The 119,124-nt window shown below is 38.2% G+C and overlaps 6 protein-coding genes across 8 annotated transcripts in view; 2 read left to right on the top strand and 4 right to left on the bottom strand.

Moving 5' to 3' along the window:
• Positions 1 to 5,738: 5,738 nt before the first annotated feature.
• On the bottom strand, positions 5,739 to 7,737 carry LOC140246087 (uncharacterized). The gene has a single exon (XM_072325534.1). The coding sequence runs from the start codon at positions 7,723 to 7,725 to the stop codon at positions 6,004 to 6,006; it is 1,722 nt and encodes a 573-aa protein (XP_072181635.1). The 5' UTR covers positions 7,726 to 7,737; the 3' UTR covers positions 5,739 to 6,003.
• A 4,023-nt stretch (positions 7,738 to 11,760) lies between these two features.
• Positions 11,761 to 30,150, top strand: LOC140246321 (actin-related protein 2/3 complex subunit 4). The gene is made up of 6 exons (XM_072325795.1): positions 11,761 to 11,816; positions 18,892 to 19,010; positions 21,327 to 21,438; positions 22,520 to 22,615; positions 24,568 to 24,738; positions 25,640 to 30,150. Exons 1-6 carry the CDS (start codon positions 11,814 to 11,816, stop codon positions 25,643 to 25,645), a joined length of 507 nt encoding a protein of 168 aa, XP_072181896.1. The 5' UTR covers positions 11,761 to 11,813; the 3' UTR covers positions 25,646 to 30,150.
• A 1,855-nt stretch (positions 30,151 to 32,005) lies between these two features.
• On the bottom strand, positions 32,006 to 39,761 carry LOC140245890 (cytochrome P450 2U1-like). Its single transcript, XM_072325371.1, has 7 exons — positions 39,601 to 39,761; positions 38,578 to 38,774; positions 37,919 to 38,067; positions 36,931 to 37,072; positions 34,627 to 34,826; positions 33,472 to 33,934; positions 32,006 to 32,190 (listed from the first exon to the last, which is right to left on the bottom strand). The coding sequence occupies exons 1-7, from the start codon at positions 39,759 to 39,761 to the stop codon at positions 32,006 to 32,008; spliced, it is 1,497 nt and encodes a 498-aa protein (XP_072181472.1).
• On the top strand, positions 37,990 to 68,308 carry LOC140246320 (ubiquitin-like modifier-activating enzyme ATG7). Its single transcript, XM_072325794.1, has 20 exons — positions 37,990 to 38,084; positions 38,598 to 38,767; positions 48,677 to 48,847; positions 49,400 to 49,454; positions 50,732 to 50,849; positions 51,505 to 51,582; positions 53,316 to 53,432; positions 54,067 to 54,207; positions 55,150 to 55,238; positions 56,002 to 56,123; positions 56,738 to 56,828; positions 57,242 to 57,386; positions 57,924 to 58,082; positions 58,811 to 58,868; positions 61,596 to 61,732; positions 62,353 to 62,544; positions 63,166 to 63,281; positions 63,805 to 63,889; positions 64,354 to 64,554; positions 65,038 to 68,308. Exons 3-20 carry the CDS (start codon positions 48,685 to 48,687, stop codon positions 65,080 to 65,082), a joined length of 2,112 nt encoding a protein of 703 aa, XP_072181895.1. The 5' UTR covers positions 37,990 to 38,084; positions 38,598 to 38,767; positions 48,677 to 48,684; the 3' UTR covers positions 65,083 to 68,308.
• A 10,024-nt stretch (positions 68,309 to 78,332) lies between these two features.
• LOC140246319 (transcription cofactor vestigial-like protein 4) lies at positions 78,333 to 110,802 on the bottom strand. Of its 3 annotated transcripts, XM_072325792.1 has the most exons (5): positions 110,743 to 110,802; positions 109,460 to 109,635; positions 82,248 to 82,428; positions 79,335 to 79,687; positions 78,333 to 78,971 (listed from the first exon to the last, which is right to left on the bottom strand). In XM_072325792.1, the coding sequence occupies exons 2-5, from the start codon at positions 109,521 to 109,523 to the stop codon at positions 78,628 to 78,630; spliced, it is 942 nt and encodes a 313-aa protein (XP_072181893.1). In that variant the 5' UTR covers positions 109,524 to 109,635; positions 110,743 to 110,802; the 3' UTR covers positions 78,333 to 78,627. The 3 variants fall into 3 exon arrangements, with proteins under 3 accessions (XP_072181893.1, XP_072181892.1, XP_072181894.1); XM_072325791.1 differs by lacking the exon at positions 110,743 to 110,802 and having other exon boundaries at positions 109,460 to 109,699; XM_072325793.1 differs by lacking the exons at positions 109,460 to 109,635; positions 110,743 to 110,802 and adding an exon at positions 83,618 to 83,775.
• An 8,277-nt stretch (positions 110,803 to 119,079) lies between these two features.
• Positions 119,080 to 119,124, bottom strand: part of LOC140246086 (uncharacterized) — a 5,755-nt gene continuing 5,710 nt past the window's right edge. Inside the window, exon 3 of the mRNA XM_072325533.1 lies at positions 119,080 to 119,124. This exon is cut by the window's right edge and continues 856 nt beyond it. The gene's annotated coding sequence lies outside the window, so the exon portion shown is untranslated.

The raw sequence follows: 119,124 nt of genomic DNA, 5'->3' as shown, positions 1-119,124 counted from the left end.
AGAAGAAATGAAAACAGGAGTGGTCTGGTACATTCCAAGGGACACATTGCGGGATTAGTTTGAAGGAGCGTTCTGTTACAGCCACTAATGTGGCAATGTTAAAGTTCACCTCTCCTTTTATATTTAAATGTTCTGTTCAAGTATTTCAGGGTACATAATGTATTTGTAGGCCTACATAATACGAAATACATGTACATTTGTTACCAACACTTGAACTTCCCGACTTTTTGCTTGATATTTGGCGAACCTGCCAGCAATATGGAAACACGACAGTCCCTACAGTCAGGGAGGTATGAAACTAACATTTCAATTGGGCATGAGAATGCAAAGAATACTAGTAGTAGGCCCTAACTTGAATTCCCAATCATTTATGCATTGCCATATTGATATTTACTTTAAAAGCGACAAACTTCTTGTATCCTTTCATAAGTTTCGCGGTAGTGAAGTTTGGTTTGGTCTTGTTTTGTTCTTAACCATTGGCAATGTATTCCAGGTCACTGTCGTCTCTAAGATTTTATTGAAAAGCATAAATGGAGTTAAACAGCAAAAATGACTGGACTCTTTAGTTGTGTTTTTCTATTTTTTTTCACAATTGATCTCGTAAGAAATTGTTAAAGTCAGTCTTCCTATTTTGATTGTTACATCCAACAACCCAAAGTATTTTAGTATTGCCATTGTAGAAGGTAATACCGGTTTTGTTTTGATTTGTTTTGTTTGTTTTGTTTTGTTTTGTCTTTCTGGTACTTGGTGCTAAAGATGGATGTGACGAGCTCGAGAAATTCGCACTTTAGACCGACATTGCCATCAGCTGAACGAAAAGACAAAGCTATGACAGTACAACGTACCACAGCAAACTAGAATGAAGCAGTCGATTAGAAGCAGTGTACAGAACTACATCAATGTACGTCTACAATTTGCACCTCCTTGACAATGTGTAATGAACTCGACTAGACCAGTTTCCAAAGCGTTGGCTGTGAAGTTTTTCCACTTCAAACATGCAGGCTTTCGACGACAAGCTGTATAGAACGGTTCCATAATGTTTACTATTATCAAGGAGGTTTTATACTTGGAGTTCCAACTGGCTGTAATTATTCAAACAGTTATTGTCAGATTTCTATTGATGTACAAAAGAATTCCACAGGTGCACTTGTGCCTTTGATGATCGATGTTCGACGCCGCCGTCTTGCTGAGCAATCTGAAGATTCATTTTGAACGTTATCATAATGTTGGCCATATTTTGCTTATTTATTTAATTGAAATGAAATTTCACTTAATGATAAAGCATGCAAAACAAAAGTCAATCCCGTACAGAAATTTGTGCATAAGTGTAAATCAGAGCTGTATCATGTGAAAATGTTTAAAAGTGTTCCATCCTGGAAAGCTGGTTTTATCGCTTTTCCGCTTAATTTCCACGAATAAAACTGATATGGAATAATCTTCAAATATAATTCTCTATTGATAGATATACATGTATCAGATTAGTGCCCGGGTATGCCCAGTCGAGTAATTTTCATCTTTATTTCAGCATTTTTTTTTTTTTTTTTGCTCAATTTTTATTCGCGCATTCTCGTGTCTGTACCACCTACCTTTTATAAGAAGGGATAGCGAAAAGTAATTACCATCACAAAGACATATCTTCCTTCGAAAGTGGCTGGTGATGCAGTGAGACACGAGTCAATTGTCTTCGTATCTGCGCGGCAGATCCTGTTTGGCACATGCTTCAAATATTTTTGAGCTGCGGCTTCGAACATCGAGCAAAGGAAATAAGACGGTTGTAACTCCATTCTCTAGAACCTCCTTGGGTTTACACAGAGAAGCGGATGCAATGAACAGTTTTATCACTGATGCCCACATTGACCAAAAGCGCCTATTTGTAATAATGAATACAACGTCGGCAACGCGTCGGTAAACTTTCTATTACATTCCTCCATTGGACCATGGATATTTGATTCACTGTGCTTCCAACAAAAAGATGTTAGTGTTTAGATAAAAATACAAGCAAAAACAAACACAGAGGTACACCGTATTTAAAAATGTAAAAATATAAAAGTGGCGGTGGTGTTTGTCACTACTGTTGTTGGTGTTGGTGATTGATGGCAATACACTGATTGTGTCACAGGAAAGTGATTTTTGTAATGTTTACCTGACAAGGTTAGTGACATAACATTATCTTTTCGATGTATTCATGTAATTTTGTAAGCATGAGTCATCAATCACACAATTTGGCAATTAGTCTAGAATTCCGATTTTGGCCTGACTTGGCAAAGTAAACAATATGACCTCCACAAACGTTAATTCATGAAAATACCTTCAGTGCGTGTGAGCTCTGCCTGAGCCTTGCCTGACATGGTAACGTTAATGTATGTGAAAACAAAATGTCACTCATAGATAAATGCGTAAATATAGGAAAGAAATATGAAACAAGAAACCTATCATTTGCAATCTGGGCTGGAAAGACACCTGAATTTGAAATACATTTGTACATGTACAAGTGTATTTCTCATGGTAACAAAATAGCGTTTATTCTTCGGTATTGATATCAATATCTACGTGTATCTAGAGCAGCTTAGTAGTCATGATAGTACACGTATGTCATTCTGACACCAATCAATTTAACAAGAAACGATGAAGAATTTCACATGAAAAAGTACAAAAATTATAGCTGGTAACATAATTATTATAAGATGATCATTATAATCATAAGCACGAATATTCCGGACTGATAGTCAATGACAGTCTTTGAGTCAAGAACAAAGCAAGCAGGAAAACTGGAGAACGCAGGATGAAATTCAACTGAAGAAAAATATGAATTTATTATGTCCTATACACCAGAACGCTGACGTAACTACATGTATGATGATAAATGACGCTGTCTTCACAAAGAAATATACCTTCGTTAGTTCTTTACAGTCCTACCAACTGCAGGCGGCAAAACGAAAGAGTAGAATAATACGTTTCCATACTCTGAAACCGACCAATGGTTCACACTTTTTATTCACAATAATAATGGTCGCAGGACCCGAGGCGTGATGTAATTTGTGTGGATAACTCCTTAATTTTGACATAAAGACGGCACTGGGACAAGAAAAGAAGAAAATGAAAGAGAAACGACACGTCTAAATCTCTTGAGATACATGACTGCATTTTTCCACTTGTCATCATCCTTACAGTGCTGCAGAGCGTGGCGGATATGACAACATGCAAGCTCTTTATATACCCTTGAAATCTGAAGAATGTCAAACATTCAGCATGTGGTTCAAAACACGCAACGTATTATTGTGAGTGTCATTATTCAGTGAGACCAACACACACCAAATACACGAACATTCAGGAATGCATGTGCATGTATTTATTTAAGACAGACCTATATAGCTCGGCGATGTTCAACTAAGACTTAATTAATAATTATTATGATACATTTTTGTTTGAGTGAAAAGGCAACCAACAGCGTGTATATGAGAATCGCTGTACAATGTATCAGTATTTTAGACAAGGAAATCACTGGGTCCAGCGAGGAGAGAGAGAATTCAACCGACATGAAGTACACTGTACAAGCATTCTCCCCATGCATGACGTCATTTCTCATCGATCTATTTGTATTTTCCTTTTGCTCTGGTTCTTCCTTTTTGTTAGTAATTTAGCCCAGATCTCGCAAAAATTCCATCAAATCGAAACCGAGTAGTTTAGCGGGTCCCACACAGACCGTGCAGAGATGGTCTTGTCTCTTATTATACGAATTTGCTTTAAAGTGTTGCCTTCTCCTACACGTACACTACACTTAAGATGTACAGTTTAGATGCTTACATTTAGAACGATTGTCACACACCAGGGTCCGAAGAACGGTTTTTTGTTTGTTTGTGTTTGTTTGTTTATCTGTTTGTTCGTTTGTGTGTTGTTGTTTTTTTTTCGGGGAGGGGGGAGGGGGGGGGGGGGGGGAGGGGGAGGGGGTGCCGGGGTTGGGTAAGTTAATGAACGGCGTTCCCTCCATCCCCAGCTCCCCCCCCCCCCCCCGCGCGTTTCGCAACCCCTTTTAGATAAGCAAACAAGTCACGACAACTCCATCTAGGCCACCTTTTCCTTCCCACAAGTATCATTTTTCCCGTCATAATTTCCATGTCATAGATCTGCATTTTTCACGTAATTCTGGTGCTGGTCATCAAACGATTAAACCCTCCCTCTACAATTAGGAAAGGGGTAAGTGGGTATAGATTCGAAGCATTGACTCGCTAATAACCGAGCTTCTATAGACCGTCACTACACAATACACACAAGATCCAACCAGTTGGATGTACAGGTATGCAAGCGTACTCTGACATCTCACCCCCAGCCCTGTGGTGGTGAGGTACATGAAAATAATGTCCGACAGATTGTTCTCTTTTTAATCCATGAGGGCGCACTGGCACTGGCGAGCTGGCGAGGACACCAAACTGTAGTACATGTACATTGTATACAACAGCAGTCAAGCTTTATAGATTCTCGTGCAATCATCTCCCCCACACAGTTCACTCTTTGTAACAGGAAAGTGTTATGCCAGTATTTCCCCAATTTACGTGTACGTTACTATTACGTAATAGTCCAAAAATCATCAGATTAGAACTCAATATTTGAAAAAACAACAACTAAGTTAACGCTCTATACGTTAGAACAATGTTATAGGCCCTACATGTAGGGCCTACTGAGAAAATAATAATCGGCTTCTGTTGATTTTTTAGAGGTCTTTGTGAGCTCATGTTTGAACATCTAAATACTAGTATAGCTGTTCTTTGTATTCAATATATTAACTCTACATCTGATTTCCATCAGTCTCCCAAATCAAATATACAGAAAAAATATATATACCGGTAATAAACCAGGCCTACTGGTGAACAGCACGCCTACAGTCCTTAAAGTATTGTAGTAGATCACATACGTATCGTCGTACTATTATTGTACCTATTCATAACCCGATCAGTCAAAATTCATAAGTAAACTGTATGGGTAAACACGAAGAACATTCAAGAAAATTAAGTTCACTCCTAATATTATGCATGGAAGATTCGCAATCCTATTTTCGCTCACCGTAATACAATGTCATGTACTGTACCTATTATGTATCAAGCATTTCGACTGGGTTCATGAAATTCTGGTGACGCTGATGATATTCTTCCTTGAGCGGTATCAAAACATATCCTATTTCCTTTCTCACCATTCGTTCAATTAGCATTTGTAAAAACTGTTTATCAATCAAGTGTAATGTGTTCTGGTTGAACGCACACAGACAACGAATTCAATTGAACATCGAAAAGCGTGAATGTACACATTGAATCAATCTGCTCTGACCTTCACGAATTTTGCTTGAAATTGTGCAGACCTCTAGAGGATGCATGGTAATTCCTCCAAGTTGCGAAAATATTCGCAGAAACACATACAAACACACACACACACACACACACACACACAGAAACAAACAAGGCAATGTACCAGGAAAATTATTTACATGATAGGGATATACGTATACGTGTAGTCCAAAGTCTGGGTTATCGACTACTTCATATTTTTCTTTGTTGATTTCTTGTGGGTTTTTCTTCTGCTCTCTGATTGGCATACAACACGGTTGTGCATGTTAATGACGAACTGTGAAGCTCACGAGCTCTTTTTTTTTTTTCAGGCATTACCATTGGACTGTAGAATGAACATCTTGTGTACTTCCTTCAGGTAGAATCAACAGTCAAGGAGAAAGGGTGCAACAGTTTACCAGCGTTTCTCACGAGGACTCCCATCTCTGTTGTATTCGGGAGGATTTCAATAAAATACAGTCCCATGATACTGCACTAAACTATCACTTCTGATGAACAAACATCATTTTTCAAGGGTATGAATTACACGTGTTCTCATCGGAAGGCTCACAACTGATTTTAGTGTGTAGGCCCTATGTGTGTTTCCTCCACTCCCTACTGGCAGTACTTCGTTTATTAGCCTGGTGTTCACACAGGACTCGGTATGCATGCAGAAAACATCGCTGGATCATTTGTCAAAAACTTTGCGCTTTAGCCTTGTACTCCTTCTTATTCCTTCCGTACTGCTCTGAGTTTGTGTCTTCGTTTCCATCTTTCCGACCTCTTTCGTCAAAGACACTTTCCCTCTTCCAATTGATTCTTTAACTGTCACATCTGGGAATTGACGGGCAAATCCTCCAGCTCCTTCAGCTAGCTTTCTTTTCCTGGAACACTTTCGTTTATTTGGAGTTAGGCCATCACTTGAGAGAACTGCGTTAGTCTCGACATCAACACCATTTTTAATGCTTTCTTGACTTTCAACTTTGACTGCAGGTGTCTCGAGAGCAAACCTGGACACAACATCTCCGTTTGGGTTTGTGCGCAACCTGACTCTCGCTTGCTTCCTCGTCGATTTGGAGGCAGACTCGGCCTCTACAAGTTCACCAACAGCTACAGCTGTTTTCGATTTTATCGATACATCTTGATGAGATTTTTGACGCTGTCCTCTTCTTGCTCTCTTTCCTTCTGTCATATCTCCTTCAATATTTTTCTTCCTTCGTTTGGAAGGAATTTCACAACATTGAGCACTTTTATTGACAGTTTCTTGCTCTCCTCTTTGTGAAGCTCTCTTCCGATTGCTTTGTACTGTGCTCGCATTCTCGAGTCCTTTCTTTTCAATGTCGTTTGCCAGCTGGGGTGTCCTTTCATGTGAAGTGCGACGCTTTGATATTCCTTTTTTCTTGTCTTTAACAGGTACACGTCTCCGTTTTTCTTTCCTTTCCCTAGTTTTGTCAGGAGATTGATCATTGTCTTCTTCTAGAGAATCGACCTTTATGCCCTTCTTTTTCTTACCCGGATCCATCATTTCCTCAGTGGCAATATCGCTCTCAATTCTCAGAGGTTGGCACTCTGGACACCAAACAGTCATCCTCTTCAGCTTATCACCAAACCATCCTCTCTTTGTCTTGTGTCCATCGGGGCACTGAAACTTCCAGTACATCTTCATCCACGTTCCAAATCGCTGGTATCCCGACGATTCCTCCTCCCACTTCTGCCAGTCCTTGGTGAAGCGCACCACCTCTTGGGCAACGGCAGCGGCTTGTGTCCGCGTCAAGTTACACCCTAGCTCAAGGGGATGCATGCGACACGCGTAGAGAACCTCATTCTTGACAATGTTGCCGGCTCCAGCGAAGTGCGCCTGATCCATGATGGTGTAGCACAGTGGAAATGGCCTCAGAATCGCGGCTGTCGCCTTCTCGATGTCGAATGTACTCGACAGAACATCAATACCCTCGTCGTCGCAGGGGCCATCCACAACGCGTACGCTCCCACCGTAGAAAACAAGAAAACTTTTGTCGGGGAAGTGAAATTCGATCATCGGCTTTGGCGCAACTTGTGTTTTGGATCGCTTGGATGGACCCTTGTACTCATTTGCTCGTAAGCTGCCCCACATCAGGAAGTGGTACCTGTACCAAATAGAAGCATCATGCGGCACAGACGAGGTTTTTGTGGTTTCACTTGTCGAATTCTCAGTCGTTCTGCCTCTCTTTCCTTTCTCCGTGCCATCATAACTCGTCTTGACGAGTTGGAAAAATAACTGCTTGCCGTAAACAGTGACGTCATTAATCCTAGCTCCCTTCCAGTTCTCATGGTCGACAACCTTGCTGGTTCCTGAGACGTTCACGATTTCTTTATGAAGAAACTGGCGAGCCGTATCGCCCCATCGTCGGACGCAGGGACCCTCCGGCATTCTCCTTTTATGACGTCACATGCAGAACTGCATAATGTTGATGAATACAAAAATATTCGATGTTAGTCACAGCTTCCCGGTAAGGGGCCTCATTGTACAAACATCGTCAGGATATCAACGAAATTATGAAACAAACATTACATTTACACCACAATATCCATATAGTTTCTGTTTTTTGAATGAATGTGAACATTATGTCTTCTTACGACTGAAATAAAGATTGATACACACGTGAATAAACAGTCGCGTGTGTGTGTGTGTGTGTGTGTTGTAAATAATGCATATTAAGGTGACGATTATAGCTAATCATTTCATAAATTGGGGACTCAGGTTATAGGCACCTACCTATCAGTAATGTAAAGCATAGGAAAAGACAGTTCGAATTTACATTCTGCGCATGACCAGATAAAGGTCATCTGATAAAAAACATACAGGGACACAAGCTTTTGGAGTCACCTCGATCTGCCCATAGTTTTAACCAGTAACTCTCGCTGTGTACGTGTGTACTTCTTTATCCTGACCAGAAGCCGTGCGCAACTTCTGTGAGCGTCAGGGCTGTGTATACATTGGGCCAAGGAGTTACATAACTCCTAGTGGTAGGCACTGGCGTAGCCGGGGGGGGGGGGGTGGAGGTGCGGTCGCCCCCCCCCCCCCCCACCCCCTCTAAGATTTGGACCGGGGACTTGGGAGGAGGAAAAACAAAACAATTTCCGATTTTTCCACAAAAAGTGTGCTCCAGATCGCTTCATCCTCATACACCCTCCCCTAAGCTCTACCTCACTTAGCCTTTTGTCAAGGCCCTCTCGCTGTAATGGGCGAGCGAAGCGAGCCCAGCCGAGCGCGCCAGCGCGCAACCCCACTCAGCCGGGCTCTCTTCACCATACAGCGAGAGGGCCTTGACAAAAGGCTATACCTCACTAGACTTTGTACGTATACACAGAGATGATGCACAATAAATAGCTAAATTCCATGATTTTAACTCTTCCCTGAAAAAGCCCTATCTATTTCAATTATCATTCGTCACTGGAAAAAAAATGTAAGTATTGCACCAAAAGTTTGCACCAAATCGCTGAATTTCAGGGCTGAAAATGCAAAATCACCTGCGTGTGGGAGGATAAATGCCCCTTATCTAAATCCTTGTGTGCATGCTTTTTCTGTTTGAACAGACAGCGTTCATGATATTCATCGTAAGAATTAATACAAGAAGTTTATTTAAATGATACCGTACATCAAAATATACTGCTACCTTAAACAAGTGGGACTGTTTCAAGTCGATAAAATACGCAAAAACATGCATCAAATGGCACCATTTGCAACAGCAAAATGCAAAAAAGTTCTCACCGTAGGAGGGGGACACCCCCTCCAACACCCTCCCCTCCCCCTCGCTCGCTCCGCTCGCTCGGGCTCAGTCGCGTTCATGACATTCAGTGTAAGAATTAATACAAGAAGTTTATTTAAATGATACCATTTTATAGGCAAATTGTTCGATAATAATGTACATCAAAATACTTGTACTAGTATACTGCTACCTTAAAACAAGTGGGACTGTTTCAAGTCGATAAAACACGCAAAAACATGCATCAAATTGCACCATTTGCAACATCAAAATGCAAAAAGTTCTCACCATGGGACTCGGGGGACACCCCCCCCCCCCCCCCCCCTCACCCTCCCCTCCCACTCTAGCTCTTTGTGTCTATTCTCCCTTTCACCTCCCTGGTGGTCCAGCACATTCGGGTTTGAATAGCAGCGAGGTGATGGAAACCTCCAAAACTCTTTGGCAGAATAGCGAGGAGTCATCTGTGTTAATTTATTAAACTCATTCATGGTATATGGTATAAGATATACAAATGTAAGTTGCATATTCTGGGCTTAATACCAACATCTAGGGGAGGAAATATCCTCAATCAATGAATATACCCCCCCCCCCCCGAAAAATCCCGGCATACGACCATGTGTAGCTGCATATGCATGGTCTTCCAAGACGTCGATCACTCTTACCTGATTTACCCAGATGTCAGTCTACAGCGAGGTGTTTTCCAGTCGGCTCTAATTCACCTGCTCCGATCGATAAGCATCCAAATCATGTGTGCATGATTGTGTCCTTTTGGCTGGTGAATAGTGGTCTTGGCACGGAAAGCAGCAGCTAGCCAACAGGGTTATAAACAGAGGGTTGCCAAACTGGTATAAACCTTTCGCTCTTGAAGAATCATTGTTACGCAATTTGTATCTCTGTGATATAGTTCTCTGTCAGAACGCCATGCGCCAATACACTGAAGTGTGGTAACGTGTTGTTTTGCATTTACGTAAGTTCAATTTATCCGCGCTCAGGTCTCTGCGTGTCACGGTGCGTAAAGCTGTGTTACATGGAGGACAATGGTACGTGCACTGGTGTGTACATCTAGCCTGAAATCCAGATGTTTATATGATATAATCGGGAAGTGAACATCAAAGGAAAATAATGAGTGAGACAACATTACTAATCGTCTGCGACCATGCAGGGAGCCCCTAACCAAAGAGGTTCTATAATCATGTAGAACCTCTTTGCCCCTAACTGACTAACCTCGCGCAATCGATTAGTTCGCCAAGAAATTATTTTTCATTGGTAGAGTCTGGAAATTAGACTGCAGTTGTCAGGGGACTCGATACAAAATTTGATACATCATCATCATCATCATCATCATCATCATAATAATAATAATAATAATAATAATAATAATAATAATAATAATAATAATAATAATAATAATAATAATAATAATAATAATAATAATACATGTAATAATAATTGCATTTATATGGCGCTTCATAGGGATACTGGCGTTTCTAAGCGCACTTGTGCTATTCATACAAAAAGACTAGAAGACTAGAAAACACAATAACATAAACAAAACCAGCATATTGACAGTAACAAAAGGAAAAAGAAGAAGAAGAAAAAAAAAGATACATATGATGTACATGTACATGTCCATGTACATGCACCTGTTCACTCCTTGTTTGAGCGTGATTTTCCCGTAGTCCCGTTTGTCATGTCTATTTGTGTTTATAAAGAATTAATGCGTAGGGGGCCTATTATCACTTTACTCTGATCCTCCGGCTGATTTTAAATAACTTTCCTAGCCTTGGCTATAGTTTGTAATGGCGATCTACACTCTAAAGATTGAAACGGTAAATTCAATATTTTCAGTGTTAAAGCTAACATTTACCAAAGGTTCGAAAAGTGACATTTATAATGTTGGATATACCATTTAAAGTATTTGTTAGAGTGTATGTAAACTAATGCACTATGCGTCGCACAGAGAGCATCATATCGTTATGTCTATGGTGAGAATTACAATGTAGTTCTGATCGTGCAAAACAGTAGGCCTACTTCAGATATGGTATATAATTATGAAATGACAACTTCGTGAGGTCTGAATGCCTTGTATGGTGGACCTATCTTTATTTTCGACAGCTGATATATAGCCTACTGAGAAAAGAGAGAAAAGTAAATAAATCATATACAGCCATATTGTATCTAATGACACGCAGAAATGAAGAGAGGAATTTTCCAACCACTCGTACAATGAACATCAACCTAAGGTTGATTTGGATAATCAGAATAGGATAATAAAACTGTGGAAGATTCTTTAAAATTTATGAGTTTTACCATGGTCTTTCTGAACAGTGGAAAGTCTTCTGCATTCATGAGATAGATAAAAGAGTGGCATTGCTTCAAAAGTTTTCCTTCAGCTTAATACAAAAAAGCGAGTTGTATATTTTTGTATATTTTGCAACTATAATCCACCTTTAAAACTCCTCTTTTTGGCAAATTCAGTACAATTCCAGTGATAAATATAAATCAAGGAACTTCACGTCAAAAAAAAAAAAAAAAAAAAATCACGCTAATATATCACTAGCAAAGATTTTGTGTCAGTGTCACTCTGACTGGGTATCATCACCCTATCACACACCCACTTGTGATCGCGTCACTATCTTTAGCGCCCTCACTTGTTCAATTACAGCCAATACGATTTTATGTGTTTCTCTATGCTACCGTGTTGGAGGCCGGGCGTTTCCTTCGGCGACATACATAGGAAGTATACTCCAAAATGGTAAGTTTTGTGTCTTATTTAGCATTAATTGCATATGTGTCAACTTGATGAAATCGCATGAAGTCATATGATTTGAAATTTATAGTAACTGGTTCTGCCTCTTTGAGTAACCCAAAAGCAAGGACCTTTTAGTAACGCGGAAAGAGCTGTCTGTCCTAGTCTCTTTACACCATAGAGCTCTATTATACGTAAATACAGCTCTATGCTTTACACACATGTACCCGCGCGAAGCAAGGCAAGCAAGAGAACAGTATCTTGGCCTAGTGCACGCCGCAGGTTAAAGCGGCAACAACGGCGGCGTAGCTTGTACTGTAGCCTGTAGGAACTTCCGGTATGATAATATTGACACACACAACTTGCTTTCTTGGTCCTTGTAGAGTACTGGAAATACTGCTGACACTCCTTTTAGCAGAAATGTTGTGTAGTCAAACTCACAAGCTATGACAGCAATTGAGATTTGCTTTCAAAGGGGCAAACAACATTCATAGTCATTTCATGCCATGCTTATGCGCCATGTCATGCTGAATAGTGTGGGTATCGACTCGAGTGTTTGTGACTGTGTTAACATGCTTCTATTACCTTGTGCAAATTGTGGCCATACTGATGGAGTATACATTTGTATTGTTACATAGATCTACTTTCTTACTTTTTAGATTATAGATATATGAACTTTTTCTGTACATTCAGAGGCTCACAAGGCTCTGATGTGTGCAGAGCCAGTGGCTCAGTAGCTAATGACAAAATATTTAAATTTTAATGACATGTCAATAATGTATGTATGTTAATGAGCTGATTGAGAATAGTAATAATACATAGACTCTAGATACGAGTAGGAGGTATTTGATTCTTTCACACCTCCTTGTCAATTGAACTGATCTTCAAACGTGAAATGCACGCACAAACTCGCTCTAAATATGAAACAACTATGAATATTTGCATGATTGTGTAAAATCGAAGTCCAGAAGAAATGAATTTTTTGCTGTTTTGACACTTTTGCACCTGTTGGAATATGCCGATCGCAGCTAGCCTTGTTCCCTCTGCGATAACTGCGTTGCATAGGAGCAGATGGCGCAGCATGGTGATATACAAAACATGTTCATGGCACAGCAGTGAGCACAACGATTGATCTGAATGTAGCGATCTCTGTCATAGCAATCACAGCAAGTTCTAGTAATACTTCTTTGTTATCTTTACAAAGATAAACATGTTTTTCCGCCTTTCCCTCAGTTTGTACTGAGTTTTGCAGTAGCGATTGATTGAGGTTTTGGGGTGTTGTTCACGTCGTATGTGTACAATATGTTATATGTGTGTGTGTATGTGTGCAGGTGGGTGTGTGTGGGAATGAAAGAAGATTGTGAAAATGTAGTTAGAAGACAAGGGTGACAGAATATAAAGAGAAAGGGTAGGAAAAGAGGGAAAGGAAATGAATGAAAAAATACAAAAAAGGTAAACTTGGAAACAATGAAACAAAAGGTTTGCAAAATAGAAAGTACATTGTACACTTAAAATAAAAACAAAAGATAATGGGAGGAAAGCAAGAAGAGAAATTTGCGTGATTAAGTAAAGCAAGGGAGAGATGGACATGTCTGAAAAAAAAAAAAGCAGAAAGCATAGAAGAATTAAAGATTGAAGGAAAAAAAAAAGCCCTACAGTGAGAATGGTAGAATAGGAGATGGATCAAAACCGGATGAAAGCAAAGAGGAAAGAAAGAAAGAATTACTGTATAAGCTGTTACATTTGTATTTCTGCAGGGTTTTATTTTCACGAATTCGCGAGCTTTGGGCTGATCGCCAAATTAAAGACACGCGAAAATATTACCCCGTCATACCTTCTGTACAAATTGATGACAAAATTGCGAATTTAACAACACGCGAAAATGCCACTGATACCGTGATTCGCGAAAATGCCACTGATACTGTGATTCCCGAAAATATCTGTATGCGAAAATATTGGCGTATACAGTGCATTTTCTACATGTATACAGGTTGAAAAGAAAAAGAAGAAACAGATTTATCAGAACAAAAGACAGGAACAAGATATTAGAGAGGAAAGAACCAGGTAGGTGGAAGGAAAGAAAGGATTATACAAGTTAAAAAGGAAATGAAGTAATGGATACATTAGAACAAAACATAGGAAAAAGATATTGGAGAGGAAAGAAAGGTAGATGGAAGGAAAGATAACTCATGAAGGAAACAAAAAAAACCAACAACAATGTAGATGGCCTAGTAGGCAGAAAGTAAGATTGAATAGGAAATTGAAATTGAGAAAGTTAGACAAGAGGAAACCCACAAAGAAATGATTGTACTGAAGGAAAGGGAAAGTTAGGAATACCTGAAAATGAAAGAAAAGATAGAAAAGAAAGTCATTTCATCGACGAAAGGCAAGTGTCGCATGGCCTATTTCATTACAAAATCAGTCATTTCATTGACAAAATGACTGATTTTGTAATAGGCCATGCGACACTTGGCGCTCTATACAAATTTTCCATGGTTTAAACCATAGACATAGTTTCAATTGTTCCACCTTCGTGAATTCGGGCGTATGTATCTGCCTGTCATAGCGCATGTGTAGTTGTTTTTCTGGTTATCAGTGGGTTTAAAAGTCCAGTTTACCTTTGGGAGCAGTGATTTCAAAATTTTCAAGATATCATATTTGATGCATATGTGTAGGTCTGTTGTATCATAAAACATCCCACCATATGAAATATTTGCAATAAAACCTAAAATATAAGGAGATATCAGGGTTTTTCTCAATAAACCGTAACTGTATACGGTTTAGTCTGGAAATTTTTTTATTATAACTATTGTTCACATTTTGTGTATTTAACAACACTTAACATCGATTATACGGATTCAAATTTTGACAGTGGTTGTTTCTATCCCTAACTCACATTTTAGAACTATTTTATAGTACTAATGCTTTCATCTGCAAATGGTAAATTATGCCTTTAATAACTATGATATGCATGGTTTAGTGCAATGCCGACATACTGGGCTTCATGTTGTGTGGAGCACTGCATGAATGGGAGAAAAACTTGTCTCCTAACCCCTCCCAATTACATGTAAGTGGTGACCAATGTACTGTGAAAGTGGTTTGATGTACTGTTATAAAATGTATGTAATGGAATCTGATGCTGCATTGTAACACATTCTCGGCTGGTTCTCCCACCCACTCAATTCACTGACAACAACAAAAAATTTTAAAACGTAATTGTTAGCATCATATTTGGGGGCTTCAAGCATACATTGTACATGTAGAAGTCTGCATTGCATCAATTCCTTGATATACCTTGCTATATCGAAGACTTGTTTGCTGTAGCTCTTCTTCAAAGGATCAGTTTGTGATTCAAAGCAAAATGTGATTCAAATATTAGACAATGAAATTCAACTGAGAGTTGAAATTTTTTACCTAATGATTGTACATACACAGTTTACATTGTTGTACATGTATGTACTGTATGTTCTGGCTATGTACTCCTACAATATTAAGGTGTACAAATGTGTGTCACATTCTCTTACTGTATTATACAATATGTATATTTCAAAAGAACTTGTAAGAAAAATTGGCAAATGGTTGAATTTCAGATTGGTGATGACATTGACAAGATGAAAGAGAAGTATCACTTTTTTAGAGAGTAGTGAGCAATTTCCCACCTTGAAGATGTACAATGCATACAGTACTGTATGCTTTTTACAGAAAGCAATATTTTCCTGAATAGTCATTGACTCTTGGGGTTTATGAAAACAAAAACACTGCTATAAAGATACCGCATTTACAATACATGCAGTATTCATGGTAGTCTGCCACTCACATACTGTATACCCCCTTCCAATAAGCCTTTATTGGGTACAAGGGAAGAAATATGCACATACATTGTACAGTACAAATTGTACTTGCAGTGAAACTGACTAGCATGTACTCACCAACACTGAATCCCAATTTTCATCCTAATTTGTTTAATAGACACTTTGTTAGATATCTTACAAGTTGTATTTAGTTTATACCTCTACCCCCTCCTTTTTTCTTTCTTTGATTTTTTTTTTTTTTTTTTTTTTTTAACATTTTGCAATATATTGTACATCCCATTATATAGCACTGCACATCAGGTAAATGTGTACAGTCCATGTACATACAGAAGCCACCTTAACTCAGGAGCTATTAGTTCATGCCATAGACTGCCATATGGCTTTGAAACAGAAAGGCTGGCTTACTCATTCCAGGCACTTCCCTCCAGCACATCTTGATGGGTCTCATTTTTTATGTGTTCACACTAACACAGTAATAGGGTGTTCAGATGCAAAAAATTTATACTAAAACAGTAAGCTATGCGAAGTATTTATATATGTCTGAACGCTGACTAACGAAACAATGTAGGCCTATAACGAAACGATGTTTAACAAAACAATAGTCAGAGCATTGTTTTGAACTAGAACTCGATAGCGAGTCAGCATTCCTTGTACGTCTGAACATATGGTGATCATAGAACGGTATGAATGGGTGGGGCTTTATGTGAGCGCATGAAAGGTGACCATACTCCTCTCACTAGAGGCAATGTCATGACCATAACGACACGTGCAGTTTCCCACAGGGCATCCATATGCAACGGTCAAGATTAGAGTCAGAACAATCTGTCGGCTATACGACGATTCTTTATACGTTGTTTCTTTATCGAGTTTTGGTATTTGGCTTGCATCTGAACAGGAGGCATATTATAAAGATTTGTACAGCAGCCCTCATTTGGTGACAATCCATACTTGCACCCTGTCTCCCATGCAATTCAAATGGTTAGCTTCCTGGACTTGCCTATTTATAGTGTCTTTTTTCTGCTGTGTTTTTTGTTTTTGTGTGCAGGATACCTCTTTTTATATGGATAATTGTGTTCGTGAGTGGATATGTTCATGTTTGTGAAAAAAAATAGATTATATTTATACTTTTTAGATATGCAGGAGAGAGAAAGAGAAAGAATAAATGATCAAAGGTGTAGAGAATGGAAAACAGAGTTCTATATTTTGAAGGAGTGACATCAGGAGATTAGCAAGAACAGAAAAGGAAACGTACTTTACTTGCTATAGATCAAAAAAAAAAAAAGGGAAAACAGAGATAATGGAGATAAACAGAGAGGGATTTCTAATCTCATGTAAAGAAAATGGGTTAGAGGAGACTTATTGTAAGGTGAAGAGGAAGTTTAGATACCAGCAGACAAGTGGGAATTGACAGTGCAGTGCACAAGTGAAGCTTACGCTGTAGATAGTTTCCTTAATGTAAGTGGTAAGAAGGAAATAGGGAGATAAATCTGGCCCACATGTGTTCGTCTCACTGTGTTCTGTTTCACATAGTGTTACTTACGCTGTGAGGCTGTATACGGTAGAAGGTGTTCCTCATATTCTATGGTGTTGTAAATGACTCCGTAGGAGGAAGTGAGTGTCATACTACAGATCAGCCATGTTATGCCTTCCCTCATTTCATGATCAGTCAACCTTACGGATCTTTAGTTGCTGTCAGGTGCATGTATAATACTTGAAGTATGATACCAGGTAATCATTTAATTCATGATGACAATGATATAACTACATAAGGGCAACAACAAAAAAATGCACACAAATGTATTTAAGAGCAATGAATCACTGAAAAACGGGTACATGTAAGGTTATGGCCAGTTTTCTGAGCGGGTTTTGTGTGTGAATTATTATTATTTTTCATGGAGCATGCATGTACTTTGCAAGGGTTTCCTGGAATGAGATTTGCAGTAATATGGACACGGATATTGCCCAAACAAGCAGCCATTGGGCATACTTGCATAAACAGAAGAAGAGGAGATGAACCTCTCAGCGAAACTCTCTAAGCACATATTTTAACCTGTTGAGGACGGACTGATTTTGCTCTAATACGCATTTCCCATAGACACCTGCCCGAGTGTTGTAGGGTCTCGTCTCCAACAGGGTAAGACGGGGAAAAGGTACTCTGTGTGTAAAACTGTGGGATTTCTGCACCGGAAACTCAAATGCCATTGCAAAGGCAACACAAACATGCGTGACGTCAATAGCAAGTTAATAAACAAACAAACAAAATATTAGGGATATTTTCAGGGTTGGACAGATTACTTTATACGCCATAAATTAAATGAGTCTAATTTTATGCAAATCTGAACTTCTGGACAATTTTGCGAGTGGTTAAGTTCACCATTGTAGAGTACTGTACTAAACAGAGAAATATATGCATGCACGTCACATTCATGTCGGGATGAGAGTTAGTATTTTATGGGCTTTTAAATTCATGAATAGTATCTGAAGTGCAAAATTCCTGAAAATAAAAACCTTGCAAATTACTATATTCACCGTATGCAATATGCCAATACAACATTTTTATTTCTTTATTTTTTATTTTGGATGGGGGGGGGGGCTTATTTTAAAGTATGTTATATTATTAATATTTTTGCAGTTGTTTCTTTAACACCTACCTTGCTGTACCATGCATTTAACTTTGTATGTATTTCAGTTCAAGTAGAAAGTTTGATTAAATGGCAGTCATGACATCCAGGGTGATGCCACTTTTATCTACCAACTGTTCTTCATGGTATTTAATGGCATTTACAATGTTCAGGGATTCAAGTTTGTTGTCAAAGGCATTAGAGCTGCCAATTACTCAACAGTATATTTCTGATATTTGATATAGCATGCTAAGTATGATTTAGCAGTTTTCTCATATTCTAACCTAAATGTGATTTTGCCTTTAACATATAACTATTGTTTTTTGTTTGTTTATTTATTTGTTTTACATTGCATCTGCGAAGTTAGCAGGCCTTGGCATATGAAAGACCAAAACTTTGAAATTTAAAGCTGTGATCTACCTGGGCCCCGTTTTATCAAAAGATAAAATCGATTTTAAATTTCCTTACCACACAGGCTGCCATAGACTTACAGTTGAAATCAACTATATAATCAATTTTAACTCTTCATAAAACAGGGCCCTGGGGTCTCATCAATGTTTATTTGTTTCTGTTTGATAAATGTTTCATTAGTGTGGTGCTCTTCACTCCTTGTTGTTTACTGAATATTATGTCTGTTATGATCACCAGGCTGCAACTCTGAGACCATACCTGAATGCTGTGAGGTCAACCTTGACCGCTGCTATGTGCCTGGAGAATTTCTCCTCACAGGTTGTAGAAAGACACAACAAGCCAGAAGTTGAAGTAAGGTAAGTTGAAGAGCAGAGATTTGGAGCTAGCCAGAGTCGGGAGGAAAGACTTTTCCAGAATTCAGTGTGCAGAGAGAGTGAAAGTAGGAGTATAAATCATGGCTCACCATCCATGGGAAGAAGCTAGCTTCAGCATTCACTCATTGGGCCAAAAGAGTGCAAAGTTCATTCCTTATAATTTATTATCTTGCAGATATGAATGAATGAATTGAATGAATGAATGAATTGCTTTATTGTCCATAAAGGAAATTCTCTTTTCACTGGTTTTTTTTTTAACATGTAGTCCACATAATGAACAAGACAAACAAATTTTCAATTACATATTACAAATTGACAAATTCATCATAGTTCAAAGGTACATATTGCATAACATATAATTCTGCTTGCCCAATGTAAACATAAGGATAGCATATGAAATAGACCAAGTATGGATAATATACAACTGTCTTGTAAATCAATTTTGGCCAAAAAGTTCTGTATCATATAAGTCATAAAAAAAAAAACTTTCAATAATTGCTCATATAATGTTTTCGTTTAAAGAAAAAAAAAATATAATGATCTTTAATTACAACATATGAGTTTAAGTTACGAATATATATATATATATATATATATATATATATATATATATATATGGTGAGATGTATGTGTGTGCAATAGCATTTGAGAGTAATATGAGATATAGTGTAAGGGTGGTATGTATTTTGTATGTGTGTATGGGTGCGCGTGTGTGTGTCTGTGTCTGTGTGAGTAGATTCTTCTTACACACAAGTATTTTCAGAATTACGTCATCAATGTAATGTTACATCAATGTTACATCTGATACACCAAAAGAAAAATGAGATTATCCATAATTATTACAATCAATTGATATCTGGGTAAGGTATTCATGACGGGTGTGACACAGACCTTCGGACCTGCGCATTATAGAGATGTATGGCGTTAGGGATGAACGATTGCCTGAAACGGGTTTTCTGAGTACGTGGAACACACAAGCGAATACCTGAACGGTTGAAGGTAAAGTTTTCGTTGAGTGGGTGGGTGGGGTCCTGCATAATCTTCCGCAGTATGGAAGCAACTCTCTCTTGATAGACATCATCGAGGGATGGGAAGTCTAGCCCTAATAAGCGTTGGACTATTTTTCTGGGACGATTTAGCTTCTTCAAATCACATTTTGTTGCTTGGGCAAAATAACACACAATATTATAAGTTAGAACACTCTCAATGATGGAGTTGTAGAATAGAGCAACAAGTCTGTCTTCCACATGGAGCTTTTTCAGGGTCCTAACGAAGTAGAGCCTCTGATTTGCTTTTTTCTGCAATGATTCAATATTTTTTGACCAGTTTAGTGAGTTGCTTATGGTCGTACCCAAGTACTTGTATTCCTGGACTTGTTCCACTACTACCCCGTGAATTGTAACTGCCCTATGCTCAGTGGCATTACGTCTGTGATCTATGATCAACTCCTTTGTTTTCGACACATTTAACAGTAGGAAATGATCATCACACCATTTTACAAAACTTTCAACTGTGCTGGTGTATGCTTCAATATCATCAGATGAAAGATAACCTGTGATGACAGTATCATCTGCGTATTTTATGATGCTACACTGGTTTGAGGAACATCGACAGTCACTGGTGTACAATGAAAAAAGTACTGGGGACAGGACGCATCCTTGCGGTGCTCCTGTGTTCAAAATTTTCATACTAGATTGAACATTACCCATTATAACCTTCTGAGGTCGGTTACTGTGCGGCGCCCAAATACATGATACATGTGTTATATCAAAGCAATGAGATCACCAACTAACTTTAGGGAAGCAAATTGACCTAATATTCTTGGTAGTGTGTTAGTTAATAGTTGATAGTGTTGTCATAAAAATTATGACATGATCAAGGGCCAACATGCATTTTGTTTGCTGCAGAGAACTGTGTTATAGTTAAACTTTGTGACCATCCAAACATGTCTAAGTGGGGTTTTGAATTTCCAGGCACATGAAATAAGCAATGTCTCAAGTGCTGTTCAAATAGCTTTATGAGATGGAATCTCTCAATTCCAAAGCACAGTAGAAACATGACTCTCACAATATGAGGAGATATACTTGTGAATATTTAGAATATACTGTAGTTTTGTTTGTATTTTAAATCTTTCAATTTGTCATTCTAAGATTAGAAAACTCACAGTAAGGAGAACAATACTGTCTTCCAGAAGATAGTAACTCCAGTTCCATTCTGCAATTCCAACTCCAGTCTCAAATTGTCGTACCTGATCAAATTCACTCAGTTTTGTTCTACTTGTTCTATTTTATGTTACAGGAGTAGTAAAGAGTTATTATTGGCACCACAGATAATCAGCAGAAATGAGAGGGAGAAAGTTCTGATAGAGGGCTCCATCAACTCACTCAGAATTAGCATCGCTATCAAACAGGTGAGTAGCTACCTTAGAGGTATCCCTAGAGGACAAACCAGTGGGTCTGGGATAAAGACTACAGTATGCTCTGACCTGCACACTAGGCAAGTTTTACAGAAAACTAAAGATTGTACCAGTTTTATACATGTATGAGCTTCCCATGTACATGTAGATCAACTTGTGCATAGCCAGATGCAGTTTTCTGTGTCACTATATTTGCCTATACATGTATAAAAATTCCTTGTAAACGCGAAACTATTTCTTATGATATGAATGGACAGGAACAACAAATGTCATTAAATATATGTTTTTTTCTGTAGATCCACATTTTCTTCAGAATGAGAATCAAGACACAATATCAGTTGCACTATTTGTGTAAGTTTTGCTGCATTAGAGCGGGCTTCTGTCTCTCTGTGATGAATTACAGGTCTGGTTTTCTTCTTGTGAAAATGTAGAAATTGGATACATAATCTGACTTTACAACCTCTGAAGATTCCTCATTTAGAGACTGGTAAATAGGTATAGATTTTGTTCATGATAGACATCCACCACCCAGATGAAAAAAAAAATATCAGTGATTTTATTCATATTCTTCCATCACATCAACAGTTAGTTATTTGATTCATAACACATACTTCTGCCTCCTATGTCAACAGGTAGTAATTTTTATTCAGAATTTACTTCCACCACCCAGTTCAATATGTAATGACTTTATTCATAATAAACTTCCACCACCAACAGTTATGCCTGTGGAGTATATTCTGATTTCTCTTGGACCTTGAGGTGAATTTCATCTTAGTTACATATTATAGTGAAACAAGCAGTGGCTGTTTCAGATGTCAGTAAAGTTGGAAGCAATGAGATGAAAAAAGAAAAAAAAAAAAAAGATCTGACCAAATGAATGTTTCATGCCCTTCAAACTTTCCAAGTGAAGTTTGTTTGTTTGTTTGTTTGTTTGTTTTTTTTGGTCTTTTGTGAATAATGGAAAGATTTCTCCACAGTGATATCTCTGTGAGTCTTCTCAGTAAAAGAGCTGAATGTTTTATCCTTGCATCATACTTTCTCTCTGTCAAATTGTCTTACTCTTTGTCTTTAACAGGCCGATGAAATTGAAAAGATTCTCTGTCACAAATTCACCCGCTTCATGATGCTCAGGGCAGAAAACTTCTTCATCCTCAGAAGAAAACCAGTAGAGGTCAGTATTTCAGTATCGATGATTCCAGAGCTGCCATCTGATATGTTGGTACAATATTTGCCGAGCCCAGCCCTGCTTCAGTGTAAACGCGCAAAAGGCCAAATGCGAGGCCAAAATTGGCCTCGCATTTGGCCTCGCTCTGGAGGTGGTCTCGGCCGCGGCTCGGCCGCGGCCGAGCCCGGCCTCTTCTTGGTGTAAACGCAAACTGGGCCAAATGCGCGGCCAATTGCGCGGCCAATTTTAGTCTGGCTTCCAAACCCTCTGCCTGTATCTTTCGCTATTCAGGATACAGTAACCCCCTCAACGTTGAAAACTAGTATAGTTTAAGGTGGTTTTGTCCTGCAAAGGATTTTTTCCTTCGGCAAAGGCCTTTGCCCGAACGGCGACTTCGTCGCCACGGAATTCATTTGGCAAAGGGTCTGAAAACCAGACAATACCAAATTGCGTTTGTTTACAAGCAGAGCGCCACTACGACAAAATATTGAAAGGTTTGAATCAAAAGCGCGGCCGAGCCCAGCAGTGTAAACGGACAAAATTGCGAGGCTCGGCCGCGCAATTGAGGCCGGACTCGGCCGCGGCCGAGCCGCGGCCGAGCCCGGCCCCGCACTGTAAACGGGGTCCAAGTGCTAAACTTGGAAGAATCAGACTCATGACATTCTTTACAACAATCCACATTTCACTGTGACTGCTTAACCAAATTGTATGGGGTTTTCTGCAAAATAGAGCTAAGATGCTAAATGTAGCATTTGGACAGTTTAATCATATTGGGTGTTATCAATGCGAAAAATCCAATTGTAATTTTGTTGGGGGACATACTGTATGTGCAATTTTCTAATTGTTATTACATGTATGTTATTTATGTAAATGATTTTCAGGGCTCAAAATAAGATTTTTAAAGGTCAAGACCATTTTTAAAAGGGCACTTTCAGCTTGGGGCAAAGTGGCCTGCGATATGCCCAAATTTCAAGCTGCATCAAGGCTATTCGAAGGACATTATGGCCACTTTTAAAGGGCAGTTAATTCTGGTCAAAAGGGCACCAAGACCATTTTTTTTCTGAAATGACAAGTAGCACAATGTAAGGCACTTTGGTACCAGAATTGTAATATAACACACACACACACACACACACACACACACACACACACACATAGCAATACTGCTTTCATGTAAAAAAAAAAAAAAAAAACTCTTGAGTAAATTCATTGGTCGTTCAGTATGTGTGATATGACAGAGAAACGACGGCCAAGGGGCATGACGGGCAAGAGAAAAGGAGCATGTAAATTTATGGCCTTGAGAATATTTTTATTTTTTTTTTTTTTTGGGGGGGGGGGAGTGGGGGTGGCATCACGGCCAAGCAAAGAGACAGCGATGGCCATCAATTAGTTCAAGCCCTGGATTTTTGTCTTCAAGATATGTTTTTCACTGTGTGTCAGTATGCTTTTAGAGGGACATGGTGTTTGGCAGTCTTATGATATTAGATGTAGTGATGATGACAGTGATAAGAATGACTCGGCTCTTAGACTATGTAGACTTGTATGTAGCAAAGCACTTCATATATGTGCAGTTTGTTAGACATTGCCTGCTCGGCAAAATGGCCATAGCATGAAATTTCACCCCAAAATCTCATTATTATTCATAACATAATTGAAAGAGTTTTGGAAGCTTTTCATATGATACAATTGTCATTTATTTTTATTTTTTTATTTTTTTATTTATTTTTTTTTTTTTTTAAACCAGCAAGCCCTAGGGCCCATCTGCTTGGCAAGGCAACAAAGTGGTGTACATGTACACATGTAATTAATGCATGCAACAAGGAGTTTTATGTTAGAAGTTTATCTCTTTTTTTTGGGGGGGGGGGGTGCAGCTCACTAATGATCTTCTATTTTGTATATCTGTAAGTGATATACAGTGTATTATGTATAATTGTTGCTCAAACTGTTCTTTCTTCCAGGGTTATGACATCAGCTTCCTGATCACCAACTTCCACACAGAGGCCATGTTGAAGCACAAGCTGGTGGACTTCATCATCCAGTTCATGGAGGAGATCGACAAGGAGATCAGTGAGATGAAGTTGTGCATCAATGCCCGAGCCAGGATTTGTGCCGAGGAATTCCTTAAGAAGGTAGGCATTCACATCATCTGATCATCTCTTTGCAGAGTCACTGTAAATGTGCTTTTTCTTATAAGATAATAACTTTTAGTGTTAATATTTTATGCAAATTACATTCAAACCTGCTTATCTAAGTCATTCATGAGAAAGAAAAAAGAATGTGACTCACAAGGTAAACAGTCTGTTGAAAAAGTCATATTACATACAAATTGGTCAGAAAAGAATGAAAATCAATATTCGTTGTATGCTCAGGTGGTGAAGAGAGAAATAGTGGGCAAGAATTTCCCTGTCTTACCCAGTTTTTTCCCCTTTTCCTGAGTTTACTACTGATAGTTTCATGTAGCATGTAAAATCCATTTGCATTTCATTGATATGTCTCATACTGTAAAGTACTTTAACATGCAAATAGGTATTGTCACTATGAGGGTTCTTTATGAACTAAATTTGACTGCAGAACATTGTCATGGTGTTAATTTTGTTATGTACTGTATACGCTGTTATTTTCGCGTACAGATATTTTCGCGAATGACGAGGCCATAGACATTTTCGCGAGATGTTGTTTTCGCGAATTGACGCCGACGCTTATGTTAATGCACTATTAACAGGGCACATGGAGACATTTTCACGTGTTAAATTCGCGATCCAACTGTAATTCGCGAAATTCGTGAAAATTAAACCCTCGCGAAAATAACAGCTTATACAGTACTTCAATGTAAATTAGTTTCTGAAATGTTGGCTATTTTGAACTACGTGTTAGTAAATGATGGCCTATTGTAGCTTGATTTTGGGATCATACATAAAACTAAATTTGTGCAGCTCATTAATGTCTTTTAAGAACAGGAGTACAATTGACAGAAAATACTGACAATGAATGTTACCCTTTCTTTTTCACTCTTTCTCTCTCTTTCTGCAGTTTTGAGGAACATCACATCTTAGTATTTTGTCTTTTTTTACACCATCCTCATCCTAGTTGAGTATCTTTGATCCTAGCTGGCGGTATAAGATAGGCCTGATGGTCATATATGGAATTGGAACACCTTGTCATCAATACAGCTGACTCTTCCAAACTAGGCTAAAAGGCACCTCTGCCCTTTAACCTCTCCTGCAAGTCAAATTTCAATGTAAGAATAAGTTGTGTCTACATTCAGTCATAGTAGCTGTCATTTGTGTTTGTTAATAAAGACAGAACTGGGCTGGATATAATTGTGGTAACATGGTTTTCAATTAGCTGCAAAAAAATTCTTGGGACAAAGCTAAGAATCCAGTGGGCACTCAAAATGTAAGCCATGATCAGACTGTGCCTAAGTCTATGCATGTGGCAGCAATAAAACAGTCACTCATACATCACACTCATAAAAGAGCAGCCTAATGACCAGTTTAGACTACACCAGGTGTACTTGCATATATGTTTCTTGGTTGTTCCTGTCCTTTAAACTCAATAACCCCTTTAGCACCATGATGTGTGATACCAACAGAGTTGAGGTAGTGCTCCTTCTGTCTGTGCTGGTTATGGTCATAGCATGGCATGCATTTCACTTCAATTTTTTTTTTTTTTTTTTCTGCCAGAAGTGTAAAAAGAGTATGATTTAATGAAGTACTCGGTTATGTGATTTCATTTAAAAACCATGGAATGTCATTTGTATTTGTGCAAGTGCTCTGCAAGACTAGAATAAAATCAGTGATAAAGATGGATATTTTTCATTATGTGAGAAGTCATGTAAGCCTTGGTTATGTATTGCATTTTTCACATAAAAGATTTTGTGTCTTTTGAGGACATTCAGTGCATTGTTGCCATAGAGACAAATAGGTTTTATTACACATTATTTGAATTATCATCCTTGAATGAGAATAATGCAAGACTATTTAAGCCGATAAGTGCTTTCCTAAATGTGTCAATTAAATTTCATAGTGTCAGTGTTTAATCTAATAGAGGAATAATATGCACTAGAGATTGTGTCAATAGTACATTTATCAATTCCCGGCATTGAAGATCACTTCAACAATTGATACATGAAGGACAGCAATCTTGAAACAAACATCTTCATATTTATAAGTGTAATTGATATTTGTCGATTTATCCCAAGTAGACAAGTATTATGTGAATTGTCTGATGTTGCCACTTGTTAAAGGCAAAAATCGAAAGCAAAAACAAGGGAGGATGTTTCAATGTTTGCTCACGGATATATGACTTTCTTGCATGTCCCAAAACATTGCAACTCAAATATGGTCCCCTTTGATGTGATTGGCTTGTTTTGGTGTGAATTGTCCAGTTACTTGCTTGCCTGTGAGACAAAAACTTCAGGGTTGTTCATTCTGAAAGATGATACTCATTTTAAATGCTCAGTTGGTAAGAGAGAGTAATGTAATAGAAGCGCCATCAGCTCTATGAGTTAAGTAACCAACTATAGACAGAATTTCATTCATTTTTCTTGTACTACATGCTCATCTGTTCATTTCTATTATTCCCTTTGCCTATACAATGTCCACATAGACTATGTAAAGTAACTTACACCCAATTGCACATGAAGTAGGTATCCCCGCCATGAAAGTGAAGTCAATTATAGGATTGGTTAAAGTGATTGTACTATGAAAGGAGAAGATTAAAACTCTTTTGTGCCATCTTTATCATGTGCATTCATGATTATGCATGTATGACATGACCTTATTTTTCTTCTCTTTTTTTTAATGAAAAATTATGTTATGACTATGAGTCACTTTTGTAGGATTTGTTGTAGAATACTCAGGCATGATTGAAATGAGTTGTGACATTAATGGATTGATATGTGCAGGAATATCTGATCATTGAGGTAGAGGAGTGGCAAAAAAAAAAAAAAAAGACTCGACATTGTTCTGTGTGTTTGGTCATTCAAGTTCATTCATCATCGGACTTTAGTCAGCCTAGAGTGTGTAGTGCATTGGGTTCTTAGCTTTCTAAACATGCTGTAGTCATTCTGATGCTTCAAATACCAAATCTTTTGGAAATGAATGAAGACTTATGAAAAAGACAAGATGTATATTTTATTTTACCTGCTTTTCTGTACATAGCTAGCATACGTTGAATTGTTTCTGTACTTAAAATCAGTTGGAGCCAAAAGTAAGTTATCAGAGGCATTTCAATCCCTGTACCTGGTGGGTGGAAGGCAGTAAGATTTGCTTGTTTGGAACTTAGCAGCTTGTGTGCAGTCTTTATCTGAGCTAGGGAAGACATCCACATTTGAGCTAGGCAAGACATCCACCGCCAGTTAACCTATGAAATTAGATGCAAATCTGTGCAGACCAATACAATGACTGAACACTGGCGGTCTAGGACAAGTTCACCTGTCATTAACAAACCATGCCATAGTGTAAGATTTGTTGCTTACCTCAGTAGTAATCTAAATTAATTGATACTTCAGAATCGTAGCCAGTGTACTAGGTACTGCTTGAATGTCATACATGCATCCTACGGGAGATTTGCACTAAACCACCGGCTGTTACATAATGATGCATTTATACCACCCAATTCAATGCCTGAGGACAAAGGGGAAGGGGGCAAGAGATGATGTGTTGATGTAGAATTTAACAAAGTTCTAATTTTTCTACTAGTCTAAATTGTATTTGAAATTGCATATTTTTTTTTCTTTATTATGACTGTAAAACAAGATGGGTAAAGGGGATGGCAGTAGGATTGATGGAATCATAGGATATCACTTTTCTAGACCCTGTATGCAAGTCTTGTCTTCTGGGCAGTAAAATATCTACTAATGTAGGCACGGTTGTGCCTACCAGAGAATTTGTTAGTTATGCAAGATGCAAAACTGGACATGATTTCTCGTCTTTTCTATGGATCTCATCATGTCACAACACTGGCTGCCTGAATTAAAGGTAGAGCATGCAAGTTAAATCTAAAAGGCAAGAGTGCAGTATATCAATATTTCCATAGCTTATTTTGATTTGGCTGTGGTGTTATTCTTTCTGATGACTAGATGAATCTTTACATTTCCTACAGAAAAAAAAAAGAGCAGACCGATAACATTCCAAGAGTGTGATTTGTTTGATCCTTTGTTACCCATTAAGAGTCATGACATTGTTTTGTGGTTTAAACAATGTCAGGTAACATATTATGTGATCTGAATGGATAAATGCAGAAGTTTCCTATCGTGGAAATGAAAAATGATTTAGAAATGCCAGCAAAATGACCCATTTTGTCACTCAAAATGAAATAAGACTCCCATATGTAAAGTCATGAAGCCTATATTTGTGTGTGCAGCATAATTATGTACATACATGTACGTCACAAACCCCTTAGTATGTACACTATAATGTGTGGACATATCATGTATAGTAAAGTGTAAGATTTTATTTTCAAGTGTCTTTCACAGAATGGAATTAAGACTGCGGCATGCGTAAGCAAAGATTGATGGCTGGCCAGTGTGGAAAATTGATAACTGAGAAATTGTTCGATCAAGAATGTTTCATATTTGACTCAGTGTGATTCATTTCCAGTTTCTCATGTTCACATCAGTTGTATGTTTTCTGAACTAATCTTAACTATTCTGAACAGGGATGATGACAAGAAAGTAAAAGGAGAGTCACATGATCAAAGCTTTAATCACGTTCCATGTAAAAACATGTTCACGACAAGAAAATCCTAGAAATACACTTCTTTATTTTACTTCTTCACATGGATCTCTTGCAAAAATGTTGGAATAGGCCTACTAAAAGGGAATCAGTGTTTTGATGCACATGCCATTAAATGCCACCATTTAATTTCCTACACCATCAACAAACCTCCTTAGACCATCCACCCCTTTGATGTAGTCAGGCTGAGATAAGTAACCTGTGGTGGTATGGCCAGTTTGGGTGTGGCAGCATTCTGGTTGTAAAGATGGCATCCATTTTCCAGCTAATTTCTATTCTGATTTTTTAAAGTTACTTCTGTGAAAGTGGAGTCTGCCACATGACCGTGTCATATTTGCTCGGACATGTTAATGCAGACACATTTGTAAACACAGACACTTCAAGCTAAATATTTTATTCAAACTTTCACACGTAGCATGCTTGCACCTGGCAATCCATGGAAAACCTGTTTTATTTTGTCAACAATGCCACATCTTTGTAATCTGTTCTTTTATAAACATTTGTAATCTTCACAGTAAAATGACGCAATGTAGAGCTCTATCATGTAAGTTTATTGATGAATCAAAACAAGGCAGACTTGACAAAATTTTTGCATTGTGAATCATGGTATTATTATATACAGAGTTATGAAAATAAAGTCTTTGCACAAGAAAGAGACTTGTCATATTTCATGGTTATTGCTATATCTTGATTTGTTGTGAGATGGTGGGAGAAGCATTTGGTGATAACGAGATCTACAACATACGTAGGATAATTTTCTGATTATGAAAATAACAAAAATCCATATAATTAGCATAATGCACACCCATCAGCTAAAATAAATGTTAAAAAAATGAATATAAGCAATGACAACAGTAACATGATTTAAAGCACATGATCACAAATGATTGAAGATGATAACAGTGGTTTCATTCTGGTGATTAGGGGTCTGTATTAATGTGGTAAATGCAATTTTCATCAAGGTCAAGTAAAATAGAGCACTGTGCACACCATCATAATACAGCCTCCTCGATATAAATGAGACATATTCAGTTCCAATAGTGATTACAGTACAGCAATAAAGAATGCCGGCACTTTCTCCCGCAGGCAGGGGCCTACACCCAAGAGATGATCATGTTTATGGTCATAATGACAATTATGATAATACATTTAATAGCAAGTTTTTATATGCAAATTTCAGACTCGCACAGAATTTAAATGCATTTTACAAAAACAAATGATGAAATAGTACAAAGTATATCAACAAACATTACAATGCAAATTACATGTAAGCTAAGTTTTTGATATACTGTATGTATGTTTGACATATATGTATATGAATTGAAATGCAGTGAACGCATGCAAGTGAGTTTTCAGTTTCTGTTTGAAATTGTCAATAGGGATCACACTTCTTAGTGTGTCTGGTAGAGAGTGCCAGAGTGTTGGTGTAGCATGAGCAAAAGCCCTTCACACGAAAGAATTTAAAAGCACTTTACATAAACAAATTATGAAATAGTACATGTACATATAGTACTGTATATCAATGAAAATTACATTGCAAATTGCATGCAAGTATAATAATACATAAGAGCTTAAAGTTATTAGTATGTTCAATATATTTATGTGTATGAATTGAAATGCAGTGAACGAATAATGCAAATATAGTATGTACAAGTAAGTTTTAAGTTTTTGTTTGGAATTGTCAATAGGCATCAGACTTCTTAGTGGGTCTGGTAGAGAGTTGGTTCCAAAGTGGTGGTGCAGCATTATCACAAGCCCTTTCCCCATAAAACTTAACGGATGGAGCTAGGGTATACCACGAGTAAATTTCCGAACAAGGGGCCGGAGACATATCTAGAAGGATTATACGGAATAAAAAATGTCTGCTGAATGCTGGGCTGTTCCATGTACTGCTTTGAAAGGTGACGAGAAGAACCCAGTAACCCTACACTGACTGCGATACTTAACAGGAAGCCAGTGCATTTCTTGAAGGATTGGGGTTATGTTTACGCTTGTTAACAATAAAGAATAACGAGGCGGGAAGTAGAATTTTTAATTCTTTGAAGCATACAGAGACCTGCTCGTCCGGGAGGGCAATTAGAAAACTGTGACAACAGTCCAAAAGAGATGTGACAGGGTCATGGACCGCTTTTTCAGTTGTGGATTTGTTGAGGAAAAACGAATTTTCCCCATTTTCATTACGGCAAAGGATCCGCGGCGGAAAATTTTTTTTGTGCGACTATTCATGTTGAGGTGACTGTTCAAAAGTACAGTGAGGTCCACAACTGATGACAGGAAAAAAAAAAATCTTTAAGTATGGCAAAACGTGACAATATTGGCACAAGAAAGGTTGCTTTTTATCTGAAGGCCTTCATGAATTGAATGAATTGATTGAATGAATGATTATGTGTGTGTATTTGTGAGTACTCATCACAATTTGACCAAAAAGAGACATTCAGTATAGTGAACGGAAGAAATCTGTGATGACGAAATACCACGAAATACCAGCTGGCAAAATTTGTTTCCTAGGAAACAAATTTAAAGACGTCCACGTATAGGCCTACAGTCCCAAGGCAGACATTTTAATCAAGGTGAAAGGTTTTAGGAATATATGCAGTCTATGTGAGTGGTAGTGCATGTCTACGATGAAGAGAAGAAACGCTGGTAATCGATGATATCGCTACATGCGGTCGCACACCCAAACTTGGAAGACGGGGGTGTCATAGACAAATCCTAGATGACCCTCGAGTGATATCGGGGAGGATTCTTCCTTCACCCTCCTGAATGTGAATCGATGTAGGAGATTGGTAAAGAAAACGAACAGCTGCCTCCGAGCTATAGACTTGCCGATACAGATTCGTTTACCTGATCAACAAACAAACAAACAAAGAGGAAGGTGAATATTGACGGATCATGTTTATCAGAATCACATATAAGGATGCCTAAGCACTAGGCTCATTAGCAGGAAATTCACGATTCAATATTAAATCTGTCATTGAAACACTGAAAATGTTTCTCTCTCTCTCCTTCTTTTCATGTCGTGATCAAACAACATGCACCTTTCCCGAAACTTTTCCCATGCACTCTGTTCCTGACATTTAAACATACCGCATACGATTTCATAATATTGTGGGGAACTGATACGTGTATCCGGTAGCAGAGATGTGTTTTAGATGGAGTGGCAACTTTTTGTAATCCACGCAAACACAATCCGTGTTTGGGTTCTAAAGCATTACAAAGAGATTGCGAAATAAGTTCATAAGGATGGTTGATAAAAATAAACATTTACGATGGCGCTATCACTCAGATGTCACACCTGGGTGATTGCTGATTGGCGCCAAATCATCAGTTGCCAATTGGCCATCGTTTGAGAAAGGTAACAGCCCGTCGTCGAAAGTGTCACAGGTAAATACAACTTTTGGATGTGTTCAGAGAACTCTTTACCTATTACAAAGAGATGTCTAAAATTCCTCTACGCTTTGAATAAGAAATTCGCAGACGAAGAAAGAGTTTTAGATTTTATCAAATTACAAGCTGTACTTCAACGTAAATTTTGAATGAAATACTAGAATTTGTTTGGAACAGTTTAGGAAAGAATTCAAAGTTATACACATATATTTTTTGTTCTCCACGTATAATGCGCAAATCGGAATGAAATGAAAATCAGGTCGTGTAGGTCCTCTGAACTTAATACAGGCCGCTCCATGACGCACACATTTTCTTTCGTTTAAAGCACTGCGCTATAAAGCGCGTTTCAATCTCGCGTTTTTCTATTATTTGCTCTTAAAACCTGACTATTTACACTGCATTTTGATTTACTGCTTCAATTCAAAGCATACAGATGTTGCCAGCACATTGAAAGAGAAAGCGAACTACAGCAGGAGGATCTTTTCTGCTATGAAAGCACCCCATGACTGATGCGTATCTTCGTCAAAGCATCTGGACACCCATACTCAACGATGTCTAGTATGACTATCTAAAGAAAGCAATAGTTCCTTCTCCATCTGTAACACCTCCCTGCTGGTAATTTCTGACGTGGTGATTTTTCAACTGCGTTTTGATGATACGTTTCTGCTGGGGCACGTATAGGAATGCTGAAGATAGATGCAGTACAAGAGCGGTATAGCCAAAGAGAAAGGCACGCACCTGTACAGAATGGGATGAATTCTTCCGGTTTGATGCAGTCACCGCTGTTAATGATGAATCGCTCAGGCCTGAACTGGTCGGGGGAGTCCCAGACTCTGCCATCTCTCGCGACTCTCCACAGGTTGGACACGACGAGCGTTCCTGCACGAATGCCATAGCCACCCACCTTCGTATCTGTCCGACACGTGTGTGCTACACCAAAGGGCACTGCGGGTGCCATACGCTGGATCTCCTGTAAGGTTGCTTCTGTGAATGGAAGACTAGGGCGATCGGAGAGCGTTGGGAGTCTGTCTCGACCAACGACTCGATCGAGCTCGTCTTGTACTCGTGTCTGGACGTCTGGATGGGCCACCATGTAGAGGATGCTCCACTTGAGGGAGGCGGTCGTTGTCTCGGTGCCTGCACCAAACATATCGCCAATACAAACTTTGAGGTTGACCTCATCGAATGACGACGTACTGTCCTATTTGGGGAAGAATGGTTTAATAAAAATATCCTCTTACTTAATATTCAAAAAGGTGCGGATTTGCTTTGAAAAAGCCTCTTATGTAGAAAAATTCACATGCGTCAGTTGGCTAAAGGGCCACGCGACTCGTGCAACTCTATACAAACAGCCAAAAAAAAAAAAAAAAAAAAATGGCCTGCGCTCTCACCAAGAGGGCGACTCGACATCCAGGGTGACCTCCGAGACATCTCCAACCAAACAAGAAGAGGTCACCAATGGGTCTCTGCAATTTAGGTCTACACGACTTGGTCGCGACTAAAAGAAGATATTACCGCGGACACATCACGGCGACCATGCAGCTGGAGACTGGAAAAAGTAACGCAGCTCTCTGGAGACCAGGATAGTCTTCACGAGACGTCTCCGACACCAGCTGGAGACATGGAAAAGTCTCGCGGCTCTCCGGAGACCAGGCTAGCGTCAAGAGACGTCGCGGAAACATGGCGGAGATGTTTCCGCGACCAGCGAGACTCTAGTCTCCACTGAGTCGCCACCGAGTTCTCCAAGCGGAGACATCAACTTAAGGCAGCAACTGCCGTCAAAATAACTATTCCATACCAAACTAGAAATACGCAACGATAAATTTTTCTCATTGAATTTGAAATTTGATTCAGTAACTCTCTCTCTCACACACGAGAAAGAGCATATCATACCTGACTCGTTTTCTGAATCTCTGATAGGTAGAGATCAATGAAGTCTCGGGGATCCTTGGGTTCGGTCTGGTTCCGATGTTCATCGACGATCTTCTCAATGACGCCCGTGAAATTCTCCACGCCTTTCTTGATCTTGTTGGCTGGACTGAAAGGAACTTTCGCCAGGATCGGTATGAAGATGAAAATCCCACCCGACGCAGCTGTGGACAATGGCAGAGACCAGAAAATTGATTAAATGCTTTTAACCACAAATTGAGTTGTTCATTACACTGTGTCGTCCATATGCTTTTGTTTGTTTTTCGTTTAAATGAATAAATAGATACAATAATATTCAATCACCGGTTTGTTTGTTTCGTTGTTTGTTTTGCAAGGTTTAATAACAATAAATCGTAATAGCAACGACAAGAGGAAGCTAATGGTATCTTCTGTGCACATGGCAGTATCTTCAATATCAACGCTGATATTTAGGATAAGTCTGTCATCATGTTCACCCCGGCTTCAGCACCCATTCCTATACCGGGATAAAGTGGGTAGACACCTTGTCATAATCTGATACGTGCACGTGGCAAGAATCCAACAAAGGGCGAGCAAAACTTAAGATGTAACCACAGTGCTTCCAAAGTGGATTTCAAGAGTTCCGATCATCATTGACCTACCAAAGAAGCGGTACGAGATCGCTGTTTTCCTGAAAACCATAGGCACTTAACATTGCATGGATTCCTTAATTTCAGCTAAAATCTGGAATCTTTTCATAACATTCTGAAGTAAAAATACTTGAGTCCAACACTAGGCAAGCAAGGCCCACGGGCTATACGGTCCCCAAGCTCCACACTAGGTAAATATATATATAAGGTCCATGAGTCCGACACTATAGGCAAACAAAGACCACGTGTCCGACACTGGGCAAACAAGAAAAAAATTGTAATAAATAAATTTAAATAGCCAGAAATTACATCACGGGCTTTATGTACACAGTATCAGTCTCATGGGCCTTTCTGCCTATAGTGTCGGACTCATGGACCTTGTTTGCCTAGTGTTGGACTCATGGGCTTTTTTTGCCTATATAGTGTCGGACCCATGGGCCTTTTTTTTTTTTTTTTTTTCCTGTAGTGTCGAGCTCATGGGCTGTATGACCAATGGATCGTTTTTATCGTCTAGCTAGTGGCCGTAAAGACTCGTGGCATCGGACTCGTGGGACGACCCCGTGAAATGTTCCGTCCCACGTGCACGAAAAAGGTGAGACAAATCAACATATACCTGTTGAATAATTAAAGATCATTGTCATTACGTCCGAAAAAAAAAGAAAACCACCACCACTAGTTCGGACAATGCATGTCAGACGACATCCACATTACGTAACTAATGTTATTTCAATCTTCTTCATGCACTGTGTGTACCTATCAGTCAAACACAGTTGATATCGAAACTTGAAATCACGATGAGGCGAAAAGTTTCACTTTCCGTTTCCACTTACTCCGTTTCCTCTTCCTTTATTACAGCTTATCACTATCGCTTGAGATATACGCACTTCATATCTATTTCTTTCTAAATTCGGCTGGTATGCTGACCTTGTCCCCGGTTTTTGTTTTTGACTTTTTTTTTCTGCTATAGTCCTTCACGGGGCATATTATTGTATATGTATTGAAACCCAAGATGAAGATTCTCTATATTTTCATATGATATGCTTTGTGCTGGCATACTGGTTTCGAGAGATTACTAGTATTTCGTCTCACGAATATTGTCACAAAGTCCAAATATTATTTCGAAAGATAAATATAGTAATGTCAAACAAATGGACTAATTCATTGGAAATCACACCAATTTCTGAGCAGGTTGTGCTTGTAGGCGTCTTGATAATGGAATCGTTACTTCGTATAGCTATATATATAAGTGGCTGTGACAGGTTCAAGTCAATAGGCGTGAACAAAATGTACGCCAAAACCATATTAAAGACATTTTAATATGTTATAATATAATGGCCACCTAATCTAAATTTTGCTTGAATTAGACAGCTGCATCCTGAGTCAACAAGTCAATAGGCGTGAACAAAATGTACGCCAAAACCATATTAAAGACATTTTAATATGTTATAATATAATGGCCACCTAATCTAAATTTTACTTGAATTAGACAGCTGCATCCCGAGTCAAATTAAATTGAATTCGTGACAGCGCATTCAACTTGAATGTTCGAAATCTTACCTGCGCTTTATCTTTGGTTAATATATTCAATTTGACTCATTTTCAAAGAACGACAGAGTCTTTATAATATCCTATGAAGATAAATGACTTCTTCAGACTGTACCTAGCTTGAGGTTCTCATTGATGATGTCCTGGAGTTGATTGAAGGCAGGCTCTGTGTACTTGAAACTTCTCCCAAACAGCAGCACAGAAATCACGTTGGAAACGGCACAGTTAAAAAGCTTTTGTGGATTGAGAGGCTGATCCTTCAATACAATAGAAATTGAATTTGAATTATTGAAAGTCAGATCTTGATTTGGATTTCTTTTACAGAAAGCGCATGACTCATCATTTTCCAAGGTTTTTCATGAAATGATAGGTCAGTTTGTTTTTAAGTACCTAAGAATTAGTCAACAATAAGTGAACACGAACACATTTTTCACAATAATTATGAAAATGTAACATTTCTTAAACACAATTCAGTTCAGTCTCTTCTCTGTATGAATACCAGAAATCTACAGTATTTCAAAACCTTCTCGTAGGCACTTTAAGACAATTTAGCATCTTTTATGCTGATCCTACACTGGCACAGCGACTGAAATGATGCCGGCCCTTGAACTTTTGCAGAAGAGCACGAGAAATTCACCATTTTACCGCCCACTTTCTCCGTAAAAGCGACACACTGGTGAGAAACGATCGTTCTGCTACGACTTCTTTCAATTTACGTGTTCATAAATGTCAATGCTGTGAGTGGCGTGACGCGTTGCACATCCGGAAATTACCATGTTGTATCTCGGGCGGTGGTATAATAAGCTACGTGATTTCATAACAAATACGGCAAAGCGAAATAAATGATAAAGAATTGATAAAGATATCAAAGTAATAATGATAATGATGACAACACAATAGTAATGAAAATGATGATGATGATGATGATGATAATAATAATGATAATGATTATAATAATAATAATAATAATAACAATAATAATAATAATAATAATAATAATAATAATAATAATAATAGCAATATTAACAATAAAGATTTATTCCCTATTTTTTCTTTCCTTTCTTTCTGTATTCATATATCTGTTTATATTTGAGTATATTCACCAGAATTTTGGCGATCTCCTCAATAAGCGTGTGAGCCTCGGCGTGAATCATGGCGTCAATCGTTCGGGGACCAGTGTTTAGCTTCCTCAAGGCTCCATGGACAAACTGGCGATGATCCTTCCAAACTTTGCCCGAAGAACCAGCTACGCCTGTCAGGAGGGAAGATGTAAGGAAGATATGTGTATGTATATATACAGCTGTGAATAGTCGTGATCAGTAACCAGAACAGAACAAAACAATGACAAATGTACTGAGTTAATGTCATAATAATGGAAGTGATTTACAGTAACACAGAAGAAATGAATTTGAAGAAGTGTAGTATTTAGAGTTTCCATGGGATGATGCTGAAAATACAAATAATCCTTCCTTGGACTGTATCATACGTTTTCATTATTTCGTACCCCTTCTAATCTTAAGTCTCAGTATGAATAAAGTTGATAATGGCTTTTCTAGAAATGGGATTCTATATCTATATGAGTCGTTTGCTGTTTTGATATTGCCGGTTACTGCGTAAACAGTTGAAAGTGTGAAGAAGAGTATGGTACTGGAATGTACAAGGGTAGATGAATGAAGAAAAGTGGAGATATCGAGGACACTATCAGTTTAAAGGGGTTCCAAACTATATATTCGAGAAAACAATGATAACCTTTTTATCTCACCAATATTCCTCCTCTCGAAGAAATCCTCAATGGGGACGACGCGAGGTCGATCCAGAATGTTTGGATTCTGGAAGGCATCCTTTATCAACTCGTAGCTGTTGAGGATGATGACATCTGTGGTGAATATGCGCAGCCTGTAGATGTCGCCGTACTTGTCAGCGAACGCAGTCAGCAGGTTTAGGGGTGACAGGTTAGAGCTGCATCATCAAATACAAAAAACAACAACAACAACAACAACAACAACAACAACAACACAAAACCCACACAATTATACAAACAATATATAGATCTACACGATGACTCCAAAAGCCAGTGCCACTGTCAGAGTAGCCAGCTTTTTCACATTTGATTGCATAAAAAAAAAATCACCTTGTTTACACGATTGAGGAATACCAAATACCAAATTTAGGGTCGCAATGTCTTCTGATAGAATGTGTTTTTCCACTCTCTTGCACTCAGGATTGGTAGCGTTTTTTGTTTTTTGTTTGTTCACACTGTAGATCTGACCTTCGATTCACTTTCACATTATACATTAATCGTACATTACAAAATTGTTTGAAGGAGCATTGTTTTGAAATGTGAACATCCTAAAAATAAGCCATATCAAGCGAGTATGACTGTTATCTTGATAAGACAAGTATGCAACTATACGTTGTTGGTTTTTGTTCATGCCCTTTGCCATGTTTGCCTAATACTCATGCTTCTATGTTTAATCTATTTCTAATCTGAACTGTATGAGCAAGTGAGTATTATGGAATGTGAGTTTTGCATGCATAAACTTCAGCATGAGCTAAAACCAGGGAGGTGACCTCCCTGCTAAAACATATTTAACAGAGCATACAATGTATACTCTGCAAAGAAGAGCTGATGTATACTGATGTATACTTTCGATAAACTAGGTCAGTTATAATATTATCAGACACAAACACACAATCACAGATAATGCACTTAGGGCGTATACACGCTATATACAGTGAATATACCATGACTGTATGCTTTAATACAAATTTAGATTATAAATACCTAATCAAAGTCGGTATGTTGCCGAGCAGTGGCCAACTGGAGGGCCCAGGTGGTAAATTGGCTCGAGTCCATTTCCGGCTGGCCAGAATCCATATCGCCGAGAGAATGACCACTATGATGGTCAGCAAGAACCACGGACCCGACGAGAGTGTTGACTCCATGTGTATGTAGCCTCTTATGTCATGCAATTTACCTGGCATTCATACCGTAAATAGAAACACAAAGTTGTGAATTAGAGAACTGTTTAAGTTATAACAGCAGGAAAGCATAATCCATAGTTATTATGCACAAGGGAAAAAACACACAAAAAAGAACCATCTCAACAAAGAAAACTGGAAAGTGTGACGCGTGACATGGTCATTAATGACTTTGTAAAATGCTGTGTACGTAATTACCATGCACCGAACACTAAAGAGTCTTCAAAAATAACCTGTGGCGAGATCGTTTGACGGGCTCTGCGATGTGTGTCACTGTAGATTATATCACAGTCAACTGGTGAAGCTTGTCTCATGTGGCTTCGATTTGTAGAGGAGTGGGTTTTAGGGGTAGGTGTTTTTCATAAGAACGATGGAATTTTACATTGGTTCTTGGTTAATAATCTGAATAAACGCATGAACACACGGCTAGTGGAGGCCAAGCAGTCAATAGGAAGGTAATCAGTTGGAATGAATACTCCTTGGCCCCATGAATACACCTGTCACAAACTGATGTTATGACAATGCGACCATAGACAGTTCCAAGGTCACCAAATCAATGAACATTTTCAAACATCTTCACGCTCCGCCGACTTCAAGCAGCATAACACATGTGTATTCATTTCCCGTGAATTTGGGATGCAGAAAAATAAGCTGTAAGTCCATGGGTGGAACACGAGAGGCCCTATGCTTTATAGGATGGAAATATGAGGTAAAAGTGCTAGTTGAACTTCGTCATTGTCGTCAATAATGTTGTATAGTGGGCTGAAGCTTAGAATAAGATATCTGACAAAGTAATGGAGAAACAGAGAAAAGGGTATGGTGGAGTCTGCATTAAATAATGCAGACTCCACGTGATATTAAACAACATGCATCACAGTCATGACAATCTTACACGGATAACCTTTTTATGAACAGAGCGGGGGATGGAATACAGCCATGCGAACTGTTGGCATTACTATAGTTGGGCACATGCCTAATGAAAATAACAATGGCATATGGCATCAGGCGATTACAGAATAATCGGGTGTCTAGACACAACAACTTCTTAGTCTTACCTTCCAAGCCCACATGAATCCGAACGATTCACACACCTCGGCGCGCGGTTTTCGGAATTGGTGAAGTCTGAATAGTGTTCTCTGTGACATCGGCTACGTCACAAAGATGATCCCCCTTATTCTGCAAGGGACACCCAATACGATCTGCGGCATTAACGCTAAATCGGGATGTTCTTAAATAAGAAAGAAGAAGTGGTATCAATGACATCGCTATACTCTTTTGTAACACATCCAGAGTTTTTATGCAACGTGTCTTGATCTATGTCATTGAGCTGCATTTATCTGATAGCTATACACAAAGGATATAGGTTGCGGAAAACATACTATTTTTCAATACGAATGCCCCTTCCAGATTGGTTAAATTCAAAATGAATACAAAATAATTTGTTGTTGTTGCATGATAGTTGTGACACACTATTATACACACATATGCACATAAGGGGGGGGGGGGACCATCAATACTATCGAACATTGACATCCCCCACCCCACTTCGCCAGTCGCGCCCCCTGATGTATACAGAACTATATGCTTCAGTTCAATGGATTCAAGCCTCTATAAGCAGTCAACGAAGCAGTAATACCAGATAATACAAATTCACGGTATATATAAAAAAAAATTATGTCATAAGTTAGCATGATATTATATCATGGTCGTCATTTGTACATAATATTATCCTTGTATAGGCTCATTACGAGCTCATAATGAGTTCGCTATTGTATAACCGCGGGATCAAAAGGTTTTCGTCAGGCTAGAGTGTGCGGATATGTATAAGCAAGGAACTTGCGAGTTGATTTAAAGGTATTATTTACCATTTGCAGATTAAAAAAAAAAGACCCAGCTATAGTGCTTCAAAATAGTTCTAAAATGTGAGCTGGGGATAGAAACAATCAATATAAAAATGTTGATAAGTTGTATATACCTATCAATAAAACATAAAACAATCACCTGCCCGTCGGTCATTACTCATGTCCCTACCTCACACCTCCATTGTGACGTCACGTGCTCATCGATACCTTGGTATTCATGGCTTATTATACCTTGGACAAAGTGATTTCCTTCTGTAGGAAGAATAGATGAATAGCTGCAATATCAATGACACTATTAGTGATAGAAAGTAGAACGTGAAAACTTGAAAAGAGCGGTGTTAATAACAATGTCAATGCTGATGATGATGAAGATGATACTCTACCATGTATGAATAATCACCATTATTTTTTAATCGCCATTGTTATTACACCAATGAAATTGCTTCAATATTTGGATTATAAGTGCAATGATAAGCGATGTATATAGTGCTATAGTATAGTATATAATGTATATAGTACTAAGAGATCATTAAGAATATTAAAGGCTTAGAAGATAAGATGTTGCACTCTTTCTAAGCCTCTTTGTTTTTTCAATATGTATCGTTTGAATCTGAATAACTATGTTTCATGTGGCAGTACCGACAACTTTCTCTCCCGGGGCATTTTTTTCGGGAGTACCAATTGGTGGAGTGTCGCAATCAGCGGTTGGGCGCATTGGGTGGGTGCCGAGTGTGTGGGGACTGCGGATGATAAAAATCGTCCAGTATCTGGACTACTATAGTCATTGCAACATGGTTGTGTGTGCCCGAGCTATAGGCTGATAAAGCAACTAAACACTATGATAGACACCACACATCGAGATGCATTTAGTGAAACCAGGTGAATTAAATCACTCTTTCTTGAACCATCATAGTCATATGATTTTACAATCCATCAATGTCAATATACAGAAGTCACTGTCCCGGCCCTTTGAAGTTGGATAACCATCGGTACATATAGTTACTAGTCTTGAATAGGTCTGTATGAATACTGTACATTTTGGGGAAACTGCAGGTTTTCTGTCGTTCAGACTGTCTGTCAAACAATGTGTCGAATCATCGCAAAGTCACATTATTTTTGTTTATGGGGGTAGGGGATCAGAGTTGAAAGTCTGTTAATTCTCTGTACAACTTCGTTCAATCAGTAAGTGTTATAATAATCATGTGGCACGCCACTAAGTGTGAATTTTTTGTCCTTATATCGCAGTTTATGCAAGCATGATACCAGACCGGAATCATTACGTAACTATAAAAATCATTATCGTCAGAAAAGTGAGGAAACAGGGTGAGTTAGTCATGCGACAGTTTAGCCAGTAAATCTCAACCTATGAGCGTGAGTGTACGCGTATTCATCACTGTTATGTGACATGTTCGCAACATTCTATTTACAGTCGGACGTTTCAGAGGTAGAATATTATGACCAACTATAACCAGCCATTTTTCACCCCATTCTTCCATCGCGCAATTGTATCGCAAATATAATCTGAATACAGAACCAAATTCATTATATTATCGTTGATCAAAACATAACAAAAATCGTAAAGTTTGGAAAGTATAGTTTCCTTGGATCATTAAGTCTTTCGTCATATTAAATAACTGACAAGACATTGCCTACTAGTATACTAAAGTTCTAATCAGCTTAATTCATTATTGCATCCATCAACATAAAAGTATTCTTCAGTGATTTGATAGCATCATGTCCTGCTTTGCTCATTTGAATGACCCGTATGAGATAGATCTTCTTCCCTAAAACTTTCCCCCATGCTCGATATCAACGTTAACTATATATATCTTGTGTTTTTTTTTTCTTTAAATCACTGCTCCCAAAGGTAAACAGGACCTTTAAACTGGGGGACGTATACGTCCCCCAGTTTAAAGGTCCGATTTACTTCTTTTTAATGAAAGTGAAATATTACAGGTCAAATAAGAAATTTGCATTGTCAAAAATGATTTATGTTATATTCACTTCAGCCATTTGTATTTTGGTGCCCTTCGGGTCTGTGAAGTTTATCACGCTTTTCTCTTTTAGATTTTTTTTTTTTCTGTGTGCAAAAACCAACAACAACAACAATAAAACATGGGTATAGTGATCGTGCTTTTTCCGTTATGGGACCAAAATCGTGGAATCAGTTACCTCTTCAGTTAAGGGAACTGTCATCTACAGAGTCATTCAAATCCAAACTTAAAACTTATCTCTTCCTTTCATACTGAGGACTGTAATTGCTGTATGTCATTAATATTGGATCAATATTGTATTTTTAATTGATATATGTTGTATTCTTTATTTGGTATATATTTGCTTTTGTTTACCATTTTCTTCTTTGTTGAAATGTTTGAGTATGTATATGCATGTAAATATATGATTTTTTTTTTTCATTTTTGAAGCGCCATGAGCACTGAAAAGTGGACCTGTGCGCTATACAAGTAGCCACTATTATCATTATTATTATTATTATTATTATAAAACTATATAGACGAACAAAGTGGTTTGAACAAAGAAAGAAAAAGAAATCAATTTTCATAGAAATGAGTACGCCTCAGCCTGCAAAGACATTTCTCTAAGCTTTCAAATGATTGTGCAAGTATACATTACGGAACTGTTAAATATCAATGAAATGAGTGAACGCGTTGCCATAGTAACATCTAGATGCTGCACTATATACTGGCGGCTCTAAGAGTTAGAACTTCTGGATAGGAGTATGTAGTGAGAAAAATCTCTTTGTATATAGATGCTGCACTGACTCGAAGTGCGAATGACGAGTCTTCCTAAAGCGGCCATTATATCTTACTGTATATATACTCATGATATGCGTCATAATCAAATGCGGCGTTGGACAGGAACTTTGCGAAATATCTTTATGGCCGCACCTTGTCTCGGTCGGCAGCAGCTGCTGCAGTTGTGCCAAAATTGTAAATGGATCGATCGAAAGAGAAACAGGGAAGAGGTGGAGTAGGATGGGGTAGATGGAGAGGAATATAAAACATAGGACAAAAATCATAGGCCTATGTTTGGATATAGACAAATATAATGTACGGATATTAAGTGGCTATGAAAGGTGGATAGCTGTAGATAAGAATAGTTATGATTATTTTGAATAATTGCTATAGATACCTGGTATATGAAGAGTTTATTAACTAGTTTGGTTAGCATAATACATACAACCATGGCACAAAGTAAACGACGTAGCTATATGAAATTTTGGAATGGATTTTGATGAGTAGATGTAGTATAATCCGAATGAACGTCAATAACAAAAAGCTGAGCTCAGCACTGGGCTGGAATGGGACAATTCTGCAGTGTTAATGAAAATGAAATGAAACCGATCACTGAGGCTCTGAGAATTTCCTGTACAAGTACGCCCTATTGACTTCCGCGAGGCGTACCAACAATGTGGTTTCACTTATTATTACCCGGTTTTACTTGTAATATTATAACAGACTGTTGTAAAGGGGACTACTCCAAAATAATAATTGAGTACTTTGCGCACGATGCTCTATCGAGTGCTGTATGCTGGCGAATCGCGTGACTTCGTTCGGCCGCCGAGAATCCTGCGGATCAGGATCTCCCACACACACGTCACACAACAGCAGAAGCTCTCTTCCTCAGATGACGCCGTTCTGTATTTAGACTGTCAACTGAAGTAAGTAATCAGTACTCTTATATCGACAAACTTACAGGCTAAGTCAGGTGTTTGAAGCTGATCATTTCAAGCGTGAACTGGAAATCATTTAGCTCTTGTAGCCTGGATTCGAAGGCGTCTATTTTAGACGGGTTTGCGACTAGTTCTATTTGCGTAGTCCCGTATCTTCAAATTTGTGCTGTGCCGTGTCTCGGTCTTCAGTCAGAATGGAATGTGTGTCAATGTCGTGGACCCTGGCTGCTGGGCAGCGCAGCGTAGCGGGACCTGGTGTATTAAAAGTTGTCGATTATTACTGTCGGCAATGTTTGTCATGATTTACAGAGGATCTCACATGGATATCACTGTACAGCATCGTCGTCGAGAGATGGTCCTACTCATGAGCGATGCGATGTAGCTACTTCTGTCAGTTCTGACCAGCCAGCCAGGGAGGTGCTCTCTTTCCACCTCCCTGTTCTGACGTTATCTGCGACCAGCCCGAACGCTCTGCGTTCGGCATATTACTATAACTGTGTACAAGGAGCGCCCCGGGGTTTCTTCTGACGTAAATTTTAGTTATTCATAGATTAGGGCTAGGCCTGATTTGGAATTTAGGAGACTCTAAGCCAGTTTTGGTTGGGTGGATTGTTCATTCATTCACAAGCAAATGTATGAACACACAACTTACAGTTACAAGATGCCTATTATCCTAACTGCGACAGCCGCCGCAGGAACGGTCTCCGAGGCTTCCATTATCCATGAACACACCCCTGTTGTACTAGACTCTAATCTACTGTATGAGCTGAAATTTTCGCGTACGTACAGATATTTTTGCGAATCGCTACTTGGATAAATAAAGGACATTTTCGCGTGTTGTTAATTTCGCGGTTGCGAGGGTCTAACTGAACTTAGTTATTCGCGTCTTGTTATTTTCGCATGTTGTTATTTTCGCGGTTCAAAGGCGATTTGCGAAATTCGCGAAAATAAAACCACCGCAAAATTTCAGCTCGTACAGTATCAATTCTCTATTGAACAGAATCACATTATTGATTAGTTTTAGAATTTACTTTTCAAGTATTTACTCTAGTCTAAGCGTAAATGCTGCTTGAAAACTTTGGTGAAACCATTTTGAGTTAGATCTACTGACTCCTGTCTTATTACATTTGACATCAATGTGTAAATTGTTAAGTCTAGAATTCCACATTTGTGGGCCTTGAAAAATGAAAAGACTTTTTGTAGGGGGTGTATGAACCAGAGAAAAATAAAAATTGATACAATTTTAGTACCATATCAAATTATGACTTTTTTTAGAATTTGAAATAAGTATGGGATTCAGGTAAGAACTCGGTCATGATAGCATAAAAACAAATATAGTGCATGCTGTTTAATCGTAAACAAATCACAGGTAAGATTGTTCCAGTTGTCTAGTTTTGTGCAGATAGGGTTAGGTTTTATTGTTGAATTGTGCATTGTAATGTAATCTTTTGTCATCTCATCTTGCACGACTGGTTTCTTTGACATGAGGAGGAATGTACTGTACATTACACCTTGTTGGTAAGTTGCTTTATAGAAATGGGCGAGACAACTGTTTAAGTGTTGTCTTCTTTTGCAGAACGATTTCCATTGAAGGCCATTTTGTAACAAGTTGGTCACACTTGCTGTAGAGGAGTAATCATAAAACGAGTTGCTCTCCTTGTGCCTTGGACCAATTTCTATCTTGTTGATTAGTTACTGTATATTTAAGCTGTTATTTTCGCGAGGGTTATAATTTTCGCAAATTTCGCGAATCACAGTTGGACTGCGAATTTAACAACAAGCGAAAATGTCACCATACACGGTAGTAATGCACTTATGAAGGCCTCTGTGTCAATTTGCGAAAACAACATCTCTCGAAAATGTCTGCGACCTTCTCACTAGTGAAAATATCTGTACGCGAAAATAACAGCGTATACATGTACAGTAGTAATGCCTGGTGAGGAACCCAAACTGCTGCATACTCTAATTTTGGATGGACTAGGGCAAGATATGCAGCCTTCTTTACAGCTATATCACACTATTCGGACAGATTTCTCCTTATAGTACTGACGTTTTATCGGCGTGATTTACAGTCCAGTTTACATGTTTGCTCTACAACATTATATCGGAGAGGTGGACTCCAAGGTAGCAACATTAGTCAACAACCTTAAAGTTAACTGCCAGTAGATGATGTATACGTTTTGGTTTCCTACTCCATACCATGTCATGTGCATGACTTCACATTTCTCTGTATTGAAGTTCATTTGGCAGGTATCTGTCTATTATTTTGGGGGACCCATTACAGTAGTTGAACTAGAATTATATAGACTAGTGAAGTAGTAGAACACACTTGTGCCTGCTCTTCCCACAGATGGCATGATATGCCTGGCTTATAAGATTCACTAGCTTTTAGTTTCCGAGGTTGAACCAGATTTTTAACTATACAAACAAAATGATTTTGAATGAATGAACAGACCACTAGTAATTTGTTTTTTTCAGCATAAATAAAGTCTCATCTTCACCTATCTGATGGTATGCTTACCTAAACACATCATTCAGTCTATATCCCATCTCAGTATGAAAGATGCTTTAATCTCTTTAGCCTACATAAAACATAGTACCAGTATGTCACAGCATAGATTTTATTCACCTGTTAGTTACACTGTAGAACAGCTTCGTGCACAGTAGTAGTAACTTGTACATTGTTTTTACTTACAACTAAATGTAAACATTCTCAGAAGGAAAGTACATAAGCAACAATGGTTATATCAAAATGATTCTTGATACAGTGTATATACATCTGAAGCTATTCTGTGTTAAAAGACAGAAATGTCACGTTCACACTGTTCCTCTTTGGTGTAAATTTGAATAATCCTTTTCTTCGAAGACCCACTTTGTTGTTTAATGATCATATGCCTGATAATCCAAAAATTTGTTGGACAGTTTCACTTACCTAACAGTCTTATCATATAATTGAAGGTAAAACATAGGACCCATACAACTGCAGAAATTGTTGATTTTTAACTCTATGATAGATACATATGCATAAGAAATGTACGAAATAATGCTTTGATAACACATCTTCTCTTTGGTAACAACAGAAATAGGAAATGATACCCAATGAGGTACACTGTAGGTATTGCATTCTCAGAGAATACCTGATCGTGGTTGCTGTGATATCTTATGATTGATTACATACATTGGGCCATAACTATCAATTGCATGTCAGAGTGAATCGATTTCAGCATATTAGTTGTTTGCAATTCAATACTATTTATTGTGAGGGCATGGTCACTGTGTTCAAGTAACTTCCTACCTTTTTTTATGTCTGTGTCTATTTGATGTAGATATCACCATGGCAACAAAAAAGGATGAAGAGATGAACCAAACACAGCTACAGTTTGCTCCATTCAGCAGTGCCCTGGATGTTGGTTTTTGGCATAAATTAACCCAGAAGAAGTTGAATGAGTACAAGCTGGATGACAAACCAAAGGACATACATGGTTACTACTACAATGGTGAGTTCATTGTTTAAAAATATGTGGGGGTCTGTCTTAAGTAACCCTAGCTACAGGCTGGGTGATACTGCAACTGATCCACTTTTAGTTACTTTGAAATCACTCCATGGAACAGCAATGTCAACATCTGAAGTAGGTTTAGTCTTCATGTTTGGCAAGACACTATTTGGTTTGTAGTGTATTTTATACATCAGATCTGTGTCTTATATTGAGAGCAGCAATTTAATATATCAGCCAGTGATTGATGTTGAAAACTGGATGAAATGTAACATAATGCCATAGTATTTCCTTTAACTTTGCATCTTTGACTGCTGATGCATCATGGCCCAATAAAAACCAACCACATAAAATGAATGAAAGAATCCTGGATAAAATGATTTGACACATTCTGACATGAATAATAAAACAACAAATCACTTCATTATAATTCTGCCCGGGCAAGAGTGATGTATTCTTGTCTCCCTTATGTAATATTGAACACTTTTTCTTGTGTGACTAAGAGACATGTGTAACCGGTATGAAGTTATCCCTTTCTCTTTCGATTTTTGATAGGGGATCCCGATGGACTTCCCTGTAGACTGTGCCTGGACTTCAATGCATTTGACTCGTAAGTTTTGCTTTTGTAGCAGGAGCTGTGCGTTTTCCTTTCTTGGGGCAGACGTCAATCCAAAAACCCACAGTTATACTAAATTGTTAGAATAGATAAAGATAGTACAGATTAAAGAAATAATATATTCAAGTGAAGTTGAAGTGCGACAATTACGAACATTTTGCATGGCACTGAAATGTGTTTTGTAATATAGTCTGAAACTACACATAGATAGTGACAGTTGAATTGCTGCCTGATGCTATCACACTGTGCAAGAGAAGTTCTACTTTCATATCCTCTATTGTTTCAGTGTATGAGATCGACTTTGTCATTCAAAACTAAAGTCATTTTACTCTACTTGTAAAGAGAAGTCTAGATGTTTTATCACAAGCAGTTAATAGTAAGTTTGCTTCATATGTGAGAGTGGCCATGTGGCTATAAGAAGTAGGTCTTTTGGGTTGAGTCATAAAGTGACTCATTGTGTTTAAGAACAATCTTGATCATCACATGGCTTTCTATGTAAAGTACCAGAAACTGTGTATATGATTTTGAATTTGACAGCTTGTAAGGATATACTGTAAAAGTGGAAATTTTCCTGCTGTTGAAATTTTCGCGCATTTTGCGCAACCACAAACTAGCGCGAAAATAAAAGCACGCGAATCTTTTTGCTTGCCGTTTGTTCCTGTACATGATGTCTTGATTCCGCGGAATTAAAAACACGCAAAACTCTTCTCACCCTGCCATGCGCAAAAAATTAGTCTTGCAAAAATATCCACTTTTACAGTATTTTAGAGCAAGCAAAGCCACACCCAAAAACACATCGCAGATTCATTATATATTCTTTGTCACTTCCATCATGCATGTATGTCAAAGATATTTTTATGGTACTCCTCCGATCTTTACCAAACTGTTGAAGTTGAAATATTCATCAACTTTGCCCTCAAAATTCAAAGAGGTAAAGATCTCATAATCTTTAATTGAATAGATTGGGTGATATACATTCTGCTAATCTGATTTGTCTTATGTACTGAATTTTCCCTACATGTTATTACTGTAAAAGTGGATATTTTCGCGTGACTAATTTTTCGCGCTTGGCCGGGTCGGAAGAGTTTCGCGTGTTTTTAATTCCGCGGAATCAAGACATCACGCACAGGCACATATGGCAAGCAAAAATATTCGCGTGCTTTTATTTTCGCGCTAGTTTCTGGTTGCGCGAAATGCGCGAAAATTTGAACACCGCGAAAATTTCCACTTTTACAGTATATGATAAAATTTATTTTGATTCTGCTCTCTAGCTCTGCAAGTACTCCACCACATTGTCATCTATCAAGGGGCACACTAGTGAACTTCAACACCCTGGATGCTTTCAAGACTTGTGACAAGAAAGCTCTTCTGGATAAAACTTCAGAAAAGGTCACTTACCACTATATTATTTACAAAAAAAAAAAAAATATTGAGTGCTGCATACTCCATATATTTAGCAAGTCTAATATTTCGCGAATTGGAACTTATGGACATTTTCGCAAGTTGTTAAATTTGCAATCTTTGAGTACAGTAATATAGCAAAAGTGTATGTGTGCACGTTGTATTCGTGTCGGGATCAGAGTTAAATATTTTTGTGTGTTGTTAACTTCGTGAAAAGCACCCGACTTCGCAAAAATTTAAACCTCACAAAATATAAGGCATAGATGGCACACTGTAAATTTTGGTTTGCTCACCTAACAATAAATGTGTGTTGACTGATAAACAATCAACTTGGGCAGTATGTAATGTCTTTGATGTAATAGAATCCATTTATGTGAAATGTTCATGATTATATAGATTTGTTCTTCATTTGCCATTTGAAGTATTGTATTGTGTTTTAACACTAGTGTGCAGGCTACCTGATTAAGTTTTTAATGTCGATCTTCCTGTCTTTGAATTATCACAAATAAGTGATATGTTCTTAGAGGTGACTGGAAAGTTATGATTTCATCTATGATCAGTGACCTGACGAGGATTTTATTACATAATATCAGATTTAAATTCTTCATGATTAACATCTTTGTTTGTGTTTTTCTTTCTACAGCTATGGGATGACATCAGACAAGGTGCTGCCATCCAAGACCCATCTCTCTTGTCTCCTTTCCTTCTCCTCACTTTCGCTGTAAGATCAAACCTTCACATCTATTTACACCCCCAAGTGTTTTTTTTCGTCCCCGCCGAACGAGTTCGAGCAGGGGACTATGAAACGGGCTCCGTACGTGTGTGTGTCCGTGTGTCTGTCTGTCCGTGCGTCCGTGTGTGATCAAAATGTTCAAAATGCTACTCTTTCGCCATTTCTAACCCGATTTTGATTCTGTTTGCTTTATATGATAGCACTACATGGGAGCTTTGAAACTTCTATACAGAATTTCAGTTGTGACCTTTGACCTTGACCTTTGACCTACATTGTACATTTTGCTTCAAAATGCTACTCCTTCGCCATTTCTAACCCGATTTTGATTCCGTTTGCTTTATATGATGGCACTAGGTGAGGGCTTCAAAACTTCTACACAGAATTTTGACCTTTGACTTCTTTGACCTTGATTTTTGACCTATATTGCACATTGCCTACAAAATGCTACTCCTTCGCCATTTCTAACCCGATTTTGATTCCGTTTGCTTTATGTGATGACACTAGGTGAGGGCTTCAAAACTTCTACACAGAATTTTGACCTTTGACTTCTTTGACCTTTGACCTTGATTTTTGACCTATATTGTACATTTTGCTACAAAATGCTACTCCTTCACCATTTGTAACCCAATTTCAATTCCGTTTGCTTTATGTGATGGCACTAGGTGAGGGCTTCAAAACTTCTACACAGAATTTTGACCTTTGACTTCTTTGACCTTTGACCTTGATTTTTGACCTGTATTGTACATTTTGCTACCAAATGCTACTCCTTCGCCATTTCTAACCCGATTTCGATTCCGTTTCCTTTATGTGATGGCACTAGGTGAGGGCTTCAAAACTGCTACACAGAATTTTGACCTTTGACTTCTTTGACCTTTGACCTTGATTTTTTTACCTATATTGTACATTGGCTACAAAATGCTACTCCTTCGCTATTTCTAACCCGATTTCGATTCCGTTTGCTTTATGTAATGGCACTAGGTGAGGGCTTCAAATCTTCTACATAGAATTTTGACCTTTGACTTCTTTGACCTTTGACCTTGATCTTTTTACCTATATTGTACATTTTGCTACTAAATGCTACTTCCGGCGGGGACATATATTACGCACCGCGTGATTTCTACTTTTCCTTGTTTTTTTTTTTTTATACCGACAGAGAAAGAAAAGTTGTGAAAGGTCTTTACTGCATGTGATTACTAATAAAGATATGAGGACTTTTCTCAAAATAATTACTGTCTGATATTATGTTTTCTGAAGAGACAATTGATAGTGTCAGACACTCTATCACAGTTGATATTATTTATTTCATTTTAATGTTATCATCTGTGATCATGCAGCTTTAAACAAACAATAGGTGAGAATTTCTGAATGATTTTTTTTTTTTTTTTGTGCTAAAGTTTTGTAGATCAGTGATAAAGCACATCATTGCTGCTTTTTCAGACACTGAAGTTCTCAACTTTTCCCAAAATTGTATACTGTAAGTTTGTCATATTGACTACTTTACCAGATTATATTTCTATCTGTTTTCTGCATTTTGATGACACCATCATAATTACCAATGACATGTTCTATGCTGGATGATAAAGGAATTAGCTGCAAAAAAAAAAAAATACTATGCTGGTGTCAAATTATACATACGATGGAATGTAAAGGAAGGTCTAGTTTCTGAGATAGTGTTGAACTCTTTGTATTGCTAACCAGTGTTAATGCTGATTTTGTATCAGGACCTGAAGAAGTATCACTACAGCTACTGGTTTGCCTTCCCTGCCCTCATCACCCCAGAAGGAGTCAGACACACCAGATCTCCAGAGAGACTAGAGAAGGTCATGTCAGGGTCAAAGGTCAGTTTCCTCTATGGAAGGCATGCTCAATTTATAACTCATATTCTCTGACAAGTTTGCACATGTAGGTGATCACCACTGGACCCCAATTTGCACTAGAGATAATACTTTGATTTTGACTCGCTGTTTTGAAGCTTTCCAGATTAGTCATATCAAACCACATCTATGTGATTTTATTTTTCACTAAAATGAAACTGGATTTCCGAGGAAAGATAGAATATCAGGTGATGGGATTTGTGATGTTTCATTTTGCATTTTGTAAGTGGTTAACTTCCTCTACAGTTTCCTGAGTGAACAACAACAATGTTACGTGTATAATCAGTGGACTATTTGTCCCTTGTTCCCATACAGTCATTATAATATTTCTGTACATTGTATTAGGAAAGGAAAAGCTTCTAAATATGAGAGACCTTTGACAATGAACAAATATATTATTTAGCCAGAAAACAGTGTGTTTTCACATCTGTATTAATTATTTGGAAATTAGTTTTGATGATGTCATTATTCCCTTTTGCTTTTATAATTAATGTTTTTATCTTTACAAGAATGCAGAATTGTATGCAAAATTCAGTAGTTATAATGCACTACAGGGTTGGGTCTTAATCATTACACTTTGTCGCTAATATCTTGTCAGATTTCCAGCCTCCAGACTGCATATGACGCTGCGTGTCAGGCTGAGGGTCGTGACCTGGCCTACTTCCTGATTTCCTCGGAGGGAGATGAATTCAAGGTGTTCCCACTTAGTGCCTGGGATGAGACTAATGACAAGTCACAGGTAATGAGGTAGACATGGCAGGACATGACTGATAGGAAACAAGACTCAACTCATCTGGCACAAGTTTTCTTCACTAGCAAATTTGCCCATTTGAAAAGAACGAAACAATAGTCTAGGAGAGTTATGTCATCAAAAAATGTAGTTTGTGTTTTCTTTGTGACTGAGTGTCACAAGCTATTAGATGCACTGCCATGTGTTATCAAACTGCAACAAAACATTTTACTTTCATATCTTGTATTGCTTCTGTGAGTGAAATGGCTTTGCCATTGAAAACCAATCATTTTACTTTACTCAAAGGAGAAACCTGAAGAATATATTACATGCAGCTGAGTTCTGTTTGTTAGAGTTATTTCCTTGTGTAACCCTGTGGTTATGAGAAATAGATGTTTTGATATGAGTCATAAAGTGGCTCATTGTGTAACAAAGTGTGTATGTGGTTAACATTGATACTTTGAGTTATAATAAAGATGTTCACCTTACCTAGCATGTACATGTAGACAGGCGCACATTATTGTATACAAATACACATTATACAGTCAGGTCCACCACATAATCATCAGTTTTCTGTGTCACTCAGTTTGTGAATAGCCACCTGTGAGGCAAAATTTTGAAGACCGTAATAGGTTTGATGCTGTGACTTTTGGATTTGATTTGCAACAGAGCAGTCTGAAGAATTAAAATCCTGATATCCTGATAAAATGTTACTGTGTATGAACCCAAAGTAGCAACAGTGTTAAGAAATGATGTAGCACAACATGAACTTTCCATCACATCAAACAAATTAAGGACTTTCCTGTTTCCAGTGACTTCCTATTATTGAAGTGCTGTGTGTATATCTGAATCATATGTGACTGAACTTTTCAGTGCTGTGTGATTGATAAAATGTGACATATATCTTACTTGTATACTACCTTTGTGGTTTTCTCTCCTTGGATGCTAAAGGTCATGTTTGGTTTTGCTGACCCCTGCACCCTTGACCACTACCCTGGATGGTCACTCAGGAATTTCCTCTGTCTCATCTCCTGTCATTGGTGAGAAATATCCCCTATCATGGAGATTGATTCCATGCAGGTAGAAATAGCTGGCAGATGACCCCCCTCAAGTCTTGTATCAGTGTTTGTTATGAGAATCATGTCTAACCATCATCAACAATACAAATGAGAAGTGACATGTAAATAATATACCTCAAAGTGCTGTGAAGATCTATGCTTACAATATGTTTTTAAAGATGAATATCATTCAAATATCGTATATCTTTACAGTCAGATGTAGTAGCTGTCAGCTAGTGAACAAGAATGGGGGATCTCCAGTAGGCAAGGATCAGGGCAGTGTTCAATGGCAACTTCTTCAATAACATTCAGTTTATTTTATGAATATCTGTTTGCAGGCCTAGGGAAATGCAATTTTGTTGAGTTCTTTTTGTTAGTCCTGTGAGCTTACTACAGCTGTGATTTCTTGAATTGTGTTTTACTTTTGTTTTCTCTTCCACCAAAGTATATATTTGTGATACAGCACCCCTTTACCCATTACAATGCCCTCATCAAATACAGACAAGATGTTAGCTGAAATTCTACCCAATCTTATTAGTTAAATGGTGGTTTTGGTTTTTTTTTTTTTTCAGTGGTGAAATTTAAAAAAAAAAGTTAAATAGACATGTGAAGATGCAATTTTTGTAAAACTTTAATGGAGATAGTGTCATGTCTCTGTGGTTCTCTCTTCACAAACATTTTTTGGTTTGTTTTATTGTTTGGTTTGATTATCTTTGTTTTGCTTTTGTTTTGTTTTTTATTGCAGGGTGTCTGAGGCAAAGGAGATAACAGTCATGTCCTTCAGGGACCGGACGAGAGAAGGAGTGCGAAGCAGTGCTCACAGCCTCATATTTCATCTTCACATTCCTCCAACTAGTCTTGAGATGAGTAAGGAGGCTTTCTAACTCTCTTCACACTATTATTTCTTCCTCAGATTCATTTAAGTGAGACTTCAGTTAAAACAGTCAACAAACAAACAAACAAATGCAGACTTAACTCAGTATTCCAGATTGTGCCCTGCTATTAATTTCAGGTTGCATATCTTCTCATAAGCATGTTTGAAAATATAAGTTCTGAGCTGTTTCAGTGGTCTTCATAATATTATGTTCATACAGTTACTTAGGACAAGTAGCATCATCTATTCCATTTACTCAAAAATGTTTTGAGTTCTCCTCGTCATATGTTCTATTGTATGCAAATTTAGGTTGTTGTTTTTTTTTTCGTTCTGCTTTGTAAAACATCAAAAACTTCTTCAATTTGGATGCATAAAATGTTGCCACAAAATCATGCTTGCGTAGTTGAAGTGTCGTGCAAAATTACGTATGATGAAATATCTGGTACATTTTTCACTTGTATGACTCTTTTGAGAAGATGTCACTCCTTGTTGCATAGTCTAGCTGTACAGCTTACAAGCAATTGATTTGACTTGCTGAGAGTTGCTGTATTTTCTTTCATCATGTAAAATTCCTGTTTCTGGATGGATTTGCTGCTTCCACCTGCAGCATGCCCAAAGTGTGTTGGCTGGGAGAAGAATCAAAGGAACAAACTTGGTCCTCGCAAGGTAGACCTCAGCTCCAGTATGGACCCCACAAGGTAAGACTTATTCAAATGAACGAATCTTTGCATTAAGGTGTTTTTATTGCAACTGATTGACAAATTGCCCTTCATTTACATAGTTGAGCACGGATTATTCAGTGTTTAAGTAGTAGCCATGGTTTGCGTTGATGAAGGGCAATTTGTCAATCTGATGCAATAAGGTGAGACGGACTTAGAGTTTATGGTGTCTTCTTAGCATGTTTTCTCTGAGACTCTTTGCTACATGTGTGTATTTTAAGGCTTTGAGAATGCAATACTGTGTTTTACAGTTTACAGATGTTGCTGTGCAACCAAAGAGTCCACATAGAGGTATCCACAGGTACTTCTCTGAACAGTATATGTCCTATTTGTTATTTTAGATACATGCCAATTGATTATTATTGAGTTTTCATTGCACACCTCTCCACCAGGCTGGCTGAAACATCCGTAGACTTGAATCTGAAGTTGATGAGATGGCGTCTGCTGCCCTCTCTCGATCTAGATAAAGTGGCAGAGACGAGATGTCTTCTCCTTGGCTCAGGGACACTGGGATGCAATGTGGCAAGGTGTCTCTTGGTTAGTGGACTGATGGAGATTGACCTACCTTCACACACTTTATGATAATTATAAACTCGCTTATGCTTGGTTTGTTTGCTAGAAGCATACGTGATTAGCTACTGCTCTCATTCTTTCCTTTAAAATGTCCAAAGGGGGTAAACAGCTCAACATGATTGAGGTGAAAAATATTTCATTGCCTTATAAACATACATTCTGCATTGAGTGACCCTAAGACGCGTATCATTGGTCGCTAGATATTATTCTTGTCTTCAGCTGTATATGTACTTCTTTCCGTCCCTGGTGATCACTTTTTGCTAGGTGTAATTTTAGTATTCTCGGTGATACAGTCACACTCAGGAGGGCTTGGAAGGAAGGGGGATGACCATTGGGGAGATTTGCAACATAGGTCAGTGTTATGGCTAAGAATGTGTAAAGCACTTAATAATGTTGTATTTCTGTAGGTTTTACAAAATCCATGCATTCCTCTGATTCTGTTGTCAGTATGTGCGCAAAACTTAAACTGCTATGATTTCATTTCTCCTTGTGTACTGACAGGGCTGGGGTATTCGTACCATCACATTCGTTGACAACTCCACAGTGTCATACTCCAACCCAGTAAGGCAGTCCTTGTTTGAGTTTGAGGACTCCCTTGGAGGAGGCAAGCCCAAGGCTCAGACTGCGGCAGACAAGATCAGGAAGATCTTTCCTGGAGTTGTAAGAATCATATCATGAAATCTCATCTCCTATAATGAACACATCATAACTAGTATACCAACTTGATAAAGAAAGCATCAGACTTTGGAGACATGTAAGAACAATTCATGCAATGATAAACATACACTGCTAGAAAAAAAAACCCTGTGAATTATATGAATGATCTAGAATATTAGAACAATGAATGACTTCTATGGTGAATGAGATAATGCCTTGAAGTTGTTTGTCTCAACCAATAATCATCTTCTCAGTCAATTCATGAATTGACCAAGGATTCCATGGTGGCTTGGCATGTAGATTCTGTTTATTTCAAAGAGGGATGTTCTTCTGTCTATATGCATGTATGTATGTATGTCTGTCTGTCTGTACAGAGTTCTAGAGAAAGAAATGTAGACTCAGAGAGAGAATATTTTCCATGAATCTGCAGGAAAATCAAGTGTATTTCTTCTGCTAATGATATACTGTATACGCTGTTATTTTCGCGTACAGATATTTTCGCGAATGACAGGGCCATATACATTTTCGCGAGATGTTGTTTTTGCGAATTGACGCTGACACTTAAGTTAATGCGCTATTAACAGGGCGCATGGAGACATTATTGTGATTCGCGAAATTCGCAAAAATTAAACCCTCGGGAAAATAAAAGCTTATACAGTATGTTCCCCTGCCATTCACATTCATAAACTATACCATATTAGTATCGTCCACTGATAAATTTTTCTCACCAGAAATCAGAAGGAGTCAGTCTCTCAATCCCCATGCCAGGACATGCTGTCGGTTCCTCAGGTGAGTTGATTCAATGACCTCGCTTTACTCGTGTAACAATTGAGTGCTACTCAAGTACCAATGACACAGAAACATTTGTGGTAGATATGATCTCTCAGAAGGGATGGAACAAAGCAAATGTCACATTCTCACTCATGAAGTATTTTTTTTTTTTTGTCCTTTTTGCGTCGATACTGCACAAACACACACAACATCAACACCATTATCACCATTGTCTGTGGAGTGTTACTAGTGTATGACAAGTCTGTTCACCTTGTGCTTTGTTCTCTTGGCGCAGCTGTATGAGTGGCACTGGATTAAACATTCCAATGTACAGAGATACACAAATACAATTTCTTCTTGTAATCCAGTGGTTTAGATTTACAAATCTTAGAATTTATTTTCATGAAAACTAATCTTGGTAATGATGTGGATGTAAATAAGTCATTTCTAAGTCTTCTCACCCACACTGGCTGATGTTTAACCCTTGTGTAGTGATACAAGCAGAGACTGTCATTCATTAGCAGCATACAGGAATGGTTAACTATACACAGCCCAGTCGCTGTAGGTAGCAACAGGGCTGTACAGTCGGGACCACCAAACACGAAGAGAGTTCAACGATCGCATTGTGATCGCTTTGAATTTTGATACTTTAGATTTTTTTTGTCACCTCAAACTCATCTGATACAATCTTCAATAATGAGAGTCTATATCTATGCTATCATTATTCAAATTCAGATTATGCAACTTACGGAAAATGATGATTATATGCAGCATGTGCGAACGGTACATCTGATACTAGTAATCGGCAGTTCACTCCCTCGATCTCTCGGTCCACCGTACGTGCTGCTACCAAAGAGCGCACGCACGGAATATATATCGCTGCACTTCCAGCCATGCACCCGGCCACGCACTTATTTGCTGAGTAGTCAACTAGCCATTTTGAATTCTGCAACGATGAACCCCGACGGTCGGGGACTCCTGCGCTGTTCTACTGCGCTAGAAAGTGTCATTTTTTGTTCACTGGACTTATCGTTCGGGCTCTCTATGGACTTATAAACCTTCTATAATACACGCATACACTTAACGTGAGTAACGTATACATTTTTTATAAGAAACATATAAGTTTTCATAAGTTTTGTAGTTGTGTTGTGGTTCCCCACTTTGAAGGTGTATGCCTCGACTGTTAGACGCTGTATTCACACAGCGTACTAACAGCGTCTGGTCGGGCTAAGGAATGGTATGATGTCATTATGGTCGCATCCAGGTCAATTATGGGATCATCTTTTTGTCCGGTGTAGCTATTGTTTTTTGTTTGGAGCAGATTAAAAATTCTTGACTATGTAACATTAAATAATGGTGCAGTCACTATAAAAGTTTTCACATTATGCAATATCAGATCACGTACTGAATGACATATGCTACTTTACAATGCATAGTGGATTGTTGGACAGGATTTTGTTTTTAGTGTGAACAGTACCCATACATGCTTGGTATCGAGGACTGGGGAAGCACTCTTATTTCTTTATCAGAAAATTTAGGTCAAGATCTAGATTTGGGGTTATAAGGTACGGGGCTTTCCCCATTGCGAGTTGGGAGATTGAAATTCCATAAGCTATCTTACTAGATAGCTGTCTATAAGTCAATATAAGAGAAGTGGGTCATGAATGATGGTGGCTGCTGGAGCTGCCACACCTGATATCACTCCAAGTCTGGTGTTTCCATATCCTGTGCTGTAAAGGGGGATGTGAAGCAAGCCACAGTGAAACTCTCTATGAATGAAATATTGCTGTTAGAGAGCGGTGTTGCAATATTTTTGGTGCTTATTTTCTTGAGGTTTTCAAATGTAACCTGGGTAAGAGGTGACTTCCAACTATGATGTACCGTGAAGTAGATGACATTTTAAGTTCATCACCTTTGTACAGATCATTGTGCTGCGATATGGTGTAGTTCTGACTGCTGTTAATCTGAAGCTGGAAAGGAGGATTAGCAATCCATTTAAAATGTGTGTAGTCACATGATATGTCGGGAGCAATAGATGCATAGTCACAACATTGATGGAGTTTGATGTTTTATTTCTCATGAACAGTGATTCATGGAGATTATGGCAATGATTGTTGTAGTTTATAATCAAAGGATGCTGAGTAAGATTGAACCAAATACTAGTAGAGTTCATTACACCCTTGACATGTTATCATAGCAAGCTTGGTATTCAGGTAAAGATGAGAGATCTGGGCTGTCTGGTGATATTCCATCAGTTTCCTGGATGCACATGTTGTCTGCCCCAAATTCTATACCAGCATGATGACCTTAGCAAGTTTGTTGGGTCATTCTTATCAGAAGAGAGATGCATGCCATGTAAAGTAAGAAAATATATAATGAGAGAAATGTACTCTTTGCCTCCTAGGTCCATGCCTGTTTAATATATTCAGACAGAGCTGCACAGACTTTTTGTAGATATTTCTGCAACAGCTGTTCTCATTTTTATACATTGTTGAATTTGTGATGGATGAATGATTCAATAAATTTAGCAACTTAATACCCTGTATATCTCCAGACAAACATCTTAAGTTGATGTGGTTATGAGATTATTTTACATACATGATGTAAGTGCGCTGTAGTCATATAATTGAGAAAATTTGTATAAGAAATCATACAGTTTGCTGTGTTTTCTTCCTTGATCTATTATCACTTGTTCTTCCCTCCCCTCTAGTACTTATCATTTTTTTTGTTTCATCTGTATTTCAGAGGAAGCCATACAACAAGCGAGGGAGTCTGTGAAGAAGTTGGAAGAGCTGATTGATAACCATGATGTGCTGTTCCTTTTGATGGACACACGAGAGAGCAGATGGCTACCAACAGTCATTGGCAGCAGTAAAAGGAAGGTGGGAAGACTTTGTCTTTGCAGTCATTGAGGAGTGATGCTGAGTGATGACACTCCCCAAAGCCTTCCATATTCCTTGTCTCTTTAGACTGGAATATTGTTTCCAGTTCATTAGAGAATGCTGTCAAGATGTACTACATTTCTTACGTAAATACAATGCAATACAGTACAGTACAATTTATGTTTAATACATGGAGTAATTTTCAGTGATGACACTCTCAAATGCCTTCCATACCCCTTGTCTCTTTAGATAGGAATATTGTTTCAGGTTAGTTGAGGATGTTATTAAGATATATTACTTTTTGTATGTTTAATTGTGACATCATCTCTTTCTCTAGTGAAGGTAAACATGGGCAGAGTCTAATAGGTGGAGTCACCTATTACTCTCTGCTAAATCTCCAAAACTAGTTTTCATTGTATTTGATGTTTGGGGAGGTCTGACATAGCAGTTATGCACATTTAGAAAGAAATGACAATTCATCAATTACATGTATATATGGATTGTTCTTCAGCTGATGTCTTCTTTGTGCCTTTTTATTTGTCATACTCCTGATTAATTTTGACATGGTCATCAAAAGTCACTTCATCTCGATGGTCATTGTCATTTTCCTCACTATCCAGATTGTCATGAATGCTGCCCTGGGCTTTGACACCTACCTGGTGTTAAGACACGGAATGAAACTCTCCAAGGACCAACCTCCCCCTCCAGAGCCTCAGGAGGCGTCCACATCCTCCTCCTACTCCAACCTATCCCATATCCCTGGCCACAAGCTGGGATGCTACTTCTGCAATGATGTGGTGGCACCTGGTGATGTGAGCAACATCCATTTTTGCCACAAAAACTCTTCAAATGGAGATTTCCAACCACCTTTTGTTGGATCATGACTACAAATCTAGCAGATGAATATTTATATCATAACCTAAGCATAGCCTGCCTGTATGACAAGTTAAGATGGCAAGCTTTGGACAGATGTCAAAAGAAGGATGAGACTACAATTATAATTAGCTTTCTATAAAGATTTGAGGTCTCTTCTCGCTTGCCAGAGCAAATTGATTGAATATAGTTTCTCTAATGTAACAAGTGCTGCAGTTCTGTCCATTGATAATATCGTAGAGGGGAAATACAGCTTTAGGTATGGAAAGATAACTGAATTCTGTTCCATGAATAAAGGGATGGGATCTTCAGAATCTAAATGTGATTGAATGCAATGAAGTCTATTTGTATTATTGTCTACAGCTATCAAAGAAGCATTGAGGGGTCTGTTTCATGAAACCATGATTGATCTGAAACTAGATCCTAATTATTCAAAGTGGCATGGATAACCTATGATGCTTTGCGTTGTTCCCCAAGACAGTTCTAGTTGAAATCCTAATCAAGCTAGTCCTCTGGTAATACAGAAATGCTAATCTTCAACTCTGCTCTAATCCATGCAGTCCACAAAGGACCGAACACTGGACCAGCAATGCACCGTGTCAAGACCAGGTCTATCCATGGTGGCTGCTGCCCTCGTGGTTGAACTCATGATCAGCATCCTTCAACATCCAGATGAGTGAGTATCTGAGGTCATGTGACTGGAGTCACATGACTGTAGATTACCAAGGTCATGTGACTTTTCATTATTAATCCCATCCGTTCAAAACCATATGTCAGTGTTTTCTGTGTCACAGCAGGATGTAATGGGAAATAGGTTAAAGCTTTGACAAAAATGTTACAAACAGTGACAGACTGTGATCCTGGCAATGCACGTAGATTGCAAAGGATTTTTGCTGTCAAATTTTATCAGAATACATGTTTCTTTTATGCTCTTATCTAATTCATACACTTCCTACACAAAGGACATGAGCTGTGATATTCTATCAAAGATTTACAGGCATTCCTGACACCTCTTGTATTACATGCTAGATTTCCTTTTTATCACAGTCTCTCATTCCAGTGTCCATATCACAAAAATGTTCAAAATTACACAGTGTCCAAAATGAGAGTTTAATGTCAGGAAAACTTATTATTTTCGTTCATTATTATGTAGAGTTATCAATGTTAAGCAAGTGATATTATGTATACCAACACTGCAGGGGCTATGCAGCAGCAGAGACAAGTGCCAAAGATTCTCACCTCACAGCTGATCTGGTCTCACCTCTTGGTCTGGTACCTCACCAGGTCAGTTCACCTCCATTTCTCTTTAGTCTCTTTCTCTTTACTCCCTGTGTCATCTTTAAAACTCTCTTCTTCATTCTCTGTTAATGTCTACATGAAATGCAGTGTTTTGTTGTTTGTTTGTCAATTCATACTCTTTTTTATATATTTTCTGTTGCAGTGTATAGTAATTTGCAGACCTATCCTGTAATAATAAAGAGAATGATAATAATTAGTTGACACATCCCACACAGAATAGAGCAGTATGTGCTCAATTGATTGAATGTTGGATATGAAGGATGATTATGAAAAGTTGATGTAGAAAACAAACAAGAGAGAGAGAGAGACACGTTGAAAGACTGTTGAAAGTCGCATCTCGGTCATATGTTGATATTGAGACACATTGCTTGGAAGTGAAATACCATGGGCGTCAATCCTGGAAATCAGTTTCTTATCAATTAATGCCACCTGTCCTAATGTCTGCATAGATCCGAGGGTTCCTTGCCCGCTACCACTGTGTTCTTCCAGCCAGTGTACGCTTTGATAAGTGTACTGCTTGCTGTGATGTGGTCACAGACAGCTATGAGAAGGAGGGATTTGACTTTCTGCTGAAAGTCTTTAACGAGCCGAGGTTTGTGGAGGATCTGACGGGATTGAGTCTTCTACACCAAGAAAGTGAATTAGCAGAGGTGAGTAGAGGACTCAGGATGAGGCATCGCTTGATTTCAAGTTTGGTGCTGCTCTTATCTCTCATGCATGTACCTTGAATCGAGCTTCAGCACCGACAGTCAGATTAACACAAGCAAAACTGATCAAAATTATCTTTCCCCAGCACAATTGTTATTTTCACACCACTGCAAAGTTTGGAGTTTGTGTAGGAATTGTACGACAAAAAAGTGATGGTGACTATTCTGTTAGCACGTTATAAACCATTGTATGATGGACCATATCATTAGTCAGCAACAAGAATAATAAAGAACAATTCTATATCAACAGTAGAGAAAGCTTGATAATTAATTCAGCTAAGTTTACTGTCATTGCCCAATAATGAAAAGAGAGCATAAGATTAGTTTAATAATTTACTTGTGTATAGAACTATGCCAGTTTCAAGACTAGAAACTTTTCCATTGATAGACTTTCTAATCTCTTTGCATTCCTAATTATCTTTTCAGATCCTGGATTTCAGTGATGATGACAGTAGCATTACATCACAGTGATGTCATAGTAATGGTATCATTCCTGCCTTTAGTAATCTCAGACTTGGAGTTTGGATCCTCAAGCACAGTAGAAAGTTTGTACTATCACAAGAGATAAACGGTTTTGATTGATTTCTCTCATGTTTCTGTCTGTGATATCATCTAAATTGTAGCCACATCAATTTCATTCAAGCTTTAGAAATGTTTATCGTTGCTGGGGTGACAGGACCTCGTATCTACGAAATGCCAAATGTTCCAGAGAGGGAAAAAAGATGGCAGCCAAAGCACAATATCAAATGGGATAGCCTTTCCTTTGACATGAGGTGGTGGCTCCATTTTTGGGGTAAGACATCTAGGATTTGGATAGGACATTACTTAACTGTATCTGACCATTGATCTCAAAAAGTCATTTTCACCACAATTTGAGATACAAGATCTACAAGGTCTTGTCACCCCAGCGATGTTATGTGAAGAGAAAAAGAGTATTGTGCTTTTCATCGCACAAATTTTCTGTTATCGTCAAGTAGATAACTGGTAGAAACATTGAATTAACATTTGTGGGCATTTTTCATGACAATGAACTTTCACAGATTGAGCAGGGTAGAAATCTACTTGATGGAAGATAACTGCTTATGTTTTTTGCCTCATTCTAAATCAAGAAATAGTGCTTGTAACCCTCAGTTACTGATTACAACTCACTTTAATACCACAGGATGACCAAGAGGTTTACACCGATTGGCTGATTGTTATCATTGTTGCAACTCAGGATTTTTTCTTTGACATGCATGATTTGCAGATTTTTACTAACTAATCATTTTGAGATAGGAAGAAGGTACACTTCAGTTCAAGAATATCACATGACTTCTCCTTCGTAGCAAGAATTTCCATTTGTTTCTCCAAGAAATCAAGGGGCATGTGGGGTGTATATGTACATATAGTTGAGTGTACCTGTAAGAAGATTTGAAATGATGTAATTTTTTGCAGTTTGTCTAGAGCTAGGAATAAAGGATTATGGTTATCTCACAATTCCCATTCATGCCATGCCACAGAGAAGCTATTGTGTACGGTATGTATTATTGCAAATCAGGAATGAAAAGACAATTCTAAGATTGGTTGAAGTAATGGTTAAGAATTGTATTGAGGACACCAAAATGAGTATCTTTGGTTGAAAAAACAAACAAACAAAAAGCAAACAAAAACATAAAAGCCATGTTCATGTTTGTTGTCTCTGTCTCTTATTGCCACAAAATGATGCTGCTGTATCAGTACAACACTGTCCAAAGAAAATGTTCATGCATTAAACTCTATGAATTATTTCGTATGATAAAGCCTCATGAATGAGCATTTTGGAAAGTGATGGGAAGATAAGATTGCAAACATGAGGACTGTGTTGTAATACATGGAAATAGGTGCTGTGTCAGAGGATTGTTCTGATGTATCTTTCCCAAGAGAAATTACAAGAATACTGAAATATTTCATTGTTGCCAGTATAATAGGATGAAATGTTTCATTTGTTACAATCTTCTCTGGATATTTGTAGAATTATCATAATATTATTTTTACTTGATAACTTAGATTTTTCTCTTTTTGTGCCTGGCAGACTGTCAGTGAGAAGACAGAAAAGAGAAAATTTCACAAATCCTTCCATTCTTTATCTATAAACCTATTGGTTCGCAAACTCCACATACAAGATTGTGTGACCAAATGCTATGTACAAGTTTGTTGAAAATTGGGAGGGTTGGCCAATGAACGTTACTTTTCTTTGTAAGTGACATAAGTGTCAAGAATATACAGTTGTACCAGTGGGTAATGTTTTTACTGTTATCTTGTAGCTCATCTACCGAGAAGTCGGTTACCCTCGATTAGCTTGGTTACATCTAAGTCGTTGAGGCAGAAGCCATTATACAAGTCAAAGCAGGTATATAGCAAGGTACATGTATGATAATATTGGAAGACCTACAGAGAATTACTCTTTTCTATAAGTACTCAAAAAAAATATTTTGTGATGGATGGATGGCACCACAATTGGTTGTCGTCATCAGGAGGTTTTAAACATTATTGCTTTATATCACCCTGTATCAATTATGGATGAATCAGTGGTCATTATTCTCTGCCATTTTTCAAGTTATAAATATAGATGTGTTTTACTGCTGCAGAAGATTATACAGCTTGACATAGTATATATGTACATCTGCTTTATTCTAAAATTGGAAGAATTTATGAAAACAAATGTTTACTTGTATATGTACAGTCTACATGTTTTGGCTAATGAAGCTATGAGTCTTCGCCTATGCTGTCAAGCCAGTGTAGTGATATATGTCTGCACTGCAGTGAAGTGTACATATAGATGTTATATAATCCCATAAGCAGAACTTTGATTTTGTATTTCATGTTGTCTACTATATATATGGATGTTGTGATCCCATTATGCAAAACTTTAATTTTGTACTTTATGCCTTCCACTATATTTCTTATACTCAGTTAAGTTTATATTTTTGCAACTTGAAGTGAACTAGAAGACTTGAAGTAACTAGATAATTGTCATAATTACAAATTGTGCAATGTTACATTATGTGTATGATAAATCCAGGTTTATATTACCTTTCATCTCATCTGAATTAACTTGTGAAATTAATTGATCAAAGCATATTTCATTCACAGTTATCTCTTGCACACATAAAAAAAAAAAAAAAAAAAAACACATTACTGGCAAAAACTTGGGGCCTGTCACAGGTGCTGTTGGGATTACAGTATTGATTTGTCTGTCTGTCTATCTGTCTATCTTGCCATCTTGTGTGTGTCTGTATTTCCATCTTACTGTCACTCTCTGTTACTCTGTATGTCTTTCTGTCTGTCTGTGTCTCAGGCTATCTATATGTCTGTCTGTCTATCTGTCTGTGTGACTGACTGAGTATATCTATTAATATGTCTATTTTATTATCTTACTATCTGTCTATCCATCTATCTGTTTGTCTGTGCCATTTTTTTCAGAAAGCTACCTTACGTCCCTTTTCCTCACCAGTTCCAAAATAATTATATGTGTAGTGGTTAAGAAGAGGTCAGGTCTATGGCACAAAACCTTATTTGCCACTTGCAAGTGACAGGAAATATCACTGAACAAAAGAGAATGTGGGCAAAAGATGTGATGATGCAAGTGCAAGCAGATCTTTTTATTTTGTCTGTTTCTCCTTGCGTGGACATTAACAATAAACCTGAATTGGTTTCAATGCTAATTGATGCCTGTGTATTTATGATGGATGGTTGAATGGCTCATGATGTTAAGAGTGATTTGTCTTGAGGAATGAGGAAGAATAAATTGATCATGATGATGAAAGGATAGTGGTGTCAGGTTTTATTACCTGTTGATTAGTTTTGGTAATGACGATGAAACTGTAGTCTGGAGAATTATATTTGTTATTTTTGAAATTGCTTGTCATGCTTTATGATTGTCTTGAGTTTCATAAGATTAATTGTATGATGAGTTTATCATAATTGACACAAGAGATAGTATGGTCATCACTTCTAGACACAAAATAAAACAGTCATAGACATATTCATTCTCAGCTAGCTACATACTTTCATCATCAAACAGGTTTAATATACATTGTAGTCTTCTTAAATATATTCCTCCATCATACGTTGTTATACAATAAAGATCATGCACGAAGAGTCAAAGTTGAGACTTGAATGTAAATATCTATCTTATTCCACAACCAATTAATATTATTTCTAAAACGTACAGATGGGAATCTAAGATCATACCCCATCCTGGATAAGTTCTTGGAGAAGAGGTTATAAAATACTTAAATGACTTAATAATATACTGATCAATATATACCTAATAATACACTTGGGTCGAGTGAACGCAGCAATATCAGTAGGGCACACCTCTGAAAGTTTGAGGAAAATATCTTTCTGAGACTTGTAATAAGATTCAAGTGTTCAAAGTATAATTCGTCTGCATTGCCGATCGTAACGCACATAGTTATGAGCACTTCAAACACAACCTGTCGCTGCATAGACCTCTCCAGCTCGTGACCTCTTTATCATCTACACATCTACCAAGTCTCACGCATTAGGAGTAAGACTAACTCCTCGGGGGTCTTTTTTTCACGCTCACACGCCTGACGCTTTTTCTCACTCCTCACAACCACACAAAAAGGAAATACATGGATTTCCAATGACCACGATCATCACCACCCCCCCCCCCCCACAACAACAACAACAAAGATACTAGAAGTAAGTCAAAAATATCTTATTTGGTAGGCCTATGTACCAAATCGCTAAAACTCCTTTCGCTCCCTCGAAGCAAAATCTCACGCCTTACAGCTCCTCTCAGATCGTGGCATCCCTGCACCTACATGTTTGTTTTTTCTCGGCCCTCTTGGATCACCGCTTTTCCTTGGAAAAGTAGAAACTTTTCAGAATAATTACTATTAAGCTACGAATAATAGCATGTCTTTTTAATCAAAATATACACTAATCGCTTGTTAATATTGTTAAAAACTGTCCTTGCATAAAAAAAAAAGAGCGGATGTACGATGAGTCGCTCGTAGAAGAAGGGAGTTCACTAAATCTGGCGCCATTAACACAGCGTCGTCGCCATGTACCCAGCCTTCTGTCCTTGATAAGGTGTGTCATAAATCCTGGCTGTATGGGTATTTCTATTTCTGGCAATGATCCTGTCATGATGCAAAACGGATTTCAGGCCCAGACATTTTTAGTCGAAATCTCATTCCTGTCGAGGTCCAATAACGGTTGGTATGTAGGCCTACCATCCCTCCTTCGTCAGGAGGGGTGTCATCGCTGGTTTCTATTTACAAAATGGACATGGATTTATTTTATCAATTCATCACATACCTCGCATTCATTTCATATGTCCTTGAGAGACGGACGAGAATGCGAGGGGAAGTTCTTCTACGCATGCGCTGATAAGGCTCTTGCCTTGATCTCAGGTGTGTTTTTTTTTTTTTTTTTTTTTTTTTGTATAATATCGTGGAGTATTGAGTCTGAACATGAAGGTATACAGGGTTTGTACCTCCATGGTTTGAAGACATGTTTTTTGACAAGTTTGCAGAGTAACAAAGAAATCTGAATAATGTAACCGAAGCAATATCATATTCTTTATGAAAGCCCAAAGGTGAGCAACTCAAGCAGTGTCTACGAAGTGTCAAATCTCTCGTTATGTTCCCTATCTCCACTATCGTTCTGTTTAGTCCCTCTTGTGGAAATAAAATACAAAAATAACTTCAGGGAGTTCTCAGCTGAGAGACATGGAAATCAATGAACTAACAAGAGCAGAAAACAATCGCGACTGTTAATACTCTTGTTCTCGACTCATTAGGACTAGTTTTGAACATGATTTGGTATAGAAATTGCTGAAATATCTACGGGAAATGCTTCATATTTAGAATACCTATGATATACGCGGGGGTATCTTAATAACGCTGCAAGTCTTGAATCTTGGTACGCCTCTACCTTTTAATCACACTTACAGAAGAACGTACCAAGATGGGATATATATCTAAGTAAAATGTTTCGTAAAATGGCCTCATAGCAACCTTGAAAAATTTCATATAGGACTACACAGCAGGATAAGTCTTGCATTTTGCCTCATCACGTCTTCCGTTTTTTGAATTGCGCTTTAAAAGAAGAACATATACCCAGAAGAAAAATCATGAATAACCATATATCGATGTAGATTTTGATTCATCCAGGTAGTACGTAATTAAATCTGTTCGATTGAACTTAGGTCTATTTTGCGTAAGTTGTAAAGATAACTGAGAGAACAGTTGCGTTACTTGTCTGAGTCACTTCTTCAGCTCTGTCTGGCTGGCTGGCGCCTTCACTCGTGGTGATGGGGGAATGGGCGATGTTACTACCTTTATTGTTTGTATGTCGAGGAATTTCCGGGTCAACATGAATAACAACATAATAAGCGAATAAGAATTATCTCTGACAAAATTGGAGTGAAACTGAAAAAAAGGAGAAATGATGTAAGGGCATTTTGACCACTTAAATCAATGGGTCAATTACCACAATGCCCCGTGGTTATCAAAATGGTTGCCGAGATCATGACTTTGAATTGATGTTGCATGTGCTACACAGTATACAGTATAATGTTCGTTTTTACTCTTTAACAGCACAGCAAAATCAAACAAAATCGGTTAGAACATGTAGCATTCATAAAATAGCGAAAGCTTAATGTCTCACTCGTTTTCATCTATCATATTTGCGACAACCATTATGCGAACTGGATGAGTGTAATAATGCCGTCATACCACAGCTTATGATGGTGTGTGTTGACAAGATATTGAGAAAAAGAAAACATATTCATCCATAATCTAACAACTAGAATACCTTCCTATTCCCAAAATAATAATTTTAGGTTATCAGTCCTACAACACAACGCTGCATTTGATACGAAGAATACGTTTTCTTTCTAAAAACTATTACTATAAACTTTTACTATTCTAATCGTTTAATTTCAATCTGTTCACAGAGACTGACTTGAACAAAGAGTGGCATTACGCCATACGAATTTTGGGAAAGTGAAATCTAACTTTGTATACCTTTTCGCCTATAAGACTTTTTTTTTCAGATAATTTCACACCAGGTCCTGTAATTTCCAGGTTGCTTTATATCTTTATCGCATCTCTCAAAATGGGGCGAGTCGATGCCTTCATGAGCAAGCAAGAAATATCTTTCTGTTTTTTCGGTGTCTGAATCAGAAGTGGAGTGAGAAACAACGGTCCTCTTCATCATTTCATCAAAGATCCCTCACTCCGTAGTGTGTAGGATCTTTGATCTCATCAATGGTTATTCTAATCGATCTATTACATTTAGATGAAATGACAGATAACATGACAGCTGGCACACAGAATATTATTAAGGTCATAACGCTCTTCTTTACGTATTTTCGCTCATTATAATTTTTTTTTTTGATACGCACGCAGTTGTTTTCATGTGACCACTGTCTTTGAAAACAATTTCTCATGCCGTAAAATTTTTCCTTCTAAATATGCCTATCGCTATCAAGCTTCGCCTTCTTTTATAGACAAAGCATATCACTCAAGACTGATATGTGTATAATTATATACATGGCAGAGAATTGTCAGAGTAGTTTGAAAGAATGCGTTACAGCTACAATTCAGGATGTCTTGAGTGAATGTGAACATAGCCAGAAATCCCGCGGACTCGCACGCTGAACAATACTTCCGTCATGTGGAAAGCGTGCTTGCGCGCTTTGAATACTTCAGACAAGCCGCGCTCGTCAAATAACTCCCATTCAGATCGTGCTTGTCATTCATGACATACACCAAGCAAATTACTTCCTATTCGCGTCACTTTCAGCGACATGAAAGAAATAGAAGAAAAAAAAAAACAACAACAACAACCGTCAGCACGCCGTATACCAATGAAATGAATTCTCCCTGGTATTTCTCTCTTTCCCAACACGTCCAGTGGACGTAATTCAATTTCTTTTTAACCATTAATGCTTTACCTCCCTATTGGTTTCGTGATCAGGGGTATTATTGCTCGCAAGATGTCTCATTTAACGAGGAATTTAATTAAGACTAGTTTAATTCGTAGAGCCACGGTTTCCTTGGAGCTATAGCATCAAGCTAGCAGGAAATTCCAGATTGAATTATGCCGTGCTGTTATTACTGACTTCATCAACATTCATTTGTTCTCTATTGTATGATGGGAAATCGCACAACATTATACCTGTACAGTAATACGTAACAAAAAAATAATGATAATGATAATAATAATACAATTAAAAAAAAATGGTGTTTATCATCTATCAAATTGTTGTTCCGGTACTTACATCCTAGAAACTTGGAATGCGCAAAATATTCAAGACTGAATAAGAACATACAATAGTTATTAATTTCTCAGTGACTTTGATAGTCTCCTCGTTCACCGCCCTTCACACCACCACCACCACCACCTATATTCGCTTTACCTCTTTATGTTTAGCCATCTTTTCTTCTTCCTCCTCCTCCTTAAACTTCACCTCCAACACCTCATGTTCCAACCCTTTGTCTCCCACTCCTACTGCTCTCTCCGTGTCCCCCCCCCCCCTCTCTCTCTGAATTATGATTTCATGAATATTTTTATTGAGATTTGATTTCACAACTGTGACACTCCATTGCTAAGAAGTATCACTATCTGAATAGACTTGCATCACCGCTGGTTTAGGGGAGGCGTCCCACGGGTCATTCCCCCACGCAGTCTTGGACGTCTATCTCATTGGTATCTCGTTACACATCACAGACACTCGGCGTCTCCAAGCTAAAGATAGAGGAATGCTTACGTCATTTGTCTTCTTTGTGACGTTCAGAAAAACAATGACCAAATAGAATAGACTCTGTAGCTCAAAGAAGGGAAGTGAGATGCGGCAGAAGAACACAAGTATTTGAATCACTAAAGGAAGATACGTCGAGAATGTGATATGGAACTTTCATGAATGCTAAACTACTAGTATGTGAGACGAAAGGGTCTTTAAAGGACAAGTTCAACTTCATTTACATAAGGATTAAGAGAATGCAGCAATATTAGTAGAACACATCAGTGAAAGTTTGAGGAAAATTGGACAATCCGTTCAAAAGTTATGAATTTTTAAAACTTTTGTGTTGGAACCGCTGGATGAGGAGACTACTAAGGCTTGTGATGTCATATGAGTACAACAGTATAAAGAAAATGTAAAGAAAATTCAACATATCTTCACTTTTTTTGCAGAATACAACAGCACTTGACTTGCCTCTTTCTATAGGCAATGGGAATAATATTACCCGTAACATATGTCAGTAACGAGTCAAGGGAATGTGTATTTTTTTCAAAAGATGAAATTTTGTGAAATTCTCTTTGTATTTTCCTTATATTGTTGTACGCATGTGACATCATGCACTGCAGTAGTCTTCTCATCCAGCGGTGACTGCACAAAAACTTAAAAAATTCATAACTTTTGAACGGATTGTCTGATTTTCCACAAACTTTCAATGATGTGTTCTAATAATATTGCTCCATTCTCTCAATCCTTAAGTTAATGAAGGTGAACTTGTCCTTTAAACATTATTGTACAAGCAAACTTCCCCGTGTGATATTTTCCTTTCTACATTTCATGCTAAAATAGCTAGAATTCGGGTCGCCATGTTATGTTACCTCCGGTGATAACTGGGGTTGCTAAAAGACTTTTCATCAGGCACGGAAAGTACGGGATTCCATCACAAGATAACAGAAGAAATCACAAATAGATTATGGGTACAGTATGTTGAATGTAAAACATTTCCTGAGAATAACAGAGGGTTTGCACTTGTGTGTGTGTGTGTGTATGTGTGTGTGTGTATTAATTCCATTGTTCTAGAAGTTCATTCCTTTGAATGACTGTTTATTTTTGTGAAACAATGGAAATGACTTTTCTGATTCATTTTTGTTGTGAACAAATTGAAAAAAAGGCTTCTTTTACTTTTGTATAATATTGTATTATGTAAACTGGATGAAATAAAACAATGTTGTTTTGTTAGGTATTCTATCCTCTTATACGTTCCATTGTAGACGAACCTCTAAGATAACCCAATATAACCTTTAAAGGACAAGTTCACCTTCATATACATGTGGATTGAGTGAATGCAGCAATATTAGTAGAACACATCAGTGAAAGTTTGGGAAAAATCAGGCAGTCCGTTCAAAAGTTGTGAATTTTTAAAGTATCTGCGCAGTCACTGCTGGATGAGAAGACTACTACAGTATATGATGTCACATGCGTACAACGATATATGGAAAATTAAAAAAAAAAATTTCACAAAACTTTACTTCTTGAATAAAGTGCACATTTTTTCGTTTTGTCACTGATGTTATGTTATGGGTAATATTATTCTCCCTGCCTTCAGAAAGAGAGAAGTCAAATGTTCTTTTGTTATGCGAGAAAAGTGAAAACATGTTGTATTTCCTTGATTCTTTCTTTATATCGTTGTACACATGTGACAGCACAAGCTATAGTAGTCTTCTCATCCAGCCGTGACTGAGCAGAAACTTTAAAAATTCATAACTTTTGAACAGATTGTCCTATTTTCCTCAAACTCTCACTGAGGTGTTCTACCAATGTAGCTGCATTCACTCAACCCACATGTCTATGAAGGTGAACTTGTCCTTTAAATGCCTCTTCTAATATTGCTCCAGCCCACCTTTAACAAACACACACACACACACACACCATATACCAACAAAATCTCATTCATCTCGCATAATACTGACTTATATAAATATTCCATTCACTGGCAATATATCATTGAGTAAAGCTGCTTCCATGTTCACCGATAACGCATTAGAAAAATAAAAACAAATCGGCATGGATACCTTTCTCTGATCACTAAGGGTTAGAGGTCTATCAACTTTGCAATGAAGTGGAATATTTTATCACACCAATCATTCAAAGACATCAAAATTGCATATTTCAGAGAGGTCACAAATTCTATAAAATGTCTGTATTTTTTATTTTCCAAATACAGAATGCATGACATGCTAGTCAAGATATTCCACCTTGCTATGACACAGGTACACAGATACTGGAACTCTTCAACCACTCAGATACACATACAGGATGATAAAATCACACAAAGTCTGGACAAGACAGTATTTCTGTATAACATACAATAAACAGGCACAAACAACACATATTCTGCCTTTAAACCACACAGACACAACAGTAATAACTGCTTGATTAAAGTTATATCGAAATTCTCATAGTTGGCTTGTTTTACAATATTTACAAATACTTCTCATCCCGGTCATCTAAAGAATTATTTACAATGTTTGTCTACTGTGAAACAAAGCACAGATTGTCCAATCCATTCTACATAGGAAGTCGGTCATGGCAAATAACAATGTACGTCACTTTATTGCTGTGGAGAATAACTGATATATTCAGTTCACTTTATGCTATTACAATGATGCACATTAGTGCCTGATAAGATATTAGCCGCTTTTGAGATGAGAATCGTGGAATTTAGACAATGACAGAAATTATTTTCCATGTGATACTAAACATGGACAGTCATTTGTGTGCATGTCCAAACACATGACTTGGAGAAGATGGGATGTAGTCTGATACATGGTGAATCTCAGGTAATAAATTCACTTCATTGCCTAAAATGCCTAAAACTTATCAAAATATAATGAAAATTTCTTCATGAATTACCACTTAATGCAAAGATATTCAATACTGATTTGACCGTAAATTTAATGTTTCATTAAAACAATTTGGCCGATACCTTTGAGAAAATATTCAAACATACATTAAGAAGAAAGAAAGCAAATTATTTTGTCAACAGACACTTAAGGTAATAAATCTAAAAAATACATTCTGCTTCCAATCTATCCTCATTCACCAAAAAGAAGCATCATCCACCAACACCTCAATGTATAATGAGAGACTGCTAACTGATGTTTAGGCCTGAATGCCATTGTCATCTCGCCATACGATCATTGTCAACACTTATTATCCCACCCAGTCACTTCCAACCTTTTCATTCTGTTGGTTTGTACGAGAGAACAAACGACAGAGCTCATTAACCAAAATCATTTACTCCAAGTATCGGCATATCCCTCATCAATAAAAATTTTGTTTCTCAATGAAAGCTTACAACAATGCCTCCATTGCCTCTAATAAATGTGTGATTTTCAAACTGCTTTGTATGGCTGGACTAAAATAGATCTAAATCTAGGAGACACAAGACATAACAGAACATTTCTTTAACAATTTCATTGCTAAAGTACATCATGTGCTATAAGGGGGAAAGGGGGGAACAGGACATATAGAAGATAGATAGAAATAGAAAAAAAAAAAGCAGGAAATGAATTGAACTAAAAAAAACAAACAAACAATAGAATGCAAGAGAGAATATACTAGAGGACTGAGTGCATCAGTGAGGAAAAGAGTAAAAGAGAAAGACATAGACATAGAATCAGACCATAACTGGGTTGGACGTCTAAAGAAGAAATCTTGGTTGCCTCTCCTAACCAAAGGTCTGCCAACCAGCTGACTGGCTTACTGCCAACATTGACAGACCACCTGGCTCTTACTACAAACCTTTTATTGTACCTCTCATTGTCTGTCAAGCAGCTGCCCAGACAAATACACACAAAAAATTATACCCGCATATTTGAGCCACATGCACCAGGCGCATTTTCCTGGAACGTCAACACAAGAATGATAACTTCATATTCATTGCAGTCGGTCCTTACGCAGACCATGAGTGAATAATGAGATTGGGTTCATCCTTTGTATTACGGACTAACTTCTTAGGGACTTTTCTGAACTGCTTTTCCATGTTGCGTGCTCATTGCAAGACACTGAGAAAATCTTCCAACACAATAATGACCTACAACATGGTGGACTCTCGACATCATATCATGTGCAATGCATTCAGATACAGTCTTTATTTTTATACAAAACTGTTTGATTAAAATCAATTACTTAAAATGCAACTAAAGCATGGGAAGAATAAAACCAATTCTGCCCTGAATGTAGCACAAGAGGTGAAAAAAAAGTGTTTTCACACAAAAAGCAACAGGCAAATGAACACAGATCTATACAAAAATATGTGTCATATTATGCTGCAGTATATTCACAATGAATAGATGTCTATTTGATATTGACATGTCTGCAAGAAAAAAAAGTGACATTCTTAGACTCTACAGTCAAAATCTGGACTCAAACTTTGGTCATTTTTATCTTCTCTTCACAGAATAAGGAGCACAAAAGAATTACTTTGCACTATATGCCAAGGTTGAATGCTGTCACATGTCACTTCTGCAAGGTAAATAAGGACTCAGCAAGACCTGCCCCATATCCAACACAAAACCAATATTCAAATAAAGATCCAGTACAGTGATAAAGGTCTCTCTCTCTCTCTCTCTCTATCTTTCTCCTCCCCCTCCATCTACCATACTCGGCAAGAGCAACGTCTCTTTAATGACCTTCACAGAAAGGTCACCTACTTTCCAGTCACTCAAACCATTTAAAGGTGATGATATTGATAGGAACTTTGTGATTCGTGTAATATGCTACTCATCACCATCAATCACTGACAATGTAACTCATAACCAGTTATGGCGCTGTTTGATAAACTCAAGATAAAGAAAGGTAGTAATAAGTTTGCAATGATAGTAGATGACCAGAGTCAGTTTCACTGTGATATTGCAAGGTGAGTTAATCTCAACGAGCCGTCAAGGAGTCATCTCCATGTTTGTTCATGACATCTGTCTCAATCTCTTTCTGCAGTCTAATGGCGCAAACACTCTCAGCATAAACATCAATGCTTGAGGAAAACATGCTGTTCCTTTAACCAGCAAGATACCTGAAAGAATGGACTGTACTTTGTGTTCAATATCTTGATCTCTTTGTTCAATCAAGGATCCAAAATGGCACAATATTTTTACACTATCTGCAGTAAGGAGGTTCATCTCTATCATCAGTCCTTGGACTGTCATCTCTATAATGCTCCTTGGCACTCAGTAAAGAGGAATCCAACAAGTCTTTCTGAGATATGTCCCTGGTGCTCATGATGCCACCGAGGCTTGCTGCTGCACGACAGGGGAGGACACGTTGATAGGAGGTGACGAGGAGGGTGATGACGACGGAGAGGACCGGTCCATGGAGGGCTCAATCACATCCTTGATCTGGGACCACTTGTCACCAAGGGCTTTGGCAAAATGGTCATCCACCGATCCCGTGATGTTGACCTCGTTTCCGTTTGGCAATGAGGAAGGAGGCGAGGAGGATGAAGATGATGTGGACTGGCCCAGAGTGGGGGAGGTGGCTGAGGGAGGGGGGCTTGAGTACGCCTCCTTGTAGTGTCTGCCTAAACTCCTTCTGAAGTGCTCCTCGATATCAGGATCAACATCTGTTGAAGCAATCATGGATGGGAATGCACGTGATGAAAAAGAACATCTCACTGACATGCCAGTGATGTTTCATAGTAGCAAAACAGAGAAAATTGTAATTGCATGTCATTACTATCATGGAGCAGCTTTTTTCCACAAAGAGTAGCATATCTGATTATACATGCTTTACGGCTGTGCAAGGTAGACAGTCATAAGACCATTCATAAAGTTTGATTATTTTTAGTAGAGCATCTTCCATCGATGTTTAAATCACATTATGCTTTACAAATCATAGGGCAATTTTACCCACTGGGTAATTTGAAAGGAAACCTGACAATACTTGTGCTACCACTGGTCATCTCATCTCAGACTGGTCATCTCACCTGAGCTACTGAGGGACCTCTGCTGCATCCTCCCTGATGACCACCTGTCCATCTCCTCTGTGCCCCGCCCATTCAGGAGGACCGGGCCATGCCCGACCCCGCCTCCTGCTCCTGGCCTGGCAGCCAGCTCTGCCCCATTAGACTCCCTCATGAGAGGTGCAGGGGCGCAGGTAATGACGGAGGGTCGGAGAAGCTGTTGGGGCATGTTCCGGTGCCTGTGGGGGTGTGCTGATGGCATGGCAGGGGTGCGGCTGACGGGTGTGGCATGGTCCTGAGAGATGAGACTGGAACTGCTTGGGGTAGGGAGGTCTGGATTGATCTCTGGGATACCAACCATTTCACTGGTTATTAACCTGTAGTCCAATCATCCAATGAAAGAATAAAGAAAACAAATTATCAAGTGTGTCATCCAAATGCATACTATATATATACTGAACTAAGTACTGTGTTGATCCCCAAATTAACTCGTTTACCTGAGTTTTCAAATGATAGTTCTTATACCACTGAAAAAAAAATATCATACATTGATAATTTTCCATGCATCAAAACTGGAATTTCTATCCAGGCATTGTTACAATTGTATGACCAAAACAACACATTTAAAGGCTCATAAAGAAAAATGCTTATAAATTATCCCATATTGCACAGTCAAAGTGCAAGATTTTCCCAATATGGTGCCAAACTTTTCACTGATTGGTGGCTTTGAGTTGACAATTGCATGACAACACAACAAAGAAAACACCAACCACAGGCAAATTCTTCTTTACATGCTCTCCCTGGCTGGAGGAGTCATAGTCCAGCTATGTGGAATATGGCATTTTTTAGTCAGAGCTTAGAGTGTCACAAACAGGAATTACACTGTGTGCACTTCACTACCCTCTTTGTTTGGTACACCTGGGATCACACAGGTCTACTCAACAAGAGTATTTGGCATTAAATAGCTCTCTGTAACATTTTTTTTTTTTATCATTTGTACATGCATTACTATTCTTCTTTTAAAGTGCCACTAATACTGGTCATGGTCAAAAGCAAAGTAATAATGCAATTGGGTTGACAAGAAAGGGAAATGAGAGCAAAAAAAAAAAAATAATAATAAAGAAGAGAAACGTGTCAACAGATGTGATGATTGTAATCCATGCCTCTAATACCAGGGAGGGTCAAGCCCACTAGGCACCCACAGCAGCAGCCAAGATTTGGCAAAGGGTCAGATGAGCCAAGAAGCATTACACTGAGACCAAAATATGCAGCTGCCAATAACACTCATCAATTCACACTGATAAACCATGGAACTATTTCGTTGTAGCTAGCTCCATGGTTAAACCTAATTCCAAACATTCCAGCTTTTGTCTGAATCCAAAAGAAATCTCCAATGTGGGAACAGTGGAGCTCAGCAAAGGCCTTTCAAGGTCCTGAATTCAAAATCACAATTTCTATCATCTATTGAGTGTGAAATGAAATGATATCTCTTTTCATCAATAGGTGGAATGCCACATGAACACAGAAGAATGCATATTTTATTGACAATGACGGCAGTAAAATTTACCAAAGTATCTCAGAAGTGGTTATTGCTCTTGTTGGGAGATATCTATGTAGTCAATGTCATATCTTCTGTTTACATCTAATAGGTGCAGAACATGAAGACCTCTTAAATCATACTATTTTGCTTCGTTCAGTGTCATATGTCAAGATTCAATATTTTTCATAAATGCAAACCAGCAGAGTATGCTATTTTGTGATATAGCACCAAAGGACAAGAGCCTGCTTGTCCAAGTGCTGGTACAGTATGGGAGCTACGAAATTATTTCTATTGCGACAAACTGTACCAGGTACCCTACAGTTTTCATCACGTTTATTGGTTGGGTGTGAAAGGGGGCTACCTCTATCAGGTGGAATATGTCAGGAATGTGGCTTATCCATAGAACTGTGTCAACAAGATTTGACGATTCCTTTTTCGCTCCTTTTTTTTTTGTGAGTAGAATGAGGGATCATTATCTCTGAACAGGGGTCAGAGTCTCAGTTTTGAAACCATACCAGACATGAGAACTCCTATTTCAAAATGTGCTTTGGAAATCATGTGAATGGCTGAAATGGCGTGGGTGGTGGTAGACTGGTATTGTACATGCTTTTAATTTGAAAATGCTGAAGCAATGGACTGGTCTGATTAATTTGATTTGAAAGGGAGATCAAACCTATTTCTAAACAGTATTCCAAAAACAGGAATGAAAGTATGGAGGCCATAGTGTATTTATGCATGCTAATTCAATATTGCAACATGTCACTTGCCAAGGTACTTTGAAATTTTGTCATCAAAATTAATGTCAACAAGCTTATGTCAGACTGATCTCAATGAATTATAGGGATGTTGTTAGAATATTTGCACGCATATGATATTTCAATGTTTTAGATACGAAAAACAAGAGGGACAAATCTTACTTCGTACAGTATGAGGGACAAATCTTACTTTGCACAGAATGTATGAATATCATCACACATTATGGTTTGCCCACTCTCTCAAAAGCTGGTATGCACTGAGTTATGGTATGGCTGGTAGTTTGTCAAAGGCTAGAGTGAGTTAGTAGGCATTAAGATATCTTTAAGAATCAAGGGTTAAGAACTTTTTGGTAAGAACCATTAAACACCATTATGGTACCATACATGGACCATTGCTTGGAAAGTTACTTAGTTAGTCCCATTGTTGGACATCATACATTTCATTGTCCTTTTGATATTGTTTAACCTTGATGCAATATTGTCCTATTAAGATATTGCTGCTGATTTGTAATATTCCTTTGCTCTCCCTTGGAATATGACTTTCTTTGCAATTCTTTAGTTCTTAGTCCTTTAAAGAAGAGGAGTAGAGAGACGGGGTGAGGATGAGTAATGAGAGGATGGTAGAGAGAAAACTTCACTCACGTCTGAGTGCTGGCACATCTCGTTGACGTGGTCGCTGTGCTCGTCGCCTTGTGGTTGTGGTCGTCATCACACTTCACCCCTAGGGGACCCTCCCGACGCTCCGAGCTCCGCCTTTGTCTGTTGATACGAGATGGTAGCTCCTTAGGTGACTCTGATCTAGTCCCCCTGGAATAGCCCATATCTAGAAACAAAGCAAAGACAAAGACTATGATTATGACTGGTGGGCTCGCCAAGCTCTGAAAATTATTGCGGTTGAGCCAGTTTGTTGTGCTATATTTGTTTAGAAAACTCTTCTTTGTGTTTTAGAGATTTTCAGGTGATCACTTAGATAGCGAGAACTTAAGCAACAGGAAGCCAGTGTACAAAAAACCAGTTACTAGCTAAGAGTTGCTTTATTTAGTAAATATCTTTCAAGATGAATACCTCAAAAAACTCAGCTATTCTGTGGGCTCGCCTATTTGACTAAAACGTGACCTCCGTTTATTCACAGGATATACAACTTGAAGGCATCATGCATACCTTACTGACCACTGGCCATAATCCCCGAACGCCATACCTTAGCTCTGACTCAGTGCTTTGTCACTGTGCATGCCAACCTGTAGACGATCCCCCATTACAAGGGGTCAGTTAACTATGACCAGGGACCTTTTTTGTGCGTTATGTATCTTTTTTGTTTTCTTCCATGGAAACCAGCCATGGCAAAAAAAAAAAAAAAAATGTCTGTGCGAAGAAAAAGGGTTACTGTCCTCTTCCACTGCAGTTGGTCTGATGCTTGGAATGTAAAGTGGTCTTTTATATGCAAAACTTTACTTTTGCAAGTTTGGAAGACTTTTAACCAGTTCTAACCATCCATTATCTGTCACAATGCAGTGATCGACAGAGCTGGGGGTCTGCACAACCACATGTTGATTGAGTTGCTGGTCTTTGCCACCACACATGAAGTTGAGAAGCTAGTTTGTGCAAACCACTTGTTGATTACATTTCTGGTCTTTGTTCTACACTGATCAACAGTTCATCAAAATATTCATCATTTACTGGATCACTGTGTTGTAATTATGAGACAATCACACATTTGTAAGCTTTGCACCCTGCCAAGCAACACATGCACAATTTTGATTTCTCATTTTTCTGGCATGCCAGCCATCACTCATAATTACGAGGATGGAAAAAGAAGAAACTGACTAGGTCCTCCGCCAAAACAACTCAGACAACATGTGACATTGAAATTGTGATGTTTGTGCATTCTTTGTGTTTTCGTCCATCTTAGGTCAGGGAGTGGACACCGGTAGGGATCAACCTGTCTCTTTCTGGACTCCTCCTCTCTCATCATCTCTTCCCCCGATCCGTCCTCTCCTACCACCAAACCTTACTGATGCAGACACTTTCCCACGCCATCCTACCGGCGGTGAGGCCGCTGCTATGCCGACTATGCCGAGAATGGCACACAGGGATTGATTTAATTTTCTTCTCCCCAGAAAACACGACAGATGTAGCACCACCACCAGTCAAGTCTTCTCTCTATCATTCCATTCTGATTTCACTTGAAGTCTTCACCCTTGAAGAGACCATTATAAAAATTTGCAAAAACATCTCAACAATAAACATCTCTTCGATTAAAGGACCCAAATAATTTTCTTTTCATCCTTGCAGTAGCAATCTGATAATTGATACACATTTGTACATCATGCTGACAACTCAGCAGATATGTCTTCATCAGCCCAAAGTTCAAACTAACAGGATATTTGCGGTTTTGGGAAATAGCCCGATAGTGCGAATGTGCGTCTTCATCAGCTCGTAACAACCCGCTTGGGGAAATTAGCCTGAAATTTGATGCATGTGTACTTGGCATCATTATGCTGGGATCGAGAAAATTTCGGCCTGATGTAGACACATCCTTAGATAGTGTGCTAGTTCACGAACTAGCCCGAGTTTTTTTGGAAACTTTCCTGATCAAATAGCACGCTAATTTGTGTCTTCACTGCACAAATAGCATGCTACATGCTGCTGTGTACATACTGTATTTTGACATCGGGCTAGTTTTGTAACCGTGAACTTCGGGCTGATGAATAAAGTCATAACATCAGAATTCAGACATAAATGGCAAAACTCAGCAAACAAGGGTGGCTTGGAACAAGAGCTACACTGAACAGTTGAGGTGACTTTAAAATGACTATAATTTGAATGTTGGCATATCATCTACATTGAACCTCCAGTTTTACATAGATTTTTAACAAATCTATTTCATTTCCTTAAAAGAAGTTTATACCTTTGGGGTAGACTCTCCATTCTCTCATGTTATCTTATTCTATTTCCATACCGCATCTCAGACTCACATTCAAGGAAAAACTGACCCTTGATATCCTTGTGCAGGCATATCCTTGTTTGAAGATGATAAATGGTTTATGCAAGGCCATAACAAACATTTGTTCCTTTTGATTACTAAATACTACCGTTAAGAGTTGCGTGACAACTCTTCAGAATTCCATCTAGCCATAGGCGGGATGTTTTCACAAGATTCAAGTTTACACCCACCTTGCTTCATCAGACTTAGATCACTGGTGATATAATACATTCCTCATAACAAAGCACAAATTGTCGGCAACTACATTTGAATCATTGAATCTCAAGCTGATGTAATTTTAGGCATGACTTGATTCTTTGCATTTTTTTTTTTTACATGTAGGTGGACAATTTTCAGCTGAAGTTGTACCAAATTGCATTCTTTGTCAATCGCTAGAACAGATTCAGAATAAGGAAAGATAATGTTTGCGACGTCTTGCAATATGTAAGCAGTTTGATATTTCTTTTACATATTCACCCCCCCCCCCTTTTTTTTTGGTGGGTGGGGGGGGGGGGGGTATGCACTGATATAACTCCATAGGATATCTAACCTTTTACTGGTTTATACAATTAATAGATGGATTTAGTAAAAACAGATCAAGTTCTCAGAATATGGTATTTTCCATCAATATGAAGAAAATTGTAGATAATAACTAGACACAGGTGGTTGGCACACAACCAGGTAATGAGAGACATTTGGCTGTGCATCGATGCAAATCATGTCAGCTATAAGCAGAAGAGAGGTCATCCGGTTACCTATTTGATTACAATGTAAATGAATTTTCTGGATATTGAACAGGAAAAAATACTGAACAGTTTTAACATAATCTATCAGTGCAGGCGTGGACTAATACTCAAAACTGATCAGATATACAAGAATATGCAATGTTTGATGAAAGAAGCTACATGTATCAACAGTAATGGAATGACTTGTCAGCTAATCAGAAATGCACAGTAACTCCTTGCAGAGGAACCTTGCTTTTGCACAGTGCTTTATATACGCTGGAACAAATTATTTCAAACAGGGACTCCAAACATAGGGTATTTTTTTTAAATGATCCTGATGGTTATTTCTCTCAACCCTTCTCCAAAGGGTTGCACCAATTCAGAGCATAACATTGCAGTTTATTTTGCCATTTCCTGATGTTTTGAAATGGCCTTTAACTCCCAATAGATCCCCCAGTGAGAGCCCACCATTCTTCAGAAGGGAGCAGTCACCTGAATGCCATCCCCTGACTGCCTGGGTCCTTATGTCAACACCCATGCGGCTCATTTCAGATTATTTGCCATATTTCTCTCAAAAGACTGGAATGGTTGGAATGTCACGACATGGTGGGTTATTGATTCACACCCACATGAACTTGAACCCAAGATCGATTGGAGGGAGAGATGGCGGGATGTTTAGACAAAGACAGACAGACAGACAGACAGAGAAAAAAGGACAGATAGATTTATCATTGAGACTGGGTATTGTGAGCAGTACCATTAGCCACGAACACCACCAGGCTGTCCATCAGGTTTCCAAATTCAGATCACCTCCAATCACAGATCCAAAAATCAGCTTCTTACAAAATCTTCCATATCAGTACAGCCACCAGCATACATATAGAATAAACCATTAATTCAGTGTACATAAAGCCAGAATATGGCTATGAGAAAGGACACAAATTCTGTTTGAGATTCATGAAGGGTACCGTACTAGGTTTGTACTCATTTTTAGTGGAATATCCACTGTGAAGGAAGTCTATACCTACACAGTGAACATCTACAAATGCAAACAAAGGGAACAATGAAAGAGAGAAATATTCAGGAAGTCTGACTGGAAATATCCATACAAGTGTCAGAGTTAAATGAGTGGTATTGTGAAAATTATAAAGTTATAATTTTGAATAAGACTGAGAGGTACCTATAAGCTGCTACATGAGAGTGATTACCTGGTGTTGTATGGTCCTGGTTCTTTTTTTTTTTTTTTTTTATTCATCCTGTTTGGCTCAAAGTCTCACATATCCACTTTTCTCAAATTCCACCCACCATAGAATACAAATGTTTGGGTAGAAATTTCTTTCACATCTGTCATATAACTTGAATCCTGTTCAGGGAATAACAAAAATTTAAACCAAACCAATAAAATCACACAGAAGTCTAAAATGTTGATTTTTAACAGGTGGAAAGACAGTTATCACGAACTTTATTTGATTTGATTTCAGGTCCACTTGTTGTGCAGTAAAACCCAATTTAATACATGCAGTTTTCTATCCCCCAGTTAGCAAATGTTTTAATTTTTGATAGCTAAATATGGAGAATGATGCTATTGATCCTTAATGTGACCAAATGGTTTATAAAGAATGGAGTTGTAGTTCCCTAGTGTCCAGTGTTTATTAGACTAAGATTGCCTCAATGCACGCAAGCTTCACTCCCACATCAACATCTACAATGTAGGCCTACAGCACAAACGACGAATCAAATGCAATAATCATTTCTCATAAAGCAGGAAGCCCCACTACTTTCTGTCTGTTGCTGTCTATCTAGGCCCGGCACGTGTTTGTCCAATCTGAGCTAACTAAGATGGAGGAAGCTCAGCAATAAATGTGGAAGAGTATACAGGAAGTTTGATATTGTGCCTGCTTCTGATCTCCCATCCATTTCATCTTTCATATCATCAATTGAGATGAGGCCATATTTGTGAGGCGGAAACACAAGTAATTCTGTTGCGTGAGACCAGTGAAAGCACGCTTATCTTGCTCGCTGATATTCCTGGCTGTCCAGGTTTCAAATAAGAGTGTTGTTCGACTGAAACACAACTGTACCAGATAGTGGATATCTCACAGCGATTTGTCAACTCACTAATGCCTGTCATATAATGACAAATGCCTCAAAAGGGCATCTGCTGTGATGTGCAAGGAACAGATCACATGTACAACATGGAAATATAACAGTTGTACATCTTTGTTAGTTTCCACAAAGCAAAACCCTTCAATACAGACTCAAGTGCTGTATGGACCTTCACCTTCTGTATTGACCTTTGGCTGCCAAAAAACATTAACTTCAAAGGTGTCAATCTTGTGAATCATTTTGAGAGACCAATTTGGACTCAGTTTGTACATCTATTTGGTTATCATTGACCTGTGCATAGAAATCATATTACTTGAGAGGCAAAAAGGCACAAACAATACCATGAGATGAGTGCCCTTCTTCTCTCAAACTGGTATCATTTCCTTTCAAAAACTAACATTATTCCCTTCTGTCAAATACTGTCGACTAGTACAATAAAAAAGCAAACAATCCTTCAAGCTATTGAAATAATTTCCAAGATGTACATATATTATTGTTTAAGAATGTTTACATACAGTATAATTTGTCAATGCCTAGTCTAAAACTAAGATCTGAACAGTCCCCTAACTCTATTGCACATCAAAACAAAGCCTGTACATCTTAACCAGTGGCATGGCAGGTGATAAAACTCTTGATTTTCTTGTTTTTTTATGTCTGTTTGTGAGTTTGAAATTCCCCCATGAAAAAGATTCAAGCCAAGAACAACATAAAGAACCGTTTCCTATATCAGTTTCGAGTCATCGATAAACTTGCTTATACATCTGAAATTTGCTTTACGTTTTTGAACATCACTTTCTGAAGTACAGAGTGACATGTATCTCTGAGGGGAAGCACTTCAGAATGTAGCAAAGAACTGGTAACATACCAGAGACGCAATTCAATTTAGACTAAATTGAAATCAGACATGGCATATTATGTGATTGGACTTCTTGTTTCTGTCTCAACACATTTCCTCTGAGAGCCAGTCTTCACTGGAGGAGGAAATCAGTCCAATAGTGGCCACTTGAGAACTGAGATGCTTGGATGACGTCCAATTAACAGCAGCTGGGATTCCGCAGATGGTGGCACCGACGTAAAACTTTATCCAACTTCATGACTTTGTCAACAGAACAGTCAAAATGAGTCTTGTCATGGAGCATGCTTGCATAATTTCACTCAAAATGCCAAGGGACTGTGTCGTCAATGATGCACTCATTACATCCTAAGTCTGTGTGAAGATAAAGCATAGATTTCTTATTACACAAGGCCACCATGCAAGTGCTTGGTTATACTCTGGACTGATCAACTACAGAAAAAAAAAGGGATGATACAATATTACTACTCCATGAAACATCAGTTTCTTCAATGTCTGTGAGGTAAACTTTATAAAAGAGAGAGAATTCCAAACCACATGTATCTCCATCCACAGCATCTAGCAAACATAGATACCTTTGAATGGACAGACAAGTTTGCTTTCACAATTTCTGATAGTCATCTATGCAAATGAGTTGCACCCACATGAAGACATCTCAGTGACACAGGGAATTCCCTGTCCTCTAAAAGGCTTCTTGGTTAAACGCCACTGCTGTCATCCCTTTAATCAAAATATCATAATCAATATCAAAGTGATCACCCACAGTAGAATTTAAATATTGCTTTTGCATGTCCAGCATTCAATAGTCACCTACATTTATCCATCAGCTTCCTTCATTCATACCATAGCTTGGCAGTGAGGTACACATGGGAGTGACTCCACTGGGAAATTCCAACATGTCCATGTTCATGAAATATTCATTTTTCAATACTCATACAACTAGTCTAATACTGTACAAGCTGAAATTTTCGCGTACAGATATTTTCGTGAATTGCTACTTGGAGGACATTTTCGCGTGTTGTTAATTTCGAGGTTGCGAGGGTCTAACTGAACTTAGTTATTCGTGCGTTGTTATTTTCGCGTGTTGTTATTTTCGCGTTTCAAAGGCGATTCGTGAAATTCGCGAAAATAAAACCACCACAAAAATTTCAGCTCATACAGTACACGGTAATACTAATAATACAACTTATTACTGTTGGTGGAAATCAATTGAATCATATCAATGCAACAATAAATCAGCATGGATGAGTGACCTTTCGGTTCTGAGTTACACTGCACATGTGTACACATGGATTTGACAGTGCATATAGGCCTACAAATACTAATATGCAGCACAATATCATCACTGGTACAGTCATCTACCCAGCATGCTTTACCGAGTCTGAATTCTAAGACTATCACACTCTGTGTCCACCTCCTGATGAAATACACTCATACAAAGTGTGCATACATAATATACATATCACACAGGTATGCCATGCTAAGATGACTCATTCACTGGCTATGACAGATACTTCAGACCACCACCTAAAGCCCCGTTACTGCACAAAACATGGGCACCTAACAGGTTTGAATAGCATGGTGGAAGCTAGAGAGATAATTTCCACGATGAACTTGTGAATTCATACCACACATATACATGTATAAATGGAAAAAAAAAATTAAAAGCATGTGTATATTGCAGGACTTTTTTTTAATGATTTCACAGGGAACATGGAATGTGAGATCAAATGAGAGCTACATGTACTGACACTTGACAGGAAAAAATAATTTTCACAATTTATACACATTTGTATGTTGAAAGCTGCTGGGTAACTTGGAATGAGCCATCCAAAACATTGACAGAAAATCACGAACAGGAGTATAGTTTGCTGTTACAATTTGCCATATGAACCCCAGCAACAACAACAACAACAACAAAAAACCCACGAAATTATTTTTCCACAACTTTCACTTGAAGTTCCGATTGCTCCCCACAACCAAAATGAATGCAAAATGTCCAGCGAGCTGGCTATGCTATCATGAAGTCAGTGGAAGAGGCAGCAAACTGCCAATTAGGCCTTATTAAATTTGGGCATTATCATATGGTGATATTTCATTAGTGCCAAACTGTATTATTGCAGGTTTCACGCCAGTGTGAATGGATTCAGTCAAATACTGCAATGTTCACTATCCTGGCATTTCCCAATGAACATGAGCCTGAGAAAAATAATTGGTGTTCTATCCTCACCTCCCCCCCCCCCCCCAAAAAAAAAAAAAGGGGGGGGGGGGCATCTGCATCTGTCTCCCTGACAATGTGGAGCCACCTTGGTACCACATTGCAGCATACATATTTGACACAGTACTTTTTATACACAGTAAAGAAAGTAGACTCTAACCAGTCTACATTTGGTAAAATGAGTATTATCGTGTTGTCACCAGGACTCTACCAAAAGGCACGAGGTAACCATTTTGAACAACTTGATATGAGAATGATTTCAGATTTAGTGGTCAATAGTCACTGAGGACATGAGTTCAGCTGTGGTCTGTGTGGCTGAAATCAAGACTAGTCTGAATACCTACACTGCATTCAAGCCAGTTACCAGCATTCCCACCAGTAATCAAACCCTCTAACCCCCAGGGCATCTCCTCTTATAACCTGTTAATAAAATGCCATTTTTGATGAAATTTGGTGACTAATTTGCAGTCAACACACTGAGAATTGGCTCTAACAGCAGGATGGAATACATTCCACTAGTATTCAGACAAAGAATTAGTATGCAAACCCAAGGTTTTGTATCATTCTGTCTCTATTCTTCTTCATAACCACCCCATCCCCTCCTCCCTCCCCCCCCCCCCCCCACCCCCATGAGGATGGGGAGGAGAAAGATGATACCCGCCTACATTCCTGGTCGAAGACCCTATGGCAGACGCTTGGATTTGAACACCTCATGACTCATCTTTTGGGGGGTAAGAAAAAAAAAACACTACAAATATCTATCTATGATGAACCAGCACTAATTTATGCACGCTGGTGAGGTACTACGCCTTGGATGGCATGCCCCATAATGTGTGTTTTCTACATACCGACACACAGCCCTAAAGTCTGCATCACTCTGTATTCCTCCTTATGCTGCTGTTTTCTCTCTTGCTGTGTTTTCTTTCTCTCTCTCTCTCTCCATCACGCCACATGGCTGCACCATCTGTACCATGCTACGAACAGGTTCATCTCACAAGATATACTGGTACACGTAGGCCTACCTAATCATCTTTCCTGGTATGGCATGATAGTAAAATTGATGTCAAATAACAAATACATTTCACATTATACTAAATGACAGTACCCGGTACCAACCCATTAAAGTATTCATACACAAAACAATTCATTCAATATTTTATATATCAGATCTGGCATTATTATTTACTTTGAATATGTAATTGTACTGCAAGGAGGTGTGAAACACACCTCCCTGCATAATGCATAGATATGAATTGCATTTTATATTTGGGATCTTTTGCTCCTTAACATGAATTTGGCAAATTATCGAGATATTTTCAATCGAGATATTTTCAATCAAGATTTAAGGTTTCCTTTCTTCTATTCATATCACTATATTTCAATAAATAATCCATACTGATTTGAGGAATGCTTTCTAATAAACAGTGCATACCAGTGGTACTGCTCCAGTGGTTAAACCTTTCCATCTTTGGCTAACAAGAAAAAAAAAAAAAAAAAGAAGCTGCAACAGCAGTACGACTGCAATGTTTTCAAACTTCTTTCAAACATAGGATACAGAGCTCTGTAGACTCTTTATTGAAAGTGCACTAGAAATGGCACTTACCAAGATCTTGTCACATGTTTTGAATATACAAATGTAGCTTTTATGACTATGCTCTAACTATCTTTTTTAATTCATATATTTCCTTTTTATTCAGAATCAACTCTCTTCTAGTTCAGACTTTTATGATTATGCAGTACAACTACATTCACAAAGGTTCTTTTTTTGCTTCATGTTTAATATTCATGTTTGAGTGTTCAATGTAAAAAGTGATCCAAGGTTAAATTTTACACTGTGACCACATAAAAAGAAGGCAAAATCAAATCCATCTCGAATATTTTGTGACCCTTCTTCTGCAGAAAACAAGAGCACAAAAAAAAAAAAATGACTCATTAGAACCTTGTCTGTTGTTGTGCCTAACAGCTGACGACTTACCATCACACTATCCTAGCTGTCAGAGGCATGCAAAGCCATCCTGTACACACTGCTGACCCCCTGGTGTAGACATGGCACAAACTCAGGAATGGAACTGTAGGCCCCTACGTGTTTGCCCTACACACCTTGTAACCGGCCGAAAACTCACAGCAAATTGTAAACTTTATAACATATTGGCCTACCACCACAATATTAGTACATCCAAATTTCTGCAGGATTTACATTGTACATTGCATTGCTGGTGTCGTGAGGCACATTTAACGTATAGGCCTAATGCTGATAGGCTTCTGAACGTTGAAAAGCTAAAAATTTGTCATTGCCATGAGAAAACAGTATTCATGATGCAATGCACAAAGATGTACATGGCAAATTCAGTAATCACTGCATTAGACTTAGAGGACTAAATCAAGTAGCTTCGAACTACTTGACTATTAAAATCATGATCAATACGGAAAGATGTAGATAAGGGAGTTGTAAAAGTGATCTTTGTACCATATAATACTTGATCATTATACATATTGTATAAATGCCGCTATTTTCAATCGAGAGTACACCTTTTTCATGCCTTCCCTACACTGACTGCCCACCTCATACCATCTATTTTTTCTCTATCAGTTAGGCTGAACATTGTTTATGGGTGATGATAAGCACTTCATTTGAAGATATAGGGCCTATTGATGACAATGATGATGGCAATAATGATGGTGATAATTTTAATGATAATGGTAATGATAACTAGACTCGGAATTTGTCAACACTGACAAATTAGGTGATCCGATCCATTGGGAAATCAATGATTTGAGTCCTGATCCCAATAGGCATGATCATACAGGTTTCATCTGTGTTGAGGGGACATTGGCCATGTGATGTTTGGAGTCTCATTTAGAAAAGGGAGTCAGATCTGCCATCTTTGGTACCGAACTCCGTATGCACTAACGAAGATACAGAATGAAGTATATTTGACCTTTGACCCCATTTTGCACACCAAAGATGGCATCTGAGCAAAAAGTAGTTATTTTGTGAAATGATTCTTGTAACATGATCTTTGCGTGTGCAAAATATGGGAAAGATAGGACAAGTATTCACCAAGATACATGATGAAACATTTATGACCTTTGACCCTAATTTACATACCCAAGATGGTGTCCGATCAAGTAGTTGTTATTTTATGAAATAATGTACGTGACATGAACTAAACATGTGCAAAATATGTGGATGATAGAGGCTGTTTTTCTTGAGTTATTGCAAAGAAAGCTGCAGAAAGAAAGAAATATCTCAATACATCGAAGATAAGCTTTAATTTCAACCAAGTTTTTTTAGCATGATCCAGACATCGTATGAAAAAACAAAAGGCACATTACTGATAGCACAAAGTCTCAGCTACAACATATTAAAATCTGGGAGAAATTCACCGAAGAGTAAGTGAGCTAGTGCTCGATAAAGACCGTCATGTCAATTTTTGTTTCCAGAAAAATTCCCTCCCATAGAGATAACACGTAAACTGGTTAAATTTGACAAGGTTACATTATATCCATTTTCACGAGGTGAAGACATCATCCGATTAAATCTTTGATGAACAAAACTTAAAGAGTATTAAATTGGCTACAACATACTAAAATCTGGAAGAAATTCACCCGAAGGGTAAGTGAACTAGTCGTCGATAAAGACAATCATGTCAATTTTCACATCTAGAAAAATTCCCTCCCATAGAGATAACACGTCATAACAAAGATACAGGAAGAAGTACATATGACCTTTGACCCCCTTTGCACAGACAAGATGGCATCTGAGCAAAAAGTTGTTATTTTGTGAAATGATCCTTGTAACATGGTCTTTACATGTGCAAAATATGGTAAACATAGGACATGTATTCAGTAAGATACAGGATAAAACATTTATGACCTTTGACCCTAATTTACATAGCCAAGATGGTGTCTGATCAAGTAGTTGTTATTTTGTGAAATAATGTACGTGACATGAACTAAATATGTGCAAAATATGGTGGTGATAGGGTATGTTTTTCTTGAGTTATTGCAAAGAAAGTTGCAGAAACAAAGACATATTTCAATACATTGAAGATAAGCTTTAATTTCAACCAAGTTTTTGGACGTGATGCCGACTCCGTATGAAATAACAAAGGGCACACCTACGATAGCCCACGGTCTCAGCTACAACATACTAAAATCTGGGAGAAATTCACCGAAGCATAAGTGAGCTAGTGCAAAATAAAGATAGTCATGTCAGTTTTCATTTCCAGAAAAACTGCACTCCCATAGAGATAACACGTAAACTGGTCAAATTTGACAATGTTACTTTTAATCCCTTTTTAAGAGGTGATGCCGTCATCCAATCAAAATGTTGTTATTATATGACTGAAAGACCATTTAATAAGCTACAACATATTGAAATTTGGATGAAAATCAACAAAAGAATAAGTGAGATATGCTTGAGTGAACTTAAAATTCGATGACGTCATTTTGAAAATTTACTTTTTTTAGTTTATTAAGAAATTTGATATCTTTTCATCATTTTTCCAGCATCGCCAACCCATGAAATGACATGTACAGCTCATCAGCTTTCAGATTATGTAAAAAAAATGGGGGGTCACCGTCCATCTTGACGAGTAAAATCGGATTCAAAATTGGCGGTTTTTTTGGCATTGTTGCACTGTATATCGCCATTAACGCGCGCGCGGAATTTCAACTTTGACGGGCCCGTGTGACGTCATATTGAATCGGATTGACTTGAAACTTGGTAGAAATATTCCTTGACATTTCAGGCATCCGATAAGTGTAAAAAAATGGGAAATTTCTATTGCATAAGAGCTGTGCGTACGTATATGTGCGCGCGCGTACGCGTCCGTCCAATTTTTTCAATTTTTCAAAAAATGCTCCAATTGGTCTGAAACGTGTGCAAAAAAAATTTGAGCTCGATTTGAGCATACAAATATTTCAACGCGCGCGTACGCGCACGTTTTAAGAGAAAATATGAATTTTGATTATATAAGTAGAATGCGCTTGACTTGAACTATATGTGACGTAAATTTCATTGAAAAATTCCATTCCATTAATGAGATAGGAGTGAAAATGTGTTTTCATATAATGACGTCGTAGTGACGTCACGGTCGACTGATCACTATGATTTTATAAAATTTTTCGTCTTTGGGACATGATACATATATAGTATGAGTTTGAAGTTGATACTCTGAGTACTTTCTGAGCACGTAGATACACAACTTTTGTCCAGAAATAAAGAAAGAAGAAGAAGAAGAAGAACAAAGAATCCGTACAGATACAGAAGGTGATCCGAGAGGATACTCGGATCACCTAATAATAATCATCATCAACATATCATCACCATCATCATCATCATCATCATCATCAAGAAAATAGCACAAATACCAAGTTGGATTGTAAAAGTATTATTCTTCAATCACTGCAATGAAAGACTTGAGTTTTACCTGATGGAGATAGGTAAGGTAGATGAAAGGCATTGAAGCATGCCAAGAAGGGAGAATAACTCATGGTCTCCATCTTGGATGACAGTTCCTCCTCTTTGTCACAATCAACTTTCCTCTGATGTATGGTTGCTGTAACACCAGCAGTGTTCGATTCCAACATTCAGTGGTTCACCACGTGTAGATCCAGGTCATGAAGGCTTCACGCTATTGGTCAATGAACAAGACTACATGGCCTGCACGAGACAAGTTGAGGGCACTACTCACCGTAAATTAGGTTTGACTTCGACACACATACCACCTGACCTGATCCAACATGAACAAGTAGTGGAAAGTTGAAAACAAATCTAACTGTACAAAGACAAAGTTGATGTCACATGGTTGGAGCGGCCATTTATGTGCCTTGTCCAGGTTGTCAGACTTCTCTGCTCCTAGCTTAGGAATCTGGATGCTTCTGACCATGGGCTCCAAGTTGGACTGATGAGATGTGCAAACCTGGGGTGATGAGATCCATCCAACACCACAAAAACTAGAAAACAGGCAGGCAGGTTCCTAGTTACATGTAGTTGGCCAGACAAAAGAAGAGCAACAGTTCTCCACTCAGCCTTCATTCACACAGCCCCCATCATCGTAATGTACTGTACGTCAAACTTTTTCAACAGCTATAGAGGAAAAAAAAAATGTTCGTGATCAGGTATCCCACTCCAGAATTCCCTCCTCCTCCTCTCCTCCTCTAGCACACAACCACTACCACTACCACTGACACCACCTCATCCTTCTAACAAACTCTGGAGTTCACTTTGTCCAATCAAATGTCGCATCCTCTTTCCTTGCACCCTCCTCGGTTTCCATTAACACTGGCATCCTCTTCAGTCTAGATCTCATAGACACTCTAGACCCTTGGGCGATTTCCGGATTCACAGCGACACTGTGTCTGCATTACAAACCTTACTTTCATCAAGGAGCTAATAGCTCCTTGCTTTCATCAAACTTTGTCTTAATCGTCTTTCTTTTTGTCAAATAAAACTCCTGGCTGCAAACATAAGAAATCAAAGACAGGTGAATTCTCATTATTTTGAGCACCAACTTTCATTTGGTACACTGTTACATAAACTGTCTTCAGACATAGACTAACATGATATACAAGATATATGCCATATGATATTTCTCTAGTCTCTTCCTTCAAACAACAGAGCAATCACTGGTTGCTTTGTTTTCTGAAGACAGGATGAACGCTTTCAGAGATTGGCTTGAAAAGGTTTCCCCTACTTTCTTCATGAGATGCTGCTGTATCAACATCACATTTTCACATTAATTCATCAGACCACAAAAAAAGTTTCAATGCAATTGCTCAAATATTCTGAAGTTCATAGACTACTAAAGTCAAAGGCAAGTTTCCATATACAAAACACCATGGATGCCACAGATTGCAACCAACCCCAAAATACCAACGCTTGTTCCCACCCTCACTTTGCCTCCATGCAGGGCCAACCCTGGTGCTGTTTTCACTGGTAAGAAGTGGAACAGTTCCAATCCCACAAATCGCTATGAATGTTTACCCCAGTTCCAATCCCAGTACCGCACTTTTAAGATTATTTCCAACTGGGAGATCTTCAACTGCATGCACGCTTCCACAAATTATCACTTATAATATGTGTGATATAAATGTATTGAGGTTAATGACATCAGAAGAAGGAAAAGAAGACAAGAGGAAAAAATGTGAGAAAGGAGACATGATAAAGAAGATCATGTGTCTGAGAGTCTCCTCAGATTAAATGTAGACAGAAACAAGACACACTAGTTTCTATACAACATACCCTGTACCTCTGGTGCAATAAATGAAATTACTCTAATTTCTTTTGACTGATTGAACAAACAAGAGAAATAGACAATCCTAAGATTCTGATCACTCTTTATTTATGGTCATGATTGCAGAACAGAAAAACAAAATATTTTGGAGTGGTCAACTTTGTTTAGGTGGAAGGGCGGGGGGGGGGGGGGGCGGGCAATAGGATATTATACATGTATGATATATACATAAGCATGATTTCATATCTCACACATTCTCCGAAATGGATCAATTCATGCAAAAAAGTCCAGTATAAAGTTATAATCTTTCATAAGACTTAACTTTTCAAGCTTCAGAAGTTGGGCTAAAGCATCGTCTCAACCCTGTGTATTACAATGAACACATTGTAGCTTTTTCTCTATGTATTTTCTATTTCTATTTTTCAAAGAAAGCATTGCAACACATTTTTTGCATGCAAATATTTGTTACATTCATCAACCACATATTAAATAATCAAAACACAATAAGTTCATTGTGATAAACATGGCTTAAAAAAAAAAAATTGTCAATCACCCGCTATCTAAAGTCACATTATGATCCCCAAATGTACACCTGTACATGTACCTATCTATATTGTTGTTGTCAATGTTTTAACTCTATTGTTATGACCTGTATTTGAATGATCATGTTTGTTACTGCACTAAGGAAGACTGTTTGGTATTGATTAGTGGAACAGTGTATTCATCAACCACCTGTAAAAAGAGATTAATATTTCAAAAACAAAAGATTACTACAAGCGATAGAGCTGGAGCATTTAGGTTTACAAACCTGTTTTAGACCACTAGGGTAATTAAATCTACTGTCAGAGAAAGTCTTTTTTTTTTTCAAGTATGAAAAATAAAAAATACTACTGTATCTTTGACATCCACAAAACATTTGGCAGAGATAAAGCTCAACTCTCCATCATGACTAAAACTGTAACACGCAAGCTTGCCTAGGGCAACTGAAACAATCTGATGGACAAGTGAACTATGTAGGCAATTGCATAATTCACAGTTAGCCACAGCAGAGGTTGCACAAATATGTTTTTTAATTGTGACGGCCTACATTCTATAAAAAAAAAAGAAGGAATCCAACTCCAGAAAACAGTGTATGAATTATTCTCTGAAAGGCTCACACCTTCAGAATATTTGATTTGCACTGATAACACTTTTATTTGGAATGATCAGGAAGGTAAATGACAATGTACAGTTTTCAGATCTACTGTATGCTGATATTATAGACTACTCACCCATTTTTTTTCTCAATTTTCTTCTCCCAAGTTTCATACCTTTCATGCACACGTAATCTGGGACAGACCGAGAAAAAGGCACTGTGATTGAAAACATGGATTTTTACCTCGAATGGATCAACAAGAAATGTTAAACTCATTACACGATTGCAATGTCCATAACATTGCCAGACAAGACGGGGAAAAAGGGGAAGTCGGTTCCAAACTTCCTGCTTTGACAGGATCAAAAGGGCTGTTTGAAATTGGCGATGGTCTGCACTCTCTTTAGTTAGGTTCACACGCTGTTCTTAAACTTTAAGTTTAGGTCGAAAACTTAACTTGTGATGACTAGCTTGTAGTTTAGCACCATGTGGACGCACTCAAAAGTTATCAATCTTAAAGTTTAGCCGTTGATTAGAACCACAAGACATCTTGTAGTTTCGCTCTGTGTAAACCCAATATTAAATCAGCGAGCTTGTGAGTAAGCGTGACCCTCGCTTCTCGTTCGCATCCGGGTCAACCTCCAGCTGCGCTATTTGTATGGCCATAGCATCATCTAGCAAAGACTCCGCATTTCCGGTGTAATCATGGAGTGGAATTCACTCGTAAGATGTACTGTAACTTAAAGTTTAGATGCGGTTGTGAACCTGCGTTGTGAATTCACAAGTGGAGCAAATCATCGACAGTGAAGTTTTTGACCTAAACTTCAAATTTGGCAACTGCATGTGAACATAAAGTGAGAGTGACAATCATTATACAGGCCTGCATTACATCCTTCAGTTTTAGTCTGTTGTATTAAAACTGAGGCTATATAAACTCAACACCTTTCTAGCCACAATGCAAAAAAAAAAAAAAAAATGACAAGTCGAGCAATGATTCCCTTCTTCACATTTAAGTATTAAAAGTTTTCTGATAATTAAAAGCGGTCGCTGTCACGTGAAGAAAAGAGTGCACTATTCTTATAAGTCACAAAATTTTACATGGCTGCCAGTAACCCTAGAACGTCTGTGCTAAATCACTAAAAATGTCAGATTAACACTAGAAAAGCACTCTGAGAGTGCAGACCTCCACCAAGCCGCTACTTTCCACCGATGATCTTGCTCTTCCCAAAGAGATTTTAAAAGCTCTTTGGGCTCTTCCATGGAGATCAGTGATTTCCACCCATAGGTATACATGCTGAAAAATCGCCCAATTTCCCAATAGAAGCCTTTGTTACGTCATAAACCCTCAGCTGCACAGCGCGCCTCGCCCTAGCAGAAACTAGAGCACGCACTTTAGTGCGTGCATGAAAACCTCAAATACGCGCAGCCTGAACTCCCAAGTTCATTGACCCTACCTGCCGAAATATAAAAAATCCTTCATAAATTCCCCCAAAATTCTCGGATCACTACCAAAATTTAATCATCTGTTACTTGTATCATTCTAAACCTTTCCTGCAAGTTTCATCCAAATCCGTTCACTACTATTTTGCACACGGACAAACCAACTAACAAGCAAACAAACCAACGGTAACGAAAACATAACCTCTTCTCTTTGCGGAGGTAATAATTTGATACACGTGTATCAAAGGAGAGGTTCAACAACTGTCAACAGGAATTTGCTTGTTCAATATAAAAGTATCACCCATGACTACGTAAAAATAGAAAATCTGTTCTTTTTTTATAAGACTTGACTCTTCACAAATCTCAAAACTATTGAGGAGAAAGAAAATTAAATGTGGCAAGATGCAGCAGTCACTACAAGAATATTAATGGCTCAACTAATGATAAAGTACAGATACTATTTAACCCTGCCAAACTTTTTATCATCCATTATTTGATTATAAAAAATAAAAAGTCACCCTTTACACATACACAAAATGTACCATCCAACCTCAGATACAGCTAGCCAATGCAGGACCAGCAGCCATCTATATTAGTGGTATTGTCGAATATCAAAGCGAGATACATTTGTATGTTTTTAAGCATGACACTTTCCAGTAAGTGTTGGGGGAACAGACAGCCTCAGGGCATTGCCATTTTACTATTACCATGAAAATCTATATCTCACATCTCTGCCAACATTTCAAGATGAAATATCTTACTCGTGGATTGCAAAAATCTTATTTTATATGCAAACTGAAGTTAAAAAATCTTACTTTCAGTCAAATCTTCAGAAAATACACATGAAAGGTATCTAAATATTTTTTAAAAATCTGATTTCTCTGACAGAAAATCTGATTTTGCTATTTTTAACGTAAAAAATCTTACTGAATCTGATAAAATCTTACTAGTTGGCAAGTATGCATGATATCTGCATGTTTGATAAGTTAAACAATGAGGAAATAAAATTAATCATGATTAGAAATCAGCATTTACATCCAAACTTTCTTATCACATATTACCTTGTATGTACAAGCAATTCTTTGTGTTGTGTACAACAATCACATGCCATGTCTTGTCTGGATGATAGAGGGATCTACAGAAGTAATGATCAATCAGCTGAGACTGAGACCAGGTCTGACTATATCTGAATCTTGGTAGTGACAGAGTTAAAAAGCAGTCTGAAGTCATCTAAGAACCAGTTCCTTGTGAAGACTGGCCCATACGCCAAGAGAGTTATGCAAATGACAATTTGAGTTATGTCAGGAATGCAAGGGTCATCCCGACTTCCCTGGATACCTGATCCTGAGGACAGCTTGGGGCACAGTGAGACATGAACAAAAGCATAGGCATGGAGGAAAGTGTGGGATGAAAGTCAGTGAAGGGAACCTAGCCCCTCCTCAAGAATGGAATAGCCCAAATTTCCATAGTTTCTTTAGTTGAGTTGGTCTGGTCTCTGTGACATTTGCCTGTTCAAAGTGGATGCTTCCACTTTCACAAAGGGACTGACTACCATCAACTGGTTAAAATATGATAATTCTTCAGGTCACTTTTTATCAACATCAAGCGATGTCAAGAGATACCAGTATGAATTGACTGAAGATTCAACATGTGTCCATCTATATATGCTCTTAGGGTAACTTCAAAAGTTAGAACACTTTCCTCATTCCTCAGAATTATATACAATATGGTATCTTCTTCATGGAGCAGAGAAGTTGCATGTCTTTGAATATAACACATACAAGTGTAGGACCCACTGCAGCTTACTTCAGTATCTAATGAGTGAAATACAACTAAGATTCTTCCACTTAGAGTTTATTGTACAAAGTAATACATTCCTCTGATCACTTGCAAAACTAAGGGCATGATACAGCACAATCAATTAAGTTCTCTTCCAGCTTTTCTAGCCATACATGTACATCAAGAACGATGAATACTTCCAGCCTACTGCAGGACTCACCAGGTAGGACCTACAGCTTGCATTCGTTGTTATTTTTCATCTCTTCATCAAATTCAGTGCATTTGTCCCCACATACCAGCCAGGCCTTGCCTACTAAATCCCTACTGTTTGCCCAAGGTTCCTAAAAGCCCCCCCCCCCCCCCCATCTACTGGAATCACATAATAAAGAGACCACTTCCCCTCTTCAGCTCCATTCCCCCCCCCCCACCCATAATCTCCCCCTCCCCCCCCCCCCCCACTTCCCATTGAAAAAGAAAAAATAGGGAAAAATAAAGACTGCAGCTTGTTAGTGGTGTCTTGGGTACCAGAATTCCACAAATTTTCTAGTGACTTCCTGGGGCTAGGTAGGATTGGGTCCCACAAGAGTAATACATGTATTAGACTCTGCATGGTGGTATTTGTTAAGGTGTTCCCTCAAGAATATAAAGGTTTCTGCTGACAGAGTATGGAAATCCTTTGCTCCATTCTGCAGGAGGCAAAAAGTGAACCAAGAGGACACATGTATTCACTTAAAGATAATATAAAGTTTTGGTATGGTACCTCAAAGTTTCCCTGAATTTCCTTGTCTTAGTTTGTGTTTCTGGTTAAAGTACCTGTCATATAACTAACACTGTGAGGCTCATACCCCTTTCATAAACTCATCCTCCCATTATCCGCATAAGAATAATGCGGACAATTCGATAAAAAAATGCGTTCACAAGCTCTGAAAATAATCTGCATTATTTTTACGAGCGCCCGTCCTGAAAAAGGCGGATAATCGTCATGGTGCCTGCACACGTCCCTCCTGCGGGAAAGACAGGTGACGTTTGACCGCACCCCGGCAATTATCCGCATTATTTGGGTTTGCGTTCATAAACTCCAAATCTGGTCCCGATGCTGCTATTATGCGGATAATAGAAGGGTCGAAATAAAGCGCATTATTCTTTCCCCGCTCCCATTTTACAACCAAATGTTGCGGATATTATCCGCATTATTGAGTTTATGAAAGGGGTATTACTCGCCCCAAAGTGCTCTCATGTCTTAGCAATCATGCGATAATGGTTTCGTACCAGAGCCGCCGCCGTATGGCGGCGACGTACCGGTAGTACACGTATTGTACGAAACTGCGACCAGCAGCGTGCAGCCCCATACGCATACAGTAGCTAACTGCGACCAGCAGCCCCATACGCATAGCGTAATGGGGCTTCGCATTGTAGCATTCAGGATCATGACAGATTTAGTATCGCGGGTAAATATCAACTTAAAATCCAAAAATTTCTTCAATTTGAAGACTTACCAATTAAGTTGAAGTATTGAAAACAGGCTTCGGGCAACGTTTGGTTCTGCCAATAGTCCCTTTCTGTTCGAATTGATGACTGAATGTGACTCGGTCGAGAGGACCTTGGGAGAGCTACATACACTGAATACTATGGCCAGAGCATGCGCACACAAACATCTTATCCGTTCACAGATTTGAAATTTGGGCGCATGTGATGTGTGGGCATGCGCTGGCCGTAGTATTCAGTGTAGCTCTCCCTACAAGGTCCTCTCGACCGAGTCACATTCAGTCATCAATTCGAACAGAAAGGGACTATTGGCAGAACCAAACGTTGTCCGAAGCCTGTTTTCAATACTTCAACTGAATTGGTAAGTCTTCAAATTGAAGAAATTTTTGGATTTTAAGTTGATATTTACCCGCGATACTAAATCTGTCACAATCCTGAATGCTACAATGCGAAGCCCCATTACGCTATGCGTATGGGGCTGCTGGTCGCAGTTAATTGCATGATTACTAAGACATGAGAGCACTTTGGGGCAAGTAAGTCTCACAGTGTTACTTATGTGAAAAAACTAAAAAAAACTACCAAAACTTTATATTATCTTTAAAGCAAATTAAACAAATAAAACAATTTATTTACAAACTGAGAACTGAGTAGTCTATAGCAATATACTGTATGTAGCATACATGTATGATGACCTCAACAATCCATTTTCTTGTTGATTTTCAAAACTCTTTCATACACATAGACATGAAAGCGTAATACTTGAGATTACTTGAGATATATTTTGATTACAAATTACAATGTACATGTACAATACTCCTGCATCATAGAAGCATGAGTGACTCAACACAATGTACATGTACATGTACTGCCACCCAAGTTACCAAGACAGGGTTTGACAATGACATTTTTCTCTTGTGGTCTGTTCAGGCCACTAAAATCTTTTAATTTGAAAGTTTGGTGGCTCAAACAAAGAAATTTAGTGGCCCAAAATAAAAGGAAATATATCAAAATTCATTTTTAATTCTTGCTGCCTAATCAAACCACAATGATAGCCTTTTTGAAAATTTGGTGGCCCAACATAAATTTTTAGTGGCCTCAGGCCACCAGTAAATGTTGAGCCCTGCAAGGGATACAGAATGCATGTTTCTGTGATATTAATGTGACTAAAAAAAGGCATGGCGAGGGAACACACAAGTTATGCTGAGTCGAGGGGAAGGTGCATTCCATTGTCTTTTGTTAAACATTTCAGTACTTTAGCAATGATTGACAGATGAGGTCACAACAGGAATAATGGTTTGGAGGGATTTCTTGTGGGCATATCCAAGTAATCTCAAGAAAAATTGGCTAAAAATATAAGGAATGATTCTAGATATTCGTTTTACCGCAAAAGTAATGTTGAGGGTATTATACAATGTAAATCAACACAAATCAACATGCATTTGTATATCATGTTAAACCATTAAACTATTCCTTGGGTAGATTACTTTCCAGTAATATTCTGTGCTTATGCGTACAGTTGGTCAGAGCAGATTTTACTCAATTTATCGACAACACAAGTAAAAATCATTAAGAAGTAGGCCTATTCATTGAATTCCTACCAAATCAAAATGAGTTCCGTAACACTTGGTAACCAGTTACATGTATGTGGAGACTACTGTATAACTTTGGACGATACAGATTACATGAAAGTTGATCCACACACTCAAAGAGCATTGCCTTGTTTTTATACCTCAGAGGTATGCAGCTCACAACTCACTTCCCCTTTCATGAAATCACTGTCTTCCCCTTTGTAGCAGAGACAACATGACATGTTTTCACTTTCAACAGAAATAAGAAACTAAGTTTTATAACCACATGGCCACTTCTCTCTAACTAAAGTGACAATTTCCTTCCTTTACCAACCATTTCCCACAACCACTTTTTTTTCTCTCACTCTCCTTTCCTACAATCCCTGAGCTCCACATCAGGCTGGAAATCCCACAAGAGTTGGTGATAGATTAAACAGGATATTGCACTGCATTTCTCAAGTATGCACCCAGCTAAGGCCCTGCACTAATTGAATAATTCGCAAGTGCAATCAAAAGGTGACTCCCCATGTGTTTTCGTTGTGAAACTTGATTTGTGGAAGGAGTTGGGTCCATCTCACCTTCACGTGGTGTGCATAAGGTACTGTAACTCTAGGCCCAAATGAAATGAAATGAATCACAACATTTGAGCAGTGAAACACTACATGACCACTGTACATGACACAGCAAATTTAGCTGAGATTCACTTTTCAAACCAAAATCTTCACTGTTCATAAACCATGCAGCTAAGCAATACACCAATGCTGAGAAGGTAATTATGAGAAGAAAAAAAAAATAAAAAGGTAAATGACAATTTGAGATCAAAGCATTTGTGAAGCTTTGTGACTAAAATGCATTCTGTTAGCTTCTAAGTTCTAATTCAACTTGTACAACAAATATTATGTACAATGTACATTGTATCTAATTGTATCAATTGAGTCTCTCTTCCATTCCATGTACTGTACATTATTTTTTGTAGGTGCAACACATACAAGTATACCAGCTTTCTTGATATTATTGCATGTACCTCTTACAATGCTCCTATGGCTCCTCTGCTTAGTCAGTAGTGTAGTATTGAAGATGCACCAGCCAGAATGGGCAGGGATATCTTTACATCACAATGATTATAATAAACTTTCATTTTGGGTTTTCATATCTTTACCTAAATATACCCGTAAAATTAGCATCAGCCACTGATTACACACAATAACTTGCCAGTACTGAAAGGAATGCCTTGTAGAAATCTGAACATTTGACTTTTATGTTTTAACTGAACAAATACTGTCTCATTTGAACCATATTGGCAAAAAAAAAAAAAGTTCTTTATTAGCCAAATCAAAATTGGACCAGCCAAAGTAAAAAACAAAGAACATGCCACTCTTTGCAATCTACTGGCATTAAATACATCCGGCTGCAGTACCATGTATGCTGACTACCAAGTTTGTTTCAAGACTTTTATATACACAGCTACTGAGGAGCTGTGATGTCAGCCATTCAATTCTTGGTGACTCACTTTGGTCATCAAAGACAAAACATGGACAAACTAAGAACCCAAGTTTGTTACAAGCACAAGAAATGACTAACTCACACTTTGGTCATGCAATCTATACCCTATCATCAACAGGGCACTGAGTACTACCCAATTTCCTTGAATTTCGTCTGAAGATGGATTTTTCTGAAAAACAACAAACCTTTAAAACCACACTGCATCTGCCTAAGAAATTGATGGTAGTCACTGATCATAACAGTTCCTCGCCAAGTGTTTTGCCATATTTTACCATACAGACATTGACTATTAAATGGGGCTTCGATCTATCTGCCAGCTAGGTTCAAAATTTCAGATTTCCCATAATGTTTTATATTTAATCTCCTTTTGCTAGCACTACAAAGCTTGATTATGCAATACAATGCTAGACTTCTATGAAAGTTCTAGGTCACAAAGTACAGTAATCATGCCCAAGTGGTTCCAACTCTAAGATGGTTACCGGCAAAAGCCACAACGTCTGACATTGAATTCTGTGTTGCACAGCAGCAATAAACAAAGTTGGAGAGGGCATTTTCTGTGACTTTTAACAAATGGGAGATCTTATACATCTGGGCAAATGAAAAAAAAAAAATGAATCTTTGATGAGCAAATATTTCAAGAAATTCCTGTATTTCAAAATCATTTTTGCATATATTTCCAAACCCATTTTAATCTCATTGTTGGCAAAGCTGTAAGAACACTTTGAGCTTGAAATCCATAAAATTAAGCAAATATCCCCAAATGCATGTGACTGTCTAGGACTATGCAATCTGAAACCAAGTCAAAAGAGTTTTCCTTGCAAGTTTTCACAGCGCAAAAATTTGCAGCGGAAGTGGTTAATGTTATGGCAAATCTCAAATGATTTTTCAGTCTGGTCACACTCACTGTTCCAGCCTAAAAGGCATCAGCGAAAATTTCAATGGGAAAGACAGCCAGGGCGCGATAGGTTTTCCTGGTGGCTACACTCACTGCAGAGTGTTCCTCCCATCAATTGGGGAGTAGTAATGTGACGTGTGAGAAAAACTTGAAGTGTGTTTCAACACAACCATGCATGAACCTCAAAAATCACAGAATTCAAACGAGATTCAACCTCAAGAAAAACTTGCACAAAGTAAGCAACAGAAGAGAAAAACAAAAACAAAAGTCAAGAAAACTGAGGACACTTTGACTAGTACAAGACAGCACATTAATATTATGCTACAAAATCATCCAACAGAGCATCCTTTGGAGGCCTCACAAAAGAAGTCTTTGTCACACAACCATCATATTTTTGGATAAAAAATAAAACCCTTCTCAGGACAATACATCATATTCTTGCATACAAATGTCCCACAATTTCCTTGCAGGAATCCATTTCATACCTCATGACAGATGTGTAATAACATTATACATTGTAACAGTAGCAGAGTCCTACAGATTATCTACAGTTGTATAAGGATAACATGAGACTATCATTGTCTCATTCTGACAATTAAAGGTATAACAACATGCCACAGACATCACATCACACTTCTTAGACTGAAATTACACCATGCCATTCATTTCAAGAACTTGTCAGTATAGATGACATACAGTTGTAGGCCTACTTAAAAAAAAAACCCTCTGTATATAAATGTCACTATAAAACTGCACTGGTAGTTTTCAAACAGTGTTCTGCTCAGGAGAAAATGGTATTGCTTTGAATTATTGGATGAGGGATTAGAAATGACTCTGAGAAAGATTATTACATTCTTTAAAATAATATATAAATTAATTAGAAATAAGAACTGAAAAATTCTGGTCTTAATAATGAGTAATTTATACTTTACAGAACTTTAGTACGGGGATATGTTCCGCGGAGACTGCGTCTGGCTCCACGGATCCCCTCCGGCCTCCTATGTCAACGGAGGAGAGTGATAACGTCAAAAAAAATAAGACTCCTCTGGACAGACGGATCTTTCTGTCTAATAAAATCAGAGATGTTTCTGAACATCACATCCACATTCACACAGTAATAATAAAAATCAGACTGTCATCATTTTGCTCTGTTAGTTAGCTTTGACTGAGCGGACTCTCTGATAACACAAAATATTTGCAGAGAGAAATTAAATCTATACCTCAACAACGTAAATTCTCATTTCATCTTCCACTATGCTGTCTGGGAATCACATCCAGATATTGCTCTGTAGATTATATAGTGGTGGAATAGCATGGGGTTGTGGTAACGCAAATTGGTACTTGGTAGAGTCTTTAGACTAGATCCAGTCGCTATAATCTAAGTAAGGCCAAGGGAGGGAGGTGGGTGGGAAGAGAACTGGCCTGTCTAAACTAGAGGCTTTAGAGCTAGAACCGAAGGTAGCTGTATCGCCTTGTCTCGACCACCTTCTGACTTCTGTGGACTGCTATGTTGAGGGTAATCTCAGGGTTCCTTTACACACACACACACACACACAAAATCCGACACAATCATGACAATAGAAAGGAAGGAATGTCATGTTGGACAGAAAACAGCGCAGAGACTCAAAAGATCGCCTGCTGATATGGTATGGCATGGGTGACTAGCTGGAGCTGGAAGCTATGGCCTATGCCGCTATAAACGGGGGTCGATAGCTGTGCAAGGAGATCTAGACACGAGTTGAGCATTGGTACAGAGCAGAGCATGCAGCGTGCGAACAGGTTGCCCTCCGTACACTGCACGTAAATTGCCGGCAAGCACGCAGGCCGCATTGTTCAATAAAAAACACACCGAAACAAACGTTGAGTACATCTTTTCCCTCGTTTAACCACTTTTTACGTAGAGGAGGTATACAATTTTATACTCACTGTCTTTGGGATCGGTTTCTACAAGGGTAGCAGCTCTGGAAAGCACGTCAAGAGGTGTTTCCATGGTGTATTTCGACGACGTCTCGCTCGTCTCTCTGTTTCCCACAACACACGACCGTGTCTTCAGTACATGCGCCCACTGAGAACCACCGAGCAGATCTCAAGAATCACATGCCCTGTAAACAAAGATGTAAACAAAGCGGGATTCCGCAGAATTGCAACGAATATGCCTACACAGACGAAAAATGCCCGAAAAACTTGCAGAAATAGATCTCCTACACGTGTAAAATTACTGATGAGAAGAAATTTCTCTTCTTCCGCTGTACAATAGCGCAGTGGCTGGCAGCTACAAATTGCAATCTACCTCAATGACAAACAATCGTTGGCTAGCGCGAGAGCTCGCAACGGGGATCAAACAAGTTGATAGAAAATATGCGAGGAATGAAGGAATGTGTGTTGAGTAGGGTTATACCATTCTGATACGGGGATTTGAAATTGTAGTGATTTTTTTAAAGATATTGAAGTCGTATCTATACGCAATTCTTAATCAATCTTTCATTACTTGTCATTTCATCACGACGTTGGCGTCATATAATAGGTTGACTACTTGTATATCGCTGAATTAAGAGTAACATTAAAAGAAATAGGTAACTCACCTTGATGCTGTGGACCCTAAATGTAGTTCGTGTTTTGGAATTTCATGGCTATTGAACTACCTCAAAACACACGACCTCCAACCCGCACCAGTGAATCAACACAACCTGTTAAAAATCGATGGATCTCTTTTCACAGAGGAATTTTTGTAGGAGAGATGTCTGCTATGTCAATTCCGGGGCATACATGTAATGGCCAATCTAGAGATTGGAGAAGTTTGACCTGCAAGTTATAAAATACTAGTATAATACTAGTATACTGCACATACCATTCGATACAACTGAGAGCGAAATGCACGATGTCGAAAGAATAAAATCCCCATTACCACTATCCATGCTGCACGATAAAACCGTGGAGCTACTAGGCTACAAGACATAAAACCATGCGTTTTAGTTCCATGATAGAACATCGATGATAAAGGAGACATACGTAGGTAGTGTATGTTGCGACAGTTAATTACCATTTGCTAATAGTGTCATTAAATTTGCAGGCTTCCACTTATTTACGTTGAATTTATCTAACGTTCACGCCCCCGGGCCCCCAGACGTTACAGAAGGTCTAGGTATCTTCGGTTTAGCTGAACAGTTAGTTGTGAATACATCATTCTTCTTTGTTATAGACATACATACCGTGTTGCTTTTCATGTCGGGCTTGGCACTGCTGGCGGCTTGGTTATCACACAAACACAATATATCAGTAACTGTTGATATACTCTAACTTGTGCCTTACAATTCGAATCTCGACCACAATTTGAACAAAGGTGGTGCTATTTTCAAAATATTGTCTCTTTTGTGTGTATGTGTGTGTGGGGGGTGTGTGCGTGTGTGTGTGTGTGTAACGACGGCTTCATTCTTTTCCATTCTTCCGCTGGAGATGGGGGGGGGGGGGGCAGGGGGAACTGAACGATTGTGAGATACTAGTGACCAAATGTACTCTCATTCATTCCAAATGAATACCTAATGCCATGAAGGCATTATTTTCATATTTTTTTATTCGCTAAATCATATTAATAGCGTTCCTGTGTTACGTCAACATAAAAGTATAGATCATGATTAAATGACAAGCTGTTTTGCATTCTTACGATACTCTTTTAGCAGCACTGTAGCTTTTATTTTCTTTTAATATCATCGAATTGTGATTTCTGATAAGCAATACTACAGACACACATTATAGGCCTACACACACATTGCAAGCGAGCTGTGAAAATAATTTTGTTAATGACTGAATGTAGCAGGTAATAGAGAGTGCTATAATGGAATCTAAAGTCATACTGTGCTGTGACTATCAATATCACCAAATGGACAGATAAAAAATACTATTCTGGCAAAATTAACAAAACACACGTGCACACAAACTCACGCACGCGCGCGCGTGCACACACACACACACACACACACACACACACACACAGTACACACACACACACACACACACACACACACAACACACACACACACACTAAAGCATTTATTCCAGTGATAGGCGTGGCGCCAATATGCGATATTCGTTCCTTAGTTTGCCACCGCTGAATCATCAGGACGCAAGACACAAAGACGATACTTTTCTGCCTCGTGCGTGGAACTGGACTATACGGTGCCCCATACATCGTCATTATGAATCATAATAAACACCCCGAGGGACACACACACTCACACACACTCACACACACACACACACACACACACACACACACACACACACACACACACACACACACACACACACACAAAGAAACACAACACACCTATATTGATATACATTGTACTTGCCACGCATATACACTCAGGCAGCAACTACTATGCGCACGTGGGGATGATAATTATTTCTCAGTGTAAAATTGAATGATATGATGCATAACAGATGACTGCGTGCTTGACTGGACTAAAACGACTTAAATGATGAAAAACATGATTATGACACCACAAAATCATCGGCAATCACACCTTGCATGCATGTTGCTCTTCAGATCTAGTGGCCTATTGGATTCCTCATTTATGGATACAGGCAGCGCATGCTGTCCACTGGCATGTCTGGCGATGGTCTTTGAAATAGTCTTTCAGACATCCCCAAATATTGTCATGATTGTCATTGTAGCTCGTTATCTTTCTGTGACGACCTATCGTTTTACCAAGTCTGTACTATACGTATTCTTGTTATTGATACTATCAAAAGCACAAAAAAAAAAATGTTACAAAAAGTAGGCTATAAAACCCCTTTATCATTATCACATTGTAAGAAGACGGGTTGAATTTCACCGTAGGCTGTCACAAAAATGGCATTTTAAACCTTCGATCTTGACTTCAGATTTCATTATGTCTAATCATTTTCCAGACTTGATTCTCTAACTGCAGTGACTTCAGTTATAACTACCATGACTACAGTAGTTCGTTAAAATCAAGAAATGAATTTAATGTATATACGTGTGTTTTATTCTGCAACCCTAAGCAATCGTCGCTTCGTTTTTATAGGAATAGAACTTAAAGTGCAATTCCGCATCAAGTTTATGATGAATTTATAGGAAAAGGGTGAAATTAGACGTTTAAAAAAGTATTCAAAAGTATACGGAATTCATCGACTTTCACTTTTTCACCTGATAGTCACGGTGGTAAAAATCATTAAACGTTCTCACCCCGTAACTCTCCTACTAAAATGCAAAAGCAAAAATACTATTTGGTTGATATATACTCTCTTTAAAAAAAAAAATCGAGTGAAAATATTCACTCTTGAAGGAGTGAATATAAAAAAAAAGAATGAATTTAGAGTGAATTTAGAGTGAAAATGTTAATTTTCACTCGTTTTAGAGTGACCTCTGGGATCACTCCAAAATCCTCGAGTGATCCCTGTGGTCGCTCCAAAATTAGTGAAAATGAACATTTTCACGCAAAATTCACTCAGTCACTCTCTTTTGTATTCACTCCTTCAAGAGTGAATATTTTCACTCGATTTTTTTTTAGAGAGTGTTATTACAACCCATATACCTCTTGAAAAGTTTGTTGTTGATTATAGGTCATTACACGACGCGAAGAACATCGCTTGATTTATTGATTTCATTTCTAAAAAGTAAATTTAACTTAAAATAGTTACGTACATTATAAAAAGGTTGATAGGATCAAGGCTTGGTTTATGCATGCATAAACACCTCGAAGTGTTAACGCCTTCCCTTCTCATTTAATATTTGGTATATTCCCACAATTCTACGAATCCTTCACTTTGTGTGTGGTTGCTCCTAATATCATTGTTTTGTGGAAATAAGTACAACATTAAAATCTAATAGCTTCCTTGAATTTATAGAAACTGATTTATGCTTTTATTTTGAATTACTTAACAAAGACACTATTCAGCTATTGCTCATATCAATGCCAGTGTTATCTGGTTTGAACTAGTAAAGATCAAAAGTGGGAAATGTTTTTTGTTACACCTAGTATAACCTCCGTGACTGGTATTATAGGGCTAACGAAATATTTTATGATAACACATTTTCGAAAGGAACGAAACTGCCAGTAACTTCATGCGAACTCAACATTATATTAAATTTTGTTAACATGTGTTAATTTAGTTTATCATTTTAGTTGTTTATTATTCATCCATTCAATAGTTGTTGAAAGGGTTGATGTTGCATACTAATACTGAGAGTAGAAAGCAATACATTCAATTTTTTTTTCATTAGTTGTATCATGGTGTTAAACATCTTGTGCTTTTATCTTGTTTATCTCTCTTTGTACAAAGAGTTACACCCAAAAAAAAAAATAGATACAACGAAACGCAGCCAGGAGAACATTTGGCTAGATTTAAACTACCTCCCTGATTATCACATTCAGGGAATGCAATGTAGGCCCTTCCTTATTCCAGTATAGTAACCGGAAAACGGCGCGAAGGACTTGTCCAGTGCAACTCGTACATAAGTAACATAATACATATTATGCAGGCCGGTGCTTTCATCGCCTTGCCCTCACTGGTTAATTCTAGCCACGTGACATCCGGTTTGACGTTGCGAGAGAGAGAGAGAGAAGTAAGACTTGCCAGCAAAAGGCTAGCCTTTTTCACAGGCTCTCACGCAGTTGTTTGCGCCAATAGGCCTAATAATGGCCAGCAAAGCGAGCCGAAGAGCGTGAGTGCGAGGTTGCCTCTGGGTCGACTCTTTGCTTTGCTTCTCTTGAATTTACCATTTGGGTACTTTACAGGTAAAGGGCCTCGACAAAGTTATGTGTATATATTTACTTGTACCATAGGAACGCGGTATGCCTTTACCGAACGATCTAATTGTTCAAAAGATTCTTACAAATAAGTACATCGAAAGAGGTTCTTTCCAGTAAAACAGTATATAGGCCTATGTTTGAGCAAATTTAGATTCACTCACTAATACATGTATCGTCATATCGGCTGTGATTGTCGTATGGAAGAGACTAGTAGCGAAAGCCCTCGTACGAATACACGTATTTGTAGATTGATTTTTGTTTTGGTCTGTACGTTTCAGGGCGATTTCTCTTCCTCTTTCGATATTACTTGTACTGGGCCCTGTTTCATAAAGCTGTTCGTAAAGTTACGAACAACTTACGAGCGTCTGGTGATCAGTTCTGATGTGCTATACTTATCAGAATTTCCAAAATTCAGCCAAAGAACTGATCACCAGTCGCTCGTAAGTTGTTCGTAACTTTACGAACAGCTTTATGAAACACCCCCGGTTTATGATGAATGCGCTTTCTGTTCTAATCACAGAGGGCGAATATCGACCCCCCCCCCATAAAAAGAACGAGAGAAAGAAAGAAAGAAAGAAAGAAATCATAATGCGTACATGTATTCCAAATTTTAAATAAAATGGAGGTAAATATTACGTATCCCTGAGAGACACATCCATGAAATAACTGTATCCTCCTTGTGCGTCGGCATCCTCTTGTTTGAGTGTAAAATAATATAGCGATGAGTAAACAAACTTTTGGTCACATTCTTATCCGAAAATGAAATAATTTTGTATAACATACACACTCACACACACGCACGTTCAGACACACACAAACACACACACATAGCTCGTGATTCTTCTCATGTTTGGAATGATTATGAATAGGTGCCTAATGTCAAACTCAAGGAGAAATTTGATAGGAAACAATATCACTCTTTCTCCACCAATCAAACTACGGTATAACGGGGAAAAAAAAAGAAAAAAGAATGGTCTTTTACGCCAACCACTAAGTCTTCAAAGGAAATGTATACCACTTCTTTGATCCAGCAAGGACACGGTGTATCATTTTATTTAAAAACATCTCGAAAATGTACAATGTCTTACGGATTGCACACATCACGACGATTGTCTGTATCCAAACAACGTTTCATATGGAGAGGAAAAACTTGTTTTCCGTCTGTTTTGTCCAAAGGTGAACATGAAATAGTGTAAAAGCGATTTGCATCCAGCGGAAAAGGCGCTATACAGAGCGTATCAAAAAAAGGTAATCCAACTTTGGAGGGCTGCCATTTCTCAATTGTCAGTTATGAAGAGCACAATGTTGGTTATAAGGAAAGAGGAACTCTTCCTATTTCCATTGATACCTATTATATGTTGACAATTGTCATGGACAATTGAGCACATGGACTTTAAAGACAACAATGACAAACTGCACTTTTTCCAAGTTTGCGTATGACATGTCTGACTGCATGGATGAGATCTGTCAATGAAAGTGGTCAAATCATCAGACCAGCCTGCACGACTGCAGATTCGTGTTTTAGGGTTTCTTCTAACGTTTTATGGTTCATAACCATCAACACGGCCACCCTGTCGATATTTTGTCCTTCCCATTAAGGCGAAACCATATTATCCATTTCAATTTCTTCATATTCAAGACATGGTTGGCCACTGGGTTGAATATGAACAGAGAAAAATGAATTGTGTGGGTTGGCCTCTGTGGGAGCGACCAAGTTATCGGACAAAAGGTCATGTTAAAGGTTATGGACCATAAAATGTTAGGAGAAAATCTAAACACAAACCCTATGATACACCTGCATTCGTACAGGCTGGCCTATTTGGCAACTTTCATTGACAGATCTCATCCATGCAGTGAGACATGCATTGTTCCTTCACAATAAAATACGCAAACTTGGAAAAAGTGCAATTTGTCATTGTTGTCTGTAAAGTCCATGTGCTCAGTCATGCACGAGAATTATTGTCAACATAATTAGGTATCAATGGAAAGAGGAAGAGTTCCCCTTTCCTTACAACCAACATTGTGCTCTTCATAACTGACAGTAAGAAATGGCAGCCATCCAAAGTTGGATTACCTTTTTTTTTTATACGCTCTGTATAAATACCACCCATCATTATTAGGTCGATTATGAATAGAGCATTATAAACTAAGTGGAGCTTATGTTTTGAAGTCTCGGTCACTTAAAAAATATAATTTCCTTTGGTTGAGAGAAAAGGAAGTCGAGTGCTGCTGCACACGGTCTGGACTTAAGACTACCAGCACCGATTATAGGAGGAACGATACTATCGATAGCCTATCCTACCAATGAGACTTGAATTATTGTGACATTCACGTTGGCATATCGGCACAAAACCTCACAAGATATCCGGTGATTATCGCTCTGTATTGAATTATGACTGAAATTCAAGCAGCGACATCATGGAATACATTACATAATAAAAGCAAACATGATCCATATTTCAGCAAAACTATAACTATACCAAGGTACATGCACAGTAGCATTGTTTTCACAATCTCAAAACATAAACAGAGAGAGACTACTCGGGACATTTTACTTGTCCACCTTTGTCGGTGAGAGGGTCAGCCTATGATACATATACATGTGTATATGAATTATTTCGCGTGATATACAAAGTTTACTTTCTGAAATCACGTCATTAATTCGTCGTCGGCTTTCAGAGTCATGGTAGATCTCCTGTGGGAACGTTGTGCGCAATGAGATAATAAAACATGGATTGACATTTTGCGTTCTCACTCTCTATAGTGCTCGATAACAGAGGATATCATTCTTTCTTTCTCAGTTCATGAATAATGTAGTACTAAGTAAACCGAAAATAAGGTATAAAATGGAAGTATAGTGTCGGACGAGTTTATGAAACATCTTTGATCAGTTTCCATTACAAGGACTGGCAACTGCGAACGGCATTTACTCACACTTATTATCAAACACTCACAATATCTTAAATATATCAATACTGAAAGTGTATTACAGCGCCTGTAGGTTTTTGTGTCCGTTTAGAGGTAATCATGTACTGCTGTTGTGTTCCATCATCATACATGTATATTCCTACCCTGGTAACATAGGACACTGGACGTTCATTTTACTACGGGATGTAAGGATATTGGTGCAATATCTGTGACAGCCAGCATACGTGACGTGTGATCTGCATGGGTGTATTCATGACAATATGAGATTAAATATACTCACTCCTTCGACAGTTCACCATTATCATAGCGAATTCTAATAGCATTACAGGGGAAAACACCCAAGGGTTTTTCCGCAATACATGTGCTAAGTATTTGAGTCCATACCAACGGCTCTCATTGCCTTATTGTATAATATGTACATAATTAAAAAGTTTAGTACAGATGTACTATATATTGAGGAGCACCGCATCCAGAACTCAACTCTTTGTTCGGTACTACATGTATCTCTCTTGGCCAAGTAGTACCCATAAGACGAGTGATTGCAAAGCAAAGATAAAATTTGCATAGCGCCATCTGTATGTCGATTAATGCCAGTGCGTTAACGTCTCCCGACAAACCCCGCCTAGTGAATTACGACGCCACCACGCAGTCGACAGTGCTCTGGCTGTAAACACACGTTCTATAATCTTGATTTACGCATATCACAAGCAATCTTCAGTATATCAATCAGATTTCTATTCATCGTTGGAAACATCCCAACTTGAAGCTGTTTCCTATGATTATGACATCACAAACGGGTATTTCGTTTGGTCCATTGAATTGTACGATGTCAAGGCCGAACCGACCATGACGTCCCTTTTATCAACGGCAGTAAGAGTTCTACAGAGAAATTCGTCATAAATGTTATCACCTTACGTTAACCAGAATATCCTTGAACTATCTCACATTGCGTTTTGAACTTTATATAATAGCATTTCATACGGTTGGACATTATGAAAATTCATCTTATGTTATCAAATTATGTTCATTCAAAATTTAGGCCTATTCCCCGTCTTTATCGTTTTCTTCAGTTACTGTTCTTATTGCTAATAAGATGCACATTCAACTTTTTCTATTACGTCATGTGACCTATCGAGTTCTGAATTCACAAGACATATTTGGCAAAGTCTTTCAGACTCAAAACTTCAAAGTTGCTTTCCGCAAGCAAAACACACGAATCCTCATTAGTGGGGAAAACAACTTCAATTTGGCAATAACGCGGAAATGTGTTCTGGCATATTTCGAGCAGAATTTTGAAAAATAGTGCACAGGTTGATACAAAGTATAGGTAAATGTATGGACACAAAAGGAATCATATTCTACGACGGACTTCTACTGGAGTCAAATCTAAATGACGATCATACATTGATAAGGCCAAAACCATTTTGATTGGAAAGTCTATCTTTCCTCATGAAAGTGCACATTCGATACTTCGAGACGTACCTCGATTTTTTTTTTGCAGTAACCGAGTGGCAACGGTCAAGAAACCATACAAACTGATTGCATTCTAGCCATTTGTCAAGGCCCTCTCGCTGAGCTGTAACGGGTGAGCGAAGCGAGCCCAGCCGAGCGCGACCTCGCGCTGGCGCGCTCGGCTGGGCTCTCTTCACCATACAGCAAGAGGGCCTTGACAAAAGGCTACTTGCATTCGGAATATTTATTCATTTCGACACTCGGCTATTGCGCGCCACGCAAATTCCTTCTGACGCGAATCAACAGAACACGACAAAATATATGTCTTAATTCAGCTGCGTTTCATACAAACGGATACCAATTCATCAGAAAATATATTTTCATTCAGCCAAGATTCTTCTTCTCCATCAAAACGATTGCAACAAAGACAAATAA

Source organism: Diadema setosum, chromosome 2, assembly GCF_964275005.1.
Source record: "Diadema setosum chromosome 2, eeDiaSeto1, whole genome shotgun sequence".
NCBI lineage: Eukaryota > Metazoa > Echinodermata > Echinoidea > Diadematoida > Diadematidae > Diadema > Diadema setosum.
The sequence above is the reverse complement of the archived record's forward strand: the minus strand, read 5'-3'. Positions and strand labels throughout refer to the sequence as shown.

Bases quoted from the DNA above. Each gene is read 5' to 3' on its own strand.
- LOC140246321 (XM_072325795.1), top strand. The intron at 21,439-22,519 runs GTGAGTAGCTAC...TGTCTTTAACAG, and splicing joins TTAGCATCGCTATCAAACAG to GCCGATGAAATTGAAAAGAT. The intron at 22,616-24,567 runs GTCAGTATTTCA...TCTTTCTTCCAG, and splicing joins TCAGAAGAAAACCAGTAGAG to GGTTATGACATCAGCTTCCT.
- LOC140245890 (XM_072325371.1), bottom strand. From the start codon at position 39,761: ATGGAGTCAACACTCTCGTCGGGTCCGTGGTTCTTGCTGACCATCATA. The intron at 37,073-37,918 runs GTGAATATACTC...ATTGTATTGAAG, and splicing joins AGGAGATCGCCAAAATTCTG to GATCAGCCTCTCAATCCACA. The intron at 32,191-33,471 runs GTGCGTGCCTTT...TTTGTTGATCAG, and splicing joins ATTCATCCCATTCTGTACAG to GTAAACGAATCTGTATCGGC.
- LOC140246087 (XM_072325534.1), bottom strand. From the start codon at position 7,725: ATGCCGGAGGGTCCCTGCGTCCGACGATGGGGCGATACGGCTCGCCAG.
- LOC140246320 (XM_072325794.1), top strand. From the start codon at position 48,685: ATGGCAACAAAAAAGGATGAAGAGATGAACCAAACACAGCTACAGTTT. The intron at 54,208-55,149 runs GTAATGAGGTAG...TGGATGCTAAAG, and splicing joins AGACTAATGACAAGTCACAG to GTCATGTTTGGTTTTGCTGA. The intron at 63,890-64,353 runs GTCAGTTCACCT...ATGTCTGCATAG, and splicing joins TTGGTCTGGTACCTCACCAG to ATCCGAGGGTTCCTTGCCCG.
- LOC140246319 (XM_072325792.1), bottom strand. From the start codon at position 109,523: ATGGAAACACCTCTTGACGTGCTTTCCAGAGCTGCTACCCTTGTAGAA. The intron at 82,429-109,459 runs GTGAGTATAAAA...CTTTGTTTCTAG, and splicing joins AGAAACCGATCCCAAAGACA to ATATGGGCTATTCCAGGGGG. The intron at 78,972-79,334 runs GTGAGATGACCA...TTGCTTCAACAG, and splicing joins GAGGTCCCTCAGTAGCTCAG to ATGTTGATCCTGATATCGAG.